General features: G+C 41.6%; 1 protein-coding gene across 4 annotated transcripts; it reads left to right on the top strand.

The window, feature by feature from the left end:
- The first annotated feature begins 40,450 nt into the window (after positions 1–40,450).
- On the top strand, positions 40,451–130,194 carry zeb2b (zinc finger E-box binding homeobox 2b). 4 transcript variants are annotated; one of them, XM_038722038.1, is made up of 10 exons: positions 40,451–41,288; positions 42,499–42,637; positions 107,330–107,581; positions 113,321–113,389; positions 116,059–116,247; positions 117,873–118,087; positions 121,265–121,373; positions 121,978–123,989; positions 126,064–126,244; positions 128,044–130,194. In XM_038722038.1, the coding sequence occupies exons 2-10, from the start codon at positions 42,565–42,567 to the stop codon at positions 128,613–128,615; spliced, it is 3,672 nt and encodes a 1,223-aa protein (XP_038577966.1). In that variant the 5' UTR covers positions 40,451–41,288; positions 42,499–42,564; the 3' UTR covers positions 128,616–130,194. The 4 variants fall into 4 exon arrangements, with proteins under 4 accessions (XP_038577966.1, XP_038577956.1, XP_038577975.1 ...); XM_038722028.1 differs by having other exon boundaries at positions 107,327–107,581; XM_038722047.1 differs by having other exon boundaries at positions 40,452–41,288; positions 107,327–107,581; positions 126,064–126,166.
- Positions 130,195–144,179: the final 13,985 nt, after the last annotated feature.

Below are 144,179 nucleotides of genomic sequence, written 5' to 3'. Positions count from 1 at the left end.
TCCTTGGTGACTATTAAGGAACTCAGCTGTTCATCCAACAACATACCAAAGAAAGAGAACAGGTTCACTGTAATTTTAAATTTGAGTTTGAGATCTGCAGATGTAAATGTAAGTTGATCTTGGGGAGAAAAAGCAAAAAGTCTGACTAACAATATGCTCACTATCAGTGCGGTAACTTCAGATTGCAAAATTCTGAGTACTGTAGTAGACCAATACCGTAGGACTTGGACATCAGTGAAATCTGTCACAGATTCAACATTGTGGCTTAAGACCCTGTCTTGTGGAAATCTACATCTCGCCACTGTTAACCCCATAAGAAACAAGAAAAGCATTTGACTGCAGTGGTTGGAACTCCTAATTAGGTTGAAGTAGGTCTCTTTGAACTGACGGTGTAACAGAAAAAGCAAAATGTGAAACATTTTCGGCCTCATTATAAGTTATCTAAAAGGCAAGGGCTCGTGATAATGAGGGCCATCCAGTGGGATGTGATGCGGTTGGAAGAGAGTGTCTAATTGTGTCAAATGGCTGGAAGTATTTTCACTTCTGAATTATGGGAGAAAAGGGGGAAAATAAAGCACAACATGGTCACTGTATGCAGCTGTAGTGTCAGGAAATAAATGAGGTACTATAGAAACTATAAGTGTGTGCATTCATTCAGGATTGGGTGATAACCCTTTTGCTTTGTCAGAGTCACACCTCTGTGTTCATTTGCAATTCTGAAAACAACATATCTAATTTAATCTGCAGGCAAAATTAGGTGTCAGTGCTTTCATCAACTTCCCTCAGATATTTCTGTTTTCTTTATCTGGGTTTGTCAGACAAACAAATTTGTCAGAAAGTGCACAGTACATTTTTAAAAACAACTCTTAGCTGGAAAATGATGGAAATGTCTTTCTTAAAGGGTCAGTTCACCTAAATCAGACACGTTTTTCTTTTTCTCCACTTAGTATTTATATATAAGTTTCATGTTATTTGCCCAGGTTTTCAGATCGTCTGTCTGAGAATTCTGCCACCATCTTAATACAGTGGAGGTGAATAAAATAGTTGTTGTGTTGTGAAATATTTGCAATTTCTTTACCTTTGGTAGAAAATTGTTGCCAATGACATTACTGACAGAGAGGTCATGAAAACATGGTCAACAAAGTAAAAGGAAAGTAAAGGCAAGGTGAACTATTATCTACTATTAGTCTTTGATTTCTCTCTTAAATTATGTATAAAATAACAATACAATAACAATTTTTTTATTAGTAATTGAGCATTTTATTGTTGTTCTTTGGGCTTTAGGATATTAAGCATTTCAGTCAAGCTGATGTACATAATGTCATCATGAAAATCTAAGTTTTATGTAATTTGTTGTAGAAATTAAGGTGGATTTATGAATTTGCACTGCATAAAAGTGTAAAAATTGTGTTGTGCACGTTACATGAATAAAATTGTCATTTTGAAGTATCATTTGAAAATGAAGCTTATATTAATAACTATGTTGTGTATAAGACCATGCTGCCTGGGTATATTTGTATGCAAGACACTATAGGAAAACACATCATCTTCATACAAATTAGATCAACAGAAAGAAAGCTGAAACAATTTGGGAAAAAAATGGGCCAGAGTAAGGTTAATTTTTATGTGGTGCCCAAAGCCAGTGGGTTTAAAATCACCCCAAAAATTAAATAGGTCAAAACCCAGATACCATTAAAATATATTGTTTTCACTTAATCAAGTTTATTGTAACCACTTAATAAACACGCAGTATAGAATCATGATTGCTCAAAAAGCAGCAGTCTAATAGCTATGTGGGAACAAATATGGCTGTCACATCTCTCCTCATGGGCAGGCTGCACCAGCAAACCATGCCTTTGAACAGTAATTCCAAATCAAGACAAGAGGTTAAGAGGGTGGTGGTTTGGCAAAGGGGGAAGGAGGGGGTCTCATTGGTGAGATGAGAGAGGAGACGTCGCTCAGACAAAGGACAAATACCTTGTTCTCACTAGCTGACAGCCACAATAGAGCAATCATCACCAATCTGCCGTGTCGGCCGATACACATCACAATGTGCCTCTTGAAAAGGCTCATTTCAGCGACAGGAGTTAAAGTGCTTCATACAGGTGACAGTCGATAGGCCTCGCCATCTGCATTACAAAGCTTCCCCGTCTCGTCAGCACAAGTACGGACACTCAGCTATTAGCGTCTTTGGAGATCGCTGGCACTGATGAAGCCTGCATGTTTCTTTTTTTTCCTGCCGAGAAATCTTGATTATTTTGTTTTGTTTTTTGGATTTGTCCAAGATTAAACAATTGAGTGCACCTGAGCTTCTTCATCAATATAATATCTTAGAACACTTTGAGGTGACGCTCATTGTCTGTTGCCTGTTGTCCCATTTATACAATTAAGACACAATGCTATTGAATAAATGTATAAAAGGTGCGACAAGCGCATTTACACCCCAGTTTTGAACCCAAGTATAGATCTAGTTAGGTTTGTTTTGTTTTTTTAATGATCAAGCTGTGAAACTTCTAATAACTAATAAAGGCTTTTTATTATAACTTTAGCATTACACTTGTTCCTACACAAGTAGGTCCCTGGAGTTTGCCTTGGTGTACATTTGAAGTAAATGTCATCAACAGGCAGGGGCTGCCACAAAATTGGCAAACCTTTCTGTCACACTCCCCTTAACTTATTCTCTGAGCTGTGGTGGCCTGTGAAAATGTAAGTTTCATTTTGATGATTTGAATGGCAGAAATGGTAGAGATACTGTAGCAGTAGAAGTAGATGACTGTGCTAAAACTGGTGCTACATTTACTTTTTGCTCTGAGAAGAAGTAATTTTCATGGTTGATGTCTTGAGACAAAGTTCACCCCTGAAATCTCTAGTCAAGTAATCAAACATTCATTGGTACATGTATTGATCACCCACGCGATGGGAGTGCCTTCTTAAATATAGGATTTATATCTGACTATATTACCTTTTTTTTTTTTGTACCACACATGCAGGCTCTATAACATAACACAGTGTCTTTACACAGAGTTTAGTGAGTGATCTGTGTCCCAGCTCTGTGAATTCCCTTAGTTTGACATCTATCCAGCCTTATGTAAATATTCATTAAATTTACTTCTTTATTGGGAGCCGTTTTGTGCATGGAATATATTTTTTGGGACAAGCTATCAGCCTGTATAACCTGTGTTAAATCTAAAGGAGCTTTCTACAGCCAATCTAAACACATTTGGTCATGGCTTTGAAAAACATTACCTCTTACAGATATATAGTATTCCAGACCAGTGGGGAATACGGATAAACATTAAACTGTATAGCTCTTAGAAGAGTGCAGCCGTGCCAGCGATGCTCTGTTCGAATTACCCCTGTATCCACGCAACGGTCCTTTGAGGGTTTAGGATGTTGAGCTTCACTTGCACTTTCAAACACTCACAGGTACTCATCATGCAGCATTTGGTGAAATCCAACCCAGTGGATTGTTAGTATGGCTGTTTAATTCACATGACGTGAAGTTTTATTTCCTTTTGTAATTGTATTGGGAGGACTCCTCAGGACACAGTGGAAAACCATGGTGCTTCAAAAGTTAAAGATCTACGGCTCACTGTCACCATTCCAGTTCATCACAAAGGTGTCGGATGCTGTTGCCACAAAAAGTTTGCTGTTGGCTAAAATATTACTATTGAGCTTTTGCTTAATTTTGATGTCCACACACTTTTGGCCATATCAAATGCCTGCCTCCATCAATAACGTGGACATAAATCAGGAAATGAGACATCACCTTCACTTTAAAATCCCATGGAAAAACAAAACATCACATTTTGGCCGGCAGCGATGAGTTGGGATTTGTTCAACCGGAAAAGACGCCCAACAACCATGTAAACATTCAGTCATACAGCAAACCTGACAGCAATAAAAATAGTTTTTTTAAAATTTGCTTTTGTGAGCCAGCTCTCTGTGCTATGGTTTGAGTGCGAACACGTGCAAAAAGAAAAGAAAAAAAAGACAGAAACTCACGCTCTTTTTGGTCCCCTGTCCGTTCTCCACCTGCAGCTCACAGCGATGACATCATGGGTTACCTCACCATGAGAACATATTCACCAGGGACGTGGCCTACATGCCGACACTGGACTCCGTCCCAGGTCGCCCTGGATGGATGCAGCTTGTCGCATCTAAGTCCCTCCTGCAGAAAGCCTCACCGCACTGCGGACATAAATCAGATGTAGTAAGTGGACTCAGTAACTGACCATCATAAACTGCTTTTACATACTTAAACAAACAGGCAGGATATGCTATCCTCCTGTGCTCTGTTAAGTCACAGCCACGAGAGCTTTTTACAGTCCTCTTGTAAATGTAGTGAACTGATGTTTTCAATTAAACGTCAACTCAGAGGTGAGTTTCTACACTTGATGCATAAACCAACCTTAAAAAGTTTTCATCGAGTCGTATCTCTCGAGCTGTGAAGAAATATGCTCTGTGAGGTGAAGGCACTGAGGTCGACCACACAAGAACAGGTCCAGCTGTGAGAGGAGGTGAAGGTTTGGGAGGATATACTACTGCACATGTGAAATGAACTCACAAATAGGCTACTCCAATATTCTCTGCTAATCTGGGATTCAGCAGAAACACATTTAAGTTTTGTTTGTTCAGGATGATCTTGAAAACTGAGAACCCCATTTATTATAAATCTGTACACATGGTACCTAAATATGGAATTATTTAATACTTTATTTGTGTATTTTCATCCCTACAAGTTGGTGCTCAAAATATTCTAACCAAAAGCCTGGTAAAAAAGTAGGTTTCAAGTTTACATACTCTGTCTCTTGCTTTCTTTCACTCCTGACGTGTGCATTTCACCAGTTTCTAACCTCTGATTTCTATGGTTTGCTTACTCTCTATGTCAGATCTTACACAGCGAAGAGGGGATAGAGAGAAACACCCCTGAGTTCCATGGTGCAGAGCTTTCTCTGCAGCTTGTCACTGATTCACATGACCTCAGAGTGACTGTTACAGCGGGAGTTGTCTTTAGACAGAGCATTTCAGTTCTAGTTCTCTTCCTGGACTTTTATGCTTTTCCTCATGGATCAAGACAGGTGTGAACTGACAGGTGTACATAAACAAACAATCTGAACACAAAAAACCCTAAACGTACATTTACAGACACACGAGGAAGCTCTGGTGATATGTGAAACTTTGCAACCAGGGGTAAAGCAGAGATTTTGTGAAGAATTATTCGAGTAGCCACTAAAAATGTTTTCAAAAAATGTAGTATGTGGTTAATCACAAAATTTTATTTTCTGTAAAATTGATTAAATTAAAGTTTGTGCCTAAAAGCATTTAAATGTTATCATATCAATCTTAAAACACCCACTATTTGTAAAATGTGTGTTATGGAAGACTGTGTTATTGAATTCCTGCTCAGGTTGTAAAATATGCCATATTACTGAGAACACAACCTTTTGTCCTCAATAGCAGCTATGGTCTGGTTTGAAACTCCTCTTTTCATTATTTTAATGTGTTTACCAAAACAAGCTCCCCAGTGTGTTTAGGCATTTTTTGTCTCATAAAACCTTATTAAATTCTATTGGATAAACTCATAAATACAGAACTGTATGTGACAAATGCGTTTTTTAGGCCCTCTGAAAACCTGACATTTCCATGATATAAGGTTTCCACCTGACAGTGAGGGTACGTTCGCATTTGATATCCAAACAGGCATCAACACACACAGTCAGCCTGTTTTTGACTGCATTCATCACCCTGAAAGCGTGTCTCTACCATCCTGCAGTCAGCTTTCACCTCTGCAGCCCTAGTCAAGACTGATGTTATTACCTTATCAAAGGTGGAGGTGTCTGCAGCTTCGGGGGAAAAGGAAAGAGAGACCAGGAGAGAGGAGGAGGGAGGGGTGGACGGTTTCTTTTGACTGGCTGGCAGCCGATGGGACACCAGGCGTATTTATCCCTCGCTGCCGGCTTATCAGCGGGGCCTGTAAATCTACCTGACAGGTCTTTACAGGTGCCGTTAATCCAGCTGATTCAATTCATTTTGCTAACTGCTCGGATGCGGCCTCTCTCCGCGGGGAAGATCAAACCCTTGCTCCATTCTCGCCGAGTTAGTTTTTGTTGTCCTCGTGATGGAAAGCCAAATCCACTCTCTCTAACGTGGAGATGAAAGGTGTAATGCAGCCGCCATGGCAGTCAGATTATTTCCCCAAACATGTTTGTGGTTCTTTATTTGCTGCACACTGGGTTTTGCTTTTTCTAACTGTTATTTACAGAGGGGAGATTTGCTGTGCAGGTATGCAGTTTTTCAGCGAAGCCCTGCCACATGCTCACATTTATTCTCTGTTAAGATTATAATTAAACTGAACTGCCATTTTGTTTTCATTTAAATATTCAGTGTCCAAATTACCTGTTCTCTGTTTGGGATGGAGTTTAACTTGCTCTAACCAATCAGTGTTGACTGTTGTATGTATCCATTCAGTCAATATGCATATGCTAGAAGCAGCTAATGTTTGTCATGTAGATAGAAGAAATATGCCTAGTTAAAAGTTGTTGTTATTGTGAGTCAACTGCACAACGGTGTCCAGCTCATTCACACGCCGCTGTTGTAATAATTTTTCTATCAGTTGTTTCTGGCTCTGGCACAGGAAGACAACATCTGACATTTTTAATCCCCCCTGCAATGCTCTGATTATTATGCTGTATTATAACCTTCAAGTTTAAAATTATTTCAGTTGCTTAAAAAAAACTGAGATTTGGCGATTAAAAAGTCTGAAACCCAACTAGGGTTCTACTACTTCACAGCCCACAGACAATTATTGTTTTTACAAAACTGCTCCAACATTTTGGTGTTTCTGAATGTTGGAATTCAGCTTGTTGAATGCGTGTTACAAAACATCTCTGAATATCTGGAACTTCCATGCATTTTCCTGCCAGAACTGAGATGCTGTTGTCTTATGTGAAGGAACAATAGAGAGATAGTTAAGTAAAGTTGTTCCTGCATCATATTCTTTCTCTCACTTCTTCTGAGTTGAGTCACATTTAGTACATAGACCCTTATGCACTTAGTTTTTGACTAAAAAGTCATAGGTGGAAGGTTCTTCTTTATATCACTATTCTCAATGTAACTTCTGACTTATAAGTATCTAAAACAAGTGATAATGTGACAAGCCATATTCTCTGTGCAATTATTTAAATTGCACAGTTTCTTTGTTGTCTATAAACTTTCCAAATATGCTCAGCCCTTTTGATTACAAATTTTAAATGTGCTTTCCTCTTTGTCGGAGTGAAGTCGGGATCTCCCCGTATTTCTCTCAGTACCATCAGGTCATTCTGAATCTTTAGATCCCTCCTGACTTTATTCCAGGCTGTATTTCAAAACCATTTGTTTCTATTTTTCATGGAATGGCAGGAGTTTTTTTTTTCCTTTTTCACTCTCAGTGATCTGTCAGATGGTGCACTGCTGTGTCTCAGTCTGTGTTCACACTGTCAGCAATAAATCCACCATGGAGCACCCACTGAACTTTTCACCTTTGTCACCTTTCAGGTTTCTACACTCCCACATTTCATGAGCAGACTCTCTGTCTGTCAGATAGAGGGTGGGTGTTAGGTTAAGTCTTGCTGTTCAAAGCTTTTCAGTTCTTTCTACAACTTTAATTTGTGGCTACTGTATCATCAGCAGCAGGTCAGAGCAACAAAGCCATGAACGAACTTTGCTGTCATTTCAAAAACCGACTATTAAAAGACATTTAGCAATAATCTGACACTGGATTGATTGCTAAAGCACAATTTCCCTTCATATGTCCCACTTTAAGAATGGACAGAGGTCATGCACAGCTGCAGAACAGCAACATTGCAGCTGTCTTGGATGCCTTAGTAGAAAAAGAAAAGTGACACTTGAAGCTGTAGAGACATGTTGCTCCTTTGCTTTACCTCAGCTTACTCTGTGAGGGTTTGCTGAGCTCTGTCATTTTGAGCCACCAATCATAAACCCTCTGTTTTACACTGAAGTAATAACCTTTGTCTGCCCATCGTACCGTATTCTTACTTCCTTCCTAAATGCAGCTCCAAGCTTCCAGTCAGTGATTCTCCAAGGCCTTTTTTCTCTCATCTTGAGAAGGCCATTGCGAGGAAAAACAAGAGTAGATTGAATCTTGACAGCTTTGCGTGTTTAAACGGAGTGGTCACCTCCGCCCAGCTTCCTGATGCAAACATTAAGCACCAACCTTATCGTTTCCTAGCGGTGATTAGGCTGCTTCCTGGTGACTGAATCACAGGTTCAAGTTCATTTATATTCACTGTGCTCTTGATCAGCATTTCTCAACCTGTTGGTGAGTCATAAAGCCTGCTTAGAAAAAAAGACCAAAATGATGACCTTTAAAAGTAAACAAGACTTTAAGTGGTTCTTTCCCTCTAACATTTCATAATTTGTTACATCTGTCTCTAAAGCCATAGGTAAGTGGACCTATGGTCTGGACTTTTTCAGATGCATATTTTTTTTAAATCTTTATATGGTATGAACATGCAGTTGTGACTTCTGGATGTTTTTTGCACTGCACTCATTGCAGTCATGCCAATGTACACCGTCACCAAAAAATCGCCACTGTAGAAGATGAGAAGAAGCAAGTATAAGACGTGTACACAGCTTTTCCTGCCTTAATCAACTTTCTGGGTGGTGTGCCATGCGTAGATTTGTCCACAGCGCCAACTACAGTATCGGAGTGTCATATCAACGTCAAGGCTCAACAATAAGAATTGCCCTATTGCCCAGTGGTAAAAAAGTGGAAAAAAAGATTGAACACATGTTTTTTTTCTGGAGCTGATGATGAAAGAGTTGCACATGCGTAGTACTGATACGTAGAGTAGGAAGATGAATTGGTTTGTTGATAAAGACGTGTCAGAAATATCTGTCCTTGTGTTCATACGGGAGGGAAGAGAGTCCTATCCAGCCCTGGGATTTCAACCAGCAACCTTGAATTCACAGACCCGTACGTCTAACTTCGCGTCCATCGCTGCCCCCTCAGCGCACTGTTTTCCTGTGCTGTCTCTCCGCCTCTGATGGGACGTCCTCTCACCGGCTCTGAGCTGCGAGGGGCGTTTATCTCTGACCCGCAGGTTCTGCCCTGCTGTCTCAGCTGCCAAAACAGTCCCATTCAACATTGTGCTGAGTTCATCAATGCTCCACTGACACACACACTCGCACACAGGGAAATGCATACACACAGATGCACACTGCAAAAAATGTCCACCATAAAATGTTAATCTGTGAGGTTTTTGTTTTTTAAAACAATAATAGTAGTATAATAGCTCAGTTATTTTTGTTGTTGTGATGAAGTCTTCAGTTTGGTTGTTTTATCGGAGCAACAGCCCCAAACCCAAATACTTTTACAATCATTTAAAACAGAGAAAAGCAGATCTCATTATACAGAAGCTGACACCACACATTTTACATTTATTATTAATTATGACACTAGTCCTAGATACCTTTTCTTTTAGTTGGAACGTGTGAATTTGTGTCACTGACTTAAGTTGAGTTTTTCTTCTAATATTTTCTGATAAAAAGAAAAGGATTGCTATTAAGCGGATGATTTTTTTGTAGTGTACACATAAACCACACATACACAAAAACCCCACAAATCCTAGGCAGGACAGAATGGGACAACCTTTGTGCTTTTGGCTGGATATCTGGGGACCTCTGTGACAACTCCCACCCCCTCCATCGCCTAGTGCCTATCAACCTCCGACAGGTCAGGTCCTCGCACACATACACAGAGGTCCCAAATCCGCGACCTCTCCCCTGTCACAACTGTCACTTGACTTCAACGAGCAGAAACCCCTTTTATCAGAAAACCTGAAGCGCTGCTCTGACAAAGCTGAGGAACTGCCAGAGACTGACCCCTGTGTATATTTAGCACCAACTTGGCAGTCGCCCATCCCAACTGTCAAGGCTGTCAGGGCCTTGCATACACACCAGCCTCCCCTCCTCCCCCACCTTAGTTTGATTATGTAGAAAGGGATTCACACTGGGCACTTTCAATCTTGATTTAATTGGATACTTTCAGGTACAGTCATGTTTTTGAAACATTTAACACTTCAGCCATATTTCTCTTTAGATTGATTGGTTTTCAGCTGTAACACCTGAAAGTGAGTGTCTTCTAGACTTATTGTCAGTGTTAAATTCTCTGCAATTACTTATTTGTTCTTTTAAAATTAAGGCATCACTGTGTCAAAAGTGAGCTAGTGTCCTGGCTGACAAAGTTTCCCTGATGTGACAAAGTTTGCAAGGCATTGCGGGATTTTGAAATCATGTTGCATCAGTCATTTAAAGAGAAATTTCACAGATCAAATTGCACCTTTTGTCACACATGCAAGTTCTCACCAATTCTTCTTTCATCTGTATGGTTGCAGGGAGGTGGGAGTTCATGGTCACATATCTATCTCAGCTGTCCCCTAAACTTGTAGACCAAACCAGGTTCAAGGTTTTTGTTTCATAAGTTTGTTTTTCTTTGAAGTTGATGTGTCTCTCTTTGTCATTTGTGGGTCTGCTGCAGTAAGAAAGCAATGATGTTTGGTCCAGATTCCCACAAATATGAGTGGCCCCCAAATATTAGACATTACCTGCTCTGAGATCAAGAAAAGTGGTGAAAGCAAATTATTATTTATTTCCGAAGTGATGTAATTATCAGGTTGAGACCCATGTATCTGTATATATGTACCTGTTAAAAGGCACTAAACATTTTCATCGGTCTGGTTTTCAGTGGAGAAAATTATTACCTAAATGCTGTTTCAGAAGCTCTTCTACTGTGGCAGCAATACAGTACTGAGGAACACACTGAAGAACTGACATGCTTACCATGGAAAAATTAAAACTGGAAGACCCTATTTTGCTGTTTACATGAAACACAAAACCTCAAACACTATTTGAGTCAATGCAAAATGAGGAACACTTAAAACGTTTTAAAACAAATAGTGAGATCATCTCCACTCCTGAGAAACCTTTGCTTTTCTAAAACCCCAATGAATCCCCTTATCGCTCAAATTCAGCATTATCCTCCAGCTCTGACAATGATTCAGGACTGTGTGTCATCCACCAAGCTAGTGAGTCAGAGTGTAGCTTGTTTTGTACGGCAAGGGTGAAAAAGGCTCCGGTGCATTAGCATACAAGCCTACCTTTGTTAGCCCTCTTGTATTTTTCTATGTCAAATCAATGCTGTGTGGCATGTGATTATCGTAGTGTAAGGAAATGCATGAGGTCTCTCTTGCTTACCTTCGTCTCTGTAACCTTAATGCAATGAGCAGCGGTGCAGTGGTGCAAACTTTGAGCTTCAGATGATGTTTGAATTTGTTGGCACAGATCCTTCAGCAAGACTTCTTCCACCTCCTTTTTTTCCCCAAGGATGCCACCTTTTCCTCTTCTGTCTTCTTCATCTTTGTTTTAGTTCCTCTTGCTTTTCTTCATCTTCTTTTTTTCTTATTCTGTCTTCTTTTCTTTCATCTTATTTGTCTTCTTCTTTTATATATACTGTTAATTTTTGTCATAAAGACAGAAATTATGCAAAAAATCTGCCCATTTTCCAAAGAAAGTGATTTTTGGGACTAAGTTTTATTTCAAGACAAAAGATGATACTTTTAAGGCACATCAGGTGAGCTTTTCTTTTGGTTTAAAAAAAAATTGACTCAATTGACACAATAACAACTTCCAGGAAAATAAATTTCAGTGAAGTGCAAGACAGAGGTGTAGTCTTATGATTTGGTGCTGTGCCCAGTGATGAGTTACCTTTCAGGCCTGGCTTAAGTTCACACACTGAATTTCACTGTATTTCAGCTCTCTCTCTGGCTGCGTGCCATGCACTGCTTAGCGGGAATCTCAAATTGAACCTAATCGGTTCTCCAGTCACCATGTTTAAATAGTCTTTTCGCCAGGTTAATGGGATTTTCACTGAAAGGTCTGCACTCGACGTCTAAAGTGTTTCAGACAATCGCAATGAGCTCTTAGTCAAGTGTGATTAACCCGCTGACCCGCCTGTAGCCATCGCGCCTCTGCTGGCTCTCAGCTCAACTGGAACTGTGTTCAAATCAACTCAGATTTACTTTTTAGGATGTAAACAAGGAGGTGGTGAAACAAAGAGTAATGAGAACAAAAAGAAAGGAAAAGTACATCCCAGTACAGTCAAACATGGCAAGAATCACGAGCAGTCAGACGATCAGATGGATTAGAAACAAACCCCCCAGGTTAGCCAAACTTATTTTGAAGAGAAAACAAAGGGGAAGGCTAAAATTATTACCCAAAATGCCCATTGTAAACATCCATCGCAGTTTACAGATAAGTCTTTATTACCCCCGCCCCCCCCGGTAACTAAAACAGTGTTTGCTATCACACTGACAGTAGTCTTGGGTGCTCAGTTTTCCTGAGCAATGTGGAACTTTTACCAACGTGTGCTCCCTTTGGCCTTTCCTTCAGCTGATCATGGTGGCCAGAACTACAAAAGTAATACCCAGGTCTAAATAAACCAGAATGTTCCTGTAATTATCTGGCTCAAGGGCTTGTGAGACCACTTCATTTCCTTAGTTTATTTGAACGCACACCAGCATCCCTCACAGCTGAACTGTAAGACCCCTGACTCAACACTCACTTTGTATTCAGTTAATTCATGTTTTTGTTTCTTGTGTCATTGTCTGTGATATTTCCCCACATGGCAGCTATAATACCAACTGCTGCAATCTTGTTACTTACCACAGAATATGTTGTCTAACTACCCAACCCTGATAGTGGAACCCTGATTTTTCCGCATCGATCCACACAGCGCCACCGTGGTGGTAATCATCCGTTTGTGTGGGTCAGTGTCTGTAATGATTTCTCTCTTCTTCTGCCCTCTGACCTTCATGTAGTGTATAACTGTGTGTGTAGTGGTGTGTTATTGTAGAGCATTAGTCAATGAACCATCTTTTCCCATGTCATGGAGGCAGAAATGAACGGAGAAGTTCTGTTGGCTTCCTTTGAGTGTTCACTTCTTTCTGATTCAATCCGTCAGTGAAGCTTTGCTGCCTGTGCATGTTTGTGAGCACACTTTATTTATCTAGTGAAGACTTCCTGGATGTGACAGTGTTGTCTCCTGTTGGCTACAAAGAGAGGCCTTTAATATTCCAATAAAAACATACAAGCCATGTGTCAGCTTGAATACATTCCCTTGACATTTTGTGTTGTTCTTTGAGCCACTGAGGCTCTTAGGTTAATTTTGTAAACACTTAATAAGTACAAAATACTTCATGTAAGAGATTATTATTTACACTGTTGAAATTAAAACACTCAGTAAAGGGCAAGTATGTTTCTTCAAAATTGCTCACAATGTCCTCTCTGACTTCTGTAATATTCTGAAAACTGACAATCCTACCTTCACAACCATGATTGGTCAGCTGTGCGGGGGTGAGAAAGGAGCCAGGGTTTGAACTTCTCTCACGAGCTCTCTTTGTTCATTCTTGACACAACTATTTCCATTGCTTTTCATGTGAACAACTGAGTGAAACACTGTGAATGCCCTTAAGGAGAGACTGCCTGAAAATGCGAGCAGTTATCTCCATATTTAAGTGCTGTTACTTAACTTACTTTTCAAGTAATTTAATGGTATCCACGTATTTAGGTCTCAATTGATCTTGACTTCTGCAGATTAATGCAAGGCATTTGCTACACTACTCTCACTGAGCATTGTACATCTGCTAGGAACACATGACACGGCCGCAGACAATTGGCACAGTCAGGGAGAGAGAATTTTCTTCATTATTTACATGTGAAAATGAGCAGACATTGTAGCTCCAATTCATAACAAAAGTTCTAAATGTACTTTTCTTAAAGAACAGGTCTAAAATTACTCTTTGTAATTTTATTAAAAAGAGGCCAAAGCTTTACACATCAAATTGTCAAACTGAATGGGTCCCAACAAAATATCGTGTTTCGGGTCTAGCTGTTTTCTTGCATAAAACAAACACAACTTACTTTGATGCTTTTGAACTCGACCAATGTAGAAATGCTCCTTTTTTGTTTTCTCCCATGGTCCATATGTCACTCTGCTAATGAAAGTTTACATATGGAGCTCCCAGTTCCAGGAACTAATTTTGACTTTTATCTAGTAACACTTTTTAATAACAAACTGCTTTGTATACATACCAGCAGCAAGATATCAGGTAATATCTCTAAAGCCCAAAGCATTTAAAACATTTTGTCAGCCAAAGAGTTAAGACACACCTACCTTCCATGGAAAATTGCCATCATTTGTTTTAATTTAGTACTTTTTGATGTGGCTTCAGTTGTCAGTGGATATCTCGTTTGGGAGGAAATCTTCACATGTTCACTTCAAACGCTCCAGGCAAAGGATTTCTCCTCCCTTTTTGTCAAAAGTAGCTTGCTTTAGAAATTAGGGTTGATTCTGTGACAGCTACAGTACACGTGTGAGAACTAGGTCACATAGTATTTAGAATCCTTACTTACCAGTGCTTAAAGAGGTTACTCATGCCCACCTAGTGTGTTGGGAGAGTGTTTTTAATAGCATCTGAGTTATTCCATCAACTCCTGTAACTGAAGGTTTTTTTTCTAAATACGGCAGAAAGTCAAACCCACCCTTCTCACACAACATGATGGCTGTAGTGAAAGTAAAACACTGAGTGTTCTATAAAAAAAAATCTTTTTTCGGGTGGCCACTTTTTCAGGAAGCATTAGGAAGAACCCCCTCTAAACTAAACTAAAACTGTTAATCAAGGCCCTTCAAAATTAATTATGTAGTTCATGTTATGCAAAAAATGTTAAATTTTTTGCATAACATTTCTGAGAACAACTTACCACATATTTGGTGAAGAGGAATAATGACCTGAAATGATATTAAAGCTACACGTCTTGTAACACTTATGTATGTTATGTAAAATTCTTTTTGGCGGCCATGTTGGAGGTCTTTAGCTCAGTGCTAACTGCTAGTACTGCCATAAAATAAGGTGACCAGACGTCCCCATCCGGTTTTGGTGGCGTCCCTGTCTGGAGCATTTTTAACTGTGTCTTAATCATCAGAAACTGTATAAGGTATTAACAGACCTGAAATCAGATTTTACGCGGCCAGAAAGACTGGACAGCAGAGCATACAGGTGTTGTGCCAAAAAGTGACCGAAAACTGATTGCCGTCCACGGGAGTGCGCGCAGAATGTATTGCCCAGTATCTTTATGTCTACAGCTGCTTTTATCTGGATCAAACAGACATGCAAATAAACATCACTTTATATCCGTGGTAATAACAATTATAAAACGGGTAGATCAAATCAAACAATCTGATTGGTTCATAGTAATGATATAATGAGCGTATACAATGGGTATAATATCAAATTCCTTTGCACAGATCCATAACAGGGTTCGGGTTAATCTGAGCTTCATGGTGAGAGAGAGAGAAATCATTGCTTATTCTGTGATCCAACATTTCCCTCTGTCACACACAAAAACGAACAAACACACACACACACACACACGCACACACAGCAGTCCACTTCTTGCCCCAGATGTCTGCGATTTTGCAAGTTTAAGTTTACATAGCCTGTTCAAAAGACTATTGCTCAAGGAGAGACCTCCTTCACTAAGCCACGCCCCGAATACAGCGCAGTATAGGTCTCGCTCTAACTGAGATCCGACACTTTCATGGATGCGCTCCATGTGCGCTTCATGGATGCACGCCATGCCACTTCTGTCTGGAGGGGGTTCAGACAGATCACAAACTATAAACCCAAAGTCCTCCACTCCATAAACGATTCTTGGCTGGCAAATGAGGTGAACCAGTTCTACTGCCGCTTTGAGGGTCAATCGGACACCATTCCCCGTGACTCCTCCGCTCAACTTTTGCCTCAGTCCACCACTTCTTCCCCTCCCTCCTCAGAACTGGCTGGGAAAACATGTCTCTGATTCCAGGACCATCAGCACCGGTTCCCCTCAAGGCTGCGCTCTTTCCCTCCTTCTCTTCTCCCTGTACACCAATAGCTGCACCTCCAGTCACCAGTCTGTCAAACTCCTGAAGTTTGCGGATGACACCACCTTCATTGGGCTCATCTCAGATTGGGATGAGTCCGCCTACAGGTGGGAGATCGACCATCTGGTGACCTGGTGCAGCCAGAACAGTCTGGAGCTCAACGCTCTGAAGACCGTGGATATGGTTGTGGATTTTAGAAAGAGCCCAGCCACACCCTCTCCCATCATCCTGTGTGACTCCCCAGTCACCACTGTGGACTCCTTCCGCTTCCTGGGCACCATCATCTCCCAGGACCTCAAGTGGGAGCTGAACATCACCTCCCTCACCATCCAGCAGAGGATGTACTTCCTGCGGCAGCTGAAGAAGTCCAGCCTGCCAAAGACAATGATGGTGCACTTCTACACCGCCATCATTGAGTCCATCCTCACCTCCTCCATCACCATCTGGTACGCTGCTGCCACTGCCAGGGACAAGGGCAGGCTGCAGCGTATCATTCGCTCTGCAAAGCAGGTGATTGGCTGCTATCTTCCTTCTCTTCTGGACCTGTACGTCTCGAGGACTCTGAGGCGAGCAGGAAATATTACAGCTGACCCCTCCACCCCGGACACAAACTGTTTCAGACTCTCCCCTCTGGCAGGAGGCTGCGGTCCATCAGGACCAAAACCTCTCGCCACAAAAACAGTTTCTTCCCGTCTGCAACTAGCCTCATTAACAAGGCCCGGGTCCCCCACTGACACTCCCCCCTTGCAAATGATACAAATGTCTCTGCACATGTAAATACTGTTTCATCTAGTGTCAGGCACAGACCTGGCACGTTGCACATATTTGTTGTTGAGTGTTGATCTTTATTGTTGTATATTTTTATGTTGTCAGCTTATATATATTTATGTGTACACAATATTCACTTCCGTTGCGTTATTTCTGCACGGCACAGACCCAGAATAATGCACATGTATATATCTGCAACATTGTTCTTCCATTCCATATTTATATATTTCTACATTTATTTATGTTGACTGTATGTTTGTCTACGTGTAGCACCTTATCACCACAGCAAATTCCACGTATGTGTAAAACACTACTTGGCAATAAAGCTCCTTCTGATTCTGATTCTGATTGTCTCTAATGCAAAATGAGTTGGCTGTGGATTGCTACTAATGTAATGTTAGTTAGCTAACGCTAGCTAACTTCCTACTGAATGGAATGTAATAAAGTCCTACTGTTCTGCTTTTTAATGATTGTAATAATGAATAGAGGCCTACCCAGATTTACAGGAACAGAGGTGATTGTTCATATCGTTGTCTTTTGTCTCAATCGTCAGGGGATGCGGTGGTTCACTTGTACTGTGTGATTGGTAGGCTTTAGCTTCTATCTTTCTTTTTTTCATGTCCGTTTGAGTCAGTTTGACAGCCTGAATACAACCTTCAAATGTATAATGCAACTGCTTCTTTCTGAGATCGCTCGTTCCAACAACTTATAGAAGGGTCAATTCCGGCCTTTATGGTAGGTATAATATTAAAGTGTTATTATTTTACGCACTGCTTGCTGCCAGCACACAGTAGCAAGCATATTATCATATAGGTTCAAGTTACCAAAGTCAATCTCCTGACGGTGAACAGATGTTTAGTGGCTGCACAGCAAACAGCAAATTAGGGCTGACACCCAATAGTCGAAGATTCGATGCTTTGATGGGCTGAGCCTGATTTGCTTTGCAGCGAAACAGGCAGTGCTTGAAATGGGCCGCCACGAACGCCCCGGTACACAGTACCAGCACCTCGACATTTTACTCTTTGGTATACCGGGACATTTTCTTGCCTACCGGGACTTCTCCCAAGCTGGCGGTACTCTCCTCTGCCCTCTCCATATCAGGTTCTCTGGGCGCTACGTGACGCTCACCTGTTCCCGTTCTCGCCTGCCTGCTAAACTCTGTCGGCGGAGAGAGACGAGGGAGATGAGAAGCTCGGGTGCCTTTCAAGCAGCCATGTGCTGAAAGTAGCTCGTCAGTGTCACTTGTTGTGAACCGACCAATCACAGCCTGTATGGGGCGGGACATTTCAAAATATTGACATTCTATTTTTCCCTTCATATAAATAAACACATTTCCTCCATAAATTGGTGCAGAAAATGTGTTCAGTGTTCAGAATGCAGCCTATGCGCAGCCTGGTGGAACTTCTTTTTGTATTCATAAACAAATATCTTTTGAGGAAATAGCCTACTTTTTTTTTGCCATTCTTGGTAACCATTTTATAAAAGCATCAGGCCGAACAACACCCCTTAACTGTGATATAATAAGCATATACCACGGCCTGTCGTGAGCTATTGCTTAAAGGGGCATTATGGAGTTTTCAGCGGCCACTAGCGGTGTGGTTCTAAGATTGCAACCAGGTGTGTGCTGGTACGTGTGCTCGCTTGAACTCATGAACATGTTCAAGCTCTGTTACTTCAATGTTCCTGGCTCAGAGGCAGCTCAACACCGGCTCCGTACCTTTCATTCAGCACAGAGAGCCGCATATTGGTACAATACTCCCGGAAAAAAGGCAGTGTGACAGCAGCTATAGACAGACAGGGAGAACATACAGAGCTGGAAACTAAGGTAATCTCCCACTGAAACGATACAGTAATAGTTTTATCAGCAGGTTGAACTAATCCAAGCTGGTTACATGATAACGTTACATTTACTGCATTTAGCCGATGTGCTACATGGTTAGCTCGCATGCTGCTTTTCTGTAATTAACTTTACTATCTGTGTATCTTTCACCGGAGGCTAAGCAATGTCAGCACAGCTAAATGTACAGGATGACAATGAAGTGAGCTGGACCGAATATTATAACAATATTGTGTCACACTTTATAACAGTGAGACCGCAGGGATTAACTTTACTGTAGTGTTAGTGGATGGCTCTTCCTCTGTGTTCTTGTGACCGTTTTGTTGCAGTATTTTATATTATGTGGGTCACGTTAGTTGCAGCGACTGAGAGGTGGAGAAGCTGTGTACCTGAGAATCGGTAAAACCACAATAAATCTAAATTGAATGTTACGAAGCAAACAGCTGTGGATCCATGCTAACGATAGCTGTCTGCCTCTTCCCTGTATCACTACAAGTTAGGCTAGTAAACAAATCGCTCCACATCTGCTTTGCGCAGTTACATCCATACTTGCAAGCAAAAACACTTTGACATGATTCCGGTGGTACACAGGATAGTAATATGGGTCGTGTTAGCTGGTGAAGTAATGTGGAAAGCGATATAACTTTGCATCGGATAACATTAGCAACTGCTCGCCGTTAGCTGGCGAGCTAACGTGACTTTCTGGTGTGACTGTTTTTACCCAATATCATCTGAATCTCGTTTGGTCTGACAGGCTTTATCACATAAACCTTTATTGTTGTTTTTATCCTTACATGGAGTTTATGTTGGAGACAATGTTTTATGATGTTACTGGACTGCATGTCGTTGTGCTGTTGTTGCTTTCAGAGAGGCTCAGGAGCGCGCACAGGGCGGAATCTGACCCGGTGTCCTCACATTTATGGCAGAATAGTGGCTAATGCAAGCAAAAGAGAAAACAGCCGTGTGCTTCATTTCTAATTGAGTTTTGAGGCCATTGAAAATAAGGCTGATGATTTATTAATTAAGTAATTTCATTGAAAAACTTACAAATAGCCCCTTTAATTATATTTGAAAAACGGAATGTAGCCTATAATTAACATGACTTACTGCTGAATTATATATACTGTAAAATAAAGACATGATCTCTTTTGCAATTATTCTTATGACTCCACTTTATTTACTTGCTGTGTACCAACCAATGGCCAATACAACCCATGTAATGCAGTATTCCACTCGCCAGAAAGTTATTGCAGCTTCTACTTATTGACTAAAAGGTTATTTCTGCCTCAAAATGACCTGATTTCATTCAGAAGAGTTATATTTGACAGATTATAAAAAAAAATTGTCCCCCTTTTTTATTGCATATATAATAACAGAATATTTTTTAATGACATACTGACCAACAAACGAAAAATGTCCCTGGTTTTCATATCAGAAATCTGGTCACCTTACCATAAAAACAAAACTCATCCATCTAATTGTTTAGGTTGTCAAGTTGCTAACCATGAAATTTGTTAAACTGTCACTGTCCTATTGTTTACATGTCTAATTAGCACCAAAGCTTTATTGTAGAAGCTAGTGCTAGCTTTCTGATATGGTGCATATTTTTCTAAATTTGCCTTCTAATTTTCCAAAGTTGTATCATTCAATACACTGTACGGTAAGTATTGCCAAAGTCCATATAGGCAAGTCATGCCACTCGGCAGCAATCTTGGCAACAATCTTGGCAACACCTCTGAACAGCTATTTCGCACTAACAAGACCAGGCTCCTATCTGAATGAGTGGGGAGAGAGCCAGAACTGCAGTTTTACTGGTCCCTGTGACATAAAAACTACATGAATAGTATCAGCAGTAAAATCTATTAATCTGAAAAAGTTTGACGACTTTGCTTAAAATAAGGTTTGAAAAGCATTTTCCCCTACCGGATATACTTCTACTGCACATGCGTCACCACTACCACGCATGCGCAGTAGAAGTAAAACAGACCCTTACGTCAGTGGAACCACACAATTGACTGAAATATGATTGCTGCTTTGGCTGTTAAAAGCAGACGATTGGCTTTCCAGCGGGAGGGGCGGGATAACTGCCATCTTTGCTGTTACAGGCTTTCCACATAGAGTTATATTGAGGATGTGATTGAGTGGCGTTATTGAAAAGGCGATTAGCAAAATTAGCTTTTTTTGAAATGGTAGGCTAGATCTTGTTATCGTGAGAAAAATGTTGAACTATTTAACTATTGACATTTTTAACTATGAGTAAGATACTTCCAAAAGTAAACACATTTAACAGAAATGTTAGGGGCACACAAATCACTTTCTAAATTTTGGTGGTCAGCCATTTCTGGGTATTTCACCATTGACATGTTATTTCTAGCCATATTACTGTGTTCATGTGCTGGTGGGAATGTCCTATATCCTGGACTTCCATGCTGGGGCGTTGGTGGAAGTTTGCGCTCCTGCTCTACTGTAGTTCTGGACTGAATCTGTTTAATTCTCCACAGCTGAAGTCAGTCGAGCAGTGTAAGTGTAGAAAAGGATTTCAAATATACCTCCTGGGCCAAGTCTGCTGTATTTAGTTACTAATGTTTGCGTTAACGGTCCTGGCTCGGAGTGGGTGACATAATATTTGATATGGGATGCCAAGTGTGAGAAAGGACTGTGTGTAAGTCTGTGCATGTTTTGTTCTCCTCAGGGTGTGAAGGTATTAAACCAACTGGCAGGATTGGTTGAGAACCCGTCGACTGATGGGCCAGAACAGATGCACAGGTATACACACACACGCACACACACACACAAAAAAGACACATTCATAGACATTCACAGGAGTCTTCACATGCATATCGTATTTTGTGCTTCATTTCTAAAGGAAGGAAGGAAATATATATATATTTTTTTAAATTATAATTTTATATGAATTTTAGATTTTAAGGATCTATTGTGATGCACCTTTTACCTTTTTCTTTGTTACATTCAAAGTAACTGTTTTGCTACCAAGTGAGTTTTGAGCTTTTTGTTGCTTTTCCCTCTTAAAATAAATTTTGTAGCCATGTCCTTTCCTTTTGTTATGCATTGTCAGCATCAGAGGATATGGGAATTTCACACATTTCTACTTTCTTTTGGGCTGAAACAAAATAACACAAGAGAAGAGGTGATGACATTTTAAACTTAAAGTAATAAAAACTGCTTTACATTCATTAAAATGTCAGTAGTTTACTAGTGACAAAATCCATTCATTTTAGGACTGTAAAACATTCAAGCCAACTCTCACTGTTAACCGATTCAACTATTTAAATGTATTAAAATGCATTTGAAGTACTATACTTGTGAAGATCTTCATTGATTCACTATGTAACTCAACCCTGAAGTTGTATCCAGAGGTGAGAATGAGCCAAAATGTCATCACTCACAATGATTCCCCTGAAAATTCCTGTGAGGAAATTCTGAGGGCACAAAACCAGGAACACACACAGTCTTCCAACACACACCATTTCCCAACAGGTGCAGAAGAAGATCGAGTTGCAGCACCCCCCCCCCCTCCAATTCTCCTTCCCGCCTCTCTCTTTCTCAAATTAATGCCAGCAAGAGCGGCTTTAGACTTTTCTGACGTGTGTGTGTAGGGGGTAAGCAGGAGGGGGGGGGGTCACTAATAACCAGGCAAGGTACACTAATCTCCGATGGCAACATTTGGTTTACCTTAAGCTGGAGGGACAGCTGTATTAAAAGCAGGAATTATCCTAATCAGTTCAAACTCCATCCTCCTCCCTCCCCTCCTCCCTGCTTCACCTCTTTGCATATAAAACTTCCACATTAGGCTTAAGAGTACAACAGCTTAGCTGCTGTTCGCCCTACATCTGTCTTCTCTCTCTGACAACCAATCAGGAAGGTGGATGGAGGGATGAAGGGAGGGAGGAGAAAAAGTAGGAAGGTGGTTCCAGAAGGAAAGGAAGGTGGGGCAAAGATGGAGGACATTGAAAGGGAGAGGATGGGGAAAAGATGAAACGATGAGAGAAAGAAGGGGAAGACAAGACAAACGAGGAAATGGAAGGTGAAAGAAAGAGAAACAGAAGAAAAACGATAAAGAGGGAGGGAGAGGGGTGAGGTGACAGGATAACTGAAAGTGAGTTGGGAGGGTGAAGAGACAAAAGAGGGTTGAGAATGATGGAGGATTTTTTTTTCCAGCTCTAGTGGAGACATTTGTGAACAGTTTTTAACTACTTCAGGTACTCAAGGAGAGTAACTAAGTACAGCAGTTTGACATGTGAGGCGATATTTTTACATACATATTAACCTGTGAAATGTGCTGCCGATACTAAAGTATAAGTAAACCTGACTCAAACTAACAAAGGAGCATGTTAGCTGTAGTTGGTGTATATTCAGGCATGCCACTCTGTATATCAATATCATATTCATGATGTAATCATCACACTGAGCTTTCTGGCTTTTGGACATAGGACGCTGTGTATACATGAACAAAACTAACAGGTGTGCTTGCATGTGTCCTCTTTTTTTGGGCAGCCCATAATCTAAAAACTCAATACTTTTTTTTTTCTTAAAGAGGTTTTGGATCCTGTGATTCAGTTACTGCTTTTGAGTTCAATTCCTTTCATGACAGGTTTCATACTGTGCAAGTTACCAAGCTGGGTATGCATGTGGCTGTAATCTAATTACTATATGTAGATATGTAAGCTTGTGCACATATGGTATATATACGGTACGCATGCAAAGTTAGGCTCAAATTGTGAGGTTTAGTGGTTTCCAGGTGTGATTGATTTCCTAGGAAGAGTGTCATTTATCATGTTTTAATTCATTAATTTAATTTAATTTTTATTATTTCAGCAAAGCAAAGTGTCAGTGCACAAGAGTTCTTAACCCAGTTTTTCTGTATGTGAGGTATGTGTTCTGGCTACACTGCAAACAGCTTCTATCTGGCTTGTATTTTTTATTTTTTTTCCTCTCTCCGAGGCCCTCTGCACCATAAATCCAACTGATTACTCCGCACCCCTTTTGCTTGACTGAACCTTCACAATCAGCCGTGGCCGCCAACAATGAGGCCCTGATGAATCAAACATCCATGGCATTAGTTTCACCTTGCTGCCCCTTTCCCATGCGCCGCCGCCTCTTTGTCAGGCCCCGGTTTGATGAGAAGGACTACTGACACTGGCTGCACCTATTGATAGACAATTCTGTAAAGACGGAGCCCAACAACCCTACCAAACCCCAAACACTCCTCCCTCTTCCCCCCTTTGCCCCCAAAATAGGCAACAACATTTGATTGGAGCACTTTACTAAAACCCTGCTGCCTGGTTTGCAGGAGGTTTTGTGTTCAGTTTTTGGCTGTAGGGGTGCTTTTTTGCAATGTCTCAATATTTGCCAAAGAGACCTTCACCAAACACCGGCCACAAACTCATCCACACCAAGTCTTGTAAAATCTTTAAATGAGCATGATGTTGCGAAATGAAAACATGCATCTTTCCATGGAGGGCATGTGACAAGAAACAGGGAGTAGTTTGATACAGAAATAAGGTGGTGTAAGGTATGAGTGTGGGTGGACAAAAACATTTACTTTCAAAACCAACAACATAAATTTCTTAACTCATAACTAAATTGTAAACTGTTTTACGAACTATAAATCACCTCTAACCTTCATTATAACTCTAGTTGTATTACTTGCCTATTGATGTTTTACATTTTACATGAAAGTGTACACATATTTAGAATATGCTTGATTATCAAAAGTAGCGTGTATCTTTACACATTATTGTCACATAAGGTGCACTTTTGTATACAGCTGCTCCTTTTTACCCATTTTGAAATTATTTGGTAGTTTTTTTCTCCAAACTTTTCTTTTAGAGCATGTTATTGTGCATTCAAAGATAAACCTTGCAATGCAGTTCTGCCTGTGCGATGATGACACTATGTAGAACTTTGACAGACTAGTACTATGTTTCAACAGATTAGACTAATTTTTTTGGTCATTGTGATCATCAAAAATGCCCTGTTTTTAAAATAATCCAGGTACATTGCATGGCACAGTACATAACTGAAACATCAGTTATATGGTATCTCCCTACCTTCAAAGCAGTCTCGCAGACCGGCAGTGTAAAAAATTCTTGAAAACTTTATGTGCAAATTCATCACCAAGGTATTAATGTTGGAATGTAGGCGGACTTCACCAATAGGGGTGTTGCAAAAAAAAAGGGGTTAAACCTGTTATAACACGGATGCTGCCCTCACTGGAGTTTCCTTCTAAGGAAAAGAAGGTCTTGTCTTGACGTAAATCTGATATCAGCAGTTCTTTATTAACCTCTGCACCCAGCTCAGAGGTGAGTTTCTGGCCTACAGACAGAAGACCACTTCTGGTTTGCTTATAGAGAGTGGAGCTGGCAGCTCGGCATTGCTGCGCCATCCTATCACTAGCAGAAGATCAAACCCTAAATGTACTGTGAAAGTGTTTGGGGCCACTAACAACTAGCATAGCGATTGGCCAACATGAGAGTGTGTGGGGAAGGAGAGAGAGAGTTGCTATAATGCTCAAGGCTACTTATAATGAGAGAGAGAAAGAGAGAGGGAGAGAGACCCAAAACACTGCACACTCTGAGCAGTGAAAGCTCATCCAATGTGCTACCCACAATGTTTTATTCATTGAGATATATTTGATTATATTTGAATTTAATTGACATTTGGAGATAAATGAAGAGTTTCATTCCAAAATGAGACATCCACTATTTAACAAAATTAACACCTCTTCCTAGAAAGTGATGACTGGCATCAAAAGTAAAATCACATTAAAGCTTCTTGTTGAAGTTTGAGGTGTTCTTAATATTGGTTATTAGCAAAAATAAGCTTAATGATAAAATATGTGAATATTTGTCATCACTGAAGTGATTTTTGGTATATTTGCTACAAAAAAAGCTTCTGTCTAACTTTGGTATATTTGCTACGGTATCTATCTATCTATCTATCTCTCTCTCTCTCTCTCTATCTATATATATCTATATATATAGAGAGAGAGAGTGGGGGGGGGTATACAAAGTAATTTTATTTAGCTCCACCTTTCCATTACATTAAAGGGATGTACACATTAATACATCATTGATTATAATCCAATTATATGGTGTGTATTATTCAATTTTGGATAATGTCTCCTTTTACTTTGGGAACTGTAAGTATATTATAATGCTAATACTGGTCATTTGCTCTCACTACATCTGGACACATGAAAGAGAGACAGCTAACGCTAGCCAGAACCCCATCCTCTCTATTTCATGAGATGAACACAGCACTGGGGAGCTTTATGTCAGCAGTGTTGAAATAATATCAAAAGTAACATCTGTTGGAATCAGTTTTAACATGAGCAAGCTCGACTAACTACCTTCTATCTATCTACTTAACTTTCACTTTTCAAGCCAAATGTGGAAGCTGTTTCCACCTTTATCCTAAGGGCGGCAGGTACATTCCCGGAAGTTGAATTGGCAAAGTATTTAGCAAATGTCAGAAAATCTTAAGCCACCTTTCAGCTGTTATGAAGTGATTTTGCACCAGGTGAATCGTGTCCAGACTGCATCACAGATCATTTTCCAGGATTTTCTATTTATTGTGCTGAACTTTAAACTGTTTTGCAGTATTGCAGTAAGTATTTTATCGAATTTTGTCATTTGTTCCTATTCAGATTCTCTAACTGGAGTTGGGCAAGCTGGTCTCTGCAGAGGTTGTGTGTGTGTTGTGGGATGATGGTTAACAAGATGTCCATATCTCTCCATGTACAGTATAAGGAAGTGTGTAGGTGGGTTTATAATAGAAACACTACTTTTGTTACTACTGCTACTACTACTAATAATTAAAAATTACAAATAAAAATGTACAAAGGATATTTAGAGACTAAATTAAACATTTTGTATAACTATGTGTACAATATACAAATAATTATAGAAATACAATTTTAATCAATATTATCCAAATTATAATTGCAGTTTTTTATAAAAAAAATTCAAGTTTCAAGTAATAAACTGGCAAGTTAGTTAAAAAATAGAAACTTTCAGTCATTTATTGAAGTGAATATTAAGACTGTTATGAAGCTATTGTGAACTTTTCAAAAATGGTTTGTTACAACAGTTGTAAGGTTTAGTATACAGTGCATCTGAAAAGTATTCACAGCGCTTCACTTTTTCCACAGTTTATGTTACAGCCTTATTCCAAAATGGATGAAATTCATATTTTTCTTCAAAATTCTACAAACAATACCCCATAATGGCAATATGAAAGAAGTTAGTTTGAAATCTTTGCAAATGTATTAAAAATTAAAAATTTAAAAAATTTAAAAAACACATGTACATTAGTATTCACAGTCTTTGCTCAGTACTTTGTTGAAACACCTTCAGCACCAATTACAGCCTCAAGTCTTTTTGAGTATGATGCTACAAGCTTGGCACACGTATTTTGGGGCAGTTTCTCCCATTCTGCTTTGCAGGACCTCTCAAGCTCTCCAGAGATGTTAAATCAGGTTCAAGTCTGGGCTCTGGCTGGGTCACTCAAGCTCATTCACAGAGTTGTCCTGCAGCTACTCATTTGTTATCTTGGCTCTGTGCTTAGGGTCATTGTCCTGTTGGAAGATGAACCTTCGCCCCAGTCTGAGGTCCAGAGCGGTCTGGAGCAGTTTTTCATCACGGATGTCTGTGTACATTGCTCCATGCATCTTTCCCTCGATCCTGATTAGTCTCCCAGTTCCTGCCACTGGAAAACTTCCCCACAGCATGATGCTGCCACCACCATACTTCACTGTAGGGATGGTTTTGGCCAGGTGATGGGCGGTGCCTGGTTTCCTATAGATGTGACGCTTGCCATTCAGGCCGAAGAGTTCAATATTTGTTTCAAGAGAGTCCTTCAGGTGCCTTTTGGCAAACTCCAGCTGAGCTGTCATGTGCCTTTTACTGAGGAGTGGCTTCCGTCTGGTCACGCTACCATACAGGCCTGATTGGTGGAGTTTTGCAGAGATGGTTGTGCTTCCGAAAGGTTCGTAACATAACAAAATTTGGAAAAAGAGAAGCGCTGTGAATACTTTCCAGATGCACTGTATATTCTGAAAGGGTTTTATGAAGATAAAGTAAGAGAAATTTAGATAACAGAGGGACAAAGCGGACATTTTCTGTTAGGACACTGTCACTTAGAGCACTTCCAAGACTTGCATGGGCATGAATTTCTCCCAGTTGAACCATTAGTGCAAAATGCCACCACTCCCAGGAATCATTTTGGTAAGGAACATCCAGTCACATAGCTTTTAATTCTGCTGTGTGCACTGAACAGCGAGCGGAGGCTAAACACTCCACTGTGTGGAAACCTGATAAAATATTGTGCTGTTTAAAGTATGGTATTGATAATGTATGCAGGAATCGTCTGTGTTCGGTGTGTTGCTTTGTTTATTTGTCAAAGCACCATACATGTCCTGTGTAGAACCCTTTGAAGCCTTTTGTAAAATGGTACTTTGCAGCGGTACATGGATTGTCTAAATTTACGTGCAAGCTTACATGCAGTGGAACCGTTTTTGTAGCACGTACACAGACGTTTGGAGTGTTTCCATGGAATAAAAAATCCCTCTTTGTTCGGGATGATGGCTTCCCTTCAGTCTCAACATGTGTCCAGCCCAGTGAGGTTTAAATCTGCCCACCTGTCCACACACTAATCCTCCCAGCCTTATTACAAAACTGTGTAATTAATTAAGGGCTCAATCATTGGGATTAGTAACCTACATTCAATTTGATACTCATATCAGTAACGCAAGTATCCAGAAAAAGTATGTTTTCCAGGATTTAAGCAAAAAACCATTAGCTACAAATTCCTCACATATCATAAAACTCTTAAAATGAGCAGCGTTGAATTGTTGGCAGAAAAATGATACAAAGCAAAACAACTAGAGGTGGGTTTAGTGCAACAGCAGTGCTATTCTTGTTTACAGTGGCATTACTGAGATTAAGATTATCTCCGCTGTATGTTTACAGCATAATGAAACAGGCCTGATATAATGGCCATCAAATCTGGATTAGGTCATTCACAGCAGAGGGAATTTATCCCAATGATTATTGTGAGCAGGCTGTGCCCCACAACACAAACCATGTCTTGGCTGACGTATGCCTGTTACACACACCTATTCACACAAACACCTATGCATACACACATGTGGCTGGGCTTGTGTGCATTTGTACATATGTATATATATATATTTTACAATTTAAAACAACTTTTGTTTCTTTTGTCTAATGAATACATTTCCCACCTTGCTTCTCTTCCATTTCAATTCTATTTGATTCACTTCCCTTCTGTTGTGTTGCTCTTTCACATGTAGAAACACAAATGAGTACACACAGATACCAGAAGCCCTGCTGTAAAAATAAAATAGCAGGACAAAATAAGTGCTGTCAAAAGGTGTGTGTGTTTACACGCATGTATGTGTGTGTTTGTGTGTGTACAGGGCCGTTACAAAAGCAGGTTACGGCAACACAGAAATGACACGGTGTAACAGATGATGGGCATTATCCCATCAACCTGCTGTTTCTGTACACACTCTGTCCCCTCTATGTTCTCTTTGAAAGGACAGCAGGAGTGTGTGTGTGTGTGTGTGTGTGTGTGTGTGAGTGAGATGGGTGAAGGAGGGAAGGCAGGGTGGGGATGGAGGGGGTCCCTTCACACACCCAAACACACACACACTACCATGCACGCACACACTCTGCACCTGTCACAAGCAGCCTGTCAGAGCAGGAGAAAAGAAACTTCAGCCATGAGGAAGAGCTGAGAGAAGGGGGTGTCTGTTTGAGCTGAGCTGAGATTTTAAGGCCATAACTGATTAAACTGAACTGATTAAAGTGTTTTTGTGCCCACTGGCAAAATGTGTCGCTTTTAAAGCTGCAGTAGCCAACTTTAAACACTGAGAGTCGAATTCACAAGGATTGCGCGGTATTTGCAGCGGCTAAACCTTAACACATAAGACATAAAGAAACTGTTTCACTCTCCAAGCACCCGCAAAGGGTGAAATGCACCCCTAACTGCGCCACCAAGCAAATAGTGTCCTGGTGCTATTTAAACGTATTTAAATTAGGTAATATGCATACATTTAGCACAAAATTGGCCCCTTTCTATGCAAATGAGCCTCAGTGCAAAAAAAAGTCCAATTCACAAACACCAGCCCTAATAGCCACACGCAGTTAGAGTGAAATTATTAGCATCTCCAGAGAGTTGGTGTTATCTATAGCGCATTTACAAGGGGTACGATTGAATTGCCATTTGATTTGGCTCCATTATTCAGCCTCATGTTGTGTTCATGTTAGCCATTTTCTGGAGGGGTTGTTACTTTTCCAAAATCAATCACTAGTTACTGACCAAACCGTCCTGTTGACGTAATTTTTATTTGGTATGAGCAGTTCATGTTTGTCAGTTTTATTAAAGAAATATGTCAGTTAAACAGGAAGACCTCAACCTTCTGATCCATGTTTGTCACCATCTAAATCCCGCCTACTTGTTTTTCGTGCATCAATGGCCAAAACATCAGTCCTGTTTGAATCAATGAAAAGATCTAAAATGTGGATAGGAATTCAGAGGTTCGGAACCAGGCTAATTTTAAGATAGTCTAAGACCCCATCTACACTACTCCGTTTTAGTTTAAAAACAGAGTTTTAAAACGAATACATCATCTCCATCAACACCAGCGCTTTTGCTGCATATCAGAGTTGATCTCTGTCAATATTAAAACGACTGAAACACACAGCTAGTGGACGTTCAGGTACACTGGGCATGCGCGTGCCGGTGTAAACATGAAGCAGATGGTCTATTCTGTAGTTACAGAAGATTTGGCAAAAGAATAAAGTAATGCAGATGAAGAATCAGACCAGATTTTATTTTGCATGGACCAATAACGAGCTGGGACTGTTACTGAATATAACAGGGGAGTTAAAAGTAGCTGTGAGCTGTTATAAGTGTTATTTGCACGATAAAAAATATTTTAATAAAAGTAACAAATCAAAAACTCTGTCAGTAGCATCGTGTTTCTGCTTTACATGACTTATGAGACCCAATCAGAGAGCCAAATGTGAGCGTCTGCGTCATTGTTTCTAAAGTCCTCCGTTTTTGCTCGTCTGCACTAAAACGCTACCTGGAGTTTTAAACGAAAAACGGGGTTGGCACCGTTTTAGTCTGGATGGGAGGTGCAAACGTAGCAAAAGGTCTCCGTTTTAAAACGTAGTAGTGTGGATGGGACCTATAGTAACATTCCTACTACCCCAAATGAGGTCAGGACCACGTGAAGGCAGTTAAATTCACGCAGGGTAACCCCCTCCCAGCAGGAGGGGTGGCAAGGCTCCATAACAATCCTGTCCAACCTGACTGACAGATATCCAGGTTTTGAGAGAAGAACAATATATGTGGCCTTGTATCAGCAAACACAAGAAGATCTACAAATATACAGGTGTAAACCTTGTGTGTAGTGTACCTAGAAGGTTAACTCCACTGCCGGTAAAATGCCTCCGCCCCCCCACCGCCACCACCACTGGACAATAGGCTCAGCAGTGGCCTGGTGATTGCCTCTTTTCAAATGGAAATGCTGGTCGCCTCTCTTCTGCCAGGTTCCCCTAAGCAGTGTACAAATTACAGTTTACAAGGCATGGAGGAATAAAAAAAAGAAAGAGCAGATAGACAGGAAAAAGAGACGGTGGGAGGGAGGGTGAGCAAAAGCAGAATATCTTTTCTCTTGCTATTTTTTCTCTTTTTTTTTAATTCGGCAAAGTGACATGTAAATTAGCCTTTAAGTGCTCCACTCGGGGACTGTGATCGTGCCCTAATTGTCACAGTCAATTGTGGCCAACAGTCTCTTCAATCCAGGCAGCTTTTGACAACAAGCACGCCAGGATCAAAAGACGAATCATCGACACCCCTCCCAACACACACATGCACGCATACACTGCCTTGTCTGTGTGTTTTTTTTAGGCAGCTACTAAGAAAAATTGTCAAAAGCGAGAGGTGAGAATGATAGCTTTACTCAGTAATGATAGAAAGATGGCAGGAAATGGTGAACACAACAGCAATTTGCTTCTTACACCAGCTTATATCAACATTCCACAAAATCCTGTGAGTGTCAAGATAACAAACGCCACGGATGACAATACAGGAAAGGATGGTATGTCTAAAATGAACAGTGGAGGGATACAGTGCATCCAGCAGAAAGTAAACGGACTTTCTCCAAGTCCTGCAGGGCCATAAACTTTAGCAGAGGATGAAAGAGATATGTTTGTCTGAGGCAGCGCTGAAAAATAATGCAAACATTTGAAACCGCAAACAAGCAAACTGCAAACTCTTATCGAAGAGGCCAAGGGTTCAAAGCTGACTTCTCTGCAAAGTTCTGCCACAGTAGGTGAAAAAACATTAGTTTGCTGCCGTCTAGTTTATATAGTAAGTGATCTTTTGGTCAGACACACAAAACTCACACACTTCTTTTAGACATGTTTGGAGGCAGTACATTGAGCGATAATAAGTTTGGACAATTGTAGGCAAACTCTTGGAAGTCGGTTTGTTTTACTCTACTGTGTGCTGATTATTTGTATAACTTAATGTGCTTTGTTTCAGATAGCTAAGAAAAGTTATTGTCATGTTACAAAGCGCAGTGGCCAAATTTGAATCCAAGACACAACATAGTGCATAGAGATCGGTTTTCAGCAACCCAATTTTCATTTGTTATATGCAACTTATACCCAAATATGTTTTATACGAAATGGAATGCTTCCTGCTTTATGTTTTTTATCAAAGGCCATGTTTATAATGAACATATCTGCAAAATGTTCACTGTTAATATACTGTATGAACAATAATCCTACAATACCTGCCTCTCACAACTAAAACAGGGTTCATGTTTTTGTGGGTTTTATCTTGCCAGTGCTGACTTTTTCAATATTTAACCAAACCCCGATCTTTCTCTAAACTTAACCAAATGTTTAATTGATCTAAATTCAACAAAACGTGGGCCGCAGGTCGCAAAGCCTGGTCTCAAGTGTCAAAGACCACTTCCCTATGTGCAGTAAAAAACAAACACAACATTTCCTGGACTGGAACAAGTTGTGAGTGAACATACAGTAGTACAAGCAGTAATTACGTTCCCCTTCAAAATGTATTTGGTAGTAAAGAAACTTGATTTGTAATGATTTGTTTAAATTGCCAATAATGTTTGCAGAGTGATCTTTGCTCTGCTTTGTTTTCACATTCAAATGAAATGGTTTAGGTAATCTGGCTAAACTGTTGCTTTGTTTGCAACCTGGCTGTGTGTGTGTGTGTGCTCTATGCAGCACCTGAACGTTTTTCATTAATTTCTTTAGTTTAGAATCTACATGCCTCCATATTGTGGTTGTAAAATGTATAGAATATTCTATTTTCTTTGAAGGGAATACATCTCTTGGGAGATGCAAGTCTGCTTACATGATTTCTGGTTTTCAAAGTTTTCAAAAGTGAGTTACCTGTTGCTGCCCTGTGTGTGGGCGTGTGTGTTGTAGTTGAACTATTAAATATATATATATATATATTAAAATATATGATTGCAGACCTTGTCTTCCCCCTCTTATCGAAATACAGTGCATTTATAAGCTCCTGTCCTCTCTTAGCTGTGTATCATACCAGCTGATGCACGGGTCCATGTCGAGAGATCTGACTAAGTGGAAAATCTCTGAGAGCCGGACAAGGTTTCTGCAGATGTAAGTAAGATCTTTTAATTCTATCTTTGTGTCCTGAGAGGATGTAAACTCATACACAGTGGTAGATATTAGGAGCATGCCAATATGCAAATGTCTGTTGAGATTAGAGCTACAACAATTATTCAAATGTTTGATTAATTATTCATCGGACACGCCGTCAATTATTCATTTCAGCGAGCGATAAGTCGTCTTTTTTTCTTCTTCTCAGAGTAAAAAGTTTTCTTGTGGGATCTATCAGAATCCCAATCAAAACCAATTTATTTGTCAAGTACAGTAAATGTGCAGGATTTGTTTTGGTGGTGCTGGCACAGAGACTGCAGTGGGATCAGGCTTTCGACAGTTAGACTGTGGATAACACATTACATATATATGTGCACCATTTTAAAGGTTTGAACTACTATATAAGCAGCATATGTCTTATTAGGGATCTTATCAACTAATGTCCTCATTGCTTTGTGGTTTAAAATGCATACCATGCGCCACAAAAAGCCTAGGGCAAAAGAACAGACCTAACAGCATAATGACTTTGACTGTAACAAATTATTAAAAGTTAAACAGCATCCTATAGAATGTGTGGTTGTAATATTAAGTCCATCTTCATTCATATCAATGGGGTAGACAAAATATTGGAAACACCATATAATTCCATACAATTCAACACCATCTCAAGTTACAGCCTTCAAAATGTAAAAACAAAGTTGAATCATCACTTCTTTACATTCATGATGGTGGGATTTATTGCAGGACTTTTGGATTTCACTGCCTTAGCTTCAGCTAGCTGTATTTAATGCAGCTGAAAATTCCTTTTTCAGTCCTCAGAAAAGGGTCTGCTTGTGTTAAGATGACTCCTAACTTTAATACTGACAGATAAGGAGCTTTGCTTTCATGCCAGCAATCAATACGGATGAGAGAGAGAGAGAGAGAGAGAGCGAGAAGGAGGGAATAGAAGGTCTTTTTTTAACTCCTCCGATCCCTTTCTCATAAGAATAAAGTCTTTAAACATGCAGCCAGTACAGTGATAACTGCGAATAGCTAATTACATCTGTTCAAATGTCAAATGGTACTGCAGTACATGTTATACATTCACATATATGTAGAGGAAGTGATAATACAAAGTAGCAACATATAAACTGAGCGTGACAGTTAATTGTTGACTTTGGAAATAGCAGTGTCACCAAAACAAACAAACAAAAAAATCTTAACTCAAGGTCTCTTTAATTTTTTTTTTTTTTAGCTTTCAACTGAATCTTCTTCGGGTGGAGCTTGCTCACTTGTCATGCAGATATAATATGACCATTGGTATATTGGTCATATTTATTGGTAACCTTGATTCATCTCACAGCTTGTTACTTGGAAACACTGATGTGTGTATGTGTGTGTATATATACATATATAGGGAATAGAGTGAAAGGGAAATCAATAGAATAATAGGATAACAGGATAAAAGTTATCACTTGTGTGTCTAGTGAAACTAAAAAAAGAAAGGTTTGAGCTTTTTTTTCGGTTGTCTTTCCCACCTTGTTTTTTGGAAGCCACAAAGGCATCTGATCTCTTTCTACAGGAAGAGAAGAAAAAAAGATGCCTAACACATGATATGTTTGTCTTTTTCTTGTGAGTGTCTCAGTCGAATAAGTGGTCATTTGTAGAAGCCTCTGCACAGTTTTCAGCTAACAAGAACAACATCAAAAAATCAATACTTTTTTGGTGTAAGCATTTGTTTCTGCAGCAATCTGCTATGCAGCAATCTTGTTCTCTCTGCTAGCTTCCTTGTCCAACTGAAAGAGATCAGAAATACTCAGAAAAAAAGTATTTTTTTCCCTCTTTCTCCTACGCATGGCAAATGTAAACTAAATTAATTTTGCATGTTGGAGGAGTTCTCGCAGATCACATGCCTGAGCCTTTGCCTCTCCGTCTTTAATTGTCCGTCAATCTCTGGAGTTGTTGTGGTGTTGAGGCTCTCGCGGTGGCTATCACAGAGCCAAACCCCGTCGAGAGATGTTGAGTTTGATGTTGCGGAGCTGGAAGAGCCACAAACAAGCGCAGAGAAGAGCCAGAGATACAGCTTCTCTGTTATGCATTCAAAAACCTCTGAACACCAAAAACAACAGTTATTTTAATTAAAAAGAGGCAAAACTTGCTTTCAGGGCTAAAGCACAAACTGTATGCTGAGGGTTTAACACTCAAGAGGCCGAGCTGGAGTCACTTGACAGCTGTTTTGAATTGTAGAAGTGAATTTTCAAAATGTCCCTCCTCTTTTTCAAGACCCACTTTCTGGTCAAGCCAGCTTTGTTTGATTTTCTACATCACATGGAGTGGCATTTACACCAACTCCTTCAGAGAAGGTCTGATTGTAAAAACTTACACACATCATTAGTTTTTCTCTATACATTATATACTAATTAATAAAACATAAATTAATCATTTTATAAACTTACTTAGTCACTGAATGTTTACTGTACAAATCAATATAAAATAGAGATATTATTTTAGTTGCTGATAATTGTATTTCCCACAAAATGATCTTTCATGTGGGCAAATCTGAATCATCATGATGACGAATTTTTACCACAAAATTAAAAAAATCCCCTATTACTTCATGTCTAAGAGATGTCATATGTCAAAGCATGCATGATGCAACTGCCCAGCACATAAGACACTGTAGGAGTGGTGTGTGTTACTGTCAGGCTTTTTGATGAAGTAGTACTGAAAATGGACTTGTATTCTGAAATTTGTCAAGGCTTCCAATCAGTTTGTTTCAGCAAAAGGGTTGAAACAAAGTTAATGTCGTTGAATGATCCACCTCTCTATATCACCATTTTCCTCAGACGGTAGATTTTTAGGGACCCGTGCTTTAACTCTTTGAGCAGGTCTGATATGATACAGTTTACAATATATTTTACCACATGTTGTTGTAACATGTACAGAACAGAACTAAAGCTGTCTGTTCGAAAGTGTTAACTGACTTTAAATTAATACAATAATTTGATCATATTAAGGGAGAAGGCAAGGATGCATTTTATTTTTAGACATAGGAATGGATGTGTTTTAATGAAGCCCACTTCAAAGAGCTGCTAACCCACCTTGAATTAAGATCAAATTTTATTTGTCTCAGTTTTTACTGGAGAGCTTTAGGTTTTTTTTTTTTTTATCCCAATAAGAATCAAACTGTGGAGGACAGGCTGAATAATTTTTTTACTTGGAAAAGTGTCAGATGTGTTTGTGCCAACAATTAAAGTATTAACTGTTGGCACAATATGTCTGCTTTTGTGAGCCAAAGACATCAGTGTTAGTATTGTATAACTTGTAGCCACATCAGTCTAACTCTGTGTTACTTTGACCTTCGACCTCCTCACCGCTGCTTATGTGTTAATTTAATCCTAATCTATAGTATATGGAGAGAAACGTTATCTGAATCTCTAAAATCAAAATTTAAAAACGTTTATTTCAAATTGGGACCCTTCTCTCTCTTTTCCTTCATGATGTGTCCTGTCAGCAGTGAAACTCAGCATGGTGAGACACTTGAAACAGTAAAACGTCAGCCACATTATCCTTGAAACTTCTTGAGGAAGTGTGTTCTACAGCCCTTGTACAGAAAAAGGTCATCCTGGGAATCCAGGCATCCTGGGAAATGAATCTCCACCTGTGCTTCTTGTCAGGAAATCCTTCAAGTTTTTTACCAAGAGTTGTGGACAAGAGTGACAAAGATTGGTCTGATGTGTGATATCTTGTTTACAATACATATAATCCTAAATATTAAAATTTCCCCAAAACAAAGCCTTAAGAGTAATTAAAAAGTCTCTGTCAAAGTCATCAGCACAAATTATCAAGATGAATATTGTAACAGGTCTGGTTGAGCTGCTGGGTGTTGTTTTTTGTTTTTTTTCTCGAGAGAGCAAGACTGGGCATAGATTCATCACTGGATGGCACCACAATGTCATGTGACTCTCACAGATCTAAATTAGGCCAATAATCACGGACGCCTGGCGGCTGAGTTGTTGAATGCACAACATATACATGCAACTGTGTTTCAGTCCCGAGGCGTGTTCTGCTGTGGCATCTCTCTCTCTGCTTCTCTCTCTCTCGTCTTATTTTACTGTGTACCAGTGGTGGCTGCAAAAACGAGACAAGGATAACAAACAGAGTCAGTAGAGATCATTTTTGGATGTCTTTTATATCGTCTTTCAGTTGGATGGCCGTATGAGATGGTCAGTGACGTTGACTGCCGACCTGATTTAAGTGGGGAACACATTTCACTCTGCAATGAAACCTGCTGCTATTCCAGGTTTCAGTTCTCTGTTGATAGATTTAATGTCTTATGGTGATCTGAGGTCTGTTTTAGTAATTTTAATTATTTTATAAGAAAAGAAGTGTGGAGGAAACAATAAAAATGTGTGCATTATTTTATGGTCAAAGTTGACAACTTCAACTCAAGAATTTGATCAACCCGCAAAATCTTTTAAGTTAAGTTTTTTCAAAAGGATGCTGCAGTGACCTCTGACCTCCTTCCTTTTTGTCATTTAAAGTTTGTACATGAAGTAGAATACAATCAGCTGAGTGAGATTGTAAAATGCTAAAATGGGGATCTGTGTTGTTGTGTTGCTCCTGATGCAAAGACTTTGAAGGTGGGTGAGACATTTGGTCAGCTGACAAAGTACATACAATATAGTGGTGAGCATATTTGGCTGTTTCTTGACTACTCTACAGTACATACACACAGATTCTCTAAATACTACAAAACATTCCTACAATGCCACTACACCACTGTGTTTATGCTAAAGACTATAAGTAGGCCTCTCTTCTCACACACAGACACAACCAAACACACCTACACACACACACACACACACACACACATACACACACAGAGGCAGAGAGGGAGAGAAAATTAGGATTATAATCTTGGTAATCAGCAGTCATGCCTGAGGCAGACAGCTGCAGAACTGCAGAGCTCCAATTTAGGTGTTGGACATTAAAAACCATTAAACCCAAGTGAATTTCCACTTATTGATTTTTCTGGGGCAACATTTCAACTTCAGAAAATAAGCCACAGTGGATAATGTGCTGCGAAAGCTTCACATTTTTATTTAGTGGAAAAAATACAAACACAGAGGAGAGAGAACATTAAGCAATACTGTTAAAAATAACCACAATTCATTAGAAAATATTTGTATAATAATTACAAATCTGTCGGCCTGCTTTAGTTGACAGTTCATCTAATAAATAACAAATTTCCCAAAACATTATTTACAATAATTTTTTCTCATAATTAATTTAATCACACTGACAACTGTGCATCAACATTTTGCACTTTTAATATGAAATTAACAATCAAAAAGTTTTGTTGAAAATTATGAACTCATGCATATGTTGTTTTGTTACCCCTCCCCTCATTTCAAGAATTATATTCATTAAGCACAAGGTCCCCCTATAGGTCACACATCGACTGTAATCCGTTTTCACGGTGAATATGCGGCCCCACGTAGGAAAGCCTGTGTGCGTAAAAAAGGCAAGAGGTGCCACTCCACGCTCGCTTGGATGAATGGGACACAGAGCTGGAGCTGCGGTTCAAGTGTGTGTGAGTGTGTGTGTGAGAGAGAGAGAGAGAGAGGGAGGGACAGTGTGTGTGCGTGTGTTTGTGAGCGAAAGACAGGGAGAAAGAGGGAGACTGCTTCGTTTACATGCAAGCACCGTGGCAGTAAATTACGCATGACAATAATTCACCCAGGACTGGATCCACTTTCGAGCCGAGAAAAACGGGAGGAAAAGCCAGCTCACCCCGCTTCTGCCCTCCTCCTCTTTTTGCTCGATAAGAAGGAGAAAGCAATGACCAAATGATGGAAATTATTAAAATACCAAAAAACAATAAGGTACACTTACCAAAAAACTAAATTTGGGGTTTGAGTCCTTGACTGAGTCCTTCGGTCCACAAGTTCGAGGGAAACAAAAGTTGGTAATGATAATTTGTATTATTTTCATATAATAATATAATTAGCTTATTATTGTTATTATAAAACAAGTATTCCTCAAAAACAGCAGGGTATAAACATGTTTATATACAAAATTCCTACCAAAAGCTAAGACTGTTGGTCTGATTTCTTTTTGCTGTATCTGATTGGTTTTTTGGGGGGTATAGTGGGTGGAGGGGTGTATAGGGGTGGGGGGCTGGGAGAGGGGGCATAAACCAGTTCAGCCCCTTGATTGATGATTTAATTAGCCATACAGTGGCGAACTGCAGGAGGACAGGACACCAAATAATACTTTATTTACATAACCAATCACGGCGCTGCAAAGGTGGAGCTTCGTGTCTCTCTCTCTCTCTCTCTCTCTCTCTCTCTGTCAGACATGGCTGAGATGGTTGACTTCTTTAATAAATGCGAGATTCATCCTGTTAAGTGGCGTCCAGAACGAAAAATCACCCTAATAATCCTGGAATATCCCTGTGATATTCCTATAATATTCCTGCAGGGACGTTCAGTGTGTCTGAGGCTCTCTGCAGTGACTTTACAGTCACTTTATTGCACTTTATGGAATTTTTTCAGCTCCTTTAGTATCATCAGACTATTCCTACATAGGCTGCAGTCATCTCTGTCACTGCTGCGTTATAGTTTGTGCAGTCATAGGGGTATAATGTTCCACATTTATTTAGGATTCATTTTGGTTCATTTTCGTTAGGGGGTGCAATTGGAAAAAAGGACTTGTGCAAATAAGCAGAAGCAAAATGCAAACGTCGCCCCCCCCAGAGTGTAACTGTATGTGGAGTATGCATACATTCCTATTACACAGACACAGGCAGTGATGTACCTGCAGCACACGCTGATGCTGCAGGTACATTACAGGTATTTCAAAAACAATTATTTACTGTTATGCTGCAAAATAAGTCCAAGTCCAAGTCTTAAGTGATTGAATCTGTTTTTTCACCTTTACAAATTAATTTTTCTCCCCAAAATTAAGACACAAATTCTGCTGAAGGCAGGAAGTTCACTTTGTTTCAAAATAGTTTTCCCCAAATATTTCAAATGATTTCCTTAAATGAAATCATAACAAAGCTAATTTAGCCCTGCCATTTAGTAAATTATGCTCAATACAAGAAAACAATTGGACCTTTCCTCACACATGGCATTTTTAGCGAAAAACAGTTTTTCACACTAAATTACACTGTCCAAACGGACATTTTTTTGCAGCGTAGATAAAAGCCGAATATCCCCAAACCTTTTGCAGTCGTAGCCAATTACACAAATGAAGAATATGTGCAATTGCTTCCCCACCCCAACTCCTGCATCCTGCCGTATAAACCCTGCCATTTCTGCAAATTCAACGGGGTGGAAATAGGAATAAAGAAAAAAATCCTTACATGATTGCGGCCGGCGTGGACGCGCTCCAAGTTTCTCCCCCCTTCTACACTAACACACACACATTCACACGGAGAAAGGAAGCAAAAAAAAACCAACACACACTCTGTCGCCTGTTCTTTGCTCCGCGTCGAAGCCCGACATAGATGGTTTCACTCAAAAAGAGAAGAGATGGAGAAAGAGAGAGGAGAGTGAGGGAAAGAAAAGAGGAGGAAGAGGGGGGAGAAAGGAGAGAGGGAGGAAAAAAACTTCACGTTCAACCCAGAAGATGCTCACGTTTGGCTCTCCTCAATTATCCCCTCCCGTGAAGATAGGTGGCGTGCGTTTCAGGGGGCTTCTCCTCTGTGTTACACGGCAAAGAAAAGGAGGTGGAAAGAAAAAAAATGTCATTAGAAGAGGCGTAACACGTCAGTCCCTACCCAGGTTTGTTTCCTGGAGTGGGTGTAAGACATCAGTTGTAAACCTGCCCTAGCAGGAATAGCGGTCCCTCCCTCCTCCCAACTATTTCTAAGGCTTTATTTCTAAGGCTTTATTATCACCGGTGGAAAAGGATCCGCTCACCGACGCGCTCCAGTATCATCGTTCCTCGCAACTCCTATCCACAAGACTTCTCTATACATCCCCTAAAAAAACAGGTATGTGCCTCCTCACTTTTAATTTATAGCATTTTTTTCGGAGAAAGGTTGGACAATAAACTTCCGTGCGCCCGCGTCAGAGTTGGAGCCCAACTTCGCCTTACCTGCACAGGTGGAAATAGGTGCGTTTGTTGTGATTTTCTTCCCTATTTTTTTTTACCTCCGTGATGTAGAGGCGTCCTGCAGGTTCCTGAAAGCCGGGGAAAATGTGCTTTTTACGGGGCGTTTGGCGCTGCACAAGAACGCTATCCTTGGGAGAGAAAAGGCGACATGCATCCCGTTTCCCTCTGAGTCTCTTCAGCATGTAATATATTAGTGTCTGTTTGTGTGCCCACAACAAACAAAACCTCTTGTCAATATTCACTTCTCCTAATAACGATATTTGCGCTGATGAATTAGCTGGCGAACCAAACATCCCACACAGGCGATTTGAATCTTATCGCTTGTTTATGCGCGATTTGTGCCTTGAAGGTTTTTCTCATAGTCCGGAGTCATTTGGCACATTTAAAACAATTATTCCCCATCTGTTATTTATTAACTGTTGACAAGAGGGTTTGGATTTAGTTTATTAAACCTAGAAGTGAAATTTTCTCAGGCGAACCCAAGTGTTTATTGAAGTTATAACTTTTAATCAGACCACACAGTGTGGGCTCAGTCCAAGCCGAGGCTCATTCTCGCTTTTGCCGTCTATAACGTGTAGGCTCTGGATCTGACCCTAAATGAAATAAATTGATTTGTTAACCTGTTTCGCCTTCTGTGCCAACCCCGGGCTGAAAGCGCAAAACATGAGTAAATCCTGCCAGTTTTAATTAGAATAAGTAAATTATCTATTTTCTTAAAAGTGAACAAAAATACAAGCCGGATTTTGAAACTTTTCTGAATGAAATAACTATAAGTATAATCCTCATTGGCGAAATGAATTGTGGTTTTCCTAATAAGAGAAATTACAATTCCCTTCCTGCTGCTGCTGTTTGCTTTGCTTTTAATGCTACAAAGCTGAGAGCCGATCAGCTGAAAATCTAAATTAGATGGACACGGATCCCCTCACCGCTCCTTCCCATACTTTCACCCACGGCTCTTTTTTCTTTTTTACAATCTGCCCCTCCATCCAAGTTACATTTGCAGTTTCATGTCGCGCGTCCGGCACAAGTGGATCCCCACGCTAATACCTACATTGTTGGTGCTGCTGTGTGTGTGTGTTTCCCGTCAGATATCAGCCTGAAATCAAGGAATCGAGTCCATGCGAGCTGCCATCTGATCCCACACACACTTATCAATGAAGCAAGAGATCATGGCGGATGGCCCGAGGTGTAAGAGGCGAAAACAAGCCAACCCGAGACGGAAGAACGGTAAGAAAATCACGGGGGAGACAAACCAAGCAGTCGGGGGGTGGGTGTGGGGGTATCTTTGGATGTAAGCCTGGTTTGAAGGTTTTCACTGCGGTTCGGGGGTGTGTGAGGGTCCGCGGCTGGTGCGCATTTCTGCCTTCCCCTTTTACGCAGGGATAAAGGGACCGCTATCCGGGAGAGAAACAGTGCGTAAATGCGTCCTGTTACGGCCCCACTCGAGCTTTTGGAATCTTAAAAAATAGCGTTTTTAAAATGTTTTTCAGGGGAGTATTTTGGGAAGGTTGCAAAGAGGTTAGTTGGAAACTTGTGGATGTAGGAAAGTTGGAGCGTGGCGGTGCCGGCTCATTTCTCGTCGGGACAAAGTCCGCCATGGGGGACTGTGTAACGGTCACTCAGACCATCGCTGACTGGAGCAGACTCATGCTGCTCCTGTAAAAGTCCAATCTTGTGACTTGAGTTGTGATTTCCTTTAATCCACGCGCTGGTATGTCTTAGCCGTGATGTTTCTGTCTTTATAAAGGCCTTTACACCTCCATAAGACACATTTTCAAGTGATCCCCCCCCACCCCCACCCCCACCCCCCAACTGTCGCTGTTTTGTAGAATGGTGAAATAATTCACAGGAGATGGCATTTGATAGTTGCTGTAGTTTTTAAACTTGTGCGTTTTTGTTTATCTTTATCACTAAGTTTATTGTAGTGGAGGCATCATAAATAAAAAGGATGACATGTCCGATAAATGCTGGACATTAATTGGGTCTGGACTGGAGCGCTGGAGGTGGAGATTTGTTGGTTTTCTTTCTCCATTTGACTGCACAGTTTCCCACAAGAGGCAAATCTACAGTGACATTTCCTGGCCCCGTTATTCCTGATTATTCCATATAGGCTCCAAACACACTGGCGAAGTGGAGCAGTGTGTGTAAAACATCGAGGCTGTGATTCAGCTGCTCAGATGAGGCTTTTATTTGCTTTCTCCACAACAGTTTTTAAATCTCTGCCCCCACAGGTTATTTATCTAGATCAGATTTCATTCATTGATTTCATACAATCGATAGCAGACAAGCATTTTGTTCCACATTAAATAGCATAGGAGCATAGCAGTGGAGCTGGAGATTTCCAATCTATGTATGTAGATTTGCATTATTTATACTTAAAAGAAAAATAGAATAATAACACACATTTGGAGACATGACAGCCTGTTTAGCTGTGGCCACCTGTTTAGTAAAGGGGACTGAGAGGGAGAAAACCAGTATTGGCTTTTGTACCAAATGCAGCTTTTGATAAAATAATATTAGCAAAGCAAATATATCTTCACACCCTTAAGCCTGACAAGAGACAGCAAGCTTTGGCAGAGGGGGTAAAGAATATTTTTATCTCCTATAAAACGTTGTTACTCTTTCATCAAGGAGAATGTACATTAAAAAACAGATTTGATTTCATACTAGATTTAAAATGTGAAATGTGAATCTCCTTTTTTTTTTTCTACCTTAACAACTAGCTCTGTCTGATGACCCCCCCTCCTTCCCTCCCCTCCTCATCCCCTATTCTCCCCCCTGGGAATGCAAAGGCTTATTGAGGCTTGGCCACTCTCCTCTCTCTGTCTCTCTGCCTGTCTCTCTGTCTTCTTCCTGCTTGCATCTGTGGAGGGATGGCAGGGCAGGGCAAAGCGTGTGACGGCCGGCAGGACAGACTCTGACTCCTCCAGCAGGAACTAACCAAAACGCCTCGAATGCACCAAAAAATGCAGCGTACACAGACACACACGTTTGCTATTCTAAATGTTTTACCAGATGGAGGGCGGATGCACCTAGACTCCCTCTTTCTTCCCTTAACTAACAAATCAGATGAATATACACAAATGTTAAATATGTACAATTATAGCTAATTTTGCTGAATGGCTTTTGGAGACGGTGGTGTAAATTATAATTTGCGTGCCACCTGTAATTATTTTTGCTTAAAAAATCGCTAAATGTTTTACCTCTGGGTTAGTTTTTATGTTTTAATTAGGCAACTGAGGCTCAGTGGCATTATATTTTGATGTGATATAATTTTTCATTTAATGCATCCCCACACAGGGATTACTGCAATTGTTTGGATTATTTGCTTTTGCAAAATGGAAGGGGCATTTCAGCATTCTTGCCAATTAGTATTAATGAGGCGTTTGCTCACTAAGTTGTCTAACCAATGACATTCTCATCCAGATGACTGTTGGCCTTCAGGGTTGGAGGTGCTACAGTAGCTTTACTCACTCACTGCCCGGCCTGTCATGTGGTATTTAACCACAGTTCATGACTTATCCCCTCCTCATCCAAGCCTCCCGCACACCGCTGTCTTACAGCTGAAAGACTCTGAAATGGCAGCAATATTTAAAAGCAACGAAACCTGAGAAATGACATTTTTCTATCATCCTATTCCCTACTATTACACCGCCATGAAAACCTCTCTCCTCTCCTGGTGTGAAACTTGATCTCGGCAGCGTGAAGTGTTTGAGAGTTTGGCCTTCACCAGGTGTTGCTTGTCACATCCAGCTGTGAGCACCCAAGAGAAAAGCACTGGCACACCTGTTCTTATTTTCTTATTACTCAACCAGCACAAGCATCAAAAACATGTCTTTTGTAGAAAAAAAAAAATCTTTCAGGCACGATTGTGCTGGTTTTGATTTGGGTGATGCGCTGACGAAAGAGGTAATACAGATGTTGCATTCTTTTTCTCATTTGATTCCGCAGTCACCCAGTTTTTTATTTTGCTCCATACCCCAGATGACATTTCGATGTCGGGACATACCCACAGAAATGCACTGATTACATAATCTGAAGCAGCAACAGCAAAAGAGGAAACAGAAAGATGAGGCCAATCTCCCTCACTCCCTCTCTCCCTCTCTCTCTGAGTCTCATTCTGGCTGCTGGAGTTTGATATAGTAGTCTGAATGTGGTTATTAAGGTTATCACAGATCCATGCTTAAGGTGGAGAAAAAATAGGGAAAAGGGTGTGTGTATGTGTGTGTGCACGTGTGGGAGGGAGGGGGGATAGCCTTGCATTCAGACCCAGACAATGCCACATTTCTGCCAGTCTAAACAATTTGTCCAACGCCATTATTCCCCTGCTTTTTTAAAGTTGTGTTCGCAGCTCCTGCAGTAGAAAACAGGGAGGGTAAGACAAGGTGCTCCCTTTCTTTCTCTTCTTTTTCTTCTCCCTCACCCCCCTTCTCCTTCCTGCCATGTCCCATCCACCAACCTCCCTCCCTCCTCCTTCTCCCAGATTTTCCCTCCTCAAGGTAGGGGCAGCTTTTTGCCATCGTCACTGAGCAAGCGGGGGGTGAGACGAAGAAAGAGGGGAGGAGGAGGGCAGGTTTCGCAGGGTGCTCGCGGACAATTGATTGTCAGTGGTAATGTGTTTCATTTACATGTTTATACCGTCAATAGTGGCGGGGGGTTGTCCACCGCGCCATTCACTGCTGCCATTCCCATACGGGTTGGCAATTGTGTGGAGCAGCAAAATCAGACACCTTACACTCCTGATGGCTTTTTTTCTGCAGGAAGAAGCAGAGAAAAGTGTTTTGCAGTGCATTCATGTTGAGGGAAATTATTTTGTTTAAGCAAGTGAAATAATTACAGTGAGATATCACAGGGGCCGGCAGGAATCAGTCTGTGCGCAGTGTCGTTGTGTACAGACCCGCAGATAGCCGGGGATAAATCTCACTGGAGTATTTTTATAACATCGGCCTTGTGGTTGAATCAAAATAGACACATTCCAATTACCCCATGTAGAACGGCTAGCAGGTTTCCCTCAATGCAGGCTAATAAGGAGGCATATTTGTCCTGCCACAACTACACATTGCACTTTGGCGGGCTGCGTGAGGCTTTATTATTTTCCGGCGCGTACGGTTGCTTTCTGCATCACTTGATTTTTTTTCTTCCCTCTCTCTAACCTCGGTTGCAGTCGTCACGAGCTAAAAATATCCATCTGCTCAAAGTCTGTGAGTCAAGTGTATATAGCCAAGCACATAAAAATGAATGGACTTCCCTTACGAGATCATTGTGATTTCAAGCAGGAGCATTGATATATAGGAGCAAAAAGGATCTTTGGGTAACAGTGTCATTTTTGAAAGGGAAGGGGACATTTTTATCAGGGAATCTGTTTGTCAGAGGGCCTGGGGTATTTACAGTTATTGTAATTCAGTTGATTTTATTTTATTGCGTATGTGTGTCACAGGGAGACAGAGATACAGTCGTCGCAGTGTGATATCTCCGGCTTTCAAGCTGATATGTTATTCAACAAATCCTCTAATATGCGCTTTCCACAAGGAATTAAATCAGGAATGTAGCTCAGCAACAGCAGCTCCACACACACAACAGCAACACACATGCACAGTTTTTTTTCGCGCTTTGATAAGGCAGATAAAAGCAAATAGCATGGCTTGTGGCTGTAAACCCCCCCTACAACACACACACACACCAAAAAAAAAGAAAAAAAAAGAAAACTAATGATCATCTCAACTCCATCCTGGACACTGGACAGAAAACTTTCATCCATGCCTCCTCCTCTTCCCAAAAAAATAGCCAAAAAACATTTTTGACACATTTTCTCCTTTTTTTTTATTATTCCATTTTTATATTCTTCCTTCGTCGACCGCCCTGCTTGTGTGAAGATATTTTTCGCCTGGCGGCCAGAGAACACACACTTGCAGAGGCACCGCGAGCCCAGACCCCTGACACCGCGGGTCTTTGGAATGCCTTAGGTACGATTTCACTTTCGCTCACATCAATGCTGACCTGAATGCCTTTCATATCTGATCCGCCGTGTCTCTCCTGGTAAACATCCCCCGGGGGGAGAACAAAGAAAGGAGCTCCTCTTCTTCTTCTTCTCCCTCTTAATCACAATTCAGCCCCTTTCGCCGCTAGCAGCAGGGCTACACATTTGCATTCAGCATCAGAAAAGGGCCTGAGATGAAAAGGGGGGCGAAAAAAAAGGAGAGCAAGAGAGGAGAGGAGAGAGAAAAAAAGAGGAAGGGAAAAATAGAGAGAGGCAGAAAAGGGTGGGTGGGTGGTGGAGAGAAATAACTAGGGTGTTTGTGGTTGTTTGTTGGTCGTCCCCTGGTTACAAGCCTTTTATAGCCTCTCTACTCTAGCAGGGACCCAGGCCTCTCCTGACAGATAGATAGTGTTACAAGATGGCATGCCCACACTATTCGTGGCAACTCATACTTAAGAAGAAGAAGAAGAAAATCCTTTCTGCGTCCAATTGTGCTTAAAGAAGGCGATAATAGTCGGGAGCAGGTGTCTTCACGATACGCTTTTATTTCTTCCCTAGTCTGTTCAGCAGCATGTGCTTCCAAAACTTCTCAGCAGCTTTAAATGTTAAAAAAATGAATTTGCCAGCTCACTTTTGTAGTGCTCTTTGGGGGTTTTTTTTGAGGGAAGAGCAGGTGTTTTTGTGGTCGAAATGAGCCTTTCCTGAATTCTTTATTACATTGCCAAATTTATGAAAACCTATCGAATGAAGATAATAAAAGTTACATCCCCTTTTGTAAACATAGACAACCCAGTTTATCTGTTGCTTTATCAAATGATTAGAAGATATCTTTACCATCTGATTCCAGGGCTAGATGTATGCAAATCTTAAGCAAAGATGGGGACATGGAGGGGAGGGGGGTACCTCAGCTCTTTAAATGGCATCATGTGATATGGATTCCAGTTTTCTTTCTTCCCATTCTCCTTCTTTTCCTCACCCAGAACTTTTTTTTTTCTTTTTGGTTAAGAAGAAGGATTATCAGTACACCTTCCCTCCCTCCTCCTGGCCAAGCTGCGCAGGATTTAGGCAGATTTACTTCAGCAAACACCTTTGGACACTGGGGGAAAGTAGGAGTCTGTTTGCAAAAGGGGCCTTTTGTTCCGAGAGGTTCTGGATAATGCCTTACCAGGCAGCCATGATATTAACCCGTGCTTCGGAGGAATCGGGTGGAGGTGGTGGTGTTGGAGGGGGGGGTTAACTCTTTGTATGACAACTCTTTGCTGTTTGTATGTCCCCTCTGTGGCCATCCCTCCTTTTATTCCCCTCAGAAAAATTGCTTTAAGCTGCATTGCGTGTACTTGTTTTTAGTGTTGTTTTGGTGCCTCAAAATTCCTGTGATTTTAGCGATGGGACATATTGGTTTGGAAAAGCGAAGCTGCAGAAGTTGCAGTGTATTTGGGGTGATGCACAATCAAACATGCACAAAAACACACGCACAGAGCAACTGCCACTGCCAAGAACGATGAAAGCGAGAGCGGTGGCTGGGAATCTGTTGCCTGACTAACACTGAGGCATGAATCAGCCAATAGTGAGCCAACTCTGCCACTGTGACTTCCCTTTATGTTTAAACGGCAATAATGATGTATCGTCTAAAACAATGTAGTAAAACAAGCAGCAACGTGGCATTCCCAGCATGCTTTTGGCCTTAATCTTTTGCATTTTGTTTATGCATCATAACAGAGGAGGCAGATTTACATGTAACACCTGCAGAAGTCACTTTTTGCTGAATGGCAGCTGAACTGTGGCTGAACTTCTGTTTCCTCCCCAGAAGGAACTGCCTCAGAAAAAAACTGGTTTTTACTTGCCTGTTAGCCACTTGCAAATATAGCGAGTGCTCTGCTGTACCTACTTGAGATATTAAAGTTGTGAGTTCAATTGTGCTAATTTGGCCCTGCTGTGTAGTAGTTGAGAGTGAGTGTAGTTTGGACATGTCACTGCATCATGCAAGCATGATGAAAATAGGGCGAGAGCCGTCTCCGTTTTGATTGTCAGAAGGGCAGGTCGCTCGGACAGCGACGACTCAGGACGGTGTGAAAGAAGCAGAGATGGAGAGTGATGGAGCAAAGGTGACAGACTTAAAGGTGTTTCTGGCAGCAGCGTTCTGCCTGTCAAGCTCTGACCCACCTTCCTCCATCCCTTCTTTTTCTCTCTCTCATGATGTGACAGGTTATCAGGGTATCAACTCCCCCCTTTGCGGTAATGTATGCCTGTTCTGCGACACGCTAGTAAGTAAAGTTGCAATGCAGTCAGATGTCTTTCTCCTGCTTCCCTGACTTTATTTCATGCCTTCTTGCTTGTTTTCTCTTTTTTTCCTTCTGCATCTTACTCTCATCCCCATGTTTTCTGTGTTTTCTCCTTTCACTCCTTTGCGATTTTGACAAAAAGCAAACACATAAATTGAAACTTCAGTGGTCCGGCAAATAATTGCATGCATTTGGACTTTTCATTTACGTGTGTATACTATTTACCCTAAGCCGTCATGTTTTATGCATTGCGTAGGAGGAAAATGCATTTTGAAATATCATGCCTCATTTGAGTCTTTCTCAAGTGAAAATGCAAAGTCTTTATTTGGCCCATCGTTCCGTCTCGTCCTGCTGTTTGCACTTATTCAGTTGTTGCGCCGCGTCTCGCCTGTGATTTTCGACATTTTCCACGCGTCTACTTTTCCCATTTGCGAGGGAGTCTGGGCGCGACAGACGACAGGTTGCTGAGCAGGTGTAAACTAACATTCAGATTTCATAATCAAATGGCAGGGGGGCGAAAACAACTTTAAAAACACCTTCGTTTTCCTAACAATGATATATGTGTGCATGTGCATCCTCGCCTGGATGCACAAGAGAAGTTTGGATGGCAACTGTTCCACCAAATTAAATGCAGTTTTTCCTGTATTTTTTATCCAAGCTTACCTTCAGAGTAGTAGCAGTTGTATGTTTTTTAAAATAATTTGTGTAACATGTCCCCTTTTTCTGTATCAGCCGATTGTTATTTGTCATGTTCACCGCAGTTCAGAAAATACAGTAATATGGATCATAATGGGGAGCGACCTCTCAAGTCAAATCTGTTTCCAAAGTGCTTTTGACAAACAGGATTGTGCCTAAATACAACAACAAAGGAACAGATATAGATTAAATCAAAAGAACAAACGCACCACAGCTGGTTTCGAGCTTGTGTGTGAATGCAGTCCTGTACTGTGTGTGTGTGTGTGTGTGTGTGTGTGTGCGTGTGTGTATCACTGCTGTCAACCGTAAAACAGGGCACAGCTTCATGACGTTTGAGGATAAGTAAAAAAAAAAAACATAATCACCTCAAGTGCCCATTAAAATGATTTTCCCCCCCATTTTTTTCCTTTTTACGGCAGCTGCTTCAGAGATGACACCTTTGTGCAAACAAGTGTTGAAAGCAGCCTCCAGTTCTCTGCTCTGATGTCAGCACCGCTGATCTGCAAGCGCCGCTTGCTGCCACATGTGCGCACGCACGCACGCACGCACGCACGCACGCACGCACGCACGCACGCACGCGCGTTAAAGGAAACACACACACTCTTTGATGTATGTTTGATTGTCGGGTGGAAGAGCTCTTCTGGCAAGGTCATGGCCGTGTGGAACAATCAATAACAGATCACCAGATTAAGGCATGGTGACATCTGGAAATCTAGGCCTTTTCCACAAACGACTTTCCACATTTTGCAGCACACCGTCCTACCTTTAATTCAGGATAATAGAACATGCTATTTGATCAGGGCTCGCTTTCTTACTGTAGTTCATTATTCAAAAGGTGTCCCGCTTCTCTGCCACCTAAGTGCACCCCTCTCGTTACCTTTTTTTTTTTAACGAGGACTTGTCTGCTTTCGTTTGTGCTCCGGTTTCCCCCGTCTCGCATGGAAGTAAATTCAGATGTGTTATCTCAATTTAATTGCAGCCGATTGCCAAGCGAGATTAGGACGAAATTAGGTCATTTTGCGGTTGCACAAATTTCACTCACTTCCACGCTTTCATCTCAGCGTTGATCAAGCACCTTCTTAACCGGAGGTTGCAGCGAAAGGAGGAAATGGTCAGAAATTACACTCTGGCCTTGTTATTCAAAGATTCATTTAACCTTTGGCAAGAGTGAGTCAAGGAGAGCTGAAACATGGAGCGGGGAGCATATCTTCCCCTTTAAATGTCATCTGTGGGGCAGTCAGTGGACATGTGTAGCAAAGTCGACCCTGTTAAAAACTCTTAGAGGTGAATTCACGTGTTAATGAGTTTTGACTGGAGAGGGAGCCCCCTCTCCTGAACGCCTCATATCCCGCCGCTGTCAAACGCGAATGTCAAACAAACACCTCCTCAGGTAGCTGGGGGATAATCACACCGACGGGCCTGTCCTCAGCCTTTCTGACATGCGGGACAAACAGGGGCTGAGGCTGCAGTGGAGAGGAGCTATCCGTGGTTTCAGGCTGCAGTTTGGGTCTGGGTTTGGGGCGTGAGATCAAGGATTTAGAGGAAGCACCTTTAAAATGTGACAGTAAATTAAACATTGGACTGGAGGATGACAGGGCTGAGATCTTTGGGGTTGTGGTTGTAGTTTTGGTTTTGGTTACAAACCAGGAATCCAGGATTTGGGTTTGGTTTGAACAAGACACTGAAGGCGAATTTCAGGGATAGATGCTATGTGATTATTATCATTATCTACTTTTTAAAGTCGTGATGAAGTGATAAAACTGAGGTCTGTGTGGTTGTGGCTGTAGTTTGCTATTGACGCCTCATTTATGGGCATAAAGACAACTGATGTGAGTTAAGGCTGAATTTGGTTACGGCTACTGTTCAAGCTGGATTGCAGGAGAAAAGGCCTGGCTGCAGAGGGTTGGATGGGCATTTCCTGACCTAGAAACCTTGTGGGAGACGACTAAGATCGCAACTATTCAGACCTGATCTCTTATTTGGACGTGTGACTCAGCCTGGTCTTTGGTTTAGGTCAAGGGTTTATGACTTGTGGGCCTGAGGTTGTTTTTTTACATCACTGAGGTTGAAATGTTTAGTATGTTCCTTGTGATTTTGGTTGTGGCCTTATGAACTTCTCTGGGGATTGGTTTAAAAGTCAAGGATGTGACGCTGTTTTTTCCTGCCTTTTTTTTCTTCTCGCATTTGTGTTTTGTAAAGCTTGCAAATGTGTTCTTTTGACCATCAAGCGATTAGTTAGATGCTTAAAGTGTTTAATGAGAATAACCAGAGGGAGATGTATTCCAGTTTAGCCAGAAGTCGATACTGAGATATTTAAAAAAATCTTCAGATGTAACAGTCAAGTTCATTTTTGGACCTTACTTATTTGAAACTTTGCCTTTAATGTGGCCCTCCATTCCATTTCCCCCACCTCTACTTCCATCCATCCCACCAGCCAGCCAGTCATCTAACCAGTCAGCCCACTCTAATTACTTCTCCCCCACCCAAGGGAAGCTACTTCCTTATCGCCCGGCCGTCTTGCTCCGGCATTCCTGAGATAAATTCTCCACCACTTTGTTATTCTTACTACTTAGGGGTATTGGAATTAGCATGTCCATCAAAGCAGACCGTGTACTCTACCTTTTTTCTCACCCCCCCTGTTACGACCTTATCAGTGGTCATACATTACAGCTGGGCATGGGACGTGCCCACAGGCTGCAGAGGTGAATTACGGACAAAGGTATTGAGCCGTGTGTCTGACATCAAAGACTGAGGGATGATGAAGTGATGCAAATGTGCAGCTTGTGGCACTCTTCTATAATCTGGCCTTTTGGAAGCGCAGGTACTTCAGGGCTGCGTGGTGAAAGATTTGTGAAATTGCACTTTGCGGTCCAGGTAGCTGGTGTCCTTTTATATGCTGTGTTTGCATTAATCGAAAACAGTGTATTAAAGAGCTCCCCATGTTGCCAATAATTCACACAGTCATTTACACACCAAGTGAGTTTCACAGCCTTTTAGCCTCTTCATACCTGTTAAAACCCTCACTTGGCAATTTCAAACGTGCACAAGCATCCCTGGGTAAATAATCAGAGCTCCATTCATCCATGCAAACCCCACTTTTTGCAGATGTGTGGGTTTGATCAAGACCGAGCCCTCGCTTCCTTCCTTCCTTCCTTCCGCTCATCGCCGTATGTTTCCCAACATGGTTTATACTTCAACAGCAAGCAGACGCCGCCTTATAAACTGGCAATCACAGTATCCCTAATGTTATTACTTTTCATAATTAGTTACAGCAACACTCATTCCACGACTGGCGGAAAGGAGTATTCCTTAGTAATTAAGGTAATGAAATATTCATTTATGCTACCTTTTCAGCAGTCTCACAAATGAGCCAGCCATGCTTAATGTCCGCCCTGCCTCTGATTTTATTATGATGGCAGACTGGCACATCTGCAATTAGTACTCACACTGACAGTTAACATTTTGTGCGGGGCGGTAAGCAGAGGGAGGTGAGGTGAAGCGGCAGAGGGTGGGTGCACCCTGGTGCGATTACATGCCCCCTCTGTCACCCCCCTAGACCCCACCTTCCTCCTCCAGCACCCTCTGTTCCACTAACCTTGTCTTTTTTTGCCCTTTTTTTGTGTTACCTTTATCTCCTCCTCCCCGACGGAGAGGTTACCTTTTCCCAATGGTGCAAAATCGACTTGACATAACTGTTCATCAGTTTCAGTCCCCTCTTCCACCCCCTCTCTCCCTGCAACTCCCTGCCTCACCCCGAGGTAGTTTGCATCAAATCAGGCCCAGTCAAGCTTCAAGTGGAAATTGGCAGGCCAGAACCTGACAGTGGAGGAGAGAAAGAGGGAGGCAGGAGGCAACTGAAAGTAGGCAAATCGCAGCACTAGAAGCCTGAACTACATCCAAGATGGTTATTTAGGGTCAAGCTTTGGGGTTAAGTGCTAATAAGTCAGTTTAAAGTCTAACCTAATTGAACTGGAGAAGATACATGTTGCTTTTTTTCCCCCCATGTAGGCTGAATCATATTAGTGGGAATATAACTGATAGCTTAGATTTTTAGATTTGGACACTTGTTTTAGATTTTAGATTTTAGATTTTTTGCCTGCCAACAAATTTCTTGACCATGTTTGCAATTTAGAAGCCAAATCACGAACTGTCACGAAATCCCACTTTTTTTAATACTCATCAGAGTCACTAAGGCTGACATGAGCAGTTTTTACCCCAGTGTGAGGTTGAAAAAAAACCCACGCAGCATTAGCAAGCCATGACGTGCATGTTTCTGCTTACCAGATTTTTCTTTTTGTTTTGAATAGATAGATACACGAGGCATTCTCAAAATTATGACCAGCCAAGTGTCTATTATCAAAAAATTCCCATGAATATTAATTACCAGCTGGGGAAAATAGTAAGTTAAGGGAAGTGCTTTTATTTTGGAATTTGTCTCATATTTTTGCGAGCTTTGAATTTTTCAGGAGGGCACTGGATGGTGGAGGGAACACGTGTTTATGTACTATTGGTCTGAAAATGGCTGACACTTGCAAACAGTCACACATGTTCGCCAGGCAAGTGCACATCTGCACACACATGGACATGGACACACACAATGTCTCACACAAACACGTGCCATTATACACACACACACACACACACACATTTGGACAGAAATGTGCGCATATACACCAACATACGCACATTTGCACACATGCAGAAACACACATTTATACACAAAAACACAAACCCATATAGACACACACATAACTCTATATATCACACACAGATGTACACAGGCACCACATACTCTTCACACACACTCACACACATGCTAATTGGCAGACAGACAGGTCACAGCAGACGCAGATGTGCAGTTTCTTTCTTTTTTTTCCCTCTTGAACCCCACCGTGGCCCTCAGAGGGAAGCAGATAAGGACTTTGTGATGAAACTTTTAGTGAATCTCGCTGCTCCAGTTCTGTCGCCGCCACGTCACAAAGCTCAAAGCGCTGCCACCCCCACCCCTAGCTCCCTGCCCCTCATAGCTTCCATATATTCTTATTACAGTAAGGTTGAGTGGGAGAGGTGAGTATTATTGTGTTTTTATTCATTTCTTTTTCCCTTCTGAGTGTCCACAAGTGCATATTTCAACTCAAGGCCTTGAAAGGTACACTCAAGTCATATTTTCTTCACTTCCATATCTCTTGTTTTCTCTCAGTCACACTGTTTCTCTCTTTGATCTTTTCTTTCACTGCTTCCATCGTCTGCCTTCCCATTGTTTTACTTTTTACTTCTTAGCACTTTCTTTGCCACCTTCTGCCTTTTCCCTCCGTCTGTCTTAATCTTTCTTTCCCCTTCCACCTCTCCCCACCCTCATATTTTTTTCCCTTTCCCCCTGTCTTATTCCTCTTCTCCTCCCTCCCTGCCTGTCCTGAGCTTTGCATGTGCTCTGATGGGCTGATGGCCGTTTCGACAGGGCAGCATTGAGGTAAAACGGTGTGACGGCAGAGTTTTGTTAAGCCGAGAACAAAGGCTCAGAGATGCCGGGCCAAACCATTGTCCCTCGCCCATATTGGCCTTGCCACAGTTTTGCAGGATTTAATGCTCTGTTTACCTCCAGCCAATCGCCACTAATATTCAAAGAGGAGCTTCTTCCTTTTAGATGCACCTCAGGATGATTTAAGATAGATCCATAAAAAACTGCAGCTTTGCTCGTGGAGGAGGGATTTAGAGAGAGTGACAAAGCTGTACCTTCTGAAAACACGTATCTTTTTTCTTTCTGTGCCTTTAGTCTATTATGAATGGGGGAAGTCATAATTCAAATCATAATTCTAAGTTTGTAGTTCAGCATCTTTGAAATAAAATGTCAACCAAGGCCTTAAATCATGTCATGTCAACGTGTTGTTATGATACACAGTACGTGTAATCCATGTAGTATACAGTACATGGAGCGTTATCTTAAGTTTTCTAAATCTAAAGCAGTTTATCTCATTTTCTTTTCAAATCATGCAACTCATTTTCAAAACATTCAAAACTGCAAAGACTGCAAAGAGACCACTCTCCCCCATGCTCATGTTAAAGATGACCGGACCAATTTTAGACTGCAAAGCCCCTTCAGTAAGTGTCTGTCACTGTGACTGGGAGAAAGATATGAAGCAAGTGTGTGTGTGTGTGTGTGTGTGTGTGTGCGTCTGTAACACAGAGAGAGAGGGAAAGAGTGTGTGTGTGGATGTGTGTGAGTGTGTGTGTCTGGTCCGTTGGAGTTCCCCTGCATGGTCTTTGGGCAAACTGAAAGCCGCGCTCAGTGGGATTAGAGAATGAGTGTTGCTGGGGGTGGCTGAGGGCGGAGGACAGAAAACAGGAGCATTCTGGGAGTTTTTTCTGCCCTTTAGCAGGATCTTTGTGATGATCTCCATAGGTCTTCTATAGAGGAAACCCTTTTAAAGCAACACTGACTGTTTTACTGTTTCCAAAAGGATGCATATGTACAAGAATCCTCATTCCTGAACGAGCCTGATAGGAAAATCCTTGTAATAAAATTTAAGAATAAATCCTTAAAAATCCATTCTGCCGATAATCAGTTTCAACTTTTTACATAGGACGTCTGACTAATAGACAAGTGTCAAGATGGAGAATGTTTACTCTCTGAGTAAAAGTTGTGACTCAAAGCTAACGTAAGTTTGTTTACGTAAAAACCTCTCCCATGCGCCACTGCCGTGTGTTTTGGTTTTTATTGCTATAGTCACTCTGACATTAACATAAAAGCGAAGTTTGAGAGAACAAGGGGCAATAAACACAGTCTAAAGCTCCGTCATCGAACCCAATGATATTTTCACGAGCACATAAAGATTATGAGTCCATTGCAGTAGCACCCATCTGTGCTTTCATTTCCAGCTATATGCTCAGCAGTTAAAGGGGAGGCTGAGGAAAGAGAGAGGATGACTTTCATTTGGTTACATAGTTTGTTAAGGTCAAAAGAGAAGAGAAGAGTTTAATCCCCCCAACAGCAAGCCCTAAAACCCCGGGATGATTGACAAACAAGGAGGTTGACAACAATTGTTTTGGGGGAAAGAAAACAAATAAGACACTTCCTGACAAATCCTCTCCATGCTTCTCTGGCGATTAATGGGTTAACTAAATGAAACAATTTGTCAACAGACAAACTCATGTCTATCCAAACCCTTTCTGCTGCTGATTTTCCTTCTTTTTTTCTTTTTTTTCGCAAAACAATTACAAAATTACAGTAGATAAAAATTGAACGGCGCCAGTATTTATGCAATCAACATAACGAAGAAACAAAACAATTTAATGTGGAAAAATCATCATTCATCTGCATTATAATTGCTTCTCTTTCACATCTACGGGGATGGTTAATTAAAATTGTGATTAAATGCGCCTGCACTGCCTAAGATGTCTTCCCCCTAAACAGGTGCTACAGAATTTAAAAGTAAAGAGAAAAAGCTAATTAGCATTGGAAATTGAGAAATTGCCTGCAAGAATCAGTGTTAATTTCAGTCACTGATGAGGTAATTTATAAAGGAGGAGCGCTGAGGAGTCTGTGCAACACGAGAGATTGCAACACCCCCCATCCCCCCATCACCACATCCCTGCTTTCTCAGCGTGCAGGTGAAACTGTTTGGAAAATATTGAAGCTGTTTGGTATTCCTTCTTCGTTAGTATCACTTTCGGAGTTCATCTGTGCCCCCACAACGCCTAAATAAACACCCAAGACTAAATAATTATATATAAGGGCATCACACACAAACACACACCTTTCCCTTCAGAGGGAAATAAACCAGGAAAAGCACTTGCAATACGAGAAATAAAGAAATGCATGTAAGTCATTAGGAAACAGAGATGTACAAACATACAGGCGACTTTGCCGCTGCCTGAGAAATTGTCTGCTGTTGTTGGATAAAAGCCACATATCTGTGAAAAAGAAAAGAATAACAAAAAGGACTTCCTCATTTACAGTCTTGTAGTTTGTAGTTGTAGCAGCTTTCAGTGTCAAGAAGCTCGCTGGACACACAAACGGCAGTTGTAAAATTTTTCAGTTCAAGTTAGGGAAAACACAACATCAAAATTGTGGTGCCGTGGTTTTTTCCTACTGGACTCTGAACCGAGCGGCGCTCAGGATGTTGGCCGCCGTCCCCTGTCCCACTCAGAGTTTCCAGAAACTTCACAGATACTGCTGATCTCCAGCTCTCGTGTACGCTGTTCCTAGTAATTACCTGTCATTGTCCATCATTACAGTTGGCCTTGGAGAAATGTCAGGCCTGGAACAAGACAGAGCCAAACTGTTCCATCATATTCTGAACTTGGCCGCAATTGGGTCACAACTCTCTCTGAACTATCTATCTAATCTATGTTATTTACCTTGAAATATGTCAAAGTATGCATAAGTTGACATGCATCTGTCAGTGGTTCTTCTTTGGTTTTGTGGCACATGAATAAAGTGGTCTTTAGGGACAAAATGTGAGAAAAGGGCCCAAAACGTTAGTTTGATGGTTGGCCTGATTTGTCACCAGCATTTATTTTGTAAAGACTTTAGGGGAGATGACACAGACACCAGCAGACCACATTTTCACAGAAATTGGTGTTCTTAAACCATAAGGGAGCTGGGCAGGTGGGAGAAGGGGTTAAGCTAGCAGGCCGTAGGTCATTAGGCTTCCATGGTGGTGGAGCTGAAGCATCAGCCAGCACGAGGTTAAAAAAATGGAAAGCCAATTTGCTGAGACATACTCTGTCAACCTTTCATCATAACTGGGGCCTTTTTCTTTTAGATTAAGTCCAGTGAGCAGAACTCAGCCGCCTGTCAGCCCCTTAAGCCAACCCCCCCCCTTCACTTTTTAACAATCGCCTCTCTCACTCAGCCTCAAAGCTCCCCCAACTCTACGGCTGCTATGTGACAAATCATATACTTATACACATATACTATACACCCCTCCTACCCCATGCTTTTTACATAAAGCTGCTTGTTGCAATGCTGCATTCTTTGGAGTTCTCTCATCATGAAAACTGAGGTGTTTTTGTTTCTTTTTTAAAATCAGCATGGTTTGCATGCACCAGTTTAGCTGCTACGTGGTTTATAGGGAACCCCCCCACCACACTCCCTCCGTGAATTTGGATAAAAAACAAGTGTCCAAAGAAATCAGGTTGCTTCTGACGATAAGTGTGCTAGACTTCACTCAACATAATATAACCTCATAAAGCTCAATGACCTGCCAATGGGTCAGCCTTTACGAACTCATGCTGCGCAGCCAAGCATTGTTCAAACCCACAAAACTGTATTTTAAATTCTAGTGGAGATCCCAAAGTGAATTTTGAGGAAATATGGATGAAATGATGCACAGGACATCAAGAATATTTCCATTTGATAGTCTTGGATTCGAATATTTCATTGTGAATGTCACATAGCCTTTTGAAGAGTTTAAACAAAATTATATAGAATATATATTTTTACAAAACTACTTGAGGGGAAATAAAAAAAGGTAAAACTGGATGTCTTACAAATGTGTCGCTCGTTTACAGCAACAAACAAGCAGAAGAACATAAAGGAATTTGTCTAAAGTCTTTCATGCATGTTAGCCACAGCATAGCTCCTTCATGATTATTTTATTTTATGACCCCCCCCTCCCCCCAACATCCTTTTCCTTTTTCTTCCTCTTTTTTTTTTCCCTACTCAGAGTCACTCCGCTGAACAGGTCAGGCTGTAAGTGACAAGGTATTTCGTCGTTTTGTGAACCTTTGCCAGACTGATTGTTCGGTGCAAGTGTAGTGTAACTGAGCCGCTTGTAGCTCGCCGGAGTGTGGAAAATAAGATCGAGGGCTGATTTTTTTTTTTTTCACCCCTTCCCTCCCTTCGCCCTCCCTCTCTGCCTCTCACTTGGTCTTACAACAATGTGAGATAGTAAAATAGATATCTAGTAGCTCAGTGATAGCTCCCATGTGCCGATGTCGCTCTTCATACATTTCCGTTCCACCTGACAGCCTGCTGTATTGCTCCAACATTTACACTCACACCAGTTTGACCCGTGACCACTTGTATGCTATTACCGCCCAGGCTCTAGCCATACTGACTCCTCTGTTTTCACCCAGGTTATGAATGTGAGCCATTCCTGTACTGCCAGCACCGTTCTGAACCTCTTTAAGTTGTCGACACGTTTCTGCACCAGTGACACCCAAGACAAATTCTAGTTCTGTTTCTGGTTATTCCTTTAAATCAACTGGTGATTCTGGCCATTTTATAGACTCCACTAAATCATGAGTGCATGCAGAGGAAATCACTGTAGATTCTTACTCACCATATCAGGATGGTGTTTCCAATAAACATCCACTGGTTTCAAATGTTTTCTGATTAAATTTTTTGCTTGATTCTAGTGCAGTGTAATATGGATGCTTATTTCTGGAAATACCTTAAATAAGGTGATTTCTGCTGGGAACTGTTTAAAGTAAAGTAATGTAGTGGCAGAATGTTTTCCTTGTTTTGAGAAAGTAAATTTTTGAGACTAATTTTTAGGCACAAAATGACTTGATAAGATGAAGATTCTCGAAAACTGCCTCCCACGCAGCAAAAGACTTATCAACTCTTTTTTCCCCCAATGAATAATCAACTTGTCAAGTATTTTCTAAAACATGGGTACATTGTTCAAGTTTCTAGTCCAGTGACACAATACAGTCCATCCGTCCATCCATCCATCCATCATTCGTCAACCGCTTATCCTGCGTACAGGGGCTGGAGCCAATCCCAGCTGACATTGGGTGAAAGGTAGGGTACACCCTGGACAGGTCGCCAGTCCATCACAGGGCCACACAGTCATATCTGGAAAATTTCTCCTGGAAAGAAGTAAAAATATCCTTGGTGATATGGTAGATTTTGCTTGACTTTTACTTTGTTTTAAGAAAATATGTTTTTTGAGACTACATTTCTGTTAAGATGGTGTTTTTTGTTGACATTTTGGAAGTAAACCCCCAACCACTTGCAGAATCAGTATCTTGCTGCTCTTCTCAGGGCCACAAAACAGTATTTATGTTGTAGCAGACGAAGGAAACCTCTTGTGTGTAGCCCTGCAAAGTCTGCATTGTTTATTACTTAAGGCATGGTTGGGAGATGAGGGAGTATTTGTCAAAGAGAATCATCCTGTAGCTTGTATCTGTCTCTCTTTGTGATTTAATAGGTGAAGATGATTCATCAGTACTGTCGGTTTCCTGCTGGATACTTACAGGGCTTTAAAGAAGGATATGATGTGATGTTTGTGTTGATGTAGTGGTGGTGGAATTGCAGTTTATAGGGGTAAAAGGGATTTCTACAACTTCAAAAACAAGCCAGACAGAAACAGAAGAAAGACCTCCCTAAAACCCTCCGGGAGAGACTCATTCGACGACACCGGGGTAGAGAAAACAATCGCTAATATTAGGAGGGGGGAGGGGGGAGAAGACACTCACACACAAACAAAAAAAAAAACCTTGAGTTTGTTTATGTGCACATAATGCGAGTCTGTGCGCCCGGTGAAGCGCCGCAAATGGGAGAAGTATGCGTGGGTTTCTCAGGTAACAGGATTACGTGGGCACATAATTGATCCATTTGGGGGAAAAATGACAGGGCTCTAAAGAGGCCTCGGCTTTGGAAATGGAGTTTATGAAACAGGCATTCGTAAATTCAAAGGAATCAATATGTCAATTTTATTACATCTCCGGGCCAGATGGGCATTAAAGGCACAGCTCATCCCTCTGCTTCTCAACCTCTCTCTCTCTCTTCAGTCATCTCATTCTTGGGGTCTCTCTGTCACTGTCTTTCTTTCTCTTTTTTTCTGTCTTTTTCATTTTTCTGCATCTTTGTCTCTCTGATTGTCATTATCTGCAGATGTTTGTATGGCAAAGGTCTGTTGCCCTCCCTCTAGTTTATCCTTTCTTTCTCAGGGTGTCTCAATCTCTGTCTTAGACTATGTCACCACTAAGCCAGCTGAATTTGGTTGGGACAGACTGAGTCTTAGCTGGTTAAACTACTCTTCTGTTCCCTCCTGCTTGTGATTGTGTCATTCCTGTTTACCTATTTTTCTGCTTCTCTTGTCAGACCACCGAATGAGCAGCTCATAAATGCTACCTGTTAACAAGGCTAGGTCCTAAGCTTGCTGCCCTGTTTGGAGTGAATTATCACAAAGACAGGTTAGAGGCTTCCTAACTTTACTGACACACAGCCCCTAACCAGGCCTACGACATCGTTGTCCATAAGTTTTCCCTATTGTAACTAAAACATGAGATCAGCATTTCAAGATTAATGCAATCTGGAGGCAGTTTTATCTGTTTCTCTGTTTTCGGGTGTTGAAAACGTCATCTTTGTGTGGAATTAGGGTCTAATTGGAGAAAAAATTATTTATTTTCAAATGTGTCAGTGAGTAGTCTTGCTTACTCTCTCTGTCTCTCTCTAACCCTCACTTTCTTTTTCGCTACCTATCTACAAATGTATTTTTGACAGCGCTTTCCCACCCCCTCTCACTTCTTTTCTCTTTTCCTCTGTCCCCCCCCCCCACACACACACACTATCTTTGTGTCTCTTCCTCCCAAATTCCTTGTCTCTTCTCCTTCCTCTTGCTCTCTCACTGTTTTGTACTATCAAGGTCTCTCTCTCTCACTCTCTCTTTCTCTCTTTCTCCCTTTTTTTATTTCTGTGTGTGTTTGTGAGGCAAGGGTCCTCCGTGGCCATTTTGTCTATAAGATTTAGCTGTGTGTGTGTTTGCATCCCTACATGTGTCTCTATATTTGTGCTTGTAGAAGAGGAAGCTGTGTGTGTGTGTGTGTGTGTGTGTGCGTGTGTGAGTCTCAGTGGTATCAAATATCCCTGTCAAGGCAAATGCATCAGCTGAAATATGTTTGTCAATGCAGCTGTTGACTCAACACTATTATTCTTAAGAAAGAGCGGTGAGCACAATACACTGTTTCAAAGCTCGGCCAATAGTCGAGCTTTTAAAAGGCAAAAAAGGGGAGAGAGTGGGTGTGTGTGCGTGGGGGGGGGGGGAGCAGATTAAGCATTCTGCATTTCCCTCGCTAAAATATTCACGTTTCATTTAAATACAACGGCATCCCAGGCAAGATTTAATTACCATCCAGAGCTATAATGCAAATGAATAATGCAGCAAAGACTGATGCAAACGGATAGAAATGTAAGACTCCAGCGAGCGATACGTCCAGGGGACTGAGAGAGAGAAAAGTGGGGGGAAAGGAAGGGGAAAAGGTTAAAAAATACCTCTTCGTGATCACTACTTAGTTGGGCTTCTGAAAGAGAGAAAGACATGGACAGGAAGGAGGAGAGAAGAAGGGGAGGAAGTAAAGGAAGCAGGGAGGGAGGCACCAGCACAATTATAAGGCCCAGCATCCCCGGCGTTTGCCAGAATTTTCCATCTCCCATTCCAGTAGTTCATTTTTGGAGTAAGTAAATAATAAGAAGTTGGTGATGCTTGCATTTTTAATTCCACCCCCTCCCCTCCCCGCACTTTTTTTTTGTTCAGTTCACTGACTGACATCTGCTATCAATGCTAAGCAGGTGTTCCCGTGCAAACAGACGTGCCCCTGTTTGTGTTTCGCCATCCCCGCCACCGTGCACCCAAATGAGCAACGTGATTAAGAATCCTGTAAATTTTTGAAAGGAAACGGATGGCTGCCCGGCTAGAACGTAATTACACCGCCGCCGACATCCGCAGCTCACCGCTGCAGCAGCCAGAGCCAAAGCAACAGCAGAGAATTAATAATATATAATGGCATCTTTCCTTGTAATTCATAAATGAAATAAAATGAAGGAGGAGTAACCGCTGATAAGTCCCCCCCCCCCCCCCCCCCCCCTCTCTCTTTGGGGGGGGAGCCGTGGCAATTCCAGAAATTGAGTCGAGACGATCATCTTCTGCGATGCGTTAACTCAGGGTGTGTGTTAGAGGAGCAGAGAAGACCGATTTCTTCCTTTCTTTTACTTTCTTCTAGCTTTTTCCCCCTTTTTTAGCTCATTTATTTACTAAATGAGGCCTCTGCATATGTTCCTTCACTCTTTCACTCTCCCTGTTTTGTCATTATCCGCTTTCACTTTGCTGTATGATCATACATGCCTTCGCAATGGACAATTAGCTATGATATCTCAAGTGGCAGCTAACTTCGTTCCCTTGAACTTCAAAGGCAGTCGGCACATTAAGTTTGCAGTTTCTTCCATTTTCATGTGCTGTAGAACTGGCACAGTAGGCTATGTGTCTTTTACCTTAACTGATATTTTCGAATGAAGAGAAAAGTTGGAAGATGGAACGTTTCATCAAAAACCAATTTGAAAATCAGGTAAAAATGCCGCGGATGAAAACAGGATAGTACAAATATAAGATGAGGCTGAAATGTGCTGAGGAGGAGGGGTGGAGATGGTAACCTCTGGGGAGGAGAAATGAGGTGAAGGGAGTGAAGCAGGAGGAGGAAAGTAGCGTGACACACAGGCCAACTAAAAACCTCTGACAAGACCAATTTTGACAGGATCAGTTTTTTTCCTTTCTCATGTGAGAGAATGATGATTATTTTTTTCTGTTATAGCCATCTAAAGATTATAATCACTAGAGATGCCAGGTACAACATAATCTTGCGTTATACAGTCACACAGACACACTGTACATGATGGAAACCTGGTGTAAGTGCAAAGGGACGCTGTAAGACATGTTCTGGGACGATGGCTGCTACGCTCCACCTCCACACAGGGATTGCGGAGTTACCAGAGCTTTGTAATGCACTTTTCACCCAATTTAAAACCATTTCTCTGTCTGCATCGCAGTCCAAGCACCTTGGCTACTGTTTCCTCCCACGGCAGCTATTGATAGCGACTGACAGACATTGTTTGGACAGTGAAAGGTGCGCCTCCCTGTAAACGCTGGCTTGCAGAAGGGAGGCGACACTCCTCTCCTGTCCCCTCTAATCAGAGCCAGAGATGGTTGCATCCTCCCTTTCGGATACACGATAATTACCCTTCTCTGTGAACGCTGGGGCTTCACCATGAGATGGGGAGGGACAGACTCTGACAATTATATTAGGGATGTGTGTGTTTGTTTCTCTCTCTCTCTCTCTGTAAATCCCTGTACGCTGCCTTGTAGCCATCTTTCCCTTTGCCACAGCTGAAAGAGTTAGTCCGGAGCTCATGATATGAAATAATAAGGTGTAGTAATGTGTGCGACTCCCAACTGTAGCAGGACAAACATTGTTTTTGTCTGTTTGCTATCTCTATAAAGAACTGCTGTGGCAGAGATCAGTGGGTTTACTGTATGTGTTGCTCAGTGGGAAGAACAAGGCACTGACACAGCTGGGGTGAGAGAGTTTAGGTCTATTTGGGAGAACAATGCTAAAGATGAGAACATTTTTACATACATTTATTGCAGAAACTGACGCTATCTGTCCTTTAGAAGTTAAACTCTCTGTACTCTAATTGTGTAGTAGCACCATGTTTTCAGACACAACAGACTCTTAGTGCATTGACAATGCAACCAAAGAAAGTTTGTCTTGTAGCCAGTGATCCCGTGGTTAGAATAACTCCACCAGTGAGCATCAACTCTTAATGTGAGACAGGATAGGACACCTTCACATTGATTTTGAATTTATTCTTTGACTCTACCTACTGTCTCATATAGTTTGACAAAATAATAGGCCCCCTTACTTGCTTTTTCTAGAACTGACTGTAAGTGGACCTTGAGTGAAGATTATTTTGTAGAACTACATCCAAGGTCAAAAATGAACTTTTATAATCTAGTCTAGTCAAGTCTAATATATATAGTAAGGTAATACTCTAAAGTATAGCAGTATTGTAGATAGTATCGTATAGATAGTATACAGCAGTATAGTACAGCACAACATATATTATAGCATAGCATGATAGAATAGTATGGCATAATATTTATTATTGTGTAAGATAGGTTTCATAGTACAGTACAACATAGTAGTGTGCAGAACCCTCTTTGCCTGTGTTTACAGCTTTATCAACCAATTTACTAACCTGAAGTAACCAGGTGCAGTATAGTATCCAGTACTAGGATGTAACCTTCTAGTACATGTTGTAGTAACCATTAGTGCAGTGCATTTACTGTGGTGTAGCCTGGAGTGTTCATATGTAACAGTTGACTGGTGAATCTGATTAATATGTGTGACAGCAGTGTTAATGGGGAACAGGACAGCACTACTGCTTCACTGCTTCATTCTGGCTATGCTGAGAAGATACAGTAGCATACAGAGACTGTTGTGACCTATACAAACCCTGTATAATAGTAGCAACAGTCTAAGCAGTGTTCTTGGGGGAGAAAGACAGCACAACTATGTCTCAACTATCGCGCTCTCTGTGGTTGTCATCGTACGCAGGCAATGTTTTCCTCCTCCAGCTGCTGGGAGATGATTCGGGTCACCGCGGGCTGCTGGGAGTTGGGGGGGGCAAACTGAGGAATCAAGGGGGCAATTGTGTCTGGTGCCAGTCAGTCGTAATTAAGAGCAGGATCAGGGGGTGGACACACACATACACACTGAGACACATGCACACTGATAGACCTTGGGACATAAAATCACATCAATACACACACACATAGACATATACATAGATGTTCACACACATACTTAAGCCAGGCCCTCTATACAGAGCAGCTCACCTGAAAATAATCGCTACGAGGGGCAGCAGGGGATGCAAATGAGGCCGGAGGTTAGCGTGGGAAAAGTGGAGCAGCGTAGCCTGGGACTAGGTGATCCTCCGGGCAGGGGGGCGGCCTCAGGAGGGGCCTTTGTTTCCAGCCTCCGTTTAAAAATGCCCAGCATGCACCTCCTCCTCCTCCTAACCCCCCACTCCTCTATCACCTCCCCAGCCCTCCCAGTCCGGGCCAAGCAGATAGAGAAAAGCAGTGATATATGGTTTGTTTAACAAAGGGAGGTGTGTGTGTGCATGTGTGTGCGTTGGTTTGGCTCAACATTCATTCAGGTTATTTTCATCTGAAGTGACAGATTTGTTTAATCAATCAGATGTCGAGACACTTTTATACTCAAACTGCAGATGCAAAATATTTGTGTTTCAAAAAATGACAGTTATTCAGTGATTCTGATATCAGGATTCTTTGTCTTGTCAGTGTGAATAAAATCTCCAGTGGACATCAAAACTGTCCACTTTGCTCATTTAGCAGCTCTTTAAAGCAGAATTTACTCGCAGCAATACATAGTAAAAATGATGTAATCTCGCTAAGCATTAGCCTCATAAATTAGCTCCCAACCTGGGGCTTGGGATCCTCTAAGGGATCCACAAATCTTAGGGGTTGAAAGATCATTGATAAGTTGGAGAAAAAGAAAAAATATTATTCTTTTTCTCCTTTGTAAAACATTTTCGTAAAAAGCAATTGCCTCTAAAAACTAGTCAAATGAAAGGAAATCTGAATACATTACTTTTTGGTTAGAATGGCTCAGAGCTCATAAACACGGGAGTGGGTGTTTTGGCTCTAATGGGTCAAAAGTCAAAACTTTTGGGAGTCACTGGTTTAAATCAAACTGTTCATATATTAATTCATCTCCTTTTTTCTCTCTGTCTTTTTGGTACCAATCCACCTCCACCTGTTCCTCTTCACTCCAAAGCAGGTAAGCACTTAAAGTTATACTCCAGCTCTTTATGCATGCTACGTTATGTAAACAGCACCTGCATTACCTCTTTACATGCACCAATCATCGCAAAACCCATCATTTCACATAATACACACGCGAACATTCAAACCCGGCCATCTAGCCTGAGCCCCGATGAATTCCTAAGCTATAACGAAGGGGGAAATATTGCTTTGTGAACAACACATTCTCATAAATATTCAAAGAGTTGAATACGAGTGGAGCTGTAAAAACGTGTGTATGTGGAAAGAAACTCTCCAAACAAGATGCTCAGCAGTGGCGTAAATGTAAGAGCATGGTTGCAACCTGTTTGACAGTGCCACAGTGGATGCTTTTCACACCGTCCTCCAGACACCAGGCCGCTGTAATACCTCTTTCTCTTAATTATTATTTATTGGCACTACCCCTGGCTCTCCTCGCCTCTCCTCTCGCCTCCTATGTCCCCTTTATCGCCTTTCTAAATAATTTCTACAAATGAGGAGGTTTTCTCTGCTGCAAGTACGCACGCCCGCACACATGTATGTACGAAGCGCTCAGCTTTCACTCATCAAAGTTTAATCGAAGCCCGCATTTTAGTTTTTTCGAATAAAGCACACTTAAAAAATTTAGATGCAAATTATTTTGCATTATTCATGCATTCTCCCAGTCCTTGTAGATTTAAACATTTCCGAGGCCACCTTGATTCAAGTAATTACCTATGCCTCGGCAGACTCCGTCATGAATAAGGTATTTCCTACAAGCAGAGTATGCGCCTGATGAGCTTTTAAAGTGGCTGTACACCAAACTTGTGTATTGCTTCTCCTGCATGAGTGACTGCAACATGCATCGCAAACGCTCTCAGGTGGGGTGGGGGCAGGGCTGGCCGAGAGTGACAGCACTCTCACTTTCATGCACTGGGGGCCTTCAAGTCTCTATCTGTCATCTCTTTTGTCCTCCTCAATCCCTCCCTTTGCTTTTCCTCTTGTCACTGGCCTCATGGTCTCTGGTTGCACACAATGCAAAGAAGCTCCATCTTTTTTTGCTTCTGCTAATGAGTCTTGAAAACCTTGGAAAATGTGGGTACTTAAATGTAATCAAGAGAAATAAACCTTAATAAAATAATGACTTAACTGCATTGACTTTCAGTTGAAATAGTTTGACCTTTCTTCACTTTTTTGAGAAAAATACAACTCTCATGACTTAGATTAAGATTTAAATTGATACCTGAAAAGACAACTACATTTAGTAGCATCACATTTGTATACCTTATTTGTCCTGCTAACACTACAAAATGACAAAATTCTGTCGAATATCTCACCTGAATGACCTTTAATTCCCTTACAGTCATTATAGTGCTATCAGATCCTGATAACAGCATACAAATACAACTCACCTGTAGATTGGAATCTGTTCATTTGAACCACATATAACCACGTAATCCAGATCAGAACCCAAACCCTGCAACTTATGGCACATTTCCGCCATTCACACTGGTTAGAAAACACCAGGGAATCAACCAGGTTTGCAACAAATCAGCTGCAGGGTGACTGCAGTCTTTCTGTCTCTGTCTTCTCCTCCCTCTCTATCCAGCTTTCTTCACTCTCTACCCTTTTCTGCCTCCTCTCCTCTCCCTGCCCTCAGCTCTTTGTATCTTTATCCCTATCAGTCTGAAGGATCCCAAAGTGTTTCCGATCTGAGCAGGTTAATACCTACCTTTAAGCCAGCGGCTTTGAAATCTCTTTTTGACATAACAAGGGAAGTTAGCTTTCCACCACTTTACCTGAGTACCAATGAAGATCCTCCTAAATCACACCTGGCTTTGTTGGGCAAAAACTCCCCCTTCCTTTGTCCTCAGTAACATCCTGTAAGCACTTCTTGAGTTTCATTCCAAAATGAGATTCCTTTTATTGCAAATTGCTGCATGAAAATAGAGGTTATCAACAATGTTGAACCATTTACATAGACATATTAACATTTTAAAGAATGTTATCTCAAGAACTAAAAAAGTAGAAATGAGCATTAGGTGATAATTACTTTCTGAAATGTATTCATAGTGATTTTGGAGTGAAGCCTCTTCATGTCCACTCTTAGAAATGGCAGTCACCTTGACAAAAAACACTATTTAGCCACCATAAGCTTTCTGTTTTTGAATGCATCTCAATAGGAGGCTTTTACATCAAGTGCATGTTGTTATACCTTTAACTGTCAACTGCTCAGAGCGCTTGACCTCACCTTCAGTCAAGACAAAGATGGAGAGTATTGATTCTCAGATCAGAGCTGGTGAGATGACACATTATACCCTTCAGATTCTTCCTGTAATATCACATGCGGTGCAACATTTTATTTAAACATCAAAAATGAACATGTTAAACTGTCACCAGACTCTAAAGAGTGACCTTAAGACCGAAGAGGAAAGTGTATTTTTCCGCAGAAACAGGGAACAAAGCAAGGTTAGATGGGAAAAATAATGCAGCTGTGGCCTACAAGCAGGGGGAGGAAAAACAAAGTAGTTGACTCTGCGACTCCATCATCTTTACTACCCAGCAGAAGAATTAATATTTAAACATTCTAATAATGTAGCTCGCCTTGCATGCACTTTTAAGCAAAGCAACAATATTTTTCACCTGGGGTAACACAATGATTTTTCTTCCCGCTGTGCACAATTTCCCTTTCTGATGATCTCCTCCAAGCTTCCCACCTCCACGCTGCAGCCAGGCGAGCATCCCCCAAACCCGTTTTGTGATTTCCACTTTTTTTTTCAGCCCCACAAAAAAAGAAGAAAAATATTCATGGAGATAAATATTGAAATGAATTTCCCTGTATATGAGCTGAGACGGTCGAGGCCGTGGCTCTAGGAATGCACAATGCGTTCCCTTGAGGAGCAAGCAGTGATTCATAAAATCAAACCTGTTTGAAGGAGGAACTCGGTGTGAGGAGAGAATGGAGCAAACAGCAGCATAATGGAGGACAAACTTGTGGTTTCCAAATGTTTTGTTTATTTTTTAAATCTGCTTTTGAGTTTGCCATTGAGTTTGCTCTTTCATACTAGGTACTTAAGATTTTTTTGTTCTTTACTGTTACTGTAAGCTTCAGCAAATTCAACTCCTGGTATTTATGTGCCGTAAATTTCAAATATTTTCTCCAGAATATTCTTCTTGTCAAAATGGTTGTGCTTAGATCATCATAAGGCACTGATCATCACTAATCTCCAAGATGCAAGAAGCTGTGTTTGTGTTTTCAGCTCTTAAAGACTATGGTAGTGGACTATATTAATATAGAAAGCAGATTTGAACAATGAAACCAATTAATAAAAGGTTCAATAAAAGGTTTTTCTTCAGCTGCATCCAAGGAACTTCATCATTAACAGGTGGATGACAAACACTGACTACCTGATATTTGATATTTAATCATTTTAGTAAGATATCAATGAGGCCTAATACATCAGCTTGAATGCCAGAGCAAACAATGTGAGATCAAACGGTGAAAGGTCAGGATTTGGAAAACCCATTAAATCTGACACCACGAAACGTTTACTATTTTCATCCAACTCATATTCAAAATCCCAGTTCACTCCCCAAACAAAAAATATCCAGGACCTCATTATTATGATGTAATAGCAAGCCCTTTTCTCAGCATCTTTCCCTGCTCTCCACCACACACATGACCTCTTTGCAGCCTGTTTCTCATCTTGTTTAACATCAGTGCAGTCAGCTGCAGACACACTTCACACAACTGTGATAGTTCAACACAACACAAAGCCTGCTATTAGCATCAAAGGTGTAGGTAACTGTTGACTCCCCGGGGATAAATACAAACAAATACACACTGAAAAGGAGGAAAATGAGCCAATTCAGTGTATTCTCAAAGGCGCTGGGGGTGAATATTTTACAGCGGTGTGTAGAGCGAGCGTCTGTGAACGCGCCCTGTCAAGCCCAATGCATTAGAGATGCCTTAAGGTTTTGTAATTGATCATGAAAATGAATTGCCAAGCGGCTGGGGCTAAATTGAATGACATAAATAAGAGTTATACATTAAGCCCCACGCCCTGGATTTGTTTATGTGTATCTGAGGGCTGACAGCTTGTGATCGGGAGGTGAGGAGGATGTTCATCTTTCATAGACCACAATGGCATTTATTCTATTCCTGCACATCTCTCAGTACACACACCTTGTCTGAAACCTGCACACAAGAGCAAGCTTTCTTAAAAGATCATGTCGTAAGCTGATTTCGACATCTTATGCATGGTGCCTCGCAGAGGAAAGAATAGTTTGTCTGATGCCTCGGGGCTGAGATTAAGTCGATGCTAAGGTGTAGAAGCACCTTTTTGTTGGTAAAGACTCTTTCCCTTTGATACATGGTGTAACCGAGTGAAATCCAACAAGCTTGCCACTAAACGGTGCGTATCGAGGCTAAAACCCTTCCCACCTTTCCCACAGGTTTGGAAGTTTTGGTGCTAAGTGATAGAGTGATATCAGATGTGAGATTTAATGAACCTAACCAGTCAGAAAGGACCAGAGGGCGATTTGACTAGTGGTTTTAAATGGAGGTTGACAGAGTTCTTGACGAATCAACATGGAAGAACTGGGTAGAAAATAATTGTTTTAGCATGAGAAAAGGCCAAGCCAAATCAACTCAGCTGTTTTGAATTTTAATTACCTCTGCTTTCAAAATGGATCCATGCCTTCTCCTAGAGCCACTTTCTTGTTCAAAGCAGCGGCATCAGGAGTTCAGATTCATGGAGGACAGTAGTCGTCATATCAGAATCAGAATCAGAATCAGTTTTATTGCCAGGTGTGTGTACACATACGAGGAATTTCACTCAGGATTGTACATTGCTCACGACGTGCTTACTTATACAATAATACCATAACACAATAATAAAATAATAATAAAATAAAGTCAGACACAAACTACAGAATAGACAACACTAATATACACACTATGAACAAAACAATATAGACATTTTTAGACACCATGTTGTCCTCACAAGTTTGGCTGTATGCACAGAAATCTCCAAAACCACTCTAGAGAGAAGGCTTCAACGCATCAAGGAAACTGTGCTGAAGGAAGCAGGACAGGAAGAAAGAACAGAAAGATGAGATGGAGGAGAAATGGGAGGAGGATGGGGGAGAGAAATTATACTTTCAACAGGTTTCAAGGGTCCAACCATGTAAACTTTCAAATCAGGCAAGACAGCACCGCCAAATTCACAGTTATGTGGTTTGCTTACGACAATGGTGCTATTGAGGTGTGTGATTATGTGTGTGTGTGTGTGGTTTCTATTTAAACCCCATGGGACCTCCCCTCCCTCTCTACCTCCCTCCACCTCCAGCCTCCCCCTTCCCTCCCAGGAATAAAGCCAGACACTGCGTCCAGGAATCACCTTTTTAAACCTTAATTGATTCCCTTAAAAAGAGGTCTGTGCTGCCACCCCGCATTAAAGCCAGAGAGACGGGTCTCATGTCAGATTGGCCTGCCGCTCTGCATTTGTCCCACCACCACCGCTGTTGCCGCTGCTGGCCGGGGACATTAGCGCAGGACCGTCAAGAATTCAGTCTAGACTGGAGAGCAGGGGATTTAGCACGGTGAAGGTTGGAGCAGACGACTTTCACCAATTAGATTAAATCCCTGGCTAATTTAAGGTACCTCTCTGGCAATCTCAACTCCCACAGTATTAAGTAATTTGTTATTTTAGTGCACAGTGAAAGTTAGATGATGAGATCTTGAAGACTCCATTGTTTTTATGTGTTGTTTTTAGCGACAACAGAAGCTAACAAGTGTTTATTGGAGTGTTGTTTGTCCACTCATACAGCTGGCATGGCTATAGGCAGGTGGAATGAAAGACTGTTGATTTATAGAGTGTATCTGGAATGAAACCTCCTCCTCTAATATGTGTTGATCTAAGCATCTGACTTCTTGTCTCTGATAAGCCAACAACGTGAATATTAAACTGGATTTTAAGGTTCTCCTCATAGGGAACTTCTGTCTCTGTCATGATGTGCACAATTTGTTCCTGAGGAATGCAGCAAGCGTCGTGGATCTATTTTGGTCGCAGTGAAGCAACGTGTTGGGACACCCATCTGGTCTGAATCAGTCAGACGCGTCCCCATGCCAGCATCTCCCCAGGTCTCCCAGCTGTAATAATATGCCCCGGCTTCATCGAGAGCCCAATTCAGACAAGCGTCAGTCCTGTGCAGATGACCTGACACCTGAAGAGAAGGATGCCAATGAGTCTTCTCAATAACCGTTTTTGCTGATGATAAATTGTTTCATGAAGAAACACACTGTTGCAATCAAAATTTAGACCAATTATAGTCCTCTTTTAACTGAAACTGGACCCTTTGGTGGATGCTGCTCTCATGACTTCACAGTCGCTCAAAATAGAAAACTGTAACAGTGATTTGAGAATTAAATGAGAGCATGCCGTCTCACCCAGTTTACCAACAAGCTAAAAATAAAACCTCTTTGATGTTGAAACTAGATCAATGCATCAGCTGGCCTCACCCGGCCTTAAGGAGCTGCTACCTCCTCTTTAGTCTGGTTTTCAGTCGAGACTCTTAGTGGGTTTTTCACTCTGACAAAGAATAAAACCACCCAGAACACTGGCATGAAAAAGGTCCAGATACAAAAATCTCAGCACAAACACAGACTTTGAAAATCAAACTTTTTGGAAACTGGCCCGCCACCGTCGAGCCGCAAAAGCATGGCCAAAGAGTCGACCCGTTTGCTGACCGTCACGGCCGTCCCCAAGTTTCAGTGGCAGCGACTTGTTTGCGATAAACTACAGTGGCAGTGACTTGTTTGCTTTTTGTTTTTTCAGAGGTGTTCGAGGCAGAGGCGCAGGGGCAGGTTGTTTTTTCTCCTCTCTGAGTGAAGGAGGAGGAGGACAGAGGGAAGGGGAGGAGGAGGGAGTGAACACTCTGCATAACAATACCTACATCTGTCTGCCGTTTTGTTCTTTGTCATATCAGGGGCTGTCTTTGTGGCAGAGCGCTGTCGTGGTAACATGAGGTTAGAGGTACGGGGTGACGGGGGAAGAGGTGGGTGGTGGAGGAGGGGTTGTAGAAGGGAGACTTGTGACTCAAACGCCCCTGTGACACAGCTTTTGTTGTGCTTCGATATTTGATCCTCTTAGCAGTTTGCCATGCCTCCGCCCCCTAACTACTCTCCACCACCACTATTACTTCTATTAACACACACACATACACAATCTCTCCTACTTTCATTTGCTGTTTGTCCACCTCTGTCCCTCCACTGTAGGGTCTTTTCTTAAGCATTCTCTCACTTTCTCTTTCACCTTTTAACTGTTAGCAAATGATTCAGGGTGTTTGTTTTAAGCTCTTTCAGCTGCCAGATGGGTGGGCTTTCCCACATCAGGTCAATAATGACATTCCAATGTTTGTTTATGCAATTGTCTGAACTTAAAATCTAAAATCTTTTGCAACAAGATAACAACTTTACATCCCAGTCATTTATCTCATAAATCTTACTGTCCCCATCCTACGGACCCTTATTGCCGTTAATTTGCCCAGTCGGTTAAAGAGCAGGAAAAGTTTAAAACCAGAGCTTTTTTCCAACTTCTTCCCCTCTTCTCACACATTCAGGAGAAACAAAGTTGAGGCAGCAGGCCTCTGGAGAGACCATTACAGGCCCTTTATTGTTTCAAAGCTGAGGTCATCCTTCTGCTCAGCGTAGTCGAAACAAAGGCCAAGGGTTTATTGCAGGCTCAACTGTGTGAAAGGAAACGCACTCCAACATTGTTTGATTCTCAGAGATAGTAGACAGGCATTCCTGCTGTTTCCTTTGGATGGTATATAACCACATTATTACTATCAAGCAGGTTGGTCTGCATCTGGACTGATGGATGGAGGTTTGTTTTTTTATGTATTCACATATTTTGCTAGAATTTAGTTCAAACCACTTAATGCCTGCGAGTGCCCCTGCCGAGGTGTCGAGCATGACAGTTTGCTCGTGTTGGGATGTCATCCCCGTTTCCCTGACATGTTGACGGGCATCAGAGGCAGGGAGGGAAAAGAAGCGTGGGTGAAGGGCAGCCGAAGTCAAAATCATACAGGCGTAGGTGTCATGTGGTCTTTTTGTACTTTTTTCACCAAATGAAAGCAGGATTTTGAGATCTGTTGTCAGTTTATTTGTGGTTTTTGATGTCTGACATGTAAATGAGTGACCTCCATCAAATCAGATAAGGATCCTCTGGTTAATTTATAATTTTTTGGAAATCTGCAGTATGACTTATGATAAACTCATGACATTGCAGCAGACAAAATTTCCTAAAATCCCTATGAGTGGCATCTTTTCTTGTCTGTAACTGTCCCTAAAATTGTAATATGTACTAACATTTCAAACACCAAACAATCCTGAATCATATGAAACCTGACCTTTTATCTGCATTCATCAGTTTAGTATTTAACAGTAACATCAGACTATGCTCAGGCTATATAATAAAGGCTCATCAGGCTCCATTGCTATGGTCACAATGTCAGCCCCTTTGTTTTTGATGCGGTGACCTTGATAATTGTGATGGTAATTACAATAAGTGGCCATTATATTTCAAGGTGCAGCGACCTTCATTATCCAAATCAATTTGAGTCACTATCAATTTGATAATACCCTAAATGCGTGGCTGCATGGAAGATGCACACTCGGCATGGCTGTCGTCTGCCATATAATGGAATGCTGTTATTGAGATTGAGCCACCCCTCTCTCATCCGCGGTGGCAATCAATATTAACAGCTTGTAAAAAGTACAGCAAAGGATTAGCCTCCCCAACAAATGGAAAGAGATACTTAAACAAAGTGCAGCGGACCTGGACCTCCAATAGAAAGTCGCAATTCCTGTCTTCAGCGAAAGTTGCGCTGTGATTTGTCGGTTTCAGGAAGCGCCACTGAAACTAATAGGTTTGCATTGAGACTGCAGATGGATATTTCCGAATGAAAAGGGTCAGTTATTAGAATTATATTCTTATCTGCTTGGGAAATCCTATAAAATGGCATCTAGAGCTTCATCTAATTCTTTAACCTTTAAAAACTACCAACCTATATATTGGATCTATTGGGTTTTAGCAAACAAATCACCAAGTAATACCATTCTTGAGTCTTTTCAGATCTTAGTTTTTTTAAAAACAAGTGAAAGGATCTGCAAAACAAGTGAAGAAATGAACCTGTTTTCTAACAAAAATGCTGTTCTTGATTCTACTGCTTCATTCATGTATTTGTCTTGAGATGAAGGCACTCATTTCTAGAAAAGGCTCTCTCTCTTAGGAGTCAATTTTAGACAGAAATGACTTGCAAAGATGTAGATCCTTTCGAAGGCCAGTCCCCTTTCTCAATAGATCGGAGCCTCAGTGCAGCCTGACAGATTAGGACGTTTTACAAGCCTCTTTATGCTACATGAAAATACACCCTACCGAGTACAGGGCTGTTAAATTCTGCACCTGTATTGTGTTGAAGAAAAAAGTGCAAACCAGGCACTTCTCTTGGCCTTGTCCAGCAGCAATATTCAGAGCTTATTAATAAAAAACAGACAATTGTTTGGCAGTTCTTTTGATGTATGTGCCTATTCGCTGGGTAACCCCCCACCCCCACACCCCCCACCCCCACCCCCACCCCGTCTGACAATGCAGGAGAGAGATTGTTTTCCTGAAACGGACCTCCCCCACCATCTTCCAGCTGAAGCAACTCAGCGAGCCCAGGGCATGATTTGCAAGGTACCTGACATAATTTACTGTCCGGGAGACTCATATTTCAAAAAATGAGGACAAACAGTATTGAATGAACTGCCAATATAATTAATGGCAATCATGATCTTGCAGAAATTGTTTGCCCCCTTACCCCATTCATACATTTAACAGATGCAAAATAGAGATCTGGCTTTGTATTCAGGGTTACACAACTGGGTAAATTGCAAGCTTGCAGAATCACACTGCAAAAAATCTCTTCATCAAGTTGTTCATGTCTTTATTTGAGTCTTTGTATTAGTATTTTCAGTGTAGTAAGAGCAAGTTATTTCAACTAGTTTCCAATAGAAATTGACTTACAATTTGCAGTGCAAAACAGTTCTGCTACTCCTTGAGAACAAGTACTGACAAAACATGAAAAACACAGATTTAAAAGGCCATAGCAAGTAAAACATGTTGTTCTTTAACAGAGAATCCTTCATTTGTAGATGCTGAATTATTTGGATAAACTACATGTTCAGACAGACACAGCAAAAGAGAAGCATCCTTAAGCCTGTCATTTTCACTTAGAGTACAGTGTGGAGTCAAAAAAAAAAAACAACAAAAAAATACAGCAATTATTTCAGTGACCTCATTGTCATCCGCTGGAAAATGTGTAATTAGTGTGTTTACAAGTCTGGCACACCTGCAGCTCATCTTTCGCTGTAATGTTTGCCTTCAAGAAGCCAGGCGGCTGCCAGCCACTGTCACTGGCTGTCACAGAGACAAGAAAAAAAGAGAGAAAAGAAAGAAACGAGGCAGAGAGGGGTGAAGTAGAAAAAAGAGCACCACTGTGTGTGCCATTCTTCCAGAAATCTCTGACTGGCTTAATGCCGTCGTTGCTGTGCATGTGAAGAAATGGGCATTTACATGGGTATACAATAGAGACTACATTACTTACACAGTAGCCTCATTATATCCCCGACGCCTACCTTCTGCCCCGCACTGGTTTACTCACTCCTAGCTCTTATTGTTGGGGTATAATGGCGCTTGGGCATTTCTGAAATTCCCTCATTATTCAGCTTATTAAGGCTGCACCAACTCGATAATCGTGCCGCATTTTGTGTCAAAGGGGGCGACTGTGCTGATTTGCTACATTTGAAGGCTAGACAAGGCTCCGAGCTCAATCCTCCACGCGTGCAGGCGGGATGAAATTGCTCTGTAAATACAGGCGACGTGTAATGCTTTTGCCCCGGCTGACAATGCGCGCTCCTCCCGGGAGTCAAAACCAAGGCGAAGTGCACCTGACAGATAACCCTCCTGATTTGGATGTCATTACAACGGGCCGGTAACATGTGACGCAATCCGTCAGTACAAAAGAGAAAACACACCAACTCAACAGGCAGCTGTTAGCAACAGAACACCAACAGCGTCTGATGAGCAGAGGGGAAAGTGACACGGCCTTGCCATTTGCATCCCTTTTCTGACGCCAAATGCTTCAGAGTTTCCGGGCTTAAACCTGAGGGGTTGAGAAGGCAGGCTGACAGGAAATGCCGAATGTCTACAGAAGAGATTTGAGTGGACGTGTGTCGAGCTGTCACTGTAATGTTGCCGGCATACTTTTTTTTTTCACGGGAGATTCACTTTTTTTGCAATCAGGGGGTGTTTGTCCTACATTTACTTTGAGGCAAAATAGGTGTGTCACTTCTGCTAATGGCAATGACAGTGACTGTGAGCAGCAAACAGGCATGTTGGTAGAAAATATACGGATTTGAAAAAGGGAAAGAGCTGCCACCATTGACTAGTTGCTCTTTACATTAAAAGGAGCACACATTCTCAGAGCTTTGTGGCCTCTGAAACAGAAAATGGGTCACAAAGAAACAATAGCCAGTCGTCGCACAAATAACGTTTTTTTTATTTTCTTCTTTCTGTCTTCACATGTATTGAGTTTAATTATTGTGTGAGAGCTTAAGCTCTCTTTGGGTTGAAGCATCCTGTCTCTTTTTGAAGAATATTCAGAGGCGGTTCAGGATGCCAAGAATATGTGGCCGCCTAGGGCTGGTCGAGGCTGCATTTTGCTATGTGACATGTTGTCATATACAGGAGGGAGAAAAATCAATTGGCAATTAAATGATACACCTTGTGAAGATGACAAGAGACATTTGGTTGCACAGGAAGAAGTGGGTAGTGAGGGGCTTTGTAATGAAGGCCTAATGACTATTCATAAGCGATTTTCAGTCCGCTGATCCACTCGACTGGGAAGCTCTGCCCTGGAGAGTCGGCGCTGTCACTTTTCCTCACCTCAAAAAGGCGCCGCAATCGACGGTGTAGGATGTGAGCGAGAAATTACCCAGAATTCTGCCCCGGGCCTGTCTCAGGTCGCATGTAGGAGAGTGGGAGACGATGGGGGAGACACACATCTGGCACACTATAGGTGCCACCGGGGGACAAAAAAATCAAAATGAGGAAGCTGCGAATACACTGGATTGACAGTGGCGGATACCTTTTCACATGAGCGTGAGTTCAGGGCTTTGTTCTTCTTCTCTGCCCGTATTCTGTTCATATTATCAAGCTGATAGAGCTCTGAGGTGGCCATCTGTGGGGGCCAGAGCAGGGATTTATGACCTTGCCATGGACTACGGTCAATAGGTGATAAATTTGAGAGTGCCTCTTTGCAATAGAGCTGCGCTTTAAATGTGAGATCTCCAGGGAAGGATGCAGCAGGCCAGATGAAGTGAAAGGACTCATTGATGACCTTTTACCCCCAGCGTCAGATCATCAGGGCACTTCCTGCCAAAATGCCGGATCACCACACTACCCTCATCCTGCTTGCTGCGTCGCCCTCACTGGAAATATGATTTGGCAATTAGAATGGTGAGGCATTTAAAAACTCTGCCCACTGACCCTTTCTCTGATTACTGACGCTTCGTTTTGTCCAGATTTATATCACAGTTTCTCTGATTTGTGGCGAAACTGTAAGCATTCCTATCTGATCCTCTGGTAGCGCATTCCTCATTCAACCAGCTGCCATGTTTTGATACAACTGACAAATACCGAAAGACCCACTGCATGTATACATCCACTGTTCAAACATGGCGCTATCTGGCTCTTATCGCCTCGTACGGCTCACCTTATCTAAGGTAAATACAATAATGGGCTCATTAGGCTCTGCTTCATGGCTACTTGGCAGGCATGTTTGCTCAGTAATAAGAGCTTGTCAGAAGCAAGCCAGGTCAGCGGAGTGGAGGAGTATGTGTGTAAATGGAGGAGGCTAAAACCCAGAAATTATGCTTCCAGTGCAGCTCTGTGGCATAGTAATTGAATAAGTCCCGAGTACCTGAGCAAGTCTGCGGTCCTCGTGGCTTTTACCCCCGTCTTCAAGCCAAGAGTCTATAGCTTTTTTCCTTTTTTTCCTCTGCTGCACATGGCGCACCGCCAAAACGTCTATTACATAATTAATCTGCATTGATCATCTGGTTAGCACATGAATCAAATGGCGGAATAATTGAGTCATGAAGTTTTGAGGTCCCAGCTCGCCCTGTGTGACTGTCTCGATGCTGTAGCAGCAGAAGTTCACTGGACAATGGCTTAACATTTTGAACTCGAGGTGAGAAGTCTGTCTCGGGCCTTAACAAAGTTACAAGCTTACTCTTTAAATTAAGGGAAGCTCAGAAGAATCAGTTTGGTCCAGAATAGACTGCTCCCCGGAGCATCATAAAGATTTAACTTTTCTACATCTATTTTCTTCTGTTAAATTCTCTAGTCTCAAGACCCTGTGCGAAAACTAGGTCAGGTTTCCTCTCTTTATTTTGATTGTTAAGAGCTTTCACCATGCGCTATAAAAGTCATACATCCCAGTTTAAAAATAGTAACATATATTGTCTCATTACCTTTTATCACCCTTTTATTAGAATAACCTACTGGTGGAACATTAGGTCAAAAATGAGAAATTTCCTCTTTGTGTCACCCTGATTGGAACAGGGACTGGATAGCATGTTACTGAGTGAATCACAGCTCAAATAGTGCTTGTCAAAGCAAGTCCTGTGTGGCGAATGGACCTCATCAGCAGAAAAGCTGGAGCTGTGTTCACTGCTGCAAAATTTAGCAGGAAATTTACAAAAAGGTGCAGTGGAATAGAGGCAGGAAAAGGTAGTTCGCTGCAATCGAGGGGAGAGAGGAGGGAGTGAAACTGAGACGTGTAAATCAATGCCTGGTCTATCATCCAGACTAGGCCTGTGTGTGTGTGTGTGTGTGTGTGTGTGTTTGTGAAATACAGAGGCAGAAACAGAGAGACGGGAGAGACAGAGTGAGAGCACTGAACAATGCTCATCTAATTTCAGTCTGTATTGTAGTGTTAATTTTGCCTCCTGCTCTTTTTTTCAAGATCCTGATGCTCATTTCTGGAAAAGTATTAGTGCGGTGTTTTGCCTTATGATGTCTTTTTTGAAGAAACAGACCCTCATTTTTAGAAGGTTAGCAGCTCTTTAACCCACACCATAGAAATGTCAGTGTTTTTAAAGTAGACATGGCCAAACACACGTTACAATCATGATAAATGACTCAGGAGAACTCTTGAAACAATTAGATTCTAACTGGAAACAGGGAGATTGTCTCACTTGTTTTAGGAAAATGAGACATATAGGATTTATAATAAAATTAAAACAATGACAGTGGAAGAGGCAGGCAGAACAGTGGCTTACCTCTCCATTCTCACTGGCTCAGTTGGGGTCAGTGCAGTGGCAGCAGCTGTAGTAGCTAAGTAGTTTTAATTGAAGTAGCAGTGCCATCATTAACATTGCTATCATTATTACAAAGCGAGCGGTTCGGATGATACTTCTGTCCCCAGCCGCCGCTGCCGCCGCCACTCCTCCTCCCTCCCAACCCCACCCCGACACCCGCACATCATTATGCAGTGGCATCTATCAGATACTGGCTTAATTAGGGCCTGTACAGCACATTAAGCAAGGGGAGTAGCCAAGCTCAAATATTTATAAGGTTGAGTATATTTATGATCTGTGTCATAATCCCTTATTGGAAGATTTCAGTGGAGGTTTTACAAAGCCGACCCCCATACTCCCCTTTCCTGACAACGACCTCCTCCTCCTCCTCCTCCTCCTCCTTCCTCCAGTCTCCTCTCCCTCCTCTGTCTCTGCATTGCTGTTTTACATTTAATGTAATGAATTAATGCTTTTATCCAGAGCAACTTAGAGCACATGCAAGATAGACTTCCCAAAGCAGCAACTCTATAAAAACAAGTTACTTTCTAATACTTTTACTTAGATTTAAAAGTAACTGTTGTTGGTATAATTCTGCATTACAGGAAACATTTACACATTTACCTACTTTAGAAACATCTTGAATATTGAAACACTATTGCTAGTAACTACTAAAACTATTTGAGTGACCTGTGTCAACAAGTCAGAGGTGCAATAGATGCAACAAATGTCCCTGAAAATAAGATTAGTGTGTAAAAAGTTTTGGTTTTCTGGAGCCTGAACTTTTACCTGTTGAACTCTGATTGTTATTTTGTCTGATACACTCTTATCTACAGGCACAGTTAGTGCTCTTAGCTACATGTGCATTTCAAGCATTTAACTGATAACTGTTAAATACAGACAACATTATGAGCAACCAAGCAGATGTTGCAAAATATTCTTGGATAAAGTACAACGTAAGGCTTTTATTTTCTTAATTTCTCATTTGCTGAGCATCATGAGGTTAACTTCTTCTTAACTTATTTTTAGTCCACACAGAGAGTGCAGGTCTAAGTGAACGCCACTTCTGCCTCACTGAGAGCACCCACCACCACAACCTCTCCTCTGCGATAAGTCCTCATCTCTTTTTGTTCAGGCGAAGGTATCGTCGTTTTTAAGAGCCCTTCCCTTTCTCTCTTACTCAGGCATCTCTTTTTTTATGCCTTGCCTTGGGAGAAACCACAAGGGTTATGTTTATTTAAAATACAAAAACACACTTCTGTCCTTGTCCTTAAAAAAAACCCTCTCTCTTCTGTGTGAGGGGGGAAGCAGGTAAGAGTGAAAGGGGCTGCAATTAGGCATCATGCTTGACTTTTTTCTCTCTTCAGTGGTTGCCTGTGTGAGGTGCAGAGGGTGTTATGAGTACAGATTATGCACTGTGAAAGGGACTTCATGATACACAGTCATACAAACGTATGAGAGAGTAGTTTCTCTGTGCGTTACTTAAAATATAAATAAATAGTGAAAAGCTGTTTTATTTGAGTTTTTCATTACTCAAGCTGTAGACAACTTTTATTAGCTTTTTCAATACACCTGTCATTCAAGATTTTGACATCCTGGGCTCCTGTGAATGCTCAGTGGCTGCTATAGAAAAAGTCAGTGGTTGTAAAGGGCAGCTCCTCCTAAAAAAATGAGTCAGGGCCTTCCTGGAACTCCACATGCTAATTTCCATGCTGATGATAATAGAATTTTGCAATGCTAATATTAGGTAGAGAAATGGTGAAGCCCACACCACTAAACAACCAAATACACCGATCTCCTCAGGGATCCTCTCTGCTCACAAAAGAGCCAGGGAAGTATGATATAGAGGTCTCCAGTGTAACCTCCACCTACACGTTACAACTACCCCCCAATTCTGTGCCAAGGTCGAGGGCAGTAGCTGTGACCCCTATACCAGCCATTTATGATTAGGTCTCAGTGTGGGCGGACCTAAGCTGTAACACGCCGGTATCCAAGGGACTCTCTCATTGCTGGAATAGCTTATCCAGAGCCAAAACCTGTGGGTAAAAAAGGAAGGAAAATACTCCCTGGTCAGTAAAGCCCTTCCTTTAAGACGCTTTAATACAGATTGCGATGCAAGAATGAACCGTGAGGCTTCACCCTCAGTTTCTGCTGACCTCAACTGCAATACTCTTTCCTCTCCCTGGGTAAGTGGAGTCGAGGAGTGCAGAATAGCACCGCTCTTAAGTGTTGTTCGCCAATCACTCAGGTGGGGAAGTGAAACGGTGTTCACCTCTGGGTGTAATTGAGATTAAGTCGCCTTCATATTGTGTGGGAGGAAACAAGTGCTCTCTTTACAGGGTGCAGCAGCATTTTAAGGCAAGTCACAGTTGGAGTACATTAGGGGTTTTATGTTGTTTTGCCATATGTTGCCAGAACAGTGTGTGAGAGGTGGGGGGGTTGAGTCATATTTTCATTTTAGCCATTCAGCTGATGCTATTATCCACAGAACCTCATAAATGATGTCAGAGAGGACTACACTGAAATGGCTAGTGGGACAGGATTTCTAACTAAAATTCCTGTTTTACTAGAGTAACCATGTGCAATTCAAGCATGTTGGTAACCAGAGGTGGAAAAGTGCAATGAAAAAAGAAAGAACCCTCTTAAGCAAAAAGTTCAAAGCTTTTATTTTATGGTTAGCTCATCTTTAAATCAGCCGCAGCTGGGTTTCCTTTCAACAAAATGTTGAAATGGAGATTTCTCCATGTCATTAAAGACGTGTTAACAAGTGAAATCAGCAGTTGTAGTATTTGGTTGGAATGAAAGTATGTATACTCTTGGGTCAGAATTGTGCAAATGGTGTTAAAGACTTGCTGCACTCCCCTTCTACAAACAAGTAAAACATTGTGTAATCAGTCTAGAGAAATCTGTTAATGGGGTGAGCAAAGAAGACCTGAATAGATTTCTTGAGCCTCTCCTAAAAATCAGGCCACTACAAAACACCATCGGGTTTAAAAGTAGAAGCAGAAGACCGGATATAACTGAAGAAACTTCAGAAGTTTAAGAAGGTTCTTGAAGACAACCTTGGATAAGAATATTAAATCATCCTAAATTACGATATCTTTCTTCAGTTGGGCTGGGTGAAATGCTTCAAAAACGTGGTTTCAGAAATATGTGCAAAATGGTTACATACCTGTGTTGTTTAGTTCTAAGAAGTTAAGTCAGTTTGTGTTATCTTGACTAATGGTATCACTATAAGCACCAGTTTTGACAGGGTCTTCAAAAAGTTTCTTGTGGCAATGTTCAAGTAAAAAGCTAGATATTTGTTTTTGATATCTGAGTAAACCCTCCTAAACTCTCATTCATTTCACCCACCTATTTGCAGAATGGAGTTCTGTAGTACCACCCACACAATTAGATTGCCAAGTGATCTCAGGGAAATGTAGAATTGCTGAAAATACCTAATAGCAATGGCCGCTTACCACCACAGATGAAAACAAAGTTTTTAAAAAAGAAGGATTTTGACACTTTAAAGACCTCAAAATGAACTGTACGTAGTACCGGTGGTGGTAATAGTGGCCAGCTGCTCTGTGGCCTCTGCCCTCCTGCCCCTACACCTGAGCAACACAGCCAGCCCACGGGTAACACTATGGGAGGAGCCCAGCTGCTCCTCAGGCCTCCTGTGTGGCCCCCAGGCCTCCTCCTCCCTGCTCTGCTAAGGCTAGCGTAGGAAGGCAAAAGCTAGGAGGGAAAGGAGCTGTAGCAGCGTGTATGAAAACCGCAAGCCTTTGGCCAGGTGGTTGGTGGTGGGGTCTCGCTTTTATTGATTTTCGTTACTTTTCTGACAAACCTCTTTGTTTGGCCACCGAGGGCAGCGAGAGGAGCGAGCAGCGTGGGGTGTTTGGAGTATGAGAGAAAGACGAGATACCGACAGCGTTGCTTGGCCTGGGAAACCTTTGCCTCTTTATCCTGCTCTCTCCGTTTTCTGCACTCCCATCGGAGAACTAACACATTACTATGCATTTTGCTTTATTTTACTGCATCGATATAAAGTAATTTAAAGGTTCTGCAGGGACTAGTACCTGGGTTTTTCTCAGATAGCTTAGTGTGTGCTTGTGTGTTAAAACAGCAGGGCCTCTGCTAGATACATGGTCTATTTAGGGAAATTTAAGTGTCAACAAGAAGCAGAAAAAAGGTGGGACGCAATAAATACACATTGTATCTCTGAAATAGAGATGATCCATGCGGTTTAAGTGTTACTTAATACCCAATTTTTTTAGTAATTGTTCTTCCGGTGTTAACTTTTGAAATCATGGACATGCCATTGCAGAACAAAAATCTTCAGTTAAGGTTTGTTAGGTAGAAGGGGCATTGTGATCTTATTTCGGCAAATTCTGCACATCCAATGTTGAACCCTATAATTTTCCCAATATCATACATTCCCCTTTCATATATGCTCAGGAGCTGCCACTTGAGGAAACCCACCAAGGTGTCCATTCGCTCGCGGTTCCAGCCCTTCAACCTGTCAGACACACTTTTGTAACGCCAAATCCCTCTATTCATTTTTCTCCTTTTTGGCACAAATATATTTTCCTTTTTTTCTTCTCTTTTATCAAGGGCAAACCTGAACTCCATGGAAAACACACACGCACATCCAGGGCAGGGAGATCTCCAGGGCCTGTCATTTTACATTTACATTTTAGCCATTTAGCTGACGCTCTTATCCAGAGTGACTTGCAAAGAGTGCAACGGCAGACTGAACCTGAAATGTTCACAAGTAGTTCAAAACATGCAAGCTGAGGAGAAAAGGTCAGGTTGTTTCATGTGTTTATTATGACTGATGAAGTGCGTTTTGTGACTTTTTGATCCCTGAAATCTTTCTTCAAATTAAAATTATGTATGGGTGCCAGAGAGTATGCATCATTTCAGACAACCCATGCTTTGTTTATGCAACCCACCATCTCTGCTGCCATTGACCTCCCTATTTTAACACCTATTTTAATCTTTCATGAAGCCATTTTGAATAAGAACCCGGCTCTTTTACTTTCCAAAAAAAAAAATTGTTGCAAGTATTCTGAGTCTCTCCACCTGACTGTCTGAATTATTCAAACGTGCAGGAAGTGAAGCCCACCCCTGCTCTTGCAGGTTGTAAAGGCCAAAATTGCTTCATCATGCCCAAGCGAAAGTATGCATACATTATTCAGTTAAACCTGAGAAAAATCAGCCTTCTCCCTTGGTATTTGTGCTGGCGTAAAAAAAGGGGGGAAAAAAGCCTGGTCTTGAATTTCTCAGTGGTGAACATTTCATCTTCATCTTCCAGCCCTCTTCTTCATCTTCTTCCATGATTGCTACATCCCTTTATTGATTGTGCATTTTCCAAATACTACCTTGAAATTGAAAAAAAAGAAAGTTTTCAGGAAGCTATCAATATTCTAAATTCTTCCAAGGCATGGCTTAAGGAATCATTCACAGCTCGTCTCTTTGATATAACCCGTTACCTGGTTTAACAGTTTTATGGCCCTCTTCATGTCTATCACACATGTACACACACCTAAAACTGCAACTCAACAATCTATATTCAGTCCTGGATGATTTTCTCTAATTGTTTCTCTTTTCTATCGACCACCTTATTCACCCACTGTTCCCCATAATGAGAGCTAAGTCGCTTCACACCGTCAAGCACCTTTCTTATTTGTCTTGCACGTTAACACACATACACTCATATATATCTGTGTACAAACACACATCCTCCCCCCACTCTCTGACACATCCCCACACACACAAACAGCATTGGGCCTAGGGCCTACTGTATGGCACTCTTATCTTCAACACACAGACTTAGCATTATGCCACCAACAAGCTAGTGTCTCCCAGACACCACCTGATCTTCTCTTAGGTTGGACTTCTTCTCTTCTTTCTAAATTGTCGTTAATTTAGCATTGCTAATCTAATAGGACGGTGTCTTTTTTAAATACATCACCAAATTCGTTCAGTGTCAGAGGTCCTTTTCCACACTGGCAATATTGTCTCTCTTTCCTTTTAATTCGCTATTCATGTATGTTATGAATATCCCCACGCCGTGCATAATGTAATTAAGTATGTCCAATGCAGTGTGGGCAGCCGTCCCAGAGTCAGTCAGTTCACTAACTCAAAATATGAAACCTCATGAACTGCCACTGCTTTGCTTTCCCGTCATTCAGCTCTTGTGGCAATAATGCACCAAGCAACATTTTACTGAAAAGCTCTGTCCCTCTGGGAGCTGCTGTAGTTGTGTTGCAATTGCTTGCATCCCATCTTTTGGTTTGAAAAGTCGTTTAATATAAATCTCATTTGTCTTGACGGTTTTATGGACTTGAACTTGAACCCTGCCTTTGTAGCTGCTATTGTTATAAGCTCTATATGATAAGTGCCCTGAGATAACATCTAATATAATGTGGTGCTATATAAATATAGGTCAGTTGAATGTGAATATACCAATTAGCCTCTTTAGCATAGACCTGATGAATGTAATGTAATGGCTTTTTGTGCACATTTAAGAAGTGCTGTTTGACATACGTATGTTTAGTTTTTACACTAGTTCACAAAAACACATGTTTCAGGTTACAGGTTTCTGTATATCTTTGGTCAAGTTAAACAGACGCTGGCAAGCTGCCTAGTTAGCATGAGTTTGCTAACAGAATACAGGGATCAACATTTTTGCTGATGAAATGGATTCTTCGAGAACAAGAGAATGGGTACAAATTTCACCACAGAGGACAAAGCTAAAGTTCACTAGGACACTGTATGTGGCTGTTTACTTATGTGAAGGGGAAACTAAAGTTGAGATACGTTCAACTGCTTGCTGAGACAAAAAAAGAAAAGTGTACATATACGTGATCACAGCCTTATCTGGTAGTTTCCTGTTCAGTGTTTCCCACAAAATTGTGTTGTGTATTACAGGTATGTAAGCTGTGTTGGATGAGAGCATTTCCTATATGTCTTGGATGGCACATTTGCAAATTATTCCCATCTTCAAAAACTTTGTAGTTTGTGAAAATGTTTAGGACCCTGCAGAAGTTGTAACTTTTCAGCTTTAGGGCCCAGCTGTTGGACGCTGTTCCATCCAAATAATTGTCTAACTGAGAAAGCAGAGAGAGTGTCACAGTGTAACAACTCAAGGAATCCCAAAAGGAAACAGCTGCATGGACAGGCTACAGCGTGTGTGTGTGTGTGTGTTTTATACAGGCCTGCATGCATGTATTTGCCAACATGTGTTTTCCCAGAGTTTACCAAAGCTCCTGTGTGATTATTGAGTTCTTGTATTTCTGGACCGCATGTTCTCACAAGGTTTGAAAAAAAATAAAGGTTCTTCTTTTACATGTTTGCTGATTCTGCCTTTTTATGGCCCAGATTTTGGGTCAAAACTGATAGCAGGGTTGATTTTGGGTCAGAATTGAGGAAATAAATCTTTTTAAGGATCATCCTTAAAGATATAGAAATAGAAACATGTGTAGTTGCATGTGTATGTCTGTTTTTGGGGTTACAAACACCCAGTCTTGTCAGCTGTTGTTCTGTCGTTCCAAACAGAGCTCAGGAGAGATTTGGGGGTGGGGAGATGAGGGGGAAAGCATGGCCGAATGTATTTCTTGCCATCCTGACAGTGCCACGGAATAAAGTGGCGCTCTCTTCCCGGGTGATTGCAGGGAATTGCTTCTCTGGGGTGACAAATGATTAGCCGTTATCTTGGACAGGATTTGATTCCCACAAGCTGATGGTAAGTCAGCGGACTGACCGGCCAGTCAGCCACCCGGCCGACTGACTGCGCTGAGTCAGGTAACTCCATGGGAGGATACAAGGGTGTATTCACAGGAAATTAAGTTGCCAGCCATGGTTAACCACCTTCTTCCTCCTCCTTCATCCCCCTATGAGGCCCCCACCAGGACAAAGCCTAATCCGCTCTGTCAGGGGCAGATTACGACTTTGTTTAATTGAAGATGGGCTTCCCTGACAATCGGGCCTGTAGTTGCCCAGTGGTGTTGGTGTTTTGTTAGTGCTTTTCATCATGATGTTGCATCCACCAATATTTCAGCTGTAAGTCAGTACATTGACACAAAACACAGGCATTCTGTGTTTTGTGGGAACCATATGTTATGACGTAAATCATTTTTAATTCTTTACAGCCTGTGACACTAGATAGTTAGTTATTTAGATATTGTCAAACTTGGGCCATTAAAACCCAAGTCACCAATTAGTAGTTGTAGTTAGTTTGAGTGAAAACTGGTGGCATAGAATAAAAAATGTATTATTTAGTCCATCCACGTTTCCATTAAAAGCTATAGAGATGACACATATATACAGTCTACTGTAGCCCTTCACACTTAATAAAAGGATCAGGTAAATGCCTGAGATGTCCAAATCCAACTATAAAAAGTATCAATTTATCTTTACAAGAACAAGAGCAGAGTGCACAGATGTTGGCAGAAAGGAGACCTGTTTCATTCCTTAGCAAGCCCTAATGAAGAGGGTTGATTCGTGTGTATCACACAAGGATTTTGACACATTAATCCCTGGGTAGACTTCAAGCCTTTGTCCATCTAATGGCTCTTTGGCACCTTGGATTCCTGTTGGAAGCCAATTTGTAGTTCTGACATCGAGGCGGGTGAAACAGCTCAGCAGCGGCGGCCACATTCGGAGAGAAGAGTCAAGGTGTTAAAGCTGATTGGTTCCTCTTTGCAGTGCAACGGACGGCTGGTTGTCACCCCATGAGCACATGCTTCTCAAATGGGAAAATGTGTAGACATTGGCCCCCTTTGCACCTTATCGTGCCCTGTACAGATAAGAGAATTTGAGAGTTATAGTCACATTAGAGGAAGGCTTGAGAGGAGGGAGAAAAATGTCTGAGCTGAAATATCCCTCTGTCGCAAGAGTAAATAAGTTCTCCCCATGCCAGCGAAACCCCCATGGGATCAATTAGCTGCCCATTACCATAGATACAGAGAGTTTCTTACGCAACAGCTTGCTTCAAATTTTGAGTGGAGGGAGGGAGAAGAAGAGAGGGGCAGAGTGTTTAAGGATCTTGTCAAACTTCACCTCTGCCTTGAACAAGCGTTGCGGGAGGCTCTGGCATGTCGTTCGGGTCACAAAAACAACATGAAAACGTCTCTGTCAGCCGCTCTGTTTTCATTACCTGAAACAACAAACAGCGGAGCAAAAAAAGGAGACGAGGAAGGAAAGAGTGAGTGCTCCCCTGGGGCGCCATTTACTTCCTGTGCAGATGAGAAGATAGGTGAGAAGGGACTACTTGGCTCCTGAGATTGAGTTAAGTTTTCTCTCTTCTCTGTCCTTTCTCTTTCCCTCTTCGTCCTCATCATCTCTTATGTGTCTCGGTTACATGTTGGGAGCGTGAGAAAGCGTCTTTAGTCCCTTCACCTCAATGTTAATGGTTACTTTAAACAAAGAAACTGCTATGGTTAGGTGTTCTGCATTGGAGCTTAAGTGCTAACTTTGCCAGGGTTTAAGGTTCACTTCCCCATGAGCAAGAATGCCAGCCTAGTAGTCCAACTCCCACTGGGATCACCCATGCTAAAAATGTATGTAGAATAGGCACTTTGGATAAAAATGTCCACCAACTGGCTTGAGCTATGTTAACTACACTTGACGGGAATTGTCCCACAGTAACAACCACCCACCAGAGGTTCTGCATGAATCCTTCTCTTCTCCTACCACAGGGAAGAGGCCATTGTTTGGCAGTCCTGCCCTGGCTGGCCTGAGGTTGCTGATATTTTAACTAAGGTGATGATGGCCTCAATTGTTTTGCTCTGAGGTGCCTTACACCCCCGTCCGCTACCCCTCTCCCTCTGTGGGAGCTCTACTTTTTCAACGTCTTCCCTGTGATTTATGACCTCTCCATCAGATACATCCCAGGGGTCCTCCCCCAGCGCACACACAGCCCTGCCACAGAGACTCCTGACTAAAATGGATTAGGTGCAGTTATCCGCAAATGGATCCCCGACTACCTCTGTCCTGTTAACTCGCTAGCTAAGACGTCGACTGGTTTGATTGCAAAGGTGGAGTGGGCCTGAGCGGCTCACTGTGATCCGTGGTGTCTCTGTTTGCCCGCCGTAATTACCTGTTTTGAATGAGTTAATAGCCATAAGAAACCCGCTTGCCGGGGATAAAAGGGACAGTATCTGTCGTTCAAAGCGATGAGAGGGTTTTAACTGCACTGGGATGTGTGTATATGTGTGTGGGAGGGGGATACTTTTTCTTTATGCACTCTTGAAAGGGAAAAAAAAAGTTTCCTTATCAGGTATGTACTTAAAAGGATCCCACTGCTGGAAGCGCACTGTCTTGGGGGAAAGCGTAAAGAAAGATGAAAGGCTTTTGTTAAAAGTGACGCTTGGCCCAGGTTTCCTGTGCCTTGCCTAGACTCCCCTGTCCCTCCCCGCCTGAGTGCTCGGCTGTCTTCCTCCCACTTTTGCCTTCTCTGCCTTGCAAAGCTGTCTTTGAGGGGGGAAAAGTAAACCCTTCTTGCCGCCTGCCGGTGTTAGATTAAATACCGAGATGGCGACAGGAAAAAGGCAGGGAGGAAAAACAAAAAAAAAAAGTGCCTGCCTACTGGCTGGCTTGCTGGCTGGGCTTGGGTGAGCAATGTCGGAGGAGAGTTATCAGGTTGGCGACGGAAACTGCCAGTTAGTCAGCAAGACTCCCAATCTGGTGTAGTCCAAACATGCCGCCCCAGGTTTTCGATGACACGGTAATCTGTCCCAGTGAGTTCAGGCTTGATCTAAAAACCAGAACTCATCTTTTTTCTCCCTTATCATACCGACATAGCAAAGTCGAGGTGCCTAAGGCCACTAACACAATAACAAGAGAATAAAATGATCTTCTTGGGGGAGGATGTATTGAGTGCATTTTTCATGGCTGAACTATATCCTGGTGGGCTTTAATTCATTGGTAAACACAGAGTTAACAGCAATATTGGACGTCTTGCAGAACACATTTGCTTTCATTTACACTGTGCAAATCATTTGCCACTTAAAAAAAATAGCAATGATATGACTTCCGGGAGCTGTGAATTGGAGACCTGAGAAGCCATTTGGGGGTTTTCTTGAGTCGCTCAGACGAGGTTTCTGAGGGATCTGAAGGAAGTATCAAGAAACAATGAGTATAAGACTTTATGTCTTGGCTTAGTTCCCCTATCTCTCTTTTTTTTCTGTTCTCTCTCTGCCCATGCCTGCCTGACTAATCAGGACTGCTAAGAAAAATGGTAATAGCTTGCATGCAGTGACAATGCCCTGGCAGGTTTGTAAGCGCTCCACCAGGGAGAGAAAAAAGCAGCCAGTGCTATGCATCCTAGAAATGAGACTCAATAAGCGCAATAATGTGTTTAACTTGTAAACTAGTGTGGGTGACAGATTACGGGCGGTCCAGCAGTGTGGCAAGGAGCCGACGTCTCAGCCGTTCACCTTTTGCCTCTACATCTGTCCTGCTAATGGGCTCCACTTTCACTTCTCTGCCAGCGCGATAGAAACCCAGCTCCTAAAATCCTCAGGCGAAGCTCTCATTCCTCCCCTCATTCTATTTCCCAATTAGACGAGAGGGCATGATTAGTTTATTAGCAGTAGCAAAAGCTCCTGCGAATGTGTTTGCGGATTCTTAGCCGTTAATGAGCAAATTCAAACCCTATTGAACGGACGCGGGTGGGAGGGGGAGGTTATTCGCGTGTGCTCTTAGCTAATAATAGCGTCCTAAAGACAAAAGATGGAGGAAATAGTATTATAGGAGGGGGGGCAGAACAATGGAAGCCTACCGGCGCTCTTAATGGCATGCTCTTTCATTTTTTAAATTGTTTCCCTTTTGGAATTATGTATGCTCGCCATCCTCTCCTTCAGGGTTTGGCAAAGCGTATACACACATACTCTTCTTCCACAGCCAGCCTTGCTAACACCAGGGAATAGAGGCAGGTCTTGAAGCACAAGAGACAGTAGTTCCACCTGTGGGAAATGAACTCCAGCGCAACCCGCTCTTTGTTTTCCCTCTGCCTTGGCAGGCTTAACCACCTCCTTTACACGCCAGGTAAATTGTTCATTAGGGTTGAGGTAAAAGGGGGGTGGGAGGTGCTGTGGAGAAGGATTTTTTTTTCTCACAGGGAGGCTGAGAAGTGCGAAGAACAAACAAGTCAGAGCATTTGTTCAACGGTGTAATCTACACATCAATTATCCTGCCGAGCTAATTAGCACCTCTGCATACCCCAGGTACCTGAGCACTCACACATGCTCGACTCTTTCAAGCCACTGATCAAAAAAAGGAGAGGATTGACAGAAACACGGGGAGGCAGAACCCAAGGGTAGGTGGGGGGAAAAAGCCTTAGATCAAAATTTCCTTTTTACTTACAGTATATGGAGACTACAGAGTGTGTGTGTGCCTGTGTGTGTCTGTGTGTGTTGCAGCCATTCACGTCATGCCAATAGAGTTGCTCAATTATATAAGCCATATATATATATATATATATATATATATATATATATATATATATATATACGCATACACACATATGCCACAGTATATGCCATCTAAGCTTATAGTAAGCTTTAAATTTTCATCTAGAAGTAACATTTCTTTTTACTTTTCTTATATGGATAAGGTTAATTATCTTGTTAAAGTTAAAGGTCTACTCACTAAACAATTTTCAGTAATGCATTACTGGTGTGACCAATTACATTATGTACAAATACATGTACACAACAAGATATGAAAAGGTTAAGTGCAAGAGGTAAACATATTTATTCACTCTTTATTCCGTTGTAGTGGTTGCTTGTAATTTTAGTGATCTAGGAATTTATAGTTAATGCTGCTCTAGATAAGAACTACAGTTTAATCCTGAAACATATTTCAGAACTGACAAACAGATCATTATTGTCAGAACATTTTATACCTAGCTGCTACAGCTCTGTTCCTTATTAATACTTTTTAAATGTTGACATTCTGGGAATATAAGCCAATTATCTTGAACTCATTGTTGACTGAAAGGCACCTCAGCTATGCATCTAATGGGAGAATATAATGATAGCAGGTGAAACATTTGGCTGTTAAAGTCAAAATTAGCAAATTCATAGATTTATTAAAGGTTTTACCTGTAAACACGGAGCTGGTTGCTGTTTTGAACTTTCCAGCTAAGGTCTTAGCTTTCTTATTAAGGTGTAGCACAGTATGTGAGAGAGCCCTAGGTGTCCACATCCCCCACTGCTCCCCCTCCTGCTTCCATCCTCAACTCCCACCATGTAATTAAAAGTGTAGTTTTCGCCCTCCTGCGGCTAGATAAGAAAGACAGGTACAACATGAAAAAAAATGCAACTGGCAAGAGGGAAAAAAGAAACAAAATGCCTCGGTCTGCTCCTGTTTACTCTCACCCACGTCATGTATAAGTCATGGGCTCTGGGGCCTCCGACTGCAGCGCTGCCTGTTTGTGCCGTTTACCGAGATCGAGAGAGAGGTTAAGTTGTGTCATCTCGCTGCTGTCTTACACCTGGCGTACCTTGCCGCTAGCACTGTCTAACACAAATCCACACACACAGATGTTGTGGTAAATAGGACAGCGTGCAAAATCTCACATCTAGCTTTTTTGTAGCACAAACATACTATAACATGATTTTGAATCTATTACAACAAATATAAAAGTCAGTGTACCTACCAATGTAACTTATAAAACCTGCTTATTTAGATATCAACTCCCATGTTGACCTTTTAGCCATTTAGGTGTATGTACAGAAATAGCAATTAGGCAGCTTATTGAGCAGATACTGACAACATGCACGCTGTAGAAGCTGTTGAGATTTGATTGAAAAAGATCTCGTTTTGGACACTAAAGTTGTTCCTGTGTCAATAAGCTTTGCTACCTATCTGTCTAAGCTCCATCCCCTTCATCCTAGCTGGCTGGTAGCTAATTGGGAACTTGGTAACAGTGTCAGAGAGAGTCGCCTTTCTCCAGAGGGCTCTCCCTCTCTGTGAGGGCCCAGGCCACCTCTCCAGTGTGTCAGTGTGTGTGTGTCTATTACTGATTGGAGAGCCCAGTTTGCTGGTTGCCTGCTGAGGACGAGGCACACACACATACACACACATACACACACACACACACACTCCACATTTCCTGGTGCTTGTTTGGTACCTGGTGGGGATGCTACTCAGGTGACAAAGATCTGTGCTGTGCGTGTGTGTGTGTGTTGGTGGGGTAACAGATGTGATTTTACACTCTCATTACCATGTGAATGAGGCCCCGGGCCCCCAGACTGGAGAAGAAGAAGAGGGCTCAACCCTCCTCATTCCCTCCCTCCTCACCCTCCTGTGGCCCTTCACCTGGACCCCCCACCCTCCCAGTACATCCTGTCTCATCTCTTCAGTCCATCTGAGGTCCCTGCTTGACTCCCCCCCTCCATCCCCCCTGAACACACACAGACACACACACAAACTGATCGACCTTTAAACAGCTGGTGACTGGCAGAGTTTTATGACAGCAAGAGGTCCCGCTCTCCCCTCTTTTTTCTTGTCATTGTCAGTATCAGTTAAAGACGTTTTACTACTATTATGTTAAAGACAGTCAAAGAAGAAGCACGAGCGGTCATCTCCTTATCACAAAGGAACATAATAACCAGACAATTCATTAATCCCCCAAACTCTCTTTTGCTGCTTTTGAGGAGTATTGAGGCTGTAGTGGCAGCGGTGAGAAATGGTTGTTTTTGCTCTCAGGTGCTGTTTTGCTGAGATAAACGTGGCCATGGCCCCGTTGCTGTGGACAAGAATGCAAAACAACCTTGGCCAGATCAAACCGGTTGTTTTCGCTGCTATCTGGCGGCCTGCTCAACAGTGTTGGTCTATGAGGAAAAAGGTGAAAGAGTCTGGGATACATGCAGCCTCTCTGATGTCTCTATAGAAGCTGCAAGGTGGTTGGCCTTGAAAAAAAGATGATTTCACTTTTTCTACTTTTAGAAAAGAAAAATGAGCCAGGCATTAATCTTATATTGTTTTTGGCACGTGCATGGGAGTGTCTTGCATTGCTCAAGTGGGAATTCATCCCCTAACCCTGGTAGTGGTGATGCCTTGCTGAACTCACAGAGCAAATGAGGATACTTTTTAATTCATGTCCTCAGTTCCCAAAATGAAATATTCCAGCCTGGATGAAAGATGAACTTCAAGCAGTGATTAATTCTTTTTTTCCAAAATAGATGCATAGTTTTTGAGAAAAGAACCCTTCATTTGTTTCTTTTTACCGGCAAGATCTCATTCTCTCTCCTCTTGGTGAAGAAAATCAGCATCAAAAGCTTCTGTTAGCCAGTAATTATAGCTCAGGTTCTGCTTAACTGTTATTAACAAAAAAGTACAGTAATCTGGCCTGGCAGTGCAATATGTTACCGTAGCTTTCTAATTAATCTTACAGGGAGCGTAATAAATTTACAATATCAGATTGGCGCAATACTGTATATAGATTTATTAAAGCTTTTAATCAGTTCTGGCAAAATTAATTTTGCAATGATTGCTTACATTTGAATTTGCATATACTTAGTGCGAGTAATTTATTTTTATAGATTCTTTTTTATTAAAACGAAGCACGTGGGGCCGTCAGGGATGAAGAATTGCTGGATTTTGCCTTTCTGTGCTACAAGCAAAAGAGTTTCTCCATAGGTGCAAGGGAAGGTGATACACCACCTGTCCTAACAGCATGTGACCTGTCAAATGTTGTCAGACCTGTCATTTACCTTTCCACTTTTTAGGTTCCTTTGCTAGTATTTCTCTCCATATATTATACATAAGTGCTCTTAAGCCACAGTTTATTTTGTTGAGTTGTTGTGTTGAGTTTTTGTATGCTTGACCTGATTGGTAGAGGAAGTGAAGGAAAAAACACCTCAAATGTACTTTGAAAAAGAAAGAACGGCAGCAAAGTTCCCTCTAAACTTTCAGCTTGATGGCCTAAGACAATCAATTTATAATTTTTAATCAAATATTATCAATACTAGTCACAAATGATTCTTCATAGTAACCAGATAATTATGTTTTCCAAGCAATCTCTAATTGTTTCACACAGGTTTTTGGTTATTATATTAATAGTTGTATATGTATCACATACTTAATTGAATGGAAATACTGAACTAGTGGTCTGTCTTGTAGCTACATTTAGAAGTGTAAAACTCTAAAAGGATTCAGGTACATGTTGTGATTTGTTTTTTTCTGTTTTCATCTCTTGTAAATACAATGACACAAGCCTACAGAGGAACACACACTGAGGTACACAGGAACACAGATGTACACTCCCACACACACACTCGCACTCGCACATACACAGGAGCGGTGTAGCACTTCCAGGGCAGATAAGGGTGATTCATAAACAGATGAACCCAAAGCAGATGTGTTATCATGGTGGCGCTGCGCACAAAGTACTGCAAGGCCACACCGGCTCTCATGGGGCCTTCAAACACACACACACACACACACAAGCCAGGTCCCAATATTACACCATCAGACCTGATAACAAAAGGCTGTGACAATCAATTTGGCGCCCGCTTCTCGCTCCACCTCAAAATCCAGCCTGATACGAGGCCATGTCAGCAGATTACACTACCTGAGTGTGTGTGAACATGGCGTGTGTCCCTGTAAATATGCACAAGTCTGTTTTTTACATGTGAGAAAGTGTGTGTTTCTATTTCTGAAAATGTTCCACATGCCGCTTTATCATGTGTGTTTACACATCTATTTTTTATGAATGTTGCTGCTGCGTCCTACATGTAGGTGTGTGTGTATATGTGTGTGTGTATGTGTGTGTAGGCCAGGGCGTGGACTCGTGGCATTGAGCCACGGCGTCCCTTTGAGACTGGGCAGGAGGAGGAGTGGAAACGGAGAGAGAGAGAAAGAGGGAGAGAGAGTCTGGGGCCGTACAGAAAGAGGAACGATTTAGATAACAGTCTCAGCTTTTGGCACGCACGCATACACGCACACACACGCTCACTGCTATCGGAAACACATTATTATTTGAGAGAGCTGACCACAGGAGAACCCTGGCAAGCACCCTGAGATAGGCTCTTATATTTTTTCTCCGTCCCCAGGGAAGAATTCATGAATTAAATCTTTCTATTAAAGGTAACCCTTCCCTCCTCCCACAAGAATACAAACCAGAATAGAGAAATTCTTCATTTTAGGGTTGCAACTAGAGATTATTTCTTTGTTAATGAATCTCTTGATACTTTTTTTTGAACAAGTGATCAATTATTTAGTCTATAAAATGTCTGAAAATTGTGAAACATTGCCACTGTAGGCTCCCAGAGCTCAAGGTGATATCTTTAAAAACACCCCAAAATTCAAATATATTCAACTTACAATCATGTAAAACAGAAAAAAAGCAGCAAATTCTCCCATTTGAGAATCTGAAAATGAACTATCACATTTGTTGTAGATTGTTTTCTGTTAATCAATTGATTGATTAATTTCTAAATTATGAAATAGAAATGTACAAATTATGCCTGGTTGCAGGTGCAGAGTTTGCATTACATCCATAATTGGGAAGTGAACTTAATAAAAGATGAGCCTACAACTAAGGTGACCAAAAATGTTCACAAAATTCCCCACATCTTAATTGTAAGTATTGCAACTTATTCCTTTTCGTATTAATATATGCATGTTTATAGCATTAGTATTCAGGCCCAAACACACATGTAAACACATGTCCGTCCCGACATTATGGGAAGACAGATTCCACACATCTGCGTTATTAGCTGTGTTTTCTACTCTAATATTATCGTGCAGGTGCTCCTGTTACCACAGTCGCTGCTCCTACTGCTGCTGCTTCTTCTTTACAATTTACATTTATACATGGGCGCACACACAAAGCCCCACAAATTTCAACATAAAAAGGGCCTTTATAGTAAAGGAGAAATTAGCAATGGTCTCTCTTATGTGTTTGAGAAGCACCGCTTTGCCTGTGACGACTCCAAAACTGGAAGCAGTTCACCCAGCAAACGTTTTCTTTTTTTTCCTGTGTGTGTATTTGGTTAGTTACAGTAATTATGGCCCAATAACTGACAGCCAAAACCAGGCAGGAGAAAGTAGAAGGGGGCTGTTTTTCCTCAGCCGCGCACAGCCTTGCTGCCGAACATCTGCTGAGAGATTTGCATATTAATTAACCCATATTAACTCTAATTATTCTGGGAAATTATCAAATAAATTAAATTTTCTAATTTTAACCGTTTTTTCCCCCCTCTTCCCGTTGCTTGACGTGTGTCAGGGTAACATCAGGAGGCGAGGGGAAGCTCACCTTAGACGGAATAAAAAATATATATTCTGTAACCTCTCCTTCACGCACACAGTTCCTCCCCCATTCACTACCAACATTTCCCTCCTCTGTTCTTCTTCTCTGAATTCTCCCTCCCACTCCCCTGGCCTGGGAGTCCTGAGGGCAGCCAGGGGAAGCTTTTGTGTGTCTTTTTTATTCTTCTTCTTTGGCTTGTGTGACGAGAAGGGGGAGGAGGGGGAAGGTTTACTTCGAACATTTGTTGGAGGCAGGAACATGTGTGAACTGGGGGGAGGGGGGGGGGGGGGGGGGGGGCACAGATGGTGAATCCATGCAGGACCCAGCAAAGGTGGGACCTCTGAGCTGTTGAGCAAACCTTGAAGCTTTCTCTGCCTCGCTCTCCCTCCCCAGCCTGTTGCTCAGGCCTCCTCTGCAAATAAATGGGACTTTAATTGAATTAGAGTCAGTGCTGCTGCGAGGGTCTCCTCGTGGATAAAACCCAGCAGCGATTTGATGTGCTGGAAGTTTCTGCATCAACCCAAACAATCACAAATGTTTCTCAATCGGATGATGTTTTTTTTGTTTTTTTTACATTCACACTACTTTAGATATTTGGGCCCTGATTTCAGAAAATGATGCAATGGATGTGATGGACAGACATAAATGGGATTTGGTGTCATATGGTCAACAAGAAATATAAATCTACTGGTGGAGACTGCATTTGAATTATGTTTCTGAGCTTTTTCTTAGACGATTGGACCTAAATTCCTGGAAAATGCTAATTACTTCTGATCTGGTTTTCATTTACCTTATACTACATACTTGATGGTTTTGGTTACTAGACTTATTAAAACCTCCAGAGAAACTTACTTTACTGTTATGTTCTTTTAATTTAAAGAATATTTTAATAAAAGGCAAACTGTGTTGTCCTCAACAACTCATATCAGTCAACACTCTCACTCATTTCACTTGTCAGTGACACCCCTCCCCCTCTCTATGCACACACACACACACACACACACACACACACACACACACACACTGCCCAGACATACACACATACACTCCCAGGTTGCGTTTACACTTCACTGAGTTTTCACCATTCATCGTCTCTCCCAAGTTGCCCCCTCCCTTCCCTGGCCCTCAACCCTCACTCTCTCTGTGTCTCTTTTCAGAGCTTTTGTTTGCCCTCTGCCACCGTCCTTTCACCGACTTGGCCCTGATTTGCCCCTTGTGCTCGATCGCACCATTATACTGGGACAAGATAGCACAAAATATCCAAACATGTCTGCTATTCTTTTGTCTGGCATGACTTAGATTTGAGTTCACTCCTGAACGGCATTAGTATACCCTGTCTGACGGAAAATCATTACCTGAGGATACATTATTTTGAAAATAAATAAATAAATAGACATTTAATCTATATAAGTTTACCAGTTTGGTCAAACAGTTAACTGCAAGCCTTTACAATGAAGTAATACATCAGTTTTTTTCAATTTAGTGATTTTAACTGTCAGAGTTTTTTTTTTTAGCTAAATCAGAATATTATGCTCTTGAAAAAAAGGAAAATAAGCTATCACTTATTTTTAAAACAGATAATTATTTGGCTTCTCAATCATTGACTCCAGTGCTATTGCTTAAAATAATTTAATAAAGGGTTTCACTTTTTGATGGCAATGTTTTGGATGAGCGCCTGCCAGTTTTTCAAATTGGGGTGCCTTATTTTGGAGGCAAATGCAAGAAAATATCAAGAAGGGGAAATTTTTAGTTTAAATAAACTGGTTACAAAAAACAAAAAGCAACCGAGATTAAAATAATGAGTTGCTAATGTAAAAATTAGGTAACTGTACTGAAAAACCGTAGGTGTGAGGTTTCCATCAGACAGGAATAAAACTCACCCGAGGAAGTGCTTAAACTGTTGCAAACAGGAACAATGGCAGACAAAAGGTCATCATGAGAATGCGCTTCCGCTGGCCATAGCCACAAGGCAGCGACCTCGCTTCCACCTTAATGCCCTCCCACAAACACACACACACTAACTAACAGAGCACTCCTGCTTCCCCATCTCCCTTGCAGCCATCCAGGTGATCCGCTTGGCTCACATTCATGAGACAGGGAGCGAGCGTGAGCAGTTATCGTCCAATAGGGAGAATGTCCTGGCTCATTATCGGCGTAGGAGGCCGAGCGTGTCACCTGGAGCTAAGCCTCGACACTCGACTAAAAAGTCAGCCGGGGTTAGCGTGAGAGCGCGAATGTGGGTGTTAGTCATTCTCCCCGCAGCGATCACCTCTACCGTTGGCATGCTGAACAGAAAGAGCTCTCTTTCTATCTGGCTCTGAGACTCGAGCAGGAAGGGCTCCTGCAGCCTCCTCTGGGCACTGGACGATTACTTTGGGATTGTTAAATAAATGTGATTATACTTGTTAGCATTGTGAAATGGTTTTCCTCAGCAGAGTGCAGGTGTAGCACCTCTGAACTTGACTTTCGCAGCTCGCAAGATTTTTAAGTTAAATTACGTAGCAAATAAAAGAAAAATTTCCTTTTTAAGTATTGAAGAGAAATCTTTTCTATGTGAAATACCTAAAACTCCCCTTTACCTCCCCCTCTAGATGCTAACATTTGGTTTAATAATGTTACATTACTGAAGATTTGGTTAATGAAGCTCTTGAACAAAAATCAGCCATCCAATGCTGACAGGTCGCAACTCTGTGAAAATAAGTGAAGGGAGGATGTTGTCAAACACATTTGACCAGATTTCCACTATTTTGGAAGTTAAAAAAAGCATAGATGTGGGTTTTCATAACATATATCTTTTAACCAGCCACTTTGCCTTTCAGAAGTTTGACCAAATAAGGCCATCATCACCTTTGTAAGCCATTAAAGTGAAGTCCATTATCAAAAACTCACTACGCACATACCATAGATACATTTTTTTATAAACAGATGCACAGGGTCAACATCAAAGGCACAAGTTGGTGGCCACATATTCCTCAGTGTGACTTTGGGTGTCTTTGAATGCAGCATGTGGTCAGACAACTGTTGTCAAAAGCGCACATGAAGTGAGATATCTCCGGGTTTTGCAGGAGTCGATTATGACTCTGACATTAAAGGCATTTTTGATCACTGGAGCCATTTGTTCACTGTCAAACCTGACGCTTTGTAAATATAATAATTTTAGATTTGGAGTTTGTTTCCCGGCACTAAATTAATTCCACTGGCTCCTCAGTATCTGCAGAATACAACTGTCACAGCTGAAGTATTGCCTGTGCCATTGTTTTTTTTCTTCTTTATTTATCTTCATCAAAGAAATGATGAGATTTTAATAAGACTTTCTCCCTTGCTCCCTGGTTCTCTCTCAGGCTGTCACTGCTGATGCTTCTAGCCATCCAAATCAATATACAATATTCCTCTCCCCTCTGTACTTTTTGTGAGTGACAGAATAATGCCAGGCCTGTGAAAGGGTTATGTCAGATAGTTTAAAACCCGATATTAAACAAGAATTGCGCTTTTACATGTGTCATTTTAATTATCTGAACAACTCAAGTCAAAGAGGCTCCCTTTATTTACCTTAAATGGTGGGAGAAAAATTAAAAAAAAGAGAGGGAGAGAAGAAAGCAATATCAAACAGGTAGAGTTTGTAAAACGTCAGCTGTAATTGCTTTTGTCGAGGATGACACTTAAGGTAAGAAAAGGAGAGAAGAGGAGAGGCATTTGAGAAGTAAACATTATCTTTTCCTTTCTTTCTCTCTCCTCAGCAACACAAAAGGCTGATTAAGAGCGAGGACTGAAGGGGGGGGGGGGGGGGGAGAAATAACTGCCTGCAAAATATTAGTAGGTTAGAATTACTTTGTTGCGTGACACAATACCAATAGATGCTTCATGCTTGGAGAGGGAGAGGCTCTTGTCAGTGGTGGCACCTAAACAATGGCGGCTTTCTTGTCGTTAATATTACGCGTTTGACTTGACGAGCACCCCACTGTCATTTTGCCTTCTTGGAGGTATATGTTGAATACGAGGGAGACAGCTGACGTTCAGAGAAGATTGCGTCTACTGTAGCTTTCAAAGACAGTTCAACGCCCCCATGCTTAAATTTGTTCAGAAACTTCAGAACAACACGTCACGAGAGAGAGAGAACAAAAAAAAAAACAGCAGGAGACAGAAAATGTTCAAACTGGTGACAAAAATAAAACTGAAAAGGCTCCACTTTTCTTCTCCTGGATTTACTTTGAGACCTAAATTCTCGATCATGCCCTGAAAGGTTTGTTGCGCAGAAGGTCCACAGTGCTGCATTCCCTATGCGGGAGAATTGAAGTCAGAACGGTGTGCGTTGCTGCGGTGGATGTGTTGCTAAATAAAAAGAAGCTCCCTCGCTCCTTTTATTGGGGAAGAATAGCCCCTTTAAAACCTGTCCAGCCTTAGATAATTCCATTCAGCCGGCCCCTGCTCCGCCGTCATTGAATCTACATCCAGAGATCAGGTTCACAGCGACGGGTTGATAGCTTCCCAAGCCTCTTGGCCTTTTGTTCTACCAGCCTCGTGCGGCTGCCCCCTCCTCTGGAAGTTGGGGGACACAGAGCTGATGGGAAATTGTTGAGAAAGGTTCAAAACCTCAGGGGTGACAGGGCCACGGAGAGGTGAATTCCAAAATCAGAATTTTTTTATTTTGAAGGGACATCAAGTTGAGAGATTCGTATTTTTGACAAACTTTTAAGTCATTCAGTAATCCAGAGGTGAAGTTAAACAGACGGTGACTTGTTCCTTTCACAATAAATCTACAACTTTCAAGTAAATGCACAATATCAATTGTACCAAGGTAGATGTGGACCACCCAGGAATTCCTAACGTCTCTCTCCACTCCTGGGTCTCCAGCCTCGGTTGCCTTTTTTGTCATCTCCAAGGAGCATTACTGAGTCTGAACTTGCCTAAACCCTTGTGATCACACCTCTTGAAAAGGTTTTGTTTCTTCTGTCGATTGGTATTCGAGGCAGGTCACTGCACTCCCACCCTCCTTCTCCTCCCCCCTCCTGCCTGCCAGCCACCCTCCACCCCCCTGCCTCCCCTCCCACGTTTGAAAGCCCTGTTTTCATTTTAATTTGCACCTGTTGTGCAGTTGTTCGCTGAAGGCAAGTGCAGACCAGTCAATCGTACAGAGACGTGTTAGGAGGAGATGTGAGGAGGCTTATCTTTTGATATGTATAATGTCTTCAGAAATGTCATGCTTAAACTTCATCTGGTTGGCACTCCTGATTCTGGGAAAGTTCAAGAGGACTTTCAGGGCTCAGAAGGAAAAATATGGCACATGAAATGCCATAATTAAGCTTGTCGATTCCTTACAGGGTCACAATGTGAGGCATTTTGCGTATTATGCACTATGTACAAATGTAACATAACATGGCATCTTAAAGCTATAAAAATAGAGAAAGATATAAATCTGTGGATTTTCACCAGAAACTTATGAGCTTGCTGCAGCGTTTTTTTTTTTTTATTACTCAGAAACATAAATTCAACTAAAGCACATTTAGAAAAGCCTCCACCTCTTCACTATGGTGGCTCAAACTCTGGGCCCTCCCATGATTGGCTCTTGCAGCAGAACATTCTCGTACAAGCTGCCAATGAGGTGTGTCCCCATGTGATGCCATGCTTCTGGCTCGCCTAGTGCTCCATCTGTACTTCTCCACTAAGTCTTCTGATGTCCCGTTCTGCCACAGAGTATACGCTGAGAACCTGCCGATGGCGGTGACTAATTTGCACATGAGCCACCTATGATTGAGTTCACAGCCCTTATTTACAGGCCGTCTATTTTAAGTAAAGCCGGCATATGTCTGGGACCTGAGCTGCTCTGGAGTTTTGCATGTGTTTAGGAGTGTGTGTGTGTGTGGTATATATATCAGCCTACCTCCCTGAATCTGCGCACTTAATAGGCTCTGTAGTGTTTATATATTTTCATGTTACGAAACATTATATTTATGTTCATGGCTCACTGCAATTGTGATGACATTTAAGGTGTACACACAATGAATAATCTAAATTACTATAGGTTAAGCCTTTCACATGCACAGACACAGCATTTGTAATACTGTAAGTGCTATGCGGAGCATCTCAAACGTGATGGGTATGCTCCAGAGCAGAGCCGTACTGAAAGGTGCAGCTCGTTGGCATCCGAGGCATGTGAGCAGGACTGAAAATTAGTGGCTATTTTGGCTCGCATCTCCTCGACAGCTGTCTGCCCACCGCTGTGGTTCAGTCACAGATTCCAGTCGTGGATGCTGTAATTGGGGTGTAACCCACAAAAAAAAAAAAACGCCCACGCCTTGGCCATCACCGAGCAGTGATGTGGGGTGACCTTTTTAATCTGGGAATAAACCTCAATTTCCAAAACTAGTCAAAATCCCTTTTCAGATTCTTTCGTCCGTATGTTTACAGTTAAATCACTTGGTTGACACTTGTATGTTGAGTTCCAAAGCAATATATGCTTACAGTCCTTGATCATAACATTACAAGATGTCAGTAATGACTGGCATGACCAAAACAGAAAAAAAGTGAAACTTGAGAAAACCCAGGAGTAAAACTGTTTTGATGAATTAGTATCAATAGTTGATCATAAGGATTATTGCTACACTAAGACAATTGGTAAACTGACTCCACCCCATCCCTCGGACATATATAACATGTACACCACATTATTTCTCTGGTTATCACAAAACTCTCCGGCACTGACTGAACTTGTCCTTCATTTGTCTCTCTATCTGTTACAGCTCTGAACTACGAGAATGTGGTGGAGACGGGTTCAGAGACGGAGGAGGAGGACAAGCTGCCGGTGTCCGAGGAAGACCCCCTGATCAACGGCACAGGCAGCCCGGCCAGCCTCACCAACCCAGAGGCCTCGCCACGTGCTGAGAGCCACAGCCTGCTGACTAAGGAGGAGGAGGACGACGAGATGCGGGACAGCGGCGTGGAGCACATCTGGCCTGACAACGACATGCTGAGTGCCTCGGTCGACGGTACTGGTGAGTTCAAATCATATGGTGCGGAGAGGGACTTAATCTCATTGGCTGAGGTGAACCTCATTGGGAGGACTTAAAGAAGAACAGATTTCCAAACTATAAGTTGACTGATTCTAAATATGGGTTTTCCACTGAGATTCAGTGGAAGTTTTGAGAGTTGTGGTTCTGGCCAGTGACTACGTTAACCAGTCAGATTTTTCTTGCCTTGTCTTAAATGACAGAGAACATATGGAGAAATCTGTTCCAAAATGAGAGATCTGCTAGCTTAGAAATGTGACCTGTGCTCTTGGAACGTGACTAGGGGTGAACGATGGGGTTAAGGTGTCATAAAATGATTTTTTTTAAGATGCCCTGAAAAACTTTATTTTTCAATATTTCTCACAGATTTGGCTCAAGGAATATAGGGAAAAAACAGGTTTTGTTATATTTGCTTTAGTTCAGGTGAGCTGTCAATCATTAAAAAAAAACAAACACTAAGCTGACTTTCAGATACTTTATAGCAAATGTGTGCACATCCTGCCACTCGTGGTGTCGTCTTATGCTGTAAACCCCACCCATCTGGTGCCCGAGTAGACTTAAGCAAACCCCACGAAGCGTTTTGCAAACACTGCTTGAGCCAGGTCTGACAGTGAAGCCCCAGTGATGCTCCCTCAGCAGACAGACATGATAAACAGTTTCTTTGTGAGCAACAGAGACCATTTGGTTCATGCTTAGAGAAAAGTCCTGCTCCGAGCCAAACAACAAAAAATATTTACAGTAATGTATAACCTCACAGAAAAAGCCTGTGAGCTGCAGAAAATGAAAAGCTCTGGGAGGTGAGAATGTGGTTGATATGATTCAGTGATCCAGTCTGCAGACATGTGAGGTTACTTTTGCTCAAACTGTATCAGTCTTTATGGTATTTCAACAACACCCAGCAGTGAGTGATGCTGTGTTATACCTCCTCCCTAACAAGCTGCCTAATCCCAGGCAGGTGATACCTTCCCAAACTTGACTGACTTATTGTCTTTTGTTGAGCAACTCTGATTGCAGGGGCCTCAGTCACGGATGCTTGAAAGATAAATACTTTTAATTAGGGGGCAGGGTATAATCATTAAAGGAAGCCAGACTGCTGCAAAAAGTCATTAACAATCTTAAATGAAATTTTTATTTTTATGATAGCCATTTACATGTATAATAAGAGTCAATGATTCTTGGAAGCATGTGACAGGAACAGAGTATGGCGAGAAGTCATGTAAGACAGCCAATTTAAATGAGCTGGGCTCCGCTATTCATTTCTGCTAATGAACTAGCTGTGCACAGTGCCGAAAAACGGAGGAACATTCAGCAGTCTTAAATTTTAATATGGGGGAAAATTGCACATTTATTAGGGATGAAAAAACTTAGTGGGTATCAACATTTGCTTCTCCTAAATAACAGTTCATACTGGCTCCTGGAGGGGGATGGGGGTGGGTGGTGGTGGTGGTGGTGGGGGGGGGGGGGGGGGGGCAGTTTGGTAAATAAATCAAGATAAAGGATAAACAAGCTGTCGTTGCATACGGTAATTGTTTATTTGATAAAGACCTGCGGTGCCATAATGTCTGTAATTCAACTATGTTGCAATTCCCAGATAATATGCTTCTTGTGTGATAAAGTGTCTGACATATTTCAGAGAGCAAGTCAAGTTCATTAGAGCGTTTGGGAGTCTCTTTCCCAATCTTGCGGGTGCTGTGTTTCCCAGCCTGTTTTTTTTTTGTCTTCCTCGGTGCCTAAGTGTCTACAGTGATACCTCAGCACATAACTTAGGCGTGAGATAAGTTAGCACCGTCCCCCCCCCCCCACACTCGGACTATCAAGGGTTTTAAACAGGTCTTGGATGTGTGAGTGAATGTAACAGATTGTAGGTCTTAAGAAGTTTGGGAATTGCAGTAAAAGCCCACAAAAGTGTTGACAAATTTTGCCCAGAAACAAAAATAGACCCTCTAAGGATTCATTTAATGTATTTTGATGTTTTAAAATTGTCTTTAGCTATAGCACAACACCACCTAGATAATGTCCTGAGACATAACCACTGCATGTAAGAAAGAAAGCGAAAAAAAGTTTATCGCCGAGCCTGTTCTGATTTCAGGGCACAATCAGAGTCTTGTGTCTGGCGTTGTCCTTGACATTCCTTCATCCCACAGTGAGGCTGGACGCGATGTGCTGGAAACCATGACATCATTATCACTGACAGACATTTTCAAATAAATCACCTGCGATCTCCCTTTGCCCTTTTTAAACTCTTCTCAAGGGCGTCAGGAGGATTTCTGACTTAACATTGCATCACTGGCTGGGCTGTAGAAATCCCACATTTCCCCTTATGTTTGCTGGTTATAGAAGCTCCATCCTCAAGACACATTCATTTCTGTTTTATGACATTTTTTGCCAAATTTGGCCTTCTGTTTTTGATAAAACAGTGGTTCTTGTTTTCTTTGCACATTTATCAAGTTCTAGAGCTATTAATTTGTCATTTAAACACCTACTGCATCCAGGAGTTCCCCATGTTTTTCAGTCGAGTGCAGTGTTTCAGATGCTTTGCCATCCTGCCAAGAATAAAATTCAGAGGAGGACACTATCCTTTGGCTTTAAAATGCTCAAATTTGAAGGGACGGAACACTTACACAAAATATCTGTTATTTACAACTTCAGTGTAAAAAAATGGCATCAGCTTTAAAAAAAAACTGTTTAAATCCAATCTTGTTTTGTGTCTGAGATTCTGAAGCTATTGTGTGCATACGAGACAGACTCAAGATAAATGAGGCTAAATGCACGGAGGCAGAACTTTAAAGCGCCTGCGACTGTGGTGACCGGCCATAAAAAAAGGAATGTTTTCAAAATAAACAGCATCAGAGCTGCTATGAAAATAGGGGGAATTATGGTCAGGCCAAGGTATTCTGGCCTCCTCCTGAGTCCAGAGTCGGCTCTCAAACCTCAACATCGCTCTTCAAGGAGGTGTGTACCTTACCGCCTTAGGTCTTCTGTAATTTACTACTGACAAAACACACTTTTCCAGCTTTTGGTGGACAGTTTCAACCAAAATGCTTTCCACTACCAAAAATAGGCACATGTTTGTGGCATAAGTGATAGAGGCAAATCATATCCCTCTTTTTTTCCCCTTTGTTTTTTACATTACTTTTGCCTTTTTTATATGTTGTTAGAATTTTAGATCCTCAAAGTTATAAAGCCATGGAATTGGTTGTGTCATGTAAAGGCTCTGCAACAGCAATGTTAGTTCCTTTTCTTACTATAGAACAACAGGGCACCCAAGTCATTACAATGACACTTTGTCCCATTTGAATGTAGCCCAGGACTGGCATGGATTTATGTATGTATGTGTGCCAGAGGCCGTAGCAGTGAGGTGTTCGTGGTATTAGCCTACCTCCTACTGGAAGCAGCCGTCCCTCCCTTCAAACCACAGATAACAAAAGTTTTCCAAGGTAAATAGGGGAGAGTGGAGGGCCAGCAAATCCCACTGGTTATCCCCTTGCGTCAGATCAAAAGTATGCAGCCAAATTTGATTACCCAAAGCAAACATGGTGCCTACGAGGACACAGCAATGTGAGGGAGTTTTGACCGTGTTCAGCGCCAAAGGGGGGAGGTTTTCATACATGCTGATATCTGATACTTGTGGGTATATTTTAATCTGTGGTGGAGGTTTTTTTAAAAAATCTGTTTTGTTTTGTCATAGCTTAATTTATGTTGTTGTTGAAACCCATTTATTTTCTCAAACTGCAACTGTGGTTTTGATGCTATTTGGCAGACGTGCAATCAAATGTACACGAGAAAAAAAAGAAGACGGGAAAAGAAATCCTAGCAAGGGGAAAGTTAAAGTAGGACATACCCCTCCAAAAGAGTCTGTCATTATTCTCTGAAGCCATTGACAGGGGTATTTATCATTTTGCCGCAGAAGCCAAATCTTTCATTTCAAGAAAGCCCAGAATTGCGAGCCTTAGAAAGCATTCCACAACTATTAAGCCCATTGTTTTCAACTAAAAATAAAAAATCGTTTTGCTTCTGGCTTTTGTGCAGTGTAATGTAAGCAGGATAACATTATTATCAACAATACACCCACCACCTTTCCTGTCATATCTCAGCCAGGTTTCTCTAATGTATGCTCATCCTGGTTTAATAGCCATGGGAGAGTCAGATACAGCTTAAAAAAAATCTTCACAATGCAACACTTGTAACGTCCTTGCAGGAGCAGCAGAGCAAGAACAGATGTGTGTAAGGCGCACAATGCAGGTTTTTTGTTCCTTTTTTTTATACAAAGCCCCCATGTTCTCGGAAGCACCTTGATTTAATTTTTACAGACGAGGCAGGAAGGAGGGACCAGGGACTCCTTAAGCTGATTGTCCAGTCAGTGTCCTCCTGTCGACCGTGAAGGGATTCATTTATCAGAAAAGGGTTTGTTTATGAGCCTGTCAATCCACTGGTTATTTACAGCCGCCTCACCTGTGCCAGGATAATATCTGTCCGTCTGCGCTGGGTGCCATTATCTTGATGGGCAGTAAGGACCTGTTCTGTTTAAACCAATGCTCCTGGAGGGTTAGTTATTCAAACATGTCTCTGAGCCAGAGTTTCTCTGGGAGGCAGAAATAACCAGATTGGTGGATGTAAATCTCAGTGAGTGGAACCAAAAAGAAAAAAAAATTGAAACTGCTCAAAAAGTATTGATTTGTTGATTTAAAAGATATCTAGGCATCTAGATAGGTGGTTCTCAACCAGCAGAGTATGTCATTTTCCAGTTTAAGCTGGCTACATATGCCAGGCCATTCTTTTTGAAAATGACCCCAGTGATCCTTGAGATGAGTCTAATCCATCAATACATATATAACATATTTATATTCATGTTCATTTTCGTAGTACTAGAAGTCCATAAAAGTTACCAAAGCAATGCCTACTGGATAATAGCATTTTTAAAAGTTCTAACAAGTGATTTCATCTTTTTACGGTTCAAATGCTCCCTTACGCATCATAAATCTAAGTCTTTGAAATAATCGCTGCCTTCTGCTTTAAATGATGTCCGTTTCATTGGGCTTCAGTCTAACATACTTTACCAGAGAACATTAATTCTTTGTCTCCACCCACCTGAGGTTTACCCCAACCAATGAGGTTATTTCTGCCTCCAGAGCAGCTCTGCCCCTGAGAAATGTTTGTGCAACTAAAACTCTTAATTTGTGGTTAAGGGTTGTATTCTTTTTAGTTAGTAGCAAGGCACTAACTCTCTGCCAGGGCTTGTGGCAAATCAAAAAAATGTGTGCGCTCACAATACTCCAAGCAGCTTTGGATAAAAGCATCCACCAAATGACATATGATAAAACAAGCGTGATCCTGCATGCAGAGGATTGCAGCGGCGTCACAGCCAGGGAGTAATAAGCTCAGCCTGCGTGTTGGCTGGAGCTCTATGATTGCTCAGGTGGATGTGCTCCGTGTTGTATTTAATCGCTCTGTTTGGCGATTGAAGCTTTCTTTGCCTCCCCCGCCGCTTGTTGTCATGTTAAAGGTAAATAAGTCACTGTCTGGCCCCGATGATAGCATTCATTAAGCATGCTGAACAAAGCTGTGGCGCGCTGCGATGCACAGCGGTGCCTTTATTGCTTTCTCCATACCTTCTTCTTAAAGGCCTCATTGTCAGCATTTGTTGGTTTGGATGGTACACGAGGTACTCACCCCTCCTTCTCTCCCCACACACCCTCTTTTGTCTTCTTCTCCGTTTCTGTGCAGATGAAATAAAAGATGACTTTGACACCCTGGGGCCTGATGCCACTTTGCAGGCGGTTGGAAACGGTACAGGTGAGTTAACTGAAGATGTTTAAAATGTTTTTTATAGTTTATAGTGTATTGCTCATTTTCCTTGCAGTGTATTTTACTTTTTGTCCCTGTTGCCTACATTGTGACATGCTATAATTGGCTGGTTGACCCCTTAAAGCTTAGCAGTGTCTACTGCAACCTCTCGCCAAAGGTTGTTTTAGCATATTTTGTGACCAAATCAACCAAAATATCTTTTCCTGGTCAAATATTTTTTCTAGTACAATGGAAAGTTACATGGGTATAAATGTGTAATATATTGATAATGATAAGTTAGACTATTTCTGGCATAGTAGATATTTTGACATAGCGTGCCATGTCGTACAAGTAATCCAGGCCAAAGTACAGAAACCGTAAAAACATGGCACCTGCCTACATTCAAAGCAGTCTGGCAGTCTGGCTATGTAATAAATCTTTGAATACTTTACATGCACATTCATTTAAAAGGTCTAATTTTCAGGATAAGTTTAGATTTGCTGGTGGTTATTATAGGGTCAATTATTTCTTATTCTGTTAATAATCTTGTGACCCCTTAGATTTATCTTGTGGCCCTTTGGGGGTCCTGACCCCAAGCTGGCAACCACTTCTTTAAAATAACAACAACAAAACAATTACATACACAAGCTGTGAGCTGTAATTAAAGGGAAACACAAAGCCCTGTATGTTTGTAGGCAGCTAAAGTGATTCTAATTTTTAGAACCTTTGATTAAATGATTTTTAGCCTTCCTGGTTAGTTAAGTGAGTCTTACTGCGTGTTTGTGTCCCGTTGCCTATTCCTGGTGGAACCGAACCCTACCTGCCATTTTTCATTAAGCCACCAAAGCTGATTTGCCGCCACACTCCCCTCCATTCCATGATATCATCCTGGCCACCCTGACAATTGGCACTGGATGCTGTTACGGTAAACCAAACTCACCCCACAGAACGCCACGCAGCCCTGCCTCAAAACCCAGCCTTCAGCTTTAATTACTATTACTCTCTGCTCGTCCTGGTGTTTTCTTCCTCACTTTTTTCTCTCTCTCCGTTCTGAAACTTCGAGCACAGCAAATGTTTTCCATTTTGACTGCTTAAAGGAGTTTTGGAAACAATACTGTGGCACGGCTGTGGAAGCTCCCTGCCACTAGATCACATATGATTTCATTTAAAGACATGAGCAGTTTGATCACGTCCCGGTACCAAAGCACACTTTGATCCAGGTGATTTCCTCCTTCACTGGAAGGAAATTGGGTTGTTTCTCCTTAAAGAAACATTTTACATTTATATTTTTAATCCAAAACAACTGAAAAAAGCTAACATGAATAAGTACTCATTTTAGTTCAGTTGTAAAATAGAGAAGTTTGGTAGCTCGCAATGACTCAAGATGAAACATAAAATAAACAACATTTCATTACATTGAAGGTTTTTAGGTTTTGGTCCAGAAACTGATTGCACCAAGTCACACTGGTCAATCATCAGTCAGTCTTAAATAACAGTCTCTGACAATTAGCTTTGCAGTATTCAAAAGCCACAAAAAAAATCATCTAATGAGAACACTGTATTATGCTATCACGGTTATCAAAAGCGATCCATTGGCACCGATGACATTTCGGTGCCATTTTTGACAACCAAATATCCACTACCTTGACCTTTCGCAAATTGGACTGCAAAGTCATCACGGCCTAACAAATCACTCTTTAAACCTCACCTTGGCTCACAGTCTAAAAGCCTAATTAACAGGGGGTGAAGTCTGATGAGACGTCACTCGGTTTTTGGTTCGACATAGCCAAGCAGCCTCCAGAATTTCTTCAGGTTGTAAACATTGTGTGTGAGTTTGCGAGTGTGTGTGTGTGTGTGTGTGTGTGTGTGTGTGTGTGTGTGTGTGTGTGTGTGTGTGTGTGTGTGTTTGAAAGTCGGCCATCCCCTTGACTAATGAAGGCTGCTGATTTCTCTTAGCTCCGGTTTGTTTTTGGAGGCAGCTATCTCCACACTGCAGCTTAAGAGTTTCCCTGAAGAGAAGGGACTGGGAAATAATTTGAGAAAACGCATTGTGTGGCCTCAGCACTTTGGCTGGCTTAAGATACATTCTGCTCAGCTACTATGGCAAAGCATGTCTTTCTTTTTTTCCTCTTCTTTTTTTTTCGCGCTGGTTTGTGGTTTGGCCCCGGCAATCTGTTCAACACAGAATCAACAAAAGCCACAGTCTCTTGATTGACCTTATATGTGAAAGTCGATACAAAGAAACGTGGCTCTGTTGCTGCCAGGCTTGTGTCTGGATGTATGTATATGCGTTTTCCTTTTTTATTTTACAGTCCTAAATTCAAAATCTGATTTTATGTCATGAGTAAATTAGGTCAGTTAAGTTTTTTTGCACGTTGTTCCACAGCAGCTCATGGTAGCACGTTTATCTCTGACTTTTGGCCGGATTAAGTTACAATTCTTATTTTAGCCGGCATGGCGTGACAAGCAAACCCAGTAATTTAGATGAATTCTCCCCAAAGCACGGCTGTAATGTTTTAGGGTGGCTGTCTTCATCGCATTTCCACCAAGATGTTCCCAATATCCTTCTGTAAGACATTTCTCAGGGGAAGAAATGAATCCAATTTATTACTCCCCCTCTCCGTGTATTGGTCTCCTCCTTCACCCTCTCTCTTCCTCTCTCTCTTCCTCCCCTTCAGTTAAGAGCGTCGATTGCACTTCAGAGTTCGAGGATTTCTTCACCAAGCGGAAGCTGGTCGACGGCGACAGTCACGTGGTGAGCATCGCCGAGTACCTACAGCGGGGCGACACTGCCATCATCTACCCAGAAGCCCCAGAGGAGCTGTCCCGCCTCGGCACACCGGAGGCCACTGGTCCAGAGGAAAACGGTACGAATCCGGTCAGGGGTTGGTGGGAAGGGTCAAAAGTGAAAGTTTAAGGGTTTTTTTACTTGGAGACTTTCTGGTTCAACTCCTCAGAGAGACCAGAGATATGTTAGGGAAGGAAAAGAGTAGGGTGTTGAGGTGCCCGTAAAACAAGGCACAAGGAAGGTACAAGTTTCTTTTAAACTGAGATTAAACATGTTAGAATTTAAGATGCTACCAGCATATTTTTAAGATTTAGAACTAAATATCTTAATAAGGTGTTAATCAGGACAGGTTCCAACACATTTATTAGATTAGGGCTGGGTATTGGACCTGAAAACCTTTTGAGTACCAACCTAAATGTCTTTAGCATCAAGCTAACACATTTTATGCTTACCTTTTCTCTGATGGGTTCTTGCTCATCTAATTGAGGAAATAGGGGAATGTTGCTAATTTTAGACTTAATTTTAAATAAGACTTTGAAACTTTCAAAGTACAACGACCTCTATGCCCAGCAACAGGATAACAGTAAATGGTTTAATGTAGCGTAACAATACTACAAGTAGAGGTGAGTCAGAAATGTCAGTTACACAGCAATAGCTATCTAAAGTTTTGCTAGCATTAGCCACCATAAGCTACTGTTCATACCTTTCAACTTAACTTTGAAAGGCTGTCGCAGCAAAACCCCTGAGTGTGTTGAATTGAGGCAGGTCACAATTTATTATTTATTAAATACACTTGTAAATTTTAACAGGACAAAATTAAAAGTAACACAGTCATGTGTTAAAGAAAAATTACAAAAATTATTTAAGTCCTGGAAATGTTTTCTCTCAGGTCCTGCATTGACGCCAGTATTTACAATTTTAAAATGAAACCCAGCACCGAGAGATTAAGATAATGATTCTGTACTATGCTTTTAATATAATATTTTAAAAATCTGGGTGGATATTAAATTTGGCCTCCTCCTGTTGCATGAATGTTGCAGTAGCAGAGCATGCTTGCTCAACTAACCCCCCTTGTACCACCAAAGGTTTAAAAAAGAAAGAAAGAGTCTGGACAGAGCTGCAGCTCTTCCCGCTGACACGGCTGGGCAGCTGTTGGTCCCACAGATTCACCGGATGCCTTGGTGTTTACCTACAGTCTTAAGCAACAGCTGGGCAGGAGCTTGAAATCAGATAGTGCACCTCTGAAGCTCCCCGGAGGGAAAGAACCAGAGTGAGGGTGGGGGGGATGAATTGAAATGGGCTCATGATTCATGCTGCAGACATGATGAACTTGATAGTGGGAATAGCATTAAAAAGTGAGACCTGTTTAAAGCAATTAGGAAGGTATGGGAAATTATGTGTGTGTATGATTTTAGCTTGTTTTTTACTAGGTAAGGGAAATGGAGTGAGAGTAGAGAGTAAGTGCTGTCTGTAAAACAGTACGCGCGTGTGTGTGTGTGTGTGTGTGTGTGTGTGTGTGTGTGTGAAGAGTCGGGAGGAGGTCGTAGTGCAGCGGATGCCAGCCTGACACTGTGGCTCTCATGTGGAGCAGATTGCAGAGATAACTCCCATACCACTCCTGGGCAGCCCGCCCGTTAGCTGCCATTGATTTGCTGACCTTTTGGCCCACTTTTCTCCCCCCCCGTCCCGCTGTCTCCTGTGCAGACCTGCCACCTGGAACGCCAGATGCCTTTGCCCAACTGTTGACCTGCCCCTACTGCGACCGGGGCTACAAGCGTTTGACATCTCTGAAGGAGCACATCAAGTACCGCCATGAGAAGAACGAGGAGAACTTCGCCTGCCCCCTGTGCAACTACACGTTTGCTTACCGCACTCAGCTTGAGCGGCATATGGCCACACACAAGCCTGCAAGGGATCAGGTTAGGGGGATTTGAATTTTTTTCTTCTTCATCATCCGTCCCTTCTCTTTCTGTTTTTTCTCTTCCCCCTCTCTCTGTCCCCTATCTCATTTCTAATGTGCTCTGATCCCTCCGAGAAGAGAGATCATTTTTTCTGATTGGCAATCATTATTAATTTTTCATGGCATTTTGAAGATGCAGATCCTTTAATGGTAATAACTTTAATTGAGGTCCTAAATGGTTTTTTGATGGCCCTCCCTGATATGATTTTCCAGTCTCGTGTTCACGATCGAATGATTGTGTGGATTTCCAATTTAGAAAATTTTATCAGCTCCTTAACTTCACTTCACTCTTGGCCTTTAATGTTCTTCTGGTGCAGCCTGCAGTAGTAGTACTCCATCAAACCCCGCCACTCCCCCCCCCTTCTAATTTCATGCACTGCATAAACATCTGTGTATACTTGAATTTTCTTATGCGATTTATATCCTATACGTCTGAAATATAATGTGAATCTGCTGGCAGTTAGCATGAATCACCTTAAAGTCCTGCGAGGTGAAAACACATCCAGCAGTCATGGGTGTTTAACCCGCTTGTCAGCTTTAAGTTTTAGATGTGGGGTGAGATAGATTGTGGCAAAAAAATACATTGCATGCTTTCAGAGTTTTCACACATTGGGGGATAATTATAACTTCTCAGTGAACTAAAATTGGTGCAGTAAATTTTCAAGTAGATGGAGTGTGTATTTGTGCTTCGAAAGATGATTATGAGTGAGGAATTTGTTTAAAATAATGCAACAGTTTAAATATCTGCAATTCATCTCTGAAAGGTAATTATGTGATTTAGATACACACAAATGTGATAGTCTCTTGTTTAGGAACTTTATGCTAAGAAGGCCTAAAAGCAAAAGAGGACAAAATTAGATTAAGAAAATAAAAATTATTACATTTCTTGTTGTCTTGTAATATGTCTTTTACATATTAGTTTGCATTCTGACTGCAGGTTGTTTGTTACCATAAAGAATCACTACAGCACTAATGGATTAGCTGTGTATGTGGCCTTTAAAAAAGGGGGAAAATAATTAGTGTCATTTGTGTTCTTTGATATCTAATAACTTCCTTCACCAAAACCAGAGCTTGTAATGTACAGTAGCGTTATTAAAAAAAATCTTCCATCCAACCAATCACACATGAGATCATGTACCCTGATGCTTTGCGGTGTTCAGTCCCAGGTCGTGGGTGTTGTGTTGTGCTCTCTGAAGTGAGAATGACAGGCTCAGACTGTGGCTGATTTGATCAGATATCAGCAGCCAGCACTTTCACCTGATCTACCAGCTGGGTGTAAACGTGAGCAGATGGGCCGGCCGAGTGAGTCGCTGTTCCAATCCTCATATTACAATGCTGTTGCTGCTCCCCTCCAGAGTCGAGTCAATGGCCAAAGACTCCTATTCAAGCACTGCAGGTCCTTCCACAAAGCCGGTTATCTTGATTTGTAAATTAGCTGAATTGTTGAAGTGGTAATCCTCAAGATGAGATTGAGGTGATGTCTTACTCGTCTGATGTTTATGTGGATGCAGTTAGGTTCACTGTAGGAGGCGCTCTTTTCTTTGTCTTTCCAGTCATGGTATCTGTCGCTGCTCATGCTAAGCTCCAAGCTCCTTTTTCTCTGTTTATTCAAGACAATCCACAAACATAAAATGTATCACGTCCCTCACGTAAAGATCTAAATGAACATGTATTCATATGAAAATGTACATTTGGCAATTAACAACTATCTCAGGAGGACTCTGGAGCAATCAGATTAACATAAAGAATAATGTCCTGATAGGTAAACATGTGCTGTGCTGTTCTGTTCTGTATGTTTACAAGCCTTAATACTCCTCCTCCTCTTAACCAATTAGCCAAAATATGAGTAATTAGAGGTTATACATATGCAAACATCCAGTTGGATCCCCGCCCACAACCAGCAGTGGTGGCGTTCACACCGACAACGATCCATGAAGGAGAGATGGAGCATTTTGCCGGTGCCATTCACAATTAAGAGCACACAGCGATTGTACCTTATTAGCAGTGGTGGCGAGACTAAACTTTACCGGGCAGGGATCCTCAGGGGAGAAGTAAAGGGATGGTGGTGGTGGAGGTGGGGGCGCAGGCAACGAAGCAGCTGTTGCTGTTTGTTTATGCAACTCAGCAACATACGAGCGGTGGGGTCCCTCTCCGGCGCTTGGCGGGGCCCCCGACTCTCCCTGCTTGATCTTTGAAGGTTGGGGCTGTTTGAACAATTCCTCCCAGTCCTCCCAGTGTCCTGTGCGCCACCATCTGTCTCCCCAGGAATGTGGGTAGAGTCAGCACACACCCCAGCATTTGTCAAGGCTGAACTGGGAGGAGGGAGTCGCTGTGTTTTTCCCCCCAGTGTGCTCAGAGAAAATGTGTCTTTTTTTAAATTTACTAACCATTTAACGTCCTAAACTCCCACTTGGAATGAATTGTTTCGTGAGTGACGAGCCAGGTTTATACACCCAGTGTTGTTGTTGTCGCTGGGCATTAATTTTTGATTTTTTTTTTCTTTTCAGAGAACAGGCCTTGTTTGAATTGCAAATTTGATGGATTGCAACTGATGTTTACCTTTGAACAGTGAATCAATGTGTGCTCTGTTCTGTATCCTAAGATTATTAAAGAGACACTCAGGGTTTAAAAAAAAAAAGACCAATTACTATATGACATTTGAAACTATTCTAAAAAAGTACAAAGTGTAATTCAAATGGCGTGAATACAGGTACGCAGGGTGAAAGAGCTCACAGATTACTCTGAATACCTTTCAGACTGATTAGGCCCAAATTAATGAAAAGTAGATCAGATCAGCGGTTCTAATGAAGGAGAAACCCTCTAAAAAAGACTGTTTTCATTTATTCTATTTTCTGTGCTGCCAATTTCTAAAGGCATGCCTCCTTTGGCTGAGAAGCCAGGAAATTAAAAGGTATGTGATTCTCTCTGTTATCGCCACTGCCTGTAATCGCTCAACGGAGGTGCGAGTAGAAAGCCAAGATGCTTCATTGGCGACAGGAGCCGTTTGGCTTTTTGCTTGTTGTCATGCCGACCGATTGTGATTATTTACTGAACTCTCACCTCCACGATGTTGGTGCTTTTTTTAACGTGAATCTCTCTCTCTCTCTCTCTCTCTCTCTCTCACACACACACACAGCATCAACTGCTCAACCAAGCGGCCGGCAACCGCAAGTTCAAATGCACCGAGTGTGGCAAGGCCTTCAAATACAAGCACCATCTGAAGGAACACCTCCGGATTCATAGCGGTGAGTAGCTACAGGAATGCTGCCCTGCTCTTTGAATATTCATAACCATGATTTAAGAACATGATGAATCTGCAGAAATTCCTTTCGGTTTATTTTGGCCCCTTCTTGCTGTTGATGGATACTGAACTCTGCTCTGTTAAGAATCAATCCAGTTGCCAAGTACAATATTTGCTTAGAAATGTGTATGTGTGTGAAGCATATCAGCACAATTCATTTCATTTATTAGTTTGTCACAATGTCCATTGATCAACAGAAAAACTAAATGAGGCAGTTAGCTCTCAAAGGCTAATTTTCATATGTTGCACGTGGCCAGATATTAAAAGACAACTTAAAAATAAATTGAAAAAAAATTATATTGTTATGAAATTAGCCAATTTAAAGGAGTGTAATAGCACAGCAGAAGACAATACACCATATAAATAATGTATGTAATGACATAAAATAACAGGCCCTCTAGGAACATGCAGTACTTCACTTACTGTAATAAATTGAATTTGTTACAGTTTCACTTGATTTACATGTTTGTATCACTACTACTTGATGATTATTCATATCAGCATGTTGTTTGCATATCATCAATCTTACGCTATATGTTTGGTTTCAGGTGAAAAACCGTATGAGTGCCCCAACTGCAAGAAGCGCTTCTCCCATTCAGGCTCTTACAGTTCCCACATAAGCAGCAAAAAGTGCATTGGCCTGATAGCTGTCAATGGCAGGATGCGCAGCAACATGAAGACAGGCTCCTCCCCTACCTCTGCCTCCTCCTCGCCCACCAACTCCGCCATCACCCAGCTGCGGCAGAAGCTAGAGAACGGCAAGCCGCTCGGCCTCCCCGAACACAACAGCCACCTAAACATCAAGACGGAGCCACTCGACTTCAATGACTACAAGCTGATGATGGCATCTCATGGATTCAGTGCTCCTGGACCGTTTATGAATGGAGGCATGGGAGGGAACAGCCCACTGGGACTCCACCACAACTCGACAGCCCAGAGCCCGTTGCAGCACCTCGGGATGGCCGGGCTTGAGTCGCAGCTCCTGTGCTACCCAGGGCCACTGGGGAACAACCTGAGCGAGGTGCAGAAGGTTCTCCAGATCGTGGACAACACGGTGTGCAGGCAGAAAATGGACTGCAAGCCGGAGGAGCTCTCTAAGCTCAAGGCCTACATGAAGGAGCTAGGGTCCCAGGTTGAAGAGCAGAAACAAGCGCTGGCACAAGGGGGGCATCAGGTCGGGCTTCCACTTGTCAGTCACAACGGCGCCACCAAAAGTATTATCGACTACACATTAGAAAAAGTGAACGAAGCCAAAGCCTGTCTCCAGAGCTTGACAACAGACTCAAAGAGACAGATTAGCAATATCAAACGAGAGAAACCCAACCACATGCATGAAGGAGGTGTGGATGAGAAGGTGCAGGAAAATAACATGTTTACACCTTATGCTTGCCAATATTGCAAAGAAACCTTCACGGGGCCAATACCTTTGCATCAGCATGAGCGCTACCTGTGTAAAATGAACGAGGAGATCAAAGCCGTGTTGCAGCCCAGTGAGAATTTGATGCCCAACAAACCAGGGATGTACATGGAGAAGAACACCCACATGTCTTCCTCCATGTTGTCTGATAAGGTACTCAATGGGCCCCTTAACCCCTACAGGGACCACATGTCTGTGCTGAAGGCATATTTTGCCATGAACATGGAGCCCAACTCGGAGGAGCTGCTCAAGATTTCCATAGCGGTCGGCCTTCCTCAGGAATTTGTCAAGGAGTGGTTCGAGCAGCGAAAGATCTACCAGTATGGCACTACCAGAACCCCACCACTAGAGCACAGAAACAATACGGATATGGTTGTCGGAACAAATAACCACCACACTCCACCAAAAGACTCTATGGCAGCTAGGTCACCTGTGTCTCTACTCAAATCTACTGACCGCATCACATCCCCCTCCATAGCAGAGCTCCATAACAACGTTAACAACTGTGACAACTCGCTCAGACATTTGAAAAACCACCAGTTCAGCGGCAGTGCCAAACCCACAGGTGAAAAGTTGGACCATTCCCGCAGCAACACCCCCTCCCCACTAAATCTGTCCTCCACATCTTCCAAAAACTCTCACAGCAGCTCCTACACTCCAAACAGCTTGACTTCAGAAGACCTGCAGGCTGAGCCTCTGGACCTCTCTCTGCCAAGACTAATGAAGGAACCCAAGCATGCACTGACTGTCAAAAGCAGACCTAAAGTCAACAGTATTACCATTGACCATAACAGTGTCCCCTCTCCACGAGAGCACTTCGAAGAGCCTTTGAACTTGGCCTATCTCAAGAAGGATTTCTCAGGCTCTACCAACAATGGAAACCTTGAAAAAAGCACTAGCCCCATTTTTGGCATCAACCCGTTTGCTGCCAAACCCCTGTACACGTCACTTCCACCTCAGAGCGCTTTTCCACCTGCCACATTCATGCCCCCAATGCAGGCCAGCATACCAGGTCTTAGGCCCTATCCGGGCATGGATCAAATGGGCTTCCTACCACACATGGCCTACACTTACGCAGCAGGGGCAGCTACCTTTGCCGAGATGCAGCAGAGGAGAAAGTACCAGCGGAAACCAGGTTTCCAGGTAAATAAGCCACCTGTGGTTTTGTAAAAGCCCCAGGCTCACTCAGATTCCCTAAAATGGTCTGAACTCATTTCTGTACTAATTAAAAACGACTTCAGACTCAGGAGAGAGAAACGCTCACCTGAGGTAGACTGAACTGGCAAAGGAGATAAACAGCTGTGACATGACCCCAGGGGTGGAAAAAAAATTGTGAAATGGAGGAGAGGGGGAATTTTAGAGGTTCAGATGTTTACAGAGCAAGATAGATATATTGGTAATGATAACTAAATTAATATCAGTCAATAAAGGAGGGGATGAGGCGTTTTTACTTGTTAATTAACTGTTTTGCTAATTGATCGATCATATTAGTCATGTATCTAGTAAAAATGTCTTTTATCATTTGCTGGGTCCAGCCTCTCAAATGTGAGGATTTGCTACTTTTCTAATTTATACTATTGTAAATGAAATATCTTCAGGTTTTGGACTGTTGGTTGTAAAAAAAAATAGGCTATTTGAAGATGCAACATTGGGGCCAGGAAGCTATTTTCTGACATGTCATTGAGTACAATCCATTATTTGAAAAAAAATTTTTTTATTTTTACAGCTGAGCCTCTAACTTTGGATTTCAATTTCTAGATTTTTTATTATTGTCCAATAATGGTAAAAAGGACCTTGAATATGTGCAGTTTTTGAATGTTTTAATGTGTTCCCTAAATAAGCCTAAAAAACATTTGCACAAAATATCAGGTTCAAATAAATAACGGCAACGATATTGGCCCTAAAATCATCTCTGGAAAGCCATAATTTTTACCACTCTACACTGTAAATTTTACCCTCTGCTGTGTGTAGAATACATAATCTTCCTTACTCCAGCCCTCTTTCAGCGCTGGCCTGAACTTAGATATTTTGTTATTAAATATGGGTGAAAGGCCTTTGTAAAAATGACAAAGGTGAGCCCCGGAGCTGTGCACTTCTCTGAAATTCCCCATCGCAACTTTGCTGCATTTTAAAGAGAGCCAAAGCCAAAATGAGCTTCTACATGTGGATTAATAATGCACAGTCTCCATGTTCATTACCACTGAATGCTGAAGGCTGTTTAACATAGAGGGAACCATTTTGATGAAAAAAAGTATTAATAATGTTTCCTATTCTAAGTTATTAAATTAGATTTTAAAAATACAGCTACAGGCGTTTAGTTCAAATTGATTGCAGAGTGATAGTGGTGCCTTCTTAAAACATAGTGCAGAGTTGTCCTCACATTATCACACATACATTCATTAAAGAAAGCGTCCCCGGCTCACTATTGGCCATTAAGGTGCACCTTCTGATTTTAATCATTATATGAGCTTGCAATTTCAAGAATGACTCAATGTGCTTCCTCTAATGTTGTAATATTGTTCTTCATCAATTCATGTTTAAGACTAATCTTCATCATAAAAGAGAATTTTAAAGGAATGTGCAGAATTAACACTCCTGTACAAAATTAGACCGCACTGAATACACCATTATGGCTAAGTTTCATAATGGGGAGCATGTCAGTTATAGATGGGTGATATTACTCCAGAGCTGAAAGTTTTATAAGAGATCAATGCTGGCATGTGCTGGTAATTAAAAATGCATGAGAACATGTAGCTTAGTGTGATTGTTTGGGAGGTACCGTTCAGTTTACTGCCTTATCTAGTGAGTGCCACAGAAGGCAATTTTCTTTTAGCGTTAAGGTGTTTTTATTTAAAAAGAAATTTCTTTTGCACACTTACACATCATATTATTGCAATATTATGACATTAATCCCTAAAGTACTTACATTTTTAAAGAAGCAGTTGATATTATTTAGCAATTTGCACAAGAACACAGACATCTTGTTGTTACTTAGCTACAAATGACCTTACTGTGAAGAGAAGACATACCAAGAGATTATATATTTTTCTAGGCAAAATAAACAAAATCCACTAAATGTAATTAAAGAAATGACATCTAGAATCATTATTAGCTTGTACATAGCTTAAGCTTATATAATGACAGTAAATATACCGTAACCCTTATTATTAACCACATTCATTTTTTTTTGTCCTTTTTTCCCCTTCTGTTTTATAAGGGGGACCTGCTCGACGGTACACCAGATTACATGTCAGGGCTGGACGACATGACAGACCCCGACTCCTGTCTGTCGCGGAAGAAGATTAAGAAGACCGAAAGTGGTATGTACGCGTGTGACTTGTGCGACAAAACATTCCAGAAGAGCAGTTCCCTTCTAAGACACAAATATGAACACACAGGTATATACTGTTCTAGACCCTTATTTTAAACCCCATGCTTTTTTATGTTTTAAATGTTTGTGTTTCCAATTCCTATCAGTATGAATATATCTATTTTATGTTACCCCTTTTTTCCTTCTTCTCTGTTTAACCCTTAAGTTGTATATGTAAACCAACACCTAACTTGCTTCTTCATTGACAGGGTTGAGATGCCAACGAATGAGTAGATTTATATGAAAGTTTGACTTGGGTTAACTTGGGATGTGTTTAAAGCTCGTTGTCTTCTTTTCTAAACTATTAAGAGCTATTTGAGATTTTTAACAATGTAGCGGCCCTTTTGGAAAGGTATAATCAGTAATTAATGCAGGTAGGCAAGGAAAGGGAGATATCAGCTATCTTTTCAAGTGATTGTACTGTTTATTTTCCAATCATATCCAGCTGTATTAACCATTTTGCTATCTTAAAAGACACACATCAATTCACCTAGATATATAAAGCCAGCAAAAGGCCCCTAATGCCTTTATCGCCCCCTTATTGGCGATAGATCACATCAACGGAGTAGTGCTCAGAAGCTTTAGAGCACCGATAACAAGTCTTTCATTATAGTTATTATACAGAGATCCTCTTTCACTAGGTTGCATCATTTATTTTATCCGCTATCTGTAGCAGAGCGCTCAGTGCTTTATGCAGCTTTCATGTTATCTGGTCGGACATAAAAGGGAGGGTGCACCATCAGAACAGTGCGCTGAACTCTTTAAAAAAGGGTGTGTTATCTCCAGAACGCCCCTGCATCTTGCTCAGGACGAGGCCCTTTCATGTTTGTGTCGCTATGTGTTGTTTCTAACAATATTATGAGGCTCGGAAGTGCAATGAAGTGCAGTGGAACTGGCCAGATGTTGGACAGAAGTGCAGTATGAAAGCCTGTTGGCTTGTGGACTTGAATGTCAGAGGGGAGTCATGTGATTTGTGTGAGGCAGGCAGCCATATTTCCACACGTGCTGAGCAGCAGTGAATGAAAAAAAGAAGTGTTTCAGGCCAAAGTTAGATGTTTGGAAAGTTATTAATAGTAGCTTTTAAAAAGATGCAGGTAGCTTTAGGTCTTCCCGAGTAAAGAGGTTTAGGGTGGTGAGGAGTGTTTTGGAATAGAGTGTAACAACGGCCGTGTGGCCACATAACAAGCCGAAGGACATTTATTTAGCCAGACAGTTTATGGCCCTGTGTCATAAAACTATCTCACCCTACCCTTGTGGCCAGCATGGGTTTCTCATTTCTGCCTTGGCATCCAAAGCGTCCCGTCACATTTGGTAGACAGAGGAGCCCCAGCCCAAAACCTAATGGAGGGCCAGGCGTCACCATGAACTTGAATTGTTTTCCGAGATAAGCAGAGTAACCCCTCGGAGCCAACCCCTTCCCCCCAGCCCATCTCGGATTTGTTTACTCCTTTGTCGCGCCTTCACTGTTTGTTTGCTTTGCAGTAGTTTATTTATGTTGCATTCATCAGTGTGGCACGGAGACCTAAAATAAGTAGTTGTGGTTGAGTTTCTCCATGCTTTAACCACGGGAGAGAATTTCCATAATGTAGGCCCATGAATGCGAGCGCACTTTCTCATCATGCTCGCAATTTGAATAAACAAATAGCCGTAAGTCGTATGTCAAAGTTGGATTTAATGCTCCGTGATGTCATTTTACTCCATGCCATCCAATTCATCAGAGTTTTTCCTCAACGTTTTGCTTTCTTCTGACTTGTGTGATTTGCTGTAGCAGCAGGACAAGTGAGGCAAGCGACTCACATCCCCTTTCTCTGTTTTGTGTCTCCGCAGGCAAGAGGCCACACCAGTGCCAGATCTGCAAGAAAGCCTTCAAACACAAACACCATCTCATCGAGCACTCCAGACTGCACTCGGGGGAGAAACCTTACCAGTGCGACAAGTGTGGGAAGAGGTTCTCCCACTCAGGCTCCTACTCGCAGCACATGAACCACCGCTACTCCTACTGCAAGCGGGAGGCTGAGGAGAGGGAGGCGGCCGAGAGGGAGGCCCGTGAGAAGGGCCACCTGGAGCCCACGGAGCTGCTGATGAGCCGGGCATACTTGCAGGGCATGACTCCTCAGGGTTACCCAGAGCTGGCGGAGCGCGAGGCCATCCTGAGGCACGACGCCATGAACGGAGGGATCAGAGAAGGACGGAAGGAAGTGGACGAAACGTATGCGAAGATGGGACAGAGGGACGACGAGTTTGAGGAGGAGGAGGAGGAAAGCAAGAGCATGGACACGGACCCGGACACGTTGAGGGACGAGGAGGAGAACGGAGAGCATTCGATGGACGATAGCTCGCTGGACGGCAAAACGGAAACCAAATCAGATCATGAGGACACGATGGAGGATGGCATGTAATCGGTGATGACGTTTCAAAAGCTTCCCATCTTAAAGAGTTTTAAGTTTCTCTCGGTTCAGTATTCTTACTGCTCAGTTTAAAACACCGTGTTTTAAGCTGTACGTGCACGTGCCTGAAGCTTCCGGGAAGCTTTCTTTGACAGACTCCTCGGGGGTGGGGGGTGGGGGGGGGGGAGGGATGTCCACCAAACAAGACATGGACTCAAAAATCTATCTGGAGGAAGCGTTGAGGGAAGGGAGGCATGGGTTTGTGAAATAAGCTGCATTATGCAAACCGAACAATGAATAAATGAATACATTTCAAAAAATGTACAGTACTAAGGCCTAAAAATATGTGTGGTGCTAACCTCCTCAAATAAACCCCCTGTGTTCCATAGTATTTATAGCACAACTAGTGACTTGTACAAATTGCACTCCGCTTCTATAATCATGAACAAAAATAATAAAAAGTATTGCCTATGTATATATTTATACAGTGTTGGAAAAGAGCAGTAGTGTCTGCACTACAGTCCTTCGATATTAACTTTGTTATCACCTACCTACCTACAGTGTCGTCTTTAGTTTTGCCATGTTGCCCGGCCACAAACATCTCCGCCACACTATTTTAGGCCTCTTGAATCAACTTCATATGAAGGAATTTAAACAAAAGACTGTATGAAGGAGCTTAGAGGATTTTTTAAGAGGATGAAGTTTTAAAGAGACCTTCGTTTTAAGGGAAAATACAGTTTATGGACAGATGGTATGGGGGAAAAAAATGAAGGACGAAGCCTTTGTAAGGTGTTTTTGATAAGAAAAAATAAGCCTTATATGCAAACCTTTTAACCTGTGTGTTTTCTGCAAGTGCCACCCTCGTATTGTGTAAACGGAAGGTTAATTTTTTTCACCAGCTTCAGTATTATGAAATGGTTCACCGTTGTTCTTTGAAGCATCCGTGTCAGTATTAAGACTTATAGGCAGCAGTTCCTTAGTTTACATTATGTTGTGCAATGTTTTCTCAGTTTCTTTTCTTTTAACTTTGTCAGTATTACACCAAACCATTTTTTTGGAAACAGCAAATTGCATTCATTTTATTTGTAGGTTGAAAAAAAAAAACCATTATTTATGTGGCCCATTTTATATTTCCTAATTTTATTTATTTCATACTGTTGTGTACAGTACAATAGTTCTTCAATATATAGATATATTTTAGTAAAAATGAACATGGTGTCGATCATAGGGGCAAATTTTACGTAAAGAGAGCATTTATTGTGTTTTGAAACATTGTGAAATGCGAAGTTTAATCTTATTTTATTTTATTTCCTTTATTTTCCAGTTACTGGAAAATTCCAAATTTGGGAACTTTTATACAATTGTGAAAACACTGTATTTTCGACTGAAAAAATTCCACTTTCTTCATCTTTGTTTCTTTTTTTAAGCTAAAAAAATGAAGAGGGACTGTTAAATACTATGTATGATATCATGACTGAAGAAGAATCTTTCCTGAAATGTCTTTGTAAAAGTATTATTGAATTCTTAATTTGTAATTTCTCTTGAAAATGACCCTGCTCGAATAAAAGTAGCCAAATTACAGAATACCAAACCCTCAGTGCTTCATGTTTATTCACAGAGAAGAAACTGTGAGGTTTGCTTGGCAGTAACGGGCTCAAGTCACTTTAAATTCTCTCCAAAGCGAGAAAAGCTGGAAATCTTTCTCTTCTCATATCCAGTTAATACAGAAACCACTGTGGACGAAGCCTCTGCTTTTCATTATTATGTTAATTACATACGGTCAATTCACGTTTTCAAATTGATCAAAGTGAGTTGACCTGGACCAGCTGCTTATTATGTCTCATTTCAGAAGAAACCCAACACCTCCTCCTCATATTCCTCATCTTTTCACCTGTATTTGTTCTAGACTTTTAACCCTCACACCATGATGAATAATAAATATTTAAAAATGAATCCAGAAATGTTCTATATATTTCTTGTCAACAAATCCCATTAAAAGACCAAAACCGACGAGGAATTGATCCTTTAAACAAGTTTTGCACTTTAGTTAATTTGGCGTCAATCTCAGACCATCCTGCCACCATAAATATTGACTAAAGCACCAAACGTGTGTTAATCCGCCACTGAAAATAGTCCTCAACAAATGCAATGTAATTGTTTTTGCTTTAAAAACTACAGTGGCCAGCTGTTTAAGAATATCACTGATTTATATTTTAGTATTTTTATGGGATTTGTTAACAATAAGAAAAACATGTCAGCATTGTTCTTTAAATATTTGATTAAACAAAAAAGAGAAGAGACGTTTAAAGGGTTTCAGCCGTAAAATACTTAAGTCTAGCAACCCTGTTTTCTATATAATAATATCTCTCAGAAATGTCTCTTTATTTTCACACAGCTGTTCTCAATTATGACTTATGGCATTCTGTAAAAGCTTCTATTAAAGCACCTTGAGTTCATATGTGTGTATCACAGTGGAAATTAGTTTTGTTTCAAGTTAATGAATGCCTTTGATGACTGATGGAAAATGGCAACAATTAAAAAATAATTTATGAAGCAAAAATGTCAAATATTACTAGATCAGATAGATAACTAGATCTTTAAATGTGAGGAATTGCTGCTTTGTTTTGTGTTATTTTAAAATGAATATATTTGGACTGTTGGTCGGACAAAACAAGACATTTGGATGCATCAACTTCGACACTGGAAACTTGGGACATACATAGTTCACTATTTTCTGACATTTTAAAGACAAACTGAACAACCAAATATCAGAATATTACAAACAGATTCAAAATTGAAAAATTGAAATATTTGCTATACATCCATACTTCTGTGCTTTTTTCACTTAACAGAACAGGATCTGTTCATTCCTTCAGCCATTCACAAAACTTGTCCTTTTCCAAATCTCATTTTGAAATTTTGTCCAGTCCTGACAGGTGGACTCCAGCAGCGGAGTCCTCTCCGCTGAAGGAGACGCTTGACTCCATTAGCCACTCACACTGCGCTATGCAGATTAAAAGCAACATCAAAAGGCCGAGATGAAAGCGCTAAAGGTTGAGCGATGCCAAACATCAGAACAGACTTTGCATATTCCGATTTTCCTATCGATCGGCGTGCCATTGGATCATTCGCAGACCATCCTGCAGATAAAAGAGGAGGTCTTAAATGATTAGCTGATGAATTTGATAATGTGCTGTGAAGTGTCTGAACAATTACACATGCAAAAAATGAGCGCACGTGTCAAGATGAGCAAGGAGGGAACCCTCTGGTGTATAAAAGCTTGAATTCACCAGCCTCCGACTTCACAGCAACCAATAGGAAGGTCAAAGGTCAAGACGGATGTGATGAAATATTCCTGCAAACCTAGGGTAGATGGAGTCAGAGAGGGAATTGCTGAATTAGGATACAAGAAAGTAATGAAATGGGGGTAAATGGCTTTTGCTAGATCACATAGGGGGAAAACTGCAAGAAAGGTGTGAAAGAAAGAAGACAAGGACTAATTTGTCATGCACATTTGACAAAAACGAACTAGTTTGAAAGGTTATTTAACACCGAAGGCAATCAGTGGTCTCATTTTTTAAGCTTCTCAGCTAAACATAAGACAGAGAAAAACTCTACTGCCATCCTTTTGTTCATCTTTTCTGTTGTCTGTATGCATTCCAGTTGTCACACTTCGAATATTGGTTGATACTGATGTTGATCCAATCTAGTCTTACATTACTGATCAATACTGTCTCAGACTATTAGCCTGGGCTTAAATAAGGACGGGTTTTAATTGCAATCAGGCCGCTTGGTGGTGCCCTGAATTGATTTTTTGTGAACTTAATCATAAATTTTTTTAGTATTGGTCCTAATTTTAAAATGCATACGGAAAAAATTTACTGTTTATCCATAAACACTGCATCAGATACTGAAAACTGATTCTAGATTTCCAGAATTGTATAATTTTGTAAGTCTTTAGTTAGTGATTTTAACTTGCTTCTTTAAAAGATACTTTAAAGCGTTTGAACCTGATCACACCTCTTTCCTATGTTGAACGCAGACCGGTTTCATTCTGTTCTCAGGCTTCAGAGCCGTGATTTTGATCTGCTCTGATGTAAAACAGCGTTTGGAGTGTTGCACCGGCTCAGAGAACATTTAAAAGGCAGGAAAAACAACAACACAAGCATGTAGTAGTAATTCATACGAGTGTCATGCAGCCATATGCCTGGGCCAGATTGGTGGTGTAGTTTGGACAGCTGAGCTCTAATGATTCACTGCTGGGCCTTGTATAGACCAAAGCTAAGTGTACGTTTTGCCTTAGGCTACTCTGCTGCCTCCACAGATACACTTAGTAGTAAAATCGACTCGTTTGCATTGAAAACTCTCCTCTGTCTTGTTTTATTCATCTTCTTCAATCATAATATTTTACCTGCATTTCTCATCTATCTAGAGAAAAAGAAGTATCACATGTATGTGGTAAAGGCACAGCAGTTCTCGTTTGTCTAAGTCAACTTTATTTATACAGCGCTTTAAAAATACAAAACCAGCGCGTAAATGTGTTTGAAGAAACAGGAAGGTTACAATATGGAAAAAGGGAGGCAGAGCATGGAACATCAGTAGCAAATTGAAGACGTAAGGGAAAAAAAGATCACACTTTAATGCACAAAATAAGAGCGATAGAGCATGACAGAACACGTCGGAGGCCAGTGAATGAAATTAGGTCTGAGGTTTGCTTGCAACTGAGGATTTCAAGTGTGTTTTTTCCAAGTTGAAGTCAGAGCTGCACTGGAGAACAGATCAGTCCCTGGGATAAAGAAAAAAGTGAGACTCAGTGGTAGGTTCACCTCTGATGAAGAGAGGAAGCTGCTCGCAATTGAAAAACTCTGTAAATACTGTGGTGCAGGTAAAATCTACGGTATAAAAAATTTTTACACACAAGTGTGGGTTTTTACCATAAGTTGCAGCTCAGAGGCTTCTTTTTTCTCGTTAACCACGCTAGCCAAGAGGAGTCTGGGAGTAAAAAAAGGAGAAAAAAAAGACCTGCCATAACTGCTGTCCAGTGTGCTGATCCTGGAGCTGTCCAGGGTCCTTACAAATTTGTTTGTCGTTTGCAAATAAATGTACCTTTTCAGCGCATTCAACTGCATTTCATGGTCTTCCTCAGCAGATGTAGTTTGCTCATTTGTCAGGAAAAAATATAAGACCGCCCTCTATGATGTGATATGTGCTATATAGTTCCATGTCCAGGTCACATGATGACTACGGAGCTATCCCCAGTACTACTCTTTGTTGAGTGATTTGTTTGAGTTTAGTTTTAAAAGGTTCTAAATGTTATTTGCCAGTTTCAACGTCCTGCTGAGTCTACATAACAACTCTGAAGACTTCATCAAGCTTTTGTATGTTTTCTGATTTGATTTTATACAAACCGAAGTTTGAAATCTAGGCCAGTATATGCCAATATTTCTGTACTCAGGATGCCAGTATTAAACAGCTTTGAATATTATTGAGTTCAAGTTAAAAACTTCCAAGCATCAGTGAACCCATTTACACTTGCTTGTTTAATGAAGAAGCATTCTGTGGTGAAATATCTCACCACTAGTAGCAGTATGAGAAATGTTTGTCTTTGTGGGTCCCCATTTAGTTTGTATTATGCACATGCATGAGGAAGCATGCTAGCATGTGGGTGCCACGAGACACATACCCTGCCCACAGTTTTACGCCGTTACATTGATTGATTGACAGTTGATGGCAGAAATGCAAAAGAGGCGTAGCAAAGTGCCTTGAAGGATGGTGAAGTTGGGCGGTTCTGGCTCAGGGGGTAGAGCGGTTATCAATTTATCAGAAGGTTGGTGGTTTGATCCTCAGCTCCCCCAGTCTGCGTGGCAAAGTATCCTTGGGCAAGATACGGAACACAAATTTGCTGGGAGCATTGCTCCTCTGAGCGTGTGTTTATTAGAAAACCCAAAAATCATCTGCACCAATTCAGGTGGAATTTTTAGACATATTCTAGCCAGATGTTACACAACTGTAAGTGCACTTCTAAACTAAAAAAAAAGACAAACACAAATCCTCCCAATGAAAAATCCAAAGATTTTGTTTTCTGAGTCCCTGCTAGAGCTGATTAACATATACAGTTGGTAAGGTTTTGGTTTTAGTCTCTGTTTGTACCAAACCTGGCAACCTCTCTGTGAGGACAAATCTTCGTGATGCTGCACACAGTCACTACACCCAACTTTTGTTTACCAAGAACAGTTCAGAACACAAAACGCCCCTAAAGCCGTTGTTTAAAGACACAAGACACTTCTGGTAAAATAAGTCAAGCTTTAGAGGTGTCGTAGGACACCTTTGTGACTCCCCCATTTTCAGTCTTCATGCTAAGCTAAGAGGATCACAATCTGATTCCCCTGTGATCTTCTCATCTCACTCCTGGAAAATAAACTAAAAAGTTTTCTGTGGTTTTGATCAGGAATAAGCCTCTGCCATATCAGAGGAGGGGTGACACAAAGGTGGATGTTGGAGCCATAAATTGCTAGTATAAACATTTTAGTATCCATTGATGCCATGGAAGGAGTGTTTGGATGAGGGAAAAGTAGAGGAGACTCTCACACTTTTGACCTCATTAAATTATTTACATATCCCCATATGCCACCCGGACCATTCGCAGGGCACATGAAGGACGGGCCTGGGTAAAGACGAGAGAGGGAGAGAGAGCACTCCTCGGACCTGGCATTCTGCAAGAGAAAGTTCAATGACATGCAGGGAGGAAAAGCGCAAGTGACCAGCAGGGATTAGCCAATCAGAGCGTCAGAAGAGAAGCCAGCTGTTCATTCTGGCCGGAGCGGAAAGAGCCCCGGAGCAGGTGGTGCCGCCCGGTGCCAGCGGTGCTACAGAGGAGGAGAAAAAAAAGGAGAGGAAGAAGATGACGATAAAAGAAAGTCATCCTCGCCTAATGTGAGGATGTTACTGCATTACTTTTGGACTGTCCTCTTTTTTTCCCCCCCACCCAGCACTTATTGCTTTCCCTAGCATTATTATGCATAAATATTCCAGGGACACAAGAACATCTCTGTTTCCTCTAAAATGAGCCACCTATTATTGAAAGTAGAGCCTTGGCCTTTATTTATGTGCCATTTACTGAAACAAATCCAAAATACCTCTCAAAGCATAAACAAAAAGGTGATTAAGAGCAGGTAGGAATCAAGCAAAGAAGGCCAAGAAACAAAATTAAGAGTCATAATATAAAAGCTAAAAATTTTATTTGGGTTTAAAACACCATTTGATCCATAATTCCTAATTTTTTGCGTGGTTTAATGTTTCAGCTTGGTCCATTTCAGCCTCAGTAAGGCATTTCCTACATTTCCCAGAATGCCGAGTGAATGGGGCTCTTTTGAGCTATAGAATATATATATTTTCTACAGACTGGCATGTGAACTGGAGGTGACAGTGTGAGTTTGACGGGACAAAGTACCATCACTGCTTCTTCCAGTGAATACAGCAGCTGCAGAGCGTCACAAAGACAACAATGCTCTCACCATCAGAGGGGGTTTAGTGCACCATAGTGATGTTGGACAGCTCTGCAAAGAACCCCGCATGGAATTTTATTAATTTGCATTTATCGTTTTATGCTCTTGCTCCCACTGAAACACCACTTTTGGCACAGCAGAGTCATGGTATGGCAATGGTAAACCAGACTCCTGTAGAGATCTAGGGATGGGAGAAACAGCTACTCTGCTGCTGTAAAGGTCTGCTAAAGTAAACGTTTATTTGTTAATTTTTAAGGGGCAAAAAGTAAAGTAACATTAAAGTGACACACAAAAAAACAAAACAAAAGGTGTTAATTCAAGCACACATATGAGTATTTAATGTAAAGAAGTTTGATTTAGTTTAGGATACACTGAGCCAGTTTGTGATACAAAGCTGATAATCTCATTATTCATACATAAGCAACATCTTTTTTTATAATTTTGGTCAAAAGCCATGCGCACGGCTCTTGTTGATGACTTCCCTTGTTGTTGACTGACACTTGGCACTAAATGATCATCTAAACAATGGTTTCTAGACCAGTTTGGCAACATGATCACAGGAAGGCACATCCACCGACATCCTTGTTGTTGTAAAAACTCAGCTACTTTGAGCATTAAAAAAAAAGACAACGTTAGCAGTGTGCAGGAGAAGAGTTTTTGTTTCAGTGGTCACGCTGTGTATACATAGATATTTCTATTATTTTCATCATAGTATCACAATATATGACTCATGATAGAACGTCATTTAGAATAAAGTAAATGATTCCAGTTGCCCCCACATGTTCTCCCTCTGTCTTTTAAGGATGAAGATATAATGAAGATAAAACCCTCAAATTATGTTTGCTAGGTTTAACCTCCAGGACAAAAAGCTGCAGGTGCTGATGAAGGCTGAAGAACGGACGTACAGGTAGGTGACAAACAATCTGTCTGCATGGAAACAGCTTGATCAAAACAACAAACATGAATAAAAAGTGACAAGTCTACAGTGTTTGATTTCATGTTGTTTCATTCATATAGTCTTGTTTTGGATTATATGACATGCTGTAATCTATGAAAGCAAAAACATTTATTCGTATTAAAAGGAGAGTGAAGAATAAATTCAATGCCGAAATCAAGCACACAGTTTTCCTCTTCTGCAGTTTGCAAATATCACGTGAAAACCATGTATCTGCTGCTCTGTTCAGGAACAAAGATTAAAATATACAGTAGTTTCGGTCTAATAAATGAGGGTTTTTTTGACATTCCACACCTTCTTTTGAAATAACTTCAGCTTATGGTAAAAACTTCAATAAGTTCAGTGTTCATTTCTGGGTGTTGTTTCTGCTGAGAGGTGCAAGAACATCACAGCCAAAACGTGATGCTTTCAACATCATTTTAATCATTTCTGTGGTTCAGTGTGTTACGTCTGACTTTCTCTTCATTTAAACACACAACTACTAGTTGCAAGCTTGTCACGTGACGACAGTGATTTCCTTCAACACTCAAAGGAAATGGTCTCTGTCAGGCTGTCCGTCGTTCATCCAGCCTCCCCCTTCTCTCCCTCTGAGGGGTAAGTGATTATGTGTTTTGCCAATGTGTTTGTGGAAATCTTTTGATATGCACAAACACAGATTCTAATGCGCCGGCAACAGCGGCTTTTTGGCTGACGGCTGATTAGGATGCCGGCTCATGGCTGAGTCCGCGGGGCCCCAGCTGGGTGTAGGGAACATCGCTCATTACACATTTTCTAGAGGGGGGGAGACTAATTCACACCGCTGCGCAGCATGCCGGTGTAGGTGTAATCATATCATTCTAAATCACCGGTCAGATACGCGCTGGCGAAGCCTTGGCTCATGCCAGAGGGCCGGCTGGAGCCTGATTAAAGCTCGGCCAAAGACAAAGTGACACGTCCTTAACCTCATCAGAGGAGATGTTAAGCAAACCATCACTTACCCGTCAAGGTGCGAGGTTCACCCCGCCGAGACCCTCAGCCCTGAATGAATTTTCATTCTCTTCTCTCCTTTTCTGTAAATTAGAACTTTCTTCTCAGGGAGCGGCATGCATTTTTTATGAAGGCATCATGGCCAATGGTGGATGGCTGCCTGGGCGTTCCCATCCCTAATACGCCACTGTCCTCTTGATTTAATTAGACGTTGGCCCCCACTATTTTCGACAAGGAAATATCTGCTCTAATTAAGCGGTATACTTCACCAGAGAATGAACAGACACTGCAATTCAAAGCAGGGTTAATGTGGTCATAAAAAATCCATGATTCCTTGCCCTTTGCCCTCCCCTTTTTTGGCATTTTTCTCAAAATTCTCAAATAAATGAACTTCAAATGTGTCATTTGTCTGTGTGTATTTTTCTGTCTTCTTGGTTTTATGATTATTCATGCTAGAGCGCTTCCCAGCCATTAACGGACTTAGCACTGTTTTTTACTCTCTCTCTTTGGAAATAGATAATTACTCCACTGAGGAGGCAAACCTTTGCAGTCCAACCTTCCTGTTGTAAAGGAATGAATGTAGCATTACATGTATGTAATTTCTTAAAGGAAGCATTGCCTTTGTAGCCTGCAGGGATTAGGCCTAATGACAGAAGTTAATTATATTAAGAGTAATTTTCAAAAACAGTTCATGAACTGCAAATTATACTTAAAATTGCTCCTTAATGCTCTTAACTGTAATTAAATTGCCTAATATCTTAAGAAAATGTGGGACAAGAGTGATGGGTTAAGGGAACTTTTAGGGGTTCAGCGGTTAATGGTGCACGGATAAAATCAGCAATGTGATATTTTAGGAATTCAGGAACAGTTGCAGGGGTTTTGTATTGACCAACTTTTGTAGAAATGCCAATGGGCAGAGATAAAAATCCCCAACGTTTTTTGTTCAGGATGAATATCAAACAGTCCTGTGACATCTGTGTGAGAAAAATGCTAGAAATGAAATATTTATATATTTAAAGCCACACACAGAGAGAGAACTGTAAACTTATCATCTTGAAAAATTTAAAAAAGGCCTTTTGTATTTAATTTATTAGTTTTAAAGGTTTTAATTGAAGCACACAAAGAAATACTAAAATTGAACACTGACATTGACAACCACAATGACAACAGAGGTTTATGTTTTCAGCTTTTTATTTCAGGATATGTTACAGGATCTGTCAAACTGATAAGACCTGAGCCACGCAACCTCCTCTCCACCATGGAGACCTGCGAAGAGGCGAGGCTACACAGAGAGGCAAAGCTCAAGCACACCATTCATTCGGATAGGAGAAAGGAAACAAGCACACAGGGAGAGACAGAGAGAGAGACAGAGAGAGAGACAGAGAGAGAGACAGAGAGAGAAGATTGCCACTGTAAAGATCTGAGGGGGGAAAATCATCTAACAGAAGTATCACCTCACTTCAGGGGACTACCAGATGCCTGTGGACCCTACTCTCTTCCTAGTCTCTTGCAGTTTTCTGTGACAGCATGTACCCATAATGCCACGCCAGTAGTAAATTCATAAATGCATGAGGAGATGAGTCGGCCATACCACATAGCAGCGAGTCTCACTGTCTGTGTTGCAAAGACTCTGGTTGTGCCACTTTTCCACGCGCTCGGCTACAACTCCTGTCCTCCGTGGAATTAGTTTTTGACATCGTTTTTTCCCCCTCCTCTTCAACCTCGACACGTAAAGTGAAAAGTGCTAGAGCTGTTGTACTGTTTAATCCCCAAAACGGTTGATGGCGTGCTTTTTTTCAAGCATTTCTTAGCTCTGGGGGGGGGGGTGCAGGAGACTTTTGTGCATTTGTCTGCCCGTAATTAGGTGTATTTCTTCCCTGAGTTTTTATTTAATGATTGGCTTTTACAGCGAAGGCCAGTACTTTTGAAGTGTAATGATTCTCCTCTCAGGCGACTTAAAAGTTGGAGGGGAAAAGGGGGATGGAAAAAAAAGAAACTGCCGTCATTCTGCGGCTTTGAACAACCCTTAATCTGTACAAAATTTAGGTTGGCCTTGCTTTTTTGAGATCAAAGACTCACGAGAAAGTATTATTCAATCAGAACTGGTATGTTAAACCAGCAAAATGCCATTGTTAAAGTACTTACAGGAGGTTTTTCACCTCAGAAAGAGAGGGATGGAAGCTTTCCGAGTCATGCCATTTGTGCAACTGTGCATATTAAATCTACTTGGAATTTCATGTTTCTGGGACTGTATGTTCTGTGTGACTGAGGTGCATGTGAATGTGTGTGCGTGGTTCTTTCTCTCTCTCACACACTCGCATGCAAAACTATGCATGCACAAAAACACATACTCGCGGTGTCTTCTATCTCCGCTGTGAAGCCAGACCCCCCTTGGCTTTTCTCACTTGTAATCATGTCCAAATTTGCACAGGAAGGCAGGGGGAAGGGGAGAACGACGTGAACCTGTGTGGGTGTTTTCTGGGTTTATTTTGTGTGTGCTTTTTTTCCCTTGCAAAATCCGCTTCTGATTACCACCGATCTCCAACGCCCGAGATCCAAATCACCTTCTGAAGTCGTTCAAATGCAGAGCTCGAAAACATTTTCCTCTCTGTCCTTTTTCAACTAAAAGTGAAATTTGTCTTGGGGCGGCAGAAACACTATATCTGCCAAGTAACAAGTACACAAAATATAAATGTAAAGAATGCAAAGAGAGGTCCTCGCTGCTAGAAAGCCTCGGATGTAATTGGTAAACAACAAGTTGAACAACTTACAGGAAGTCGTGGTCACAGAAAAGCTCCAGAAATATTTGAATGAATCCAGTAGGAGCCATTTACCTTTTCCTGAAAACATTTTTCCAGTTAACCGTTTGCTTTTTTTCACCTCTTAGATTAAACATCTCAAAGTGTATGAATCAAACCTTCAACATTTGTGATGTTTAAGCTCTTGATGAGGCAGATTGATGATCAGTTTGTGCAAATATATTTCAAGCTTGCAGCTGCTCTTGCGTCATTAAAATGTCAACTTGCACATTTAAAAGATCTCTTACTTCAAATTTAAACGCACTACAAGTTCTGTAGTTCAACATTATCAGTTTGCACCACTGACACTCTTGTATTTTTTTATGTTATCTCCATCTCCTAATTCAGATCAAATCTCCGTCGACCAATTACATCATGTTATTTCTAAAAGATGAATTACCTTATATTGAGTTGCTCTGTCAGGATTTGTTCTTTTATATCTGTGCCTGTAAAGCTTACATAAACCTTCGAAATCTGATCATTTGCAACTAAAATTAATTCATGTGGCAGAGCTGCTTCAACATTTGCAAGCTTTTGTGAAATCAGAACATGAGTCATGATCATATGTTCAAAATACTTGTAATGTTTTTATTTTAATATTACATTTGACCATAACATCATATCAGATTTTGAAAGCTGTGTTCTTGTTAGGGTCGACATGTACTTGGCTTCCTCCTGCACATCTCCATTCAGTCCTTGTGTGCTCTCGGGCAGCTTAGAGGAGTTTGTAGCACTCTTCTGTGTGTGTGTGTGTGTTCAGGCCCACCTTGGCACTAGCTATCAGCAGGGCCCAGCCGGCATGCTAGCAGTGAGACCGTAGTGTTTGTAACAAAGCCGGTTTGACTGTAACGATTCACATTTGTCCCCTGGGCGACGCGAGGTGGAATCTTCCAGGAAGGAGGCTCTAAATGGATCTGTGGAGGGCGGTGGCGAGGGGTGAGGGTGGCAGCAAAGCTGTGCAGCTCTCCGCCATGTGTGCTGAGGAAGTCGGCGCGCCACTCGGACCCTGCTTACGACACACAGCCAGGACGTCTGGCCAATGTGTCACACGAGACACGGCAATGAGATGGAGGACGACTTGCAGTTTCCTTCTTTCTTTCTTGTCATTGGTTTCTTTCTTTCAGTATATTTTTCTTTCTTGACTAATTGTAAATTAAATTAATTGTCAAAACACCCAATCCTAGAGCACAATAGTGTTTATTCATATCCTTAAAAACAAAACAAAAAAACATTTTGTCCTTCCTGTCTTTCTCTTTCTTTCTGCAATCCTTACTTAAACAACACACAAACACAGAGGCATTAACACATGGGCATTCTCCCCCAAGAAGTTTGCCAGAGAAGTTTTCTTTACTGCAATGATCTGTTTCTCATAAACACCCTGCTGCACTCATTTGCGTGATCTCGCTGAGCATCAATCTGCTGTCGCTGACGATGTCGGTGAAAGGGCCGCTGCCTCTGGCTTTAAATAGCTGCATGGCTCTGATTTCAGGGTGTCAGGGCCTATTGGCTGAGGCAGGGAGGATGATGATGTTGATGATGATGGTGGTGTAGTAGTGGTTGGACTGGGTGAAGTGGGTCAGGTCCGAAGTGAGTGGACATGCGAGTGACACCGGCGTGTGATGTGACCCGTTAGCAGTGGGGTAGATGGACTCGGGGTAGCTCTTATCCTGTCTGTCTTGGCTGATGCAGGACACTGGTAGCCACAGGGCAAACAAATCAGAGGAAGTCAGAGTGACGCTGGCTGAGAAGTTTACTGCTCTGCACTTCACTGCGCTACATGTCCACACTCAGAGCATCCTTCCTTCTTTTTTACATTTCTGCTATCTTGTTCCTCTGTCTTTCCTACTTCCTTCCTTCAAGGTTTGTTGTTGTTTTTGTTTTTTTTGTCATTTTGAAATTTACTCTCTTGAAATTAAGAGTTTATGTGACTTAAAATCTCAGCACAAGGTCCAGTCAGGGAGCTTCCATCCACATCTAACAACCTTCATCTTCATTTTTCTTCACTCCGTTTCCAGCTATGATTTGCTGCTAATCTTTTCTCGAACCTTCCATCCATTTCATCAAATCTGTAGATTTATGAGCTCCTTTTTTCTAACAATTGTGTGTGTTCTTTTGCAGCACCAGCATGAAGCATTTGCTTGCATCTAATTCGACTTCACCTACCTTAAGATTTATAAACCAGAACATACCATAAAAAACACGTCTGTGCCAGTTCAGGATCAATTTATTCTATTTTCGGCCAAATTGCATGGCAGATTTACCGCAGAACTACAGAGCTGGAAGCCTTTGACTATGATATTAGCTGGTGTCTTCCTGTCTCTGCCTAAACAGCGCATTTATAGCCACGGGGAAGCAACATAGAGGTGATCAGCATGATGTAGGCTGAGGACACACGTACACACTCACAGCTCCACTTTGTATTTGTTGCAGGGTTGGAGTCAAAGCCTGTTTGAAAGTTTGAAAGTTCCTTCAAAAATCCACAACCCCAGGAAAAGCACCAGCGTCTAAAGTAAGAACATGTTGACAATGAATACTCCACTGACATTACACATAATGGGGTTTATCTTTCAGCTCGTTAGAAAATAAAACAGGTGAAATTTCATCTTTAAGGATTAAATTATTGCCGTGTGTACAAAACTTCTGATCAACTGCTTGTGTTCCCTGCTATGTTGGACCTACAACGCGACAGCTCTTCTCACCCCGTCCCCCCAACACCAACGTGTGAAAGCAGCAGTGCAGGAAAAGGAATTGAGTTGTCAGGAACACCGTGGAACACATAGAAAACACTGCAGAGACCGATGGCTCCCAGGATCAACCAAACAAGTTCCAATAACAACTTGAAAAGATTCTTTGCTAATTTGTGAACATTTTCTTTGCTGTCGTCACGTCTCTGAAGGTCCAAGACTTTGGGATTCCAGTCAGATTTGGGCAATGATTAGATTGTTTCACCCAATTCTTCTATCATCTGTCTCCCAGTGCCTTTAATATGCAAATTGTAGGTATGCAAAGCTCTGATGCTTTTATTTAAAAGACATGTCCTCAGGCAATAGCTAGGCTTCCAGGGAGAGCTCTGTTTTACCATGAAATAAATAGTTGTTAAAGGGATCACACAAGTTCGCATCTTGGAAGATGAAAAGCTAATTGACATGAATAATTTATTTGTATCGCAGTATCTTAAAGATATCAAATAGCAGTGGATAAATAAAACTTGAGTTTAAACAGGATATGGAGCGTTGACGGGGCCTTCCGAATATTCAGAGGGAATTACATCTTTTAGATTAGTCGTCATCCTTTAAACTCAAAATGGCATTTGTCCTAAGGTCACTCCACTGCAATTATCAAATATTACCAG

This window comes from Micropterus salmoides, unplaced genomic scaffold (genome assembly GCF_014851395.1).
Source record: "Micropterus salmoides isolate LMB-PRFRI ecotype aquatic unplaced genomic scaffold, ASM1485139v1 Ms_hic_scaffold_1, whole genome shotgun sequence".
Lineage (NCBI taxonomy): Eukaryota > Metazoa > Chordata > Actinopteri > Centrarchiformes > Centrarchidae > Micropterus > Micropterus salmoides.
This window is presented reverse-complemented; position numbering and strand designations above follow the sequence as displayed.

Excerpts from the sequence above, each read along its gene's own strand:
- zeb2b (XM_038722028.1), top strand. The coding sequence starts at position 42,565 with ATGAAGCAAGAGATCATGGCGGATGGCCCGAGGTGTAAGAGGCGAAAA. Across the intron at positions 116,248-117,872 it reads CACTGGTCCAGAGGAAAACG|ACCTGCCACCTGGAACGCCA; the intron begins GTACGAATCCGG and ends TCTCCTGTGCAG. Across the intron at positions 118,088-121,264 it reads ACAAGCCTGCAAGGGATCAG|CATCAACTGCTCAACCAAGC; the intron begins GTTAGGGGGATT and ends ACACACACACAG.